This window comes from Tachyglossus aculeatus, chromosome X2 (genome assembly GCF_015852505.1).
Source record: "Tachyglossus aculeatus isolate mTacAcu1 chromosome X2, mTacAcu1.pri, whole genome shotgun sequence".
NCBI classification, from domain to species: Eukaryota; Metazoa; Chordata; class Mammalia; order Monotremata; family Tachyglossidae; genus Tachyglossus; species Tachyglossus aculeatus.
Genome location: NC_052100.1, coordinates 11,109,242 through 11,253,420, shown reverse-complemented (window position 1 = coordinate 11,253,420; position 144,179 = coordinate 11,109,242). Strand labels below are relative to the sequence as shown.

At 46.1% G+C, this 144,179-nt stretch overlaps 1 protein-coding gene and 1 long non-coding RNA gene across 6 annotated transcripts; both read left to right on the top strand.

Moving 5' to 3' along the window:
- Positions 1-35,617: 35,617 nt before the first annotated feature.
- On the top strand, positions 35,618-46,619 carry LOC119949569. 2 transcript variants are annotated; one of them, XR_005457225.1, is made up of 3 exons: positions 35,618-35,779; positions 38,468-38,532; positions 46,590-46,619. It is a non-coding gene; the product is annotated as an uncharacterized LOC119949569 (long non-coding RNA). The 2 variants fall into 2 exon arrangements; XR_005457224.1 differs by having other exon boundaries at positions 35,618-35,841.
- Positions 46,620-46,689: 70 nt separating this feature from the next.
- Positions 46,690-132,933, top strand: SMARCA4 (SWI/SNF related, matrix associated, actin dependent regulator of chromatin, subfamily a, member 4). Of its 4 annotated transcripts, XM_038771413.1 has the most exons (35): positions 46,690-46,728; positions 59,542-59,791; positions 61,264-61,396; positions 62,710-63,108; positions 63,426-63,524; positions 65,973-66,231; positions 67,395-67,521; positions 68,100-68,273; positions 68,503-68,676; positions 70,596-70,763; positions 70,886-70,936; positions 72,435-72,565; positions 72,701-72,758; positions 73,184-73,302; positions 75,884-76,034; positions 88,442-88,605; positions 89,286-89,352; positions 95,851-95,961; positions 96,531-96,773; positions 97,644-97,757; positions 97,912-98,019; positions 101,615-101,701; positions 102,387-102,433; positions 102,776-102,942; positions 107,085-107,248; positions 109,808-110,035; positions 110,310-110,405; positions 110,685-110,762; positions 112,897-113,115; positions 116,772-117,025; positions 128,519-128,627; positions 129,291-129,392; positions 131,145-131,277; positions 131,980-132,119; positions 132,427-132,933. In XM_038771413.1, exons 2-35 carry the CDS (start codon positions 59,570-59,572, stop codon positions 132,457-132,459), a joined length of 4,929 nt encoding a protein of 1,642 aa, XP_038627341.1. In that variant the 5' UTR covers positions 46,690-46,728; positions 59,542-59,569; the 3' UTR covers positions 132,460-132,933. The 4 variants fall into 4 exon arrangements, with proteins under 4 accessions (XP_038627341.1, XP_038627342.1, XP_038627344.1 ...); XM_038771414.1 differs by lacking the exon at positions 46,690-46,728 and having other exon boundaries at positions 59,570-59,791; positions 128,522-128,627; XM_038771416.1 differs by lacking the exons at positions 46,690-46,728; positions 110,310-110,405 and having other exon boundaries at positions 59,570-59,791; positions 128,522-128,627.
- The last annotated feature ends 11,246 nt before the right edge of the window (positions 132,934-144,179 follow it).

The window sequence follows — 144,179 nt, the reverse complement described above, 5'->3', positions numbered from 1 at the left end:
AGCATCTTATAAATGCTGTCCAATTACCATGTTGGGGAAAGAGGTGTGGGAAGGTAAAGGAGGGAAGGTATAATCAAGTGGGGAAAAAAATGGTTGAAAAACTTTTCGAAAAAAATCTGGATATTGATTAGGTGGCAAGATAAAGGTAGAGCTGTTCAGCGGTAGTGGCAAACATTTACTGCAACCAGGTTATGGTTATATTTGTACGCCTCTTTGTTTATGTGGGGTGTTTCAAATCCATTCTCTGAGTTGTTCAAGTATGTGAAAAGACCAAAAGGTCCACAACAGAGACACCCGCAGGGGTGGAAATTCATCTAGAGCAAGTCAAAATTCTTCCATTTTTCAACACGCACCAGACTTCTGGAAGTGCAAATCTGGATCAAATCCTAGATTGTATAATTCATACAGCGTACCTCTCATCTGGCAAACGCAGCCTGATTTATGAGGCTGATTTATCACAAACATGAAAGTCGATTTAGCCAGATCAGGCAGCCAGTGTGAATTATTATGGCATTATCAAATCCTCCATGCTATGTTTTTGTTAAGAATAAGGCTCTTAAAAGTGTTCACTCTCTCAACACAATAGAGGCTACTGAGAAACTGCACCTGGTTAATAACTGTTCCTTATAGTACGCTCCGTCTCCTGCAGAATCTCGGCCAAAGTGCTGTTTTTGTGCTGCAGATCTTACTGTTAGATTATTTAAGAAACAGACCAGAGTCCATTTATGAGCTTTCCTCTGCTTAAAAACGATTACATTAGCATATAGAAAAGATGGGAAATTGTAGAGTCAAGGAGAAAATCAACCCTCCAGTAACTTGCCTCCTCCCCGCTTTCCTTTTGTTCCTGTGGAATAGCTTTCTTAGAGTGATGAAGGTGATTTTAATGGGGTCTAATGTTACCATGGAGACAGCTGCTCCCACTGCTAATAGCTGCAATTACGCCAGTTATTATCCTGGTGAAAAGAGTGTGAAGAAATTAATATATCAGAGGCACCCAGGAAGCATCTCTGGTAAAAATTTGACATAGTATTTATTATCTTTCTCTAATGCATCGCTGCCTACCTGCTGGAATCAGCAAAGGCCCAGGTAGCAAAGTTCCCAAAAGGAGAGAAACCGTCTCATTTACTGCTTCATTTGAAACTCCGTTCAAAATTAATTACGGGATAAAGCAGAGATGTGTATCTGGTGGGAAAAGGACATAAATTAGGGGGGAAAAACATCCACCCCCTAAAAGGCATTTATTTCAAAAACTGAAATAGTTAATAGTTAAGGAGTAACGAAAAGTCTGAGCAGAAAATAAGGCTCACATTCATGAGGTCTCTTCCCACATTTTTCTAATAATAATAATTATGGCATTTATTAAGCACCTACTACGTGCCAGGCCCTGGGATAGATCCGAGTTAATCCGGTTGGACACAGTCCCTGTCCTGCATGATGCCCACAATCTACAGGAGCGGGAAGAACAAGTATTGAATCCCCATTTTACAGATGAGGAAACTGAGGCAAAGAGAAGTTAATAATAATAATTATGGTATCTGTTAAGCGCCTACTATGTGCCGAGCACTGTTCTAAGCGCTGGTGCAGGTTGTCCCACGGAGGGGTCACGGTTTTGATCCCCATTTTACAGATGAGGTAACCGAGGCACAGAGAAGTTAAAAGCAGCTTGCCCAAGGTCACACAGCAGACAAGTGGCGGGGGCGGGATTAGAACCCACGTCCTCTGACTCCCAAGCCCGTGCTCTTTCCACTAAGCCACGCTGCTGCCCATACAAGTGACTTGTTCAAGGTCACACAGCAAGCAAATGGCAAAGCCGGGATTAGAGCAGTTGTATTAACTCTGTGATTCCCAACTGCTCACTTTACCACTCTATGTCTTAATAACTGTTGTATTTGTTAAGTGCTTACTGTGTGACCGTTGGCAGATTTCATCAACAAACCTTGGGGAATCATTTGAAAATCTTAGGTGAAGAGGCCTATAAGGCTGCGAACGACTAGTCTGGGGAGAGCTGGATTTAGTAAATAAAGTAGGCAATAGAAATTGAACCTAATGATGTGGTCCGATAACATGGAATGCCCAACGGACCAAAATGAAGAGGCCCAAAACCTAGGATGATTATTTCCAGGGGCACGGAGATACATAGCTCAATCATACCCCGTCTTCATCATCTGCAAGTGCTCCAATTGTGGAAAAAGTCTCTAGTGAATGCTGGGGAACGGAAGCAGCGTGGCTCAGTGGAAAGAGCCCAGGCTTTGGAGTCAGAGGTCATGGGTTCAAATCTCCACTCTGCCAATTGTCAGCTGTGTGACTTTGGGCAAGTCATTTAACTTCTCTGTGCCTCAGTTACCTCATCTGAAAAATGAGGATTAAGACTGTGAGCCCCCCGTGGGACAACCTGATCACCTTGTGACCTCCCCAGTGCTCTGCACATAGTAAGCGCTTAACAAATGCCATCATTATTATTATTATACTCTTTTGTGTTTAATCCATTTTAAGACAAGAACAATACAGTGGCCACAAGCAGCCGGCACAGGCCTTGACTACGTGCGGTTCTCCTAAAATCCGAGGCCGGTTTTTTGCAAAACCCTGTGGGGTTTTTTTTGTTTTTGTTTTTTTGTTTTTAAAATGCCACTTGCTAAGCGCTTACTATGTGCCAGGCACTGTACTAAATGCTGGGGTATATACAAGCTAATCAGATTGGACACAGTCCATGTCCCACATGGGGCTCACAGTCTTAATCCCCATTTTAACAGATGAGGTAACTGAAGCACAGAGAAATGAAGTGACTTGCCTAAGGTCACGCAGCAGACAAGTGGCAGAGTGAGGATTAGAACCCAGATCCTTCTGATTCCTAGGCCTATGCTCTATCTACTAGGCCACACTCCTTCACCGTTTTCAGGAAGCCTTGCTCTGTATTTCACCCACTATCTGCCACCACCCGCGTATATGCATAAACTGCATTTCCAACCTCACAGGATCCTGATTTCAAACAGGCTCACATTGTCAGCTGAACATTCCCTAACTCCTTAACAATATTCTAGCCAAAACACGTAGTAAAAACATGCATCCTGGCAGAACTGAGTGTACTTGGACTGGAGTACTCCTGGCTGAAGAAGTTTTCATCCCGTAATGGGTTTCGTTGATTTTTTTTTTTCGCCTGGCTTCAGCCATCCTGTTCTTACTCTTCTTTTAGGGCTTTTTCATAATAGTGCTATTGAATTTTAATTCCAGTATTTCTCATGGTGCTCCCTCACTTCACAGCAGTGCTCCGGTTTCATCACACGTGCTCTGAGTAGCCTTATGAGAAGCAGCGTGGCTCAGTGGAAAGAGCCGGGGCTTGGGAGTCCGAGGTCGTGGGTTCTAATCCCTGCTCCACTGCTTGTCAGCTGTGTGACTCTGGGCAAGTCACTTAACTTCTCTGTGCCTCAGTTACCCCATCTGTAAAACGGGAATTAAGACTGTGAGCCCCACGTGGGACAACCTCATTTCCTTGTATCTACCCCAGTGCTTGGCACATGGTAAGCGCTTAACAAATACTATTATTATTATGTGTGTTCTGTGTGGACACCCACAAGTCCATTGCACAGCCACTGTGTGCCAACACAACGTTATTTATCCCTCACATACAAACATTGGGATAATAATTATAATAATAACTGTGGTATTTGTTAAGCGCTTACTATGCCCTAAGCACTATACTAAGTGCCAGGGTAGATACAAGATAATCAGGTCCCACATGGGACTCATAGGAGGAAAAATAGGTATTGAATCCCCATTTGGCAGTTGAGGGAACTGAGGTACAGAGAAGTTAGGTGCCTTGCCCAAGGTGCCACAGCAGACAAGTGGCAGAGCCGGAATTAGAACCCAGGTCCTTCTGATTCCTAGGCCCATTCTCTGTCCACCTTGGCACACTGCCTCTCCATCAGGATCTCAAAATGTGATACCAAAGCTACTGCAGTTAACACAGAGGAAAACACATTCCAAGAGCTCGGGTGTGTCAGTGATATTAGACGTGTTGAAGTGTCTGGCCTCCGATGAACATTAAATCAACAGATGCAAAGCTCTTAGTTTGATGGGCTCCACCTTGAAGTCAGTGATGGGGGTTTTCTGTGCGCACATATGTTAACATTTAAGGATTTAAATGCATCATCTTTTATTATTGGTACACATTTACATTATTATTTGGTATCCAAGTAAATAGTGTAAACTATACTGTGTTTTTTGTCACTAAAATAAATATTTCTTTTGCTTTGGTCTATGTTGAGGACCTTGAGACGGATTAATGTGCTTTAAATTATTCTGTGTGGGAAATTGTACTTCATTTCGTCTTCTTTTTCAGTGAGTGTGAACCAGGATGTACCAACGCTCTCTGGTATTAGTTACTTGAGTTATAAAACCCTGGTATTTTCAATAGTGTGGACCATGATGCCAAACGCTATTAACGTGACCAGGCACCCCCTCATTAAGTGGGCGGGTCATAGATTTTAGGGCTCCCTCCCTATGACGAGCACTCAGACTCGCCCCACACTCAGAGGAAGCAGGAAGGAGAAACCCAGGAGGAGACTCATTCACTCCTAATTAACTTCCCCGAAGGGAAGTTAATGGGAGTAGGTACCAGACCATATAAAGTAGTAACTTGGAACCCAGCCAGTCTCAGACAAGGATTAGGAAAGGGGGGAAGGAGGTTCTTGGCTCTTTGTGGGCAGATGTTTCCCGAGAGGTGATCCTGGCAAATCAAGACACCCAGTAAAGTTTGGGCCGTGACTCTGGAAGGATTCAGGGCATAGAGAGGGATCTCAAAGGGGACCCTGGTGGGTTAGAAGACCCAGGAGGTTTGGGATCCAGAGGTATTTTGGGCCTGATTGATCTGGACAATTGCCTCAGTGTTCAACTTCTCTCCGCTAGTGTAGACCTGAAATGATATGATGGCCTCTACTCTGTCTCCCTGGCTTCGTGGTTCTGTTCTGTTCCTTACTGCATTTCCTTTCAAGCGAGTAAATCCTGACAAATGTCTTTCATTTGTAACGACTTTCAAAGTCATCACATTATTAGTTCTGCTTAATAGCTGCCCTGCTGAAGTTGCCTGTACTAAATAGCTCAAGTTTCTGTTTTTTGGTTTGGGGTGGGGGTTATTTCTCAGAGAAGCAGCGGGGCATAGCGCAAAGGGCACGGGCTTGGGAGTCAGAGGTTGTGGGTTCTAATCCCAGCTCCGCCACTGACCAGCTGGGTAACTTTGGGCAAGTCACTTGACTTCTCTGTGCCTCAGTTCCCTCATCTGCAAAATGGGGATTAAGACTGTGAGCCCCACATGGGATGACCTGATTACCTTGTATCTACCCCAGCGCTTAAACAGTGCTCGGCACATAGTAAGCGCTTAACAAATGCCATCATTATTATTATTATTCTCAGTCCTTAGGACAGCAGTCCTTAGTACAGTGCTTGGCACATAGTAAGTGCTTAACAAATATCCTTCTGGGGAGGCATGGTTCTTTTCCCAGAGCAGGGAGCCATCCCCCACTTCTAAACTGTGAGCCCGTTGTTGGGTAGGATTGTCTCTGTTGCCGAATTGTACTTTCCAAGCGCTTAGTACAGTGCTCTGCATATAGTAAGCGCTCAATAAATAAGATTGAATGAATGAATGAATGAATCACACTGGGCTCATTTCCTCACTGGAGAAGGGAAGGTGAGAGAAGAGGGGAGCAAGCAAGGTAAGCAATTTGCTATCACTGAGCGACCCCACAGATTTTACCCTTCACCATTCCACTCCTTTTCCTTTTTCAACTTGCACTCAATCAATCAATGGTATTTGAGCGCTTACAGTGTTCCAAGCACTGTAGTGAGTGCAATACAACTGAGTTAGTATAAATGCTCCCTACCCACAAGGAGCTTACAGTTTACGGAGGAGACAGACATTGAAATAGATTGTAGATAGGGGAAATAGTGTCCCTCTATCTCCCTTGTTCCTCAATTCTTGCATAGACTGGTCAGATGCACAGCAGAGTCTGCTACTGAGAGGGTACATGATACTTTAATCCATCAATTGGCATGGCTTAATGGAAAGAGCATGGGGCCGGGAGTCAGAAGGTCATGGGTTCTAATCCTGGCTCCACCACTTGCCTGCTGTGTGACCTTGGGCAAGTCACTTCAATTCTCTGGGCCTGTTACCTCATCTGTAAAATGGGGATTGAGACTGTGAGCCCCATGTGGGACAGGGACTGTGTCCACCTGATTTGCTTGTATCTACCCCAGTGCTTAGGACAGCACATAGTAAGCCTGGCACATAGCAAGTGCTTCACGAATACCATCAACATCATTAGAGAAGCAGCATGGCTCAGTGGCAAGAGCATGGGCTTGGGAGTCAGAGGTCATGGGTTCTAATCCTGGCTCTGCCACTTGTCAGCTGTGTGACTTTGGGCAAGTCACTTAACTTCTCTGTGCCTGTTACGCCATCTGTAAAATGGGGACTAAGACTGTGAGCCCCACGTGGGATAACCTGATTACCTTGTATCTCCCCCAGCGCTTAGAACAGTGCTTGACACATAGTAAGCACTTAACAAATGCCATTATTGTTATTTTAAAAAATGGTATTTACTGAGCACTCATTGTGTGCAGTGTACTACACTAAGCACTTGGGAAAGTACCATATAATACAATTCATAGATATGATCTCTGCTTGTTCTTATTTCCTTCCTGCCTAGACTATGAGCTCCATGAGAGACAAGGATTGTGTCTGACCTGACTGTCTTGTGTCCATTGCTTGGCACCTAGAAGGCATTTCACAAATACTAATTTAATCTTTAAAAAATTAGCACATTAGCTCTGTGGCCACATTCCCTGGCCACAGAGCACCCGTGGGTTCCCGGTGAAGATGCCGAGATTGATAAACGGTGGTTTTTGTTAAGTGCTTACTATGTGCCAAGCACTGTACTAAGCGCAGAGGTAGATGCGACATCATCAGGCCCCGCATGGGGCTCACAGGCTAAGCAGGAGGGAGACTAGGAATTGAATTCCCATTTTGCGGATGAGGGAACTGAGGCCCAGAGAAGTGAAGTGACTTCCCCAAGCGGATAAAGCGGATGGGAGGGTCTCTCTCAACGAACACTGTTGGCACTATGTGCCAAGCACTGAACTAAGCAACTTGCCCAAGCAGATGAAGCAGTTGGGAGGGGGTCCCTCAGTAATGGTGTACAAAACGGATGAGGGTACAGCAACGTCTGCAGCTGAGAGGGTGCTTCATGATATTCTGTCTCATTGCCAAAAATGCGCCCAACCATCTCACAACATATGCTTTTGGTGACAAGGAGACTGGGCGACAGTGTGGATAACTCAGTGTAAACCAGCAATGCTAATAAAAACAACTCAACTTCTACCTCACCTCACTGCTCTCCTACCACAACCCAGCCCAATCACTTCACTCCCCTAATGCCAACCTTCTCACTCTCGCCTGCCTCGCCGACGACCTCTCACTCACGTCCTGCTTCGCACCTGGAACACCCTCCCTCTTCATATCTGACAGGCCATTACACTCCCTGGTCAGAGCCCTATTGAATAATAATAATAATGGCGATGAGGGTATTTGTTAAGCGCTTACTAAGTGCCAAGCACCGTTCTAAGCGCTGGGGGAGATACAAGGTAATGAGGTTGTCCCACGCGGGGTTCACAGTCTTAATGCCCATTTGACAGATGAGGTAACTGAGGCATTAAATGACTTGCCCAAAGTCACAAAGCTGACAAGTGACGGAGCCAGGATTAGAACTCATAACCTCTGACTCCCAAGCCATGCTCCTCTAAGAGGCCTTCCCCAACTAAGCCCTCATTTTCTCTTCTCCCACTCCCTTCTGCGTTGCCGATTCACTCCTTTATTCATGCCCCACAGCGCTTATATACATATCCAAAGTTTATTTATTTATAGTAATGCCTGTCTCCCCCTCTACACTGAAAGCTCGTTGTGAGCAGGGAATGTGTCTGCCAACTCTTATACTGTACACTCCCAGGTGCTTAGTACAGTGCTCTGTCCATGGTAAGCGCTCAAATTTGATTGCAAGGCTTACAGTGGGCTATCTCATCCCTGCTTTCAGAAAAGTCTTACAAGAGTAGGAGGTTTTGGCTGTTATTTGCTTGGTTGTTGAAGGGGAAGGAGACCTGGGTTCCCTTACTCATACGTACCCCAGGCCCATGCTCTACCCACTAAACCACACTGCTTCGCCTCCCGTGATTCGGCCAGAAGCAAGGCTTACAGCAGTCTGCGTTGCAATAGGCAAAACAAGTTAAGGAACATTGGCGACGGGTGATAGGTAGCTCAAGCGGGAGAGATCCAGGGCTAAGCAGACGAAACCAAGGACTTTCACACATCTTTACAGCATTTACATGGCCCTGAACACGCCATCACAGCACCTCTGAAAGGTGAAGCTGTCTCCATCCCAGGGTTGCCGGCTGCCTGTAAATTCACAGGCAGTCGGTGAAACCATACAAAAATTGATCATGTCCGTAAAGCCCGTGGAAGTATTTCAATGTCTGTAAACCGGGCCGGCTGCCACAAAAAGGGACGCGGCAGGAGGAAGCCTGGGGGTGCTTGGATGGAGAATTTGTTGTAAATCTGGCCAGCTGCTCCCCCGCCCCCATCCCTGCCCCACTGGAAACACCTGCTTTCCGCTGCCTTTGATCTGCCAATAAAAAATGTCTGAAGGTCAGTCATTTTTATTCCTAAAGTTTGGAAAAAGTACTCTCAAGAGCTAATCAACCAACCAGTGGTATTTACTGAGAACTTACTTTGTGCAGAGCACTGGACTAGGGACTTGGGAGACTAGAGAAGCAGCGTGGCTCAGTGGAACGAGCACGAGCTTTGGAGTCAGAGGTCATGGATTCAAATCCCTGCTCTGCCAATTGTCAGCTGTGTGACTTTGGGCAAGTCTTTTAACATCTCTGTGCCTCAGTTACCTCATCTGTAAAATGGGGATTAAGGCTGTGAGCCCCCCGTGGGATAACCTGATCACCTTGTAACCTCCCCAGCACTTAGAACAGTGCTTTGCATATAGTAAGCACTTAATAAATGCCATCACTATTATTATTATGATGATTACTATTACAATAGAGCTGGTAGACACGATCCATGCCCGCAAGGAGCTTACAGTCTAGTTGTGAAGACCAATATTCAAATCACATACAAGTAAAGGTAGCAACCAAGTATATAAGTGCTGTGAGGGTGGGATGAGTACCTAAGTGCTTTGGGGTTGGGACTAAGTGCAGGGGCGAGGCAGGAGGGAGAGAATATAGGGTAAGAGGTTAGTGAGGGAAGGCTTCCTGGAGGAGATATGATCTCAGGAGGGCTTAGAAGATGGGGAGCATGGTTGCCTGTTAGACATGAAGGGGAAGGGGGTTCCAGGAGGGAGGGTGTGAACAAGGGGAAGAAAGCGGGTGATGTGAGAATGAAGAACAGTGAGTAGGCTATTACAGGAATGAAATATGAGGGTTGGAAGAGAAGCAAGGGCAAGTAAAGGGGAAGAGCTGATTGAGGGCCTCATATCCGCATCACCTCGACTCACTCCCCTAGCTCTCTCCCCAACTCCGCCCCACAGCACCTACGTATATATCTATAATTCTATTTATATTGATGCCTGTTTACTTGTATTGATGTCTGTACAAGAGTCCGTTGTGGGCAGGGATTCTCTCTATTACTGTACTTTCCAAGCACTTAGTACAGTGCTCTGCACACAGTAAGCTCTCAATAAATACGGTTGAATGAATGAATCCAAAGGGGGAGTTTCCGCTTAATGCGGAGATGAGTGACCAACCAACGGAGGTCCTGGAGGAGTGGGGAGGTGCGTGCAGGATGAATTTTGGAAAACTATCCGGGCAGAGGAGTGAAATATGGACTGGGGAGGCTGGAGGCAGGAAGGTCAGCAGTTGAGACGGGATGTGATAAATGCTTGAACCGGTGTGGCAGTAGTTTGGATCGTGAGGAAGGAGTGGATTCCGGAGATGTTGTGGAGACAGAATCGACACGATACGGTTCCTGACTCAATATGCGGGTTGAAGAAGAGAGAAGGGTCAAGGCTAATGCCCAGGTTGCGGACTTGTCGGGCAGGGAGGAGGGTGGAGCCGTCAACAGTGATGGGAAACGCTGGGGAGGAGTTTGGGAGAGAAGATGAGTAGTTCGGTTTTTGGACAGCGGTCAACCCTGCTCCAGCTTCATCATAACCAAGGAGGGAATATTGCACGCGTGGCAACAACTTTGCATTTTCCCGAAAACACAGAGAGCTTTCCTATAGGCAAAGACATGGCACTTGGAAACACCAAGCACGACAGCATAAAGGGGATGTGCAAGCTCGTCGTGGGCAGGGAATGTATACGTTTATTGCTATACGTCCTCTCCCAAGCGCTTAGTACAGTGCTCCGCATACAGTAAGCACTCAATAAATACGACTATCAGATTTGAGGTTTTCAGCAGCGTGGCTTAATGGAAAGAGCACGGGCTTGGGAGTCAAAAGGTCATGGGTTCCACTTACCAGCTGTATGACTTTGGGCAAGTCACTTAACTTCTCTGGGCCTCAGTTCCCTCATCTGTAAAATGGGGATTAAGACTGTGAGCCCCACGTGGGACAACTTGATTACCATGTATTTACCCCAGCGCTTAGAACAGTGCTTGGCACATAGTAAGCGCTTAACAAATGCCATAATTATTATATACATATGCACCCATAAGCATATGAGAAGTAGTGTGGCCAAGTGGAAAACACACAGGCTTGGGAGTCAGAGGACCTGGGTTCTAATCCCAGCTCTGCCACATAATAAAGACTAGAGAAGCAGCGTGGCTCAGTGGAACGAGCATGAACTTTGGAGTCAGAGGTCATGGGTTCAAATCCCAGCTCCACCCATTGTCAGCTGTGTGACTTTGGGCAAGTCACTTAACTTCTCTGGGCCTCAGTTCCCTCATCTGTAAAATGGGGATTAAGACTGTGAGCCCCACGAGGGACAACCTGATCACCTTGTATCCTCCCCAGTGCTTAGAACAGTGCTTTGCACGTAGTAAGCGCTTAACAAATGCCATCATTATTATTACTGTTATTATTATTACTGCTGGTAAAAATCAGGAACAGGGAATTTGGCAAATGGAGAGGCTCAAGTTGAGCTCCCAGCTGTATCCATTGAAGCAGGTCTTGGCTGTCTATATTTTTTTTTCTGAAATAACGGTAGGCTTCTCTCTGGATACCGTAATCTGCTCTTTGTGGTAACTAACACCTGCAGTAGACTTTATATACACGCAGAAACAGGCCACAAAACATGCAAACGTAAATCAGATGAACAGACAAAGCAAATGGAGGACTCCCTCTGACATGCAGCATCTTAAGTTAAAAGATTTCATTTTCACAGAAGTTGATGTGGTCAACATGGCTTATGAAGCAGGAGTATTTTGCCCCTGCTTATTGTTTGCTGTCAGAACCATAAAAAGCCTGTACCTCAGAAGACCACAATTGTAAATTAATGGCATAATTTGCAATCTCTAAATCAGTGCTTTTAAACATTTGAAGTACTATTCTTTGGCGGTCTGATTCCAGTATCCAGGTGTTAAGGGAAAGAGGCGAAAGACTTCTCCAAAGATATGATAATAATAATAATGGTATTTGTTAAGTGCTTACTATGTGCCAAGCACTGTTCTAAGCACTGGGGTAGATACAGGTAATCAGGTTGTCCCACGTGGGGCTCACACTTTTAATCCCCATTTTACAGATGAGGTAACTGAGGCACAGAAAAGTTAAGTTTTGTTTTGTTGTCCATCTCCCCCTTCTAGACTGTGAGCCCGTTGTTGGGTAGGGACCGTCTCTATATGTTACTGACTTGTACTTCCCAAGCGCTTAGTACAGTACTCTGCACACTGTAAGCGCTCAATAAATACAACTGAACGAATGAATGAATGAAAGTGACTTGCCCAAGGTCACACAGCAGACAGATGGCAGAGGCGGGATTAGAACCCATGTCCTCTGACTCCCAAGCCCGTGCTCTTTCCACTAGGCCACACTGCTTCTCTATTTTGTTAATAATAATAACAAATAATGGATAATCCCAGCAAAATGGTCCTCAAATCTCCTCCTTCCCTGTCCTTTATCTTAGGTCTATTCCCAGTATGCATTTTTGTCCATTTCTTATTTCAGTCACTCATATTTATTGAGTACTTAGTATGTGCAGAGCACTTGGGAGAGTACAATATAACAGTTGGTAGAAAACTCAACACTCAAGTTGCCTTCAAACCAGAAAATGCCCCATGTATTAATTTTATTTCACCTTATAGCTGTGTCCTTCCCTATTCCTTACGCATTGATTGATTATTCCTTAACAGCCTCTGCTTTTCAGCTCTCTAGGTTTAAGAATTAGGTGGTCTAAATTCCAATCCCAGCTCTACCCCCGTCCCCCGGGGTCTGTGCAACTTCACTTCGTTTGGCCTGTCTCCTCACCTGCAAAATGGGGATAATAGTACCTGCCTTTCCCTATCTCACAGGGGGTTGTGAAGATAAAATGAGATAATTGATATGAAAGCACCTTGGAAAAATAAAAGGACTATACCAAAAGCACCATTAATACTAGTAATAGTGCTTTTGGTATGGCACTTTAATAAAATAATATAATTATTATATAATAATAACAATGATGTTGATCATAATAATTATGACCTTCCACCTTGCCCCAAGCAACACTGTTTCCTTGCTTTAAATTTCTCTTCAAAACCTTCCTCATCCCTAGAGTCTATAAATAGCTCTCATTGGTAAAGCATGTTGTTACACTACCTAAAAATAACGGTGTGTTGTGGTTTCCTCGCCCACTATTATAACAATACTCTTCTTCAAATTCTAAAAACAAAACAAGACACAGAGTTAAATCTGAGGGTCTAGATAAATTAGACAGTTGGCAAAAACCCCCATTTCCTAACCTCAGTGAGAGTCCTTGAGCCTTGATCACTTCTGTACAAATTATGGTCCCTTCAAATGCTGCTCTCTTTGCCCAGGTTAAAGAATCAAGTTGATTTCCTCAGTCTTCTTCTAATTACAAATATGAAATTTTAAAAAATAAACATCAGACTATAAAGAAAAAACTAACTGCATATTGAAGAAATTTGGACTGCCGTCTAAGTGCTGAGCCAATAAAAGAGTCAGACAATGCAATTAAAGGGAAAACAAGTACTTTAATTTGATGACTTGAATAGTTTTGCTGTCTTTCACTCTTACAATATTTTGTCTTTTGACATCAATTACCATGTATGCAGCTTAGCTTAGTGGAAAGAGCAAGGGCTTGGGAGTCAGAGGTCGTGGGTTCTAATCCCGGCTCTGCCACTTGTCAGCTTTGTGACCTTGGGCAAGCCACTTAACTTCTCTGTGCCTCAGTTACCTCATCTGTAAAATGGGGATTGAGTCTATGAGCCCCATGAGGGATGATGATGACAGGAACTGTGTCCAATCTGATTTACTTGTATCTACCCCAGCGCTTAGTACAGTGCTTGGCACATAGTAAGCGCTTAACAAATACCACAATTATTATTATTATTATGCATTTTGACTAATCCCCAAGATGGTGATTAGTCACGGTCTAAGCACATCATACGGGAACTATTTTTTACTCAGACTGGTCCTAGATTTCAGAAAAGGATGTGGACATGTACATTTCAACCGGGGTTGCCAACTGCTGAGAATGATTTTTATGAGCAAAATGACTAAAATTACTGACTTAATGACTATTGGGGGTGGTTCATATGGAAGGTTTTGGGAATTTGAGGAATGCTAAAGACTTTGGGGGAAAATAATAAAATGTAATAATAGGGTGGTATTTAAGTCCCCAAACTCTCTCCTCTCCACATCCTTCCTATCACTGTAAATACCACCAGCATCCTCCTTGTCTAACAAGCCCAGAGGGTTGGCATCCACAAGTCATCAATCAATTGTATTTATCGAGCGCTTACTGTATGCAGAGCACTGCGCTAAGCGCTTGGGAGAGTACAATACAACTGAGTTGGGAGACATGTTCTCTGCCCACAAGGAGCTTACGGTATAGAGGGGGAGACAGACATTAAAATAAACTATGGATATGTACATAGGTGCTGTGGGGCTGAGGGTGGGGTGAATAAAGGGGGCAAATCCAAGTACAAGAATGACAGAGTGGGGAGAGGAGGTAGAGGATATGAGGACTTATTTGGGGAAGGCCTTCTGGAGATGATGTGACTTCAGTAAGGCTTTGGAGGTGGGGTGAGTGATGGTCATGTAAAACTAAGTGCTCAATAAATACAATTGATTGATTGATGCACTAGCCTTTTCAGCCACACCTGACAAACGTCCTATGAATAGATGGTGACAGGATTGTGTGTATGGGCTAATTCCTTTAATGCCAAAATAAGGTGCATTACACATAGTAAGGTATGTAAACCATGTTATTTTTCAGTATAAAATTAACACTCCCTTGTTAATAAATTAAAGAGAAAAAATCCTCTTAGTTGTCTCTCTAATACATTATATAATATATATATCAATAATAATAATAATGGCATTTGTTAAGCGCTTACTATGTGCCAAGCACTGTTCTAAGCGCTGGGGAAGAAACAAGGTCATCAGGTTGTCCCACGTGGGGCTCACAGTCTTAACCCCCATTTTACAGCTGAGGTAACTGAGGCACAGAGAAGTTAAGCGGCTTGGCCAAAGTCACACAGCAGATGAGTGCCAGAGCAGGGATTAGAACCCACGACCTCTGACTCCTAGGTCTGTGCTCTTTCTGCTAAGCATGTGATCTTGAACAATCAGCTTTTCTCTGCTTAAATGTTCCCAGTTATCCTTGCCATCTATCTAATAGATAAATAAAGGGGTGTCCCAAGATACAGCCATGAGAGGCTCCTCAAAAATGTGGATGTATCATTATATTTTATTTTATTTTGTTAGTATGTTTGGTTTTGTTCTCTGTCTCCCCCTTTTAGACTGTGAGCCCACTGTTGGGTAGGGACTGTCTCTATATGTTGCCAATTTGTACTTCCCAAGCGCTTAGTACAGTGCTCTGCACATAGTAAGCGCTCAATAAATACGATTGATGATGATGCAGTTTGTTAGGTTCCATTTCAGAACTAGCCTCAACACGATGACCTCAAAAATGCGGATGTATCATGAGCCGCTATTTGTATTTTAGGGTTTATTTTCCCATAGGCTTACATGCAATTCGTTAGGTTCCCTTTCAGAACTAGCCTCAACATGATGACCAGACCCTATAGGTAACTAAAAGTGACACTGTAGATGGGCAGGGATTGTCTCTGTTGCTGAATTGTACTTTCCAAGCGCTTAGTACAGTGCTCTGCACACAGTAAGCGCTCGGTAAATACGATCGAATGAATGAATGAATCCCTCCCTGCTATCCTCCTTCCCCTTCACTATTCATATAGACTTTTCTGGCACCCCGATCTCGTCCAGTCCTCCCTAGCCACCCCATTTTTATTACTAATACCACCACGGTCCCCGTCCGATGGCCGGCCACCTAGGTTCCAAACTAGCTCTTTGCCTGCAGCAGTGGGGAGGCATTTGACCCGGCTGCCTGGCTTGCATCCCAGCACTTAGTACAGTGCCTGGCGCATAGTAAGCGCTTAACAAATGACATGATTATTATTATTATTATTATCTCTGAGATTCATGGATTCCGCAGGCAAGCGCCTGGGTCCCTGTGACGCCTCATTTGGCCCCTGCTCAGCCCCTCCAAGAATTTCACTGACCCCAGTGCTGCGACTGACATCCCTGGGCCCCTCACTTTCCTCCTCTTCCTTACCCTGATCCCCCGTTAGAGGCTTTGCCTCTGCTCGCAGCTGCAAATTGTTGTTGGCTCCTGGGATTCACCACGCCCCCGTCTCCATGGTGACTGTACTGGCTGCTGCTGTGGACAGGCAGGAGCTGGGAAAGGGGGGGTCACTGATTTATTTTTTTAAAGTGTGGGTGGGCAACAGGCAAGGGAGGGGCTGAGTTAGGATTCTGGAAAGGGAGGAAAACTGCTCAAAACAGGAATAGACCGGTGAGAGAGGAAGAGGGGGGCAGGAAGGGGATGGATTTTCAGGCAGGATTTGAACATACTAGGTCAGCAAGTAGTGCACGCCACACTTCCACAGTTTATGTATTGTGATCGTTCAGAAGTTGGGGGGCTGCCTGCACATGCTAAACCTTGAGATAATGGAAGGTTAGGAAATTCTGAAAAACGCTCATTAGGGAATAACGAGCAATAGGAAGATAGGCTAGCTACGGTGGAACATTAGGTTTCCGCATCAGCGGCCCCATTGGGTCCTTCTGAATCAAAAAAAAAAAAAAAAAAACATGAGTTAATGGGGCGTTTGCTCTTTTCTACTAAAGATCTGTGAAGGTAAAATTTAGATAAATTACCTGGATAACTCATTTGGTATTCCTCCCTTCTTTCCTGTAGGTTTAGAGCAGTGGTACGAAACTAAGTGTTCATCGGTGTGCCATGAAAATCTGTGAAGAATGTCATAATGTTATTAATACTAACAACAGTAATGATATTTATTAAGCACTTTGCCAAGCACTGGTGTAGATCCAAGATAGGCAGCGTGACCTAGTGGAAAGAGCACATTTCATTCATTCATTCAATCGTATTTATTGAGCGCTTACTGTGTGCAGAGCACTGTATTACTAATAATAATGATGGCATTTATTAAGTGCTTACTATGTGCAAAGCACTGTTCTAAGCTCTGGGGAGGTTACAAGGTGATCAGGTTGTCCCACAGCGGGACACTAAGCACTTGGGAAGTACAAGTTGGCAACATATAAATACAGTCCCTACCCAACAACGGGCTCACAGTCTAGAAGGGGGAGACAGACAATAAGCGTGGCTCAGTGGTAAGAGGACGGGCTTTGGAGTCAGAGGTCACGGGTTCAAATCCCGGCTCCGCCAATTGTCAGCTGTGTGACTTTGGGCAAGTCACTTAACTTCTCTGTACCTCAGTTACCTCATCTGTAAAATGGGGATTAAGACTGTGAGCCCCGCATGGGACAACCTGATCACCTTGTAACCTCCCCAGCTCTTAGAACAGTGCTTTGCACATAGTAAGCGCTTAACAAATCCCATCATTTATCACTTAGAACAGTGCTTTGCACATAGTAAGCGCTTAATAAATGCCATCATTATTATGTAGACAGGTGTCAAAGTCATCAGAACAAATAGAATTAAAGCTATATGTACATCATTAACAAAATAAATAGAATAGTAAATTTGTACAAGTAAAATAGAGTAATAAATCTGTACAAATATATGTACAAGTGCTGTGGGGAGGGGAAGGAGGTAGGGCGGGGGGGATGGGGAGGAGGAGAGGAAACAGGGGGCTCAGTCTGGGAAGGCCTCTTGGAGGAGGTGAGCTCTCAGTAGGGATTTGAAGGGAGGAAGAGAGGTAGCTTGGCAGATGTGTGGAGGGAGGGTATTCCAGGCCAGGGGAAGGACGTGGGCCGGGGGTCGATGGCGGGACAGGCGAGAACGAGGTACAGTGAGGAGGTTAGCGGCGGAGGGCGCGGGCTAGGCTGTAGAAGGAGAGAAGGGAGGTGAGGTAGGAGGGGGCAAGGTGATTGAGAGCCTTGAAGCCCAGGGTGAGGAGTTTCTGTAGGCCTGGGTGTTAGAAGGATCTGGGTTCTAATTCAGATCCGCCACTTGTCTGCTGTGTGATCTAGGGCAAGTCAATTTCTCTGTGTCTCAATTATCTCATCTGTAAAATGGGGATCAAGGCTGTGAGCCCTATATGAGACACGGACTATGTCCGACCTGATTATCTTGTAGCTATCCCAGTGCTTAGTACAATGCCTGGCACAGGGTAAATGCTTAATAAATGCCATTTTTAAAGAAAGAGCAGATGGGACACAGTCAATCAATGGTATTTATTTAGTGCTTATGGTGTGCAGAGCACTGTACTAAGAGCTTGGGAGGGTTGGTAGACACGCTCCCAAACCTCCTGTTTTCCTCTCTCCTCTTTGTGCATGTGTGCATATTTCTCTGGGTGTGCCTCCCAACTCTGAAATACTATCTAGCTCGGATTGCTCATTAAATTGAAGTACTCATTATGAATGTTTTTATTCTTATTTCCACATTTTGAAGATATTGAATTGAAAAGATTATTTCAACCTGACAACTCTGAGATGTTATTCAAATTCTCAGGTGTGCCTTGAGGAAAAGTAAAGATATCAAAGCTTCTCTTGATGGGAAAAAGGGTTGAGAACCAATGGCTTTGTGACAAAGCACCTGCTTTTTTTACCTCTCTGGGAATAACTTTTCTTCTGGTTGTGCAATCAGCTTCTCTGTATTGGTCAATTGAGAGAAGTAGGCAGGCACGTGTTTATAATAGGGTTACAAATAAAACAGCTTTCACTCCATTTTTCCCCATTATAAATTTGACTGTAAACTTAGTTCTACCATAACATGTGTTTTGACTACATGTTTTGTCTAAAACATTGTTAGGGAATTAAGGAAGGTCCATCTGACAACCAATCAATGGGATTTATTGAGCACTTACTACATGCAGAGCACTGTCCCAAGTGCTTGGGAGAGGAAAATATAACAGAGTTATATTATCCTTCCTCCCAAACCCTGTCCTCTCCCTGACTTTCCCGTCACTGTGGACGGCACTACCATCCTTCCCGTCTCACAAGCCCGCAAGCTTGGTGCCATCCTTGACTCCGCTGTCTCATTCACCCCACACATCCAATCCATCAGCAAAACCTGCCAGTCTCACCTTCACAACATCGCCAAGATCGGCCCTTTCCTCTCCATCCAAACCACTACCTTGTTAGCACAATCACTCATCCTATCCCGACTGGATTACTGCATCAGCCTCCTTTCTGATCTCCCAACCTCCTGCCTCTCCCCACTTCAGTCTGTACTTCACTCTGCTGCCCGGACTATCTTTCTACAGAAACGCCCTGGGCATGTCACCCCCCTCCTCAAAAATCTCCAGTGGTTGCCTATCAACCTTCATATGAAGCAAAAACTCCTCACTATTGGCTTCAAAGCTCTCCATCACCTTGCCCCCTCCTACCTCACCTCCCTTCTCTCTTTCTCCGCAGCCCAGCCCGCACACTCTGCTCCCCTGCCGCAAGCCTCCTCACTGTGCCTCGGTCTCGCCTGTCCCGCCGTCGACCCCTGGCCCACATCCTACCTCTGGCCTGGAATGCCCTCCCTCCTCACATCCGCCAAACTAGCACACTTCCCAATTCAAAGCCCTACTGAATGCTCACCTCCTTCAGGAGGCCTTCCCAGACTGAGCCCCCCTTTCCCTCTGCTCCCCCTGCCCCACTGCACTTGTGTATATATGTACATATTTATTATTATATTTATTTTATTAATGATGTGTACATATCTATAATTCTATTTATTAACATTGATGCTATCGATGCCTGTCTACTTGTTTCATTTTGTTGTCTGTCTCCCACCCCCAAGGCTGTGAGCCCATTGTTGGGTAGGGATTGTCTCTATTTGTTGCCGGATTGTACTTTCCAAGCGCTTAGTACAGTGCTCTGCACACAGTAAGCGCTCAATAAATACGACTGAATGAATGAATGAGTTGGTAGAAATGTTTCCTGCCCACAAGGAGCTTAGAGGACAATGCAAGCTGCTTTGTGTATGGAATACTGTGGTGCCAGAAGAAACAGCTTGTGCACACTCATAAGACATCATACACGGTGAGTACTACTGCATGAGTTTCCTTTAACGTGGGGTTTTTCAAGAATGCAAACCACATTTGTAGCAGCAGTGTGGCCTCATGGAAAGGGCCCAGGGCTGGATTCTAATCCCAGCTCCGCCAACTGTCTAGTGTGTGATCTTGGGCAAGTCATTTAACTTCTCAATGCCTCAGTTGCCTCAGCTGTGAAATACTGAATACATGTTCTCCCTCTTATTTGGACTGTGAGCTCCATGTGGAACCGGGACTGTGTCCTACCTGATTGACTTAAATCTACCCCGGCACTTAAAACAGTGCTTGACACTTAGTAAGCACTTAACAAATACCATTAAAAAAAAAAAAAAAGGGAACAAGAATGCAACCCTCCTTTGTAACTTTGTTTTCTCTTATGATAAGGAGGTTCTCACTGTGTGCCTTTCAGGAATCTGACAGTCTGCAGCCCTTGTAATTCCTTGCAATTTTTGGGCCATCCAGGAAGGTAATGAGACATTTCTGCCTGTAAATGGGCACTAGAGGAAATCGCTCTGTGAGGTCCTTTCAGGCAGGTTTAGAGTTTGGGCCTAGTTTTGGTGGTGCTCTTCCAGACTGACTCTTTCATGCTGTCTGTTTTCCTTTTCCTCTGTCTCTGCTTAATTTTTTTTTAATGTCGCAGTGCTTCACCTCAAAGCAGGTTGCAAGGTTAAGAGAAAATTTAGACCCCAACTAACTAGCCAACGAGGAGAGAATGCAGGGCTTTCCATATGCCATATGCTTCTCCACAGAAAAGCAGCGTGGCTCAACGGAAAGAGCATTTATTTTACTTGTACATATCTATTCTATTTATTTTATTTTGTTAGTATGTTTGGTTTTGTTCTCTGTCTTCCCCTTTTAGACTGTGAGCCCACTGTTGGGTAGGGACTGTCTCTATATGTTGCCAATTTGTACTTCCCAAGCGCTTAGTACAGTGCACTGCACATAGTAAGCGCTCAATAAATACGATTGATGATGATGATGATGGGGTTCAAATCCTGGCCCCGCCAATTGTCAGCTGTGTGACTTTGGGCAAGTCACTTAACTTCTCTGTGCCTCAGTTACCTCATCTGTAAAATGGGGATGAAGACTGTGAGCCCCACGTGGGACAACCTGATTACCTTGTATCCTCCCCAGCTCTTAGAACAGTGCTTTGCACATAGTAAGTTCTTAACAAATGCCATCATTATTATATGCTACTAGAGTGAGTCCTCTTTCTCTCAAAATTCTCTCCTAATCAGATGAGTTTGAACTCCATCACATCTGAGATTAGATGCCATGGAATGATAATGTTCTTGATAAATACTTTCTACCAGCTCGCCCAAGATAATAATAATGAAATAATAAGTAGTATTTGTAAAGCACTTAACCATGTGCCAAGCACTGTACAGAGTGCTGGGGTAAATACAAGATCATTGGGTCCCACACAAGGCTCACAGTCTAAGTAGGAGGGAGAACAGGCATTGAATCCCCATTTTGCCGATGAGGGAACTGAGGCGCAAGAGAAGTTAATGACTCGCCCAGGGTCACACAACAGGTAAGTGGCGAGAAGCAGGTGGGCCTAGTGAGAAGTAGCTCCACCACTTGTCTGCCGTGTGACCTTGGGCAAATCACTTAATCCATCAAATTTATTGAACATTTACAGCGGGCAGAGCACTGTACTAAGCACTTGGGAAAGTACAATATAATAGAGTTGGTAGATATGTTCGCTGGCTACAAGGAACAGTCTAGAGGAAACTTCACTTCTCTGTGCCCGGGCTCCCTCATCTGTAAAATGGGGATTAAGTCTGTGAGCCCTGTGTGGGACAGGGACTGTGTCCAACCTTAGTACAGTGTCTGACACATAGTAAGTGCATAACAAATACCTTTTGTTTTAAAAAAAAAAGTGGTGGATCCAGGATTAGAACCCGGGTCCTCTGGCTCCCAGGCCCACGCTTTTCCCACTAGGCCTTGCTGCTTCTCTAAGTCCGAATTTAAATTAAAACATACAGTCACAGCTCCAGGGTTTGTGAAGGCTCCGATGAGTTGTGCAGCAGATGCAGATGACAGCTACTTTGTTTACAAAATAAAAACAGGCATGAGCTCCTCAGAAACTTCCTCTCACCTCCCTAGCCCATATCCACTGTCTCATCCTTCTTGGCCATCTCTCAAGAGGTCTCCCGCACGCTTTCAAAATCTACCCCCTCCAGCTGCGTCTCCGACTCTAGACCTGCATACCTCATGAAGACACTTGTGTCAACTCTTCTCTCCTTCCTGACTACCATCTTCAACTGCTCGCTCTCTGATGGTTCCTTCTCCTCAGCTTTCAAACATGCTCATGCTTTCCCTATCCTTAAAAAAAATAACAAACCAAAAAAAAACCCAACTTGTACTATCCAGCTATTGCCTCAGTTCCCCACTCCCATTCTTTGTCCAAATTCCTGAACTAGGTCATATCCCCTCATAAGCTCCTTGTGGGCTGGGATCATGTCTACTGACTCTACTGTGTTGTACTTTCTGCACACGGTAAATGCTGACTGATCCATCCCCTGCCTGTACTTCTTCTCCTCCAACTCCTTTCTTGACCCTCTACAATCTAGTTTCCTCTTCTTTCCCTCCATTGGGACCGCCCTCTCCAATGTCACCAACGACCTCCCCTTCTCACCAAATCAAATGGCCTCTATCAAGTGCTTAGTACAGTGCTCTGCAGCCAGTAAGCACTCAAAAAATACGATTGAATCAACATTCTGTCAGCTTTCCTCCACCACTTGGCTGCCTTTGACACTGTGGACCACCCCCTTCTCCTGGAAACGCTAACTTTGTTTTTCTGATGCAGTTCTCTCCTCCTTCTCAGCCAGAGAAACTGCAGAGGGTCTAAAAATGACAAGAGATGGAAAAATAGGTTCAATGAGGAAAGGTTAAAGAAATTGAGATGAGTAGTTTGGAGAAGAGGTTAAAGAGTAACAACTGCCTTCAAATATAAGATGAACTGTAATGGAGAGGAAGCACATTATTCACTGAGTAATGAATACATGAAAATGGGTTTAAATTAAAGCAGGAGTGATTTGAATTGGACATAAGGCAGATTTTGTTGATTGTCAGGGCGTTAAAACATCCTAAACAGGCGAAGCAGGCAACCATGAGGGGTTGTGGAATCCCTACTTGGAGAGATCTTTCAAAAAATATGTCATGGAAGGTTGAATCATTTATTTGCCTATAGGCAAGGAGCTGACCTAGATGACCTATACAGGGTCCCTTCAAGTTCTATGATTCTATGTTGGAATGTCTTACCATTGAGTTAACTGCTTCTCGTAAATACTGACCAGATGGTATCTCCTTGGCACCCCTGAGTGATTAGCTTAAAGGCAAAACAAATGCAACTTTTTCCAGCTCGGATTCAGTAGGGATTTCATTTCCTTTCGCTTCAGTGATTGTTAATACATGGAAGAGCTGTACTGAAAAACTGCGACAGAATCATTGATTTGTACATTGCAGAAAACACAAGAAAGGTTATGCTGTATTCAGCTCACATTCCGTTGCAAAGACTAAATAATTAGAGGCTTCTTAATTGCAGTTTAACTGTCTCACTAAACTTTTAGGAGATGACCTAAATAACCTTTTTTTGCACATATGGAATTTGAAATCAATACTAATTTAAATATTTTACAGCTAATAATGCTGATACTGTTCCTTCAAAGAACTTCATGGGCTAGGTTGAAGTGGGAGAAGGAGGAGGATAGGTTAAGGGAGAGAGAGCTGATTGAGTACCTTAAAGCTGATGGTTTTAGAAGACTGATCCAGGCAGCAGAGTGAAGTGTGGACTGGAGGCAGGGAGGTAAGTACAGAGGCTGATGCAGTAGTTGAGGCAGGGTATGACAAATGCTTGGACAGTTTGGTTGGAAAGGAGGGGGTGGATTCTAGAGGTTGTGAAGATAGACCCCCAAATAGTCCCCAGATAGGATTTGGGAACTGACTGAATATGTGGGTTGAGGGTAAGAAATAAGACAAGGATAATGCCAAGGTTGCAGGCTTGTGAGTCAGGGAGGATGATGGTGTTGTCAACAGCAATGGGAATGTCACGGGGAGGAGACGGTTTGGGAGGGAAAAGTTTGGGATATGTTTGAGTTTGAGATATCCACGGGATAGCCAGGTAGAGGTATCCTAAAGGCAGGAGGAAATGTGGGACTGCAGAGAAGAGAGGTTGGGGCTACAGTCATCTGAGTAGAGATGGTAGCTGAAGCCGTAGAAGCGGATGAGTTCTCCGAGGGAGTGGGTATAAATGAAGAATAGAAGGGGACCAGAACGGAGCGTTGAAGGACCACCCCCTAACCCTCCCACAGCTAGGAGTTAGGAGGCAGAGTGATATAGACTGAGAAAGAACATGGAGAGATAGGAGAATCAAGAGAAGACAACGTCTGTGAAAATTGTTTCCAGGAGAAATGGGTGGTCATCAGTGTCAACGGCCAGAGAGGCCTAGGAGAATTAAGATGGAGTAGAATCTGTTTAATTTGGCCAGGAGGAGTTCATTGGTGACTTTGGAGAGAAGTTTCAGTGGAGTGGAGGGGGGGTGGAAACCAGATTGCAGGGGGTGGAGGAGCTGGAGGAGAGGAAGCAGAGGCAGTGAGTATAAACAATTCATTCGAGGAATTTGGAAAACAATGGTAGGATTGAGATGGGGGTGATAACGTGGGATCAAGGGAAGGTTGGGTTTTTTTTTTAAGTCAACGGGAGATATGTGGGGGATTACTTTATGGTAAACTCTGACTTCTTATTTTTACCTGGAATCAGCTATTGGTGCAAATAAAGTACAATGTAATATAGTTTAGTTTGGGGTTTTCAGTCTTTTTAAAAAAGTATACCTCTGAGATCTCAAGATTTCTTTTGAAGCGTTTCCCACTATTAGATGGTGCTGCATAGCATTACAGTCAATTGATCCTTGGCTCTGTGTGATTTCAAAACATCCAATCGGACCTCCTTTTGGGTGTGGGCAAGAGGACTGTGGAGAAGGAAAGGTAAAACTACTAGAGAAGCAGCGTGGCCTAGTGGAAAGAGCACGGCCCTGGGAGTCGGAGGACCTAGGTTCTAATCCTGCCACTTGTCTGCTGTGTAAGCTTGAGCATAATTGTCCACTGTGTGACCTTGTGCAAATCACTTAATGTCTCTGTGCCTCAGTTCACTCATCTGCAGAATGGGGATTCAACACCCGTTCTCCATCCTGCTTAGACTGTAAGCCCCACGTGGGACCTGATTATCTTGTATCTACCCCAGTGCTTACGCATGGCATAGCGGACAGAGCACAGACCTGAGAGTCAGAAGGTCATGGGTTCTAATCCCAGCTCTGCCGCTTGTCTGCTGTATGACCTCGGCCAAGTCACTTCACTTCTCTGTGCCAGTTACCTCATTTGTAAAACGGGGATTGAGACTGTGAGCCCCACTTGGGACAGGGACTGCGTCCAACTCAATTTGTTTGTACCCACCCCAGTGCTTAGTACAGTGCCTGACACATAGTAAGCGCTTAACAAATACCATCATTATTATTACAGTGCTTGGCACATAGTAAGCACTTAACAAATGCCACAGTTATTATTATTATTACTATTACATTTCCCAACAGGCAAAGGAGCTGATTTGCTACATTTCACAGAAGTAAGGGGCTGTTCTGGGCAGAGCCCAGCCCCCAGGGTTCTCTTGGAGGGGCTGAGCCAAGGTCTGACCCTCTTTCTGGTCCTGAACTCACCCTTTGGCTCCGTTTTCTCCCCCCAAGCAAGGGCCTAAGGATATTCAAGACACAAGTTACCCTTTAATCAAAGAAGAGGTGGTTTCCTGGTTTTGTGGTTTAGCAACCACTGGTAATCCCTGCCGCCTTCCCATTGCGACATCCAGGGTGCCCACTCATTCAGTCATTCATTCAATCGTATTTATTGAGCGCTTACTGTGTGCAGAGCACTGTACTAAGCGCTCGGGAAGTACAAGTTGGCAACATATAGAGATGGTCCCTACCCAACAGCGGGCTCACAGTCTAGAAGGGGGAGACAGACAACAAAACAAAACATATTAACAAAATAAAATAAATAGAATAAATACGTACAAGTAAAATAAATAAATATGCCCCCACTCCTGATAGGCCCGGTACACACGAGGCCAAAGGAGATTTAAGATGCAAAGTGCTCTCGTCGGCCTCTAGAAGCAGAAGCAGAACACTAAAAATCCCCGGGAGCTGCCCAAAGACACCGAGAAGGAGCTGCCAGAGAGGAGGAGAACCAGGAGAAGATGGTGTCAGCCAAGCCGAGGTTAGATAATGCTTCCGACGGAAGGGGGTGATCCACAGTGTCAAAGGTAGCTGAGAGGTTGAGGAGAGTTAGGATGGAGTAGAGGCCATTGGATCAGGCAAAAAAAGAGGTTATTGGTGACCCTAGAGAGGGAGTTTTCGTGGAGTGGAGGGGGCGGAAGCCAGATTTAGAGGGGTCGAGAAGAGCAGGGGAGGCAGCGGGTGTAGACAACTTGCTTGAGGGGTTTGGAAAGGAATGGAAAGAGGGAGGTAGGGATGAGTTGACAGGAGATGAGGTAAGAAGCACAGGTAGAGAGGTAGATTTACAGAGCACGTGGGAGGTTTCCTCCTGAGAGACAGCTGGGAAGGAGACTGAGGAGAATTTCCTGCTATGATTTAATTATTTTACTTGTACATATCTATTCTATTTATTTTATTTTGTTAGTATGTTTGGTTTTGTTCTCTGTCTCCCCCTTTTAGACTGTGAGCCCACTGTTGGGTAGGGACTGTCTCTATATGTTGCCAACTTGTGCTTCCCAAGCGCTTAGTACAGTGCTCTGCACACAGTAAGCGCTCAATAAATACGATTGATTGATTGATTGATTGATTGAATGACAGGTGAGCCTCAAACCAGTCATGAACACTTGGGGATCAAGCAGATGCACAAAGGAATTGACTGTAGTGTTAATGGTTTGAGCAGCCTCACTGGCCCTCTGTTGTGTGACCCTGGGTAAGTCACTTAACTTCTCTGTGCCTCAGTTTCCTCATCCGTTTCCTACTCCGTTTCCTCTGCCGCTAATCTCCTCACTGTGCCTCGTTCTCGCCTGTCCCACCATCGGCCCCCAGCCCACGTCATCCCCCGGGCCTGGAATGCCCTCCCTCCGCCCATCCGCCAAGCTAGCTCTCTTCCTCCCTTCAAGGCCCTACTGAGAGCTCACCTCCTCCAGGAGGCCTTCCCAGACTGAGCCTCTTCCTTCCTCTCCCCCTCGTCCCCCTCTCCATCCCCCCGTCTTACCTCCTTCCCTTCCCCACAGCACCTGTATATATGTATATATGTTTGTACATATTTATTACTCTATTTATTTTACTTGTACATATCTATTCTATTTATTTTATTTTGTTAGTATGTTTGGTTTTGTTCTCTGTCTCCCCCTTTTAGACTGTGAGCCCACTGTTGGGTAGGGACTGTCTCTATATGTTGCCGACTTGTACTTCCCAAGCGCTTAGTACAGTGCTCTGCACACAGTAAGCGCTCAATAAATACAACTGATTGATTGATTGATTACTCCCTCATCCTGTCTCTTACCCCAGCACTTAGTATAGTACTTGGCACATAGTTCGCGCCGGAATTGTTGTTAGTACCTGCCAGTCACCCACTGGAGCAGTGGGTAATAAAAGTGGGCACGGGGTGCAGCAGTCTGAGAAGTACATGCAAAACTTTTATTTGCAAAACCCATTTATAACCCGAATGACCACAGCAGAGCGCTGATGCTGGGCTATGGAGCCATAGACCAGCAGGCAGTTGCCAAGGTAGTCACTGTGGTCTTTGCCATCCACATGGGCCAGCTATTTTTAGGAATTTTCTGAGCCTGTCCACCACATGAGACGTCCTAGGTGGTTTTTTCGGTCAGAAAACCTTCACACCGCATTTGGCATAACCCCAGCATGCATTCATCTATTTCGGGCTGTTTCACAGCTACACCTACAGGCCTGGGAGTCGGAAGGACCTGGGTTCTAATCTCAGCTCCACCACTTGTCTGCTATGTGACCTTGGGCAAGTCATTTTACTTCTCTGTGCCTCAGTTACCTCATCTGTAAAATGGAGTTTGAGTCTGCGAGCCCTATGCAGGGCAGGGACTGGGTCCGACCTGATTAGCTTATATCTACTCCAGCGCTTAGTACAGCGACTGGCACATAGTAAGCACTTAACGGAAACCATAAAAAAAAGTGAAGTGTGGGTTGGACTTTGGGGGAGGGAGAAGAGGGTGCGGTAGAGTGGTGAGACAGTGAAGGCGTGACTTTGGTAAGGTTACGTCTGATGGTTTCTATTTTCATCATCAATCATCATCAATCATGTTTATTGAGCGCTTACTATATGCAGAGCACTGTACTAAGCGCTTGGGAAGTACAAATTGGCAACATATAGAGACAGTCCCTACCCAACAGTGGGCTCACAGTCTAAAAGGGGGAGACAGAGAACAAAACCAAACATACTAACAAAATAAAATAAATAGAATAGATATGTACAAGTAAAATAAATAAATAAATAGAATGATAAATTTTATTACTGAAATTAATTAATTAAATTTTATTGCTGAAAATTAATATTTTCAGTCGATCAGTGGTATTTATTGAGTGCTTACTGGTTGCAGAGAACTGTACAAGACAACAGAGTTGGTAGACAGTTTCCCTGCCCACAACAAGCTTACAATCCGGAGGGGGAGACAGACATTAATATAAAGAAATAAATTATGGTTGTGTACATAAATGCTGTAGGGTTGAGGGAGGGGTGAATGAAGGGTACGGAAATGAGGACTTGCACACATCCCTCCTCTAACACCAACCTACTCACTGTCCCTGGATTTCATCTCTCTCGCTGCCAACCCCTTGCTCACACCCTCCCTCCTCCTTGCAACTGAGAGCCGCCTTAGACTGGTGGAAAGAGCATGGGCTTGGGAGTCAGAGGTCCTGGGTTCTAATCCCAGTTCTGCCACTTGTCTTCTGTGTGATCTTGGGCATCTGACTTCTCTGTGCTTCAGTTACCACATCTATAAAATGGGGATTAAGACTATGAGCCCTATGTGGGACAGGGACGGTGTCCGACCTGCTTAGCTTGTCACTACCCAGTGCTTAGTACAGTGCCTGGCACATAGTAAGCATTTAACAAGTATCATAAAAAAAAAAATCCTCCCTCTTTATATACAACAAACCACCACTTTGCCAACTTCAAAGCCCTCCTAAAATCATATTTCCTCCAAAATCCTTCCCTGACTAACCTCTCCTCTCCCCACCCTTATTCTCCCTCCCTTCTGTGTCAACTCTGCACTTGGGTCGGTATCCCTTAAGCACTTGGTTACTCACTCACCCCACCCCCACTGCACTTACACTCTGTGGCTTCCCCTATGTGTAATATATTTTAACGTCCGTCTCCCCCACTAGTCTGTAAGTTCCTGTGGGCAGGGAATGTGTCTACCAAATCTGTGTTGTGCTTTCCTAAGCTCTTAGTAAGCGCTCAATAAATACCATTGATTGACTGCGTCTGATCTATTTATGCTGTATCAACTCCAGCGCTCAGTACAGTACCTGGCACATAGTAAGCACTTACCAAATACCGCAGTTATTATTACTATTAGCAGTTCCCACCTCTGGTGCAGTCACTTCATCTGCCCTTTCCTCTCTCCTCTTGTTACTGCACATTCCTGGATGCAGTCTTCTGTTCTCCACTTCTTCCCTCCGTTCATTCATTGAGAGCTTACTGTGCGCAGAGCACTGTACTAAGCGGTTGGGGGAGTACGATATCACACTAAACAGACGCATTCCCTGCCCACAACGAGCTTTCGGTCTAGAGAACTGGACAGCCACCAGACCATCAGACTAAAGAGAACCTCACTTTACGGGGGTGGGTCGGGGCACCTCCGACCCTTCCGTGGCCCTTCACCCCCCACCAAGGGCCTCGACGATGGGCTCGTTTCATTGCGAGCCCGTGGTCTGGTTCTGAAGTTGCCCCCAAGAGTGAAGACCTCGACCTCTGCCCTGTAGGTGAACCCATTCCCTCCCGCCTCAGCCTTCCTGGCCCGACTCAGGTAAGATGATGATGATGGTATTTGTAAAGCGCTTACTATGTGTTAAGCTCTGGGGTAGATGCAAGCTAATCAGGTTGGATGCAGTCCCCGTCCCACATGGGGTTCCCAGTTTTAGCCCCCATTTTACAGGTGAGGTAACGGAGGTACAGAAAAGTGAAGTGATTTCCCCAGGGTTGCATAGTAGACAAGTGCCAGAGCCAGGATCAGGACCCAGATCGTTCTTCCTCCCAAGCCCGTGCTCTATCCACTAATAATAAGAATGGCATTCATTAAGCGCTTACTATGTGCAAAGCACTGTTCGAAGCGCTGGGGAGGTTACAAGGTGATCAGGTTGTCCCACGGGGGTGCTCACAGTCTTAATCCCCATTTTACAGATGAGGTCACTGCGGCACAGAGAAGTTAAGTGACTTGCCCAAAGTCACACAGCTGACAACTTGCAGAGCCAGGATTTGAACCCATGACCTCTGACTCCAAAGCCCGGGCTCTTTCCACTGAGCTACGCTGCTGGGCCATGCTGCTTCTCTAAGGTAATGAATGCGTCCTCGCAGCCTTTCCAATCTCCAGCTCCTGCTCCTTCTTATCAACTGCTCCTGTGCTGGTGAGGAGCGGGGAGCCCAGGCTTGTCAGGCCCTGAGATGCCATGCTGTGCACCCCCGGGGATCCCCTAGGCAAGGACAGGCAAACCCAGGCCAGCTACTTGTCTTTTCCAGTCAGGGGGAACCGAACCCGTACTCCCATCCCAGGCTTCCCAGTGGCCCATCCCCAATCAATCAATCAATCAATCAGTCGTATTTATTGAGCGCTTACTGTGTGCAGAGCACTGTACTAAGTGTTTGGGAAGTACAAGCTGGCAACAAATAGAGACAGTCCCTACCCAACAGTGGGCTCACAGTCTAGAAGGGGGAGACAGAGAACAAAACCAAACATATTAACAAAATAAAATAAATAGAATAGATATGTACAAGTAAAATCAATAGAGTAATAAATATGTACAAACATATATACATATATACAGGTGCTGTGGGGAAGGGAAGGAGGTAAGACGGGGGGATGGAGAGGGGGACGAGGGGGAGAGGAAGGAGGGGGCTCAGTCTGGGAAGGCCTCCTGGAGGAGGTGAGCTCCCAGTAGGGCTTTGAAGGGAGGAAGAGAGCTAACTTGGCGGATGTTGGGAGGGAGGGCATTCCAGGCCAGGCGTGGCCAGGGGTTGACGGCGGGACAGGCGAGAACGAGGCACGGTGAGGAGATTAGCGGCAGAGAAGCGGAGGGTGCGGGCTGGGCTGTAGAAGGAGAGAAGGGAGGTGAGGTAGGAGGGGGCGAGGTGATGGACAGCCTTGAAGCCAAGGGTGAGGAGTTTCTGTCTGGTGCGCAGATTGATTGGTAGCCACTGGAGATTTTTGAGGAGGGGAGTAACATGCCCAGAGCGTTTCTGGACAAAGACAATCCAGGCAGCGGCATGAAGTATGGATTGAAGTGGAATGCATCCATCTCTTCCCCTCCCGATTCTTTACGGCTGGGTCTACGCTAGTAGTGATCGTACCGAGTGCCCACTGGGTGTAATGCACAGGACTAAGCTCTTAGGAAGGTTCAACAGAATAAAGAGGCATGTTCCCTAACCACCTGGAGCTTACACTTGAGCACAAATAATTAAATGTACAATTGAACATAGATACACGTGCTGAGGATGGGACTAAAAAAGAACGCAAGTGCCTGAAATGACTGAGACAATATGACTTAGGGTGTAGGGAATAAATTGGGGAAGGCCTATTGGGGATGTGGAATTACAGGAGGGTTATAAACATGGGGAGAGCTGTGGTGCTTAGAACGGTGCTTCGCACATAGTAAGCGCTTAACAACTGCCATCATCATTATTATTATTATGTAGCAGTATGACTGAAGGGATGGAGGCAGGAGCGTAGAAAGCATGATAGGATTATTTGGGAGAAACCAAGAGAATCAGCTGGGGGGTAGCGGGTGAAAAGAGCAGACATGGGGATAGTTGGTGGAGAGCTTTGAAGCTGACTCGGAGTTTATGTTCGACACAGTGAAATGGGAAGCTAGAGGAGTTTTTTTGAGGAGATGAGAGATGTGGGCCAAGCGATGCTTCAAGGTGATCCAGGCAGCAGCGTGCGGCATAGATTGGAAGGGGGAGGGGCTGGAGGCAGGGAGAGGAGCAAGGAGGCTGATCCAATAGTCCAGCCACAACGTGACTTGAGCTTGGACCAGTGTGGAAGCTGCTTGGGTGGAGGGGAAAGGGCAGATCTAGGAATTAGCAAACTGACTGAAAGTGAAGGTTAAAGGTAGCTAGGAGTCGAGGCCGATGACTTGGGCTGAAGCAGAGGAGAAGCAGCGTGGCTTAGTGGAAAGAGCACGGACTTGGGAGTCAGAGGTTGTGGGTTCTAATCCCGGCTCTGCCACTTACTAGCTGTGTGACTTTGGGCAAGTCACAACTTCTCTGTGCCTGTTACCTCATCTGTAAAATGGGGATAAAGACTGTGAGCCCCACGTGGGACAACCTGATTACCTTGTATCTACCCCAGTGCTTAGAACAGTGCTTGGCACATAGTAAGTGCTTAACAGATATCATTATCATTATTATTATTATGACTAAGGTGGTTGGTTTCTAGGACACAGAGCACGGTGGTATTGTCGTCAGAGAAAGGAAAGTTACGAGTGGGGTTAGGGATAAAAATTTCAGACATGGTGAGTTTAAGGAGATGTCCCTGGAGGCAAGAGGAAATGCAAGACCGTAGAGCAGGAGAGAAGCTTAGGTGGTGAGGTAGATTGGGAGTCATATAGGGACTGTCTCTATGTTGCCGATTTGTACTTCCCAAGAGCTTAGTACAGTGCTCTGCACGCAGTAAGCACTCAATAAATACGATTGAATGAATTGGCATAGAGGTGGTAATAGAAGCCATGCTAGCACTCCCTTCATGCCCTCCAGATCAAACACAGAACAGGAGTAGGGGACTAAGACTAAGGCCATGCACAAGACCCACATTTAGGAGATGAGAGAGACTGTAGGCTCACTGTGGGCATGAGGCCTCCAGGAGGCCTTCCCAGACTGAGCCCCTTCTTTCCTGTCCCCCTCGTCCCCCTCTCCATCCCCCCATCTTACCTCCTTCCCTTCCCCACAGCACCTGTATATATGTATATATGGTTGTACATATTTATTACTCTATTTATTTATTTATTTATTTATTTTACTTGTACATTTCTAGCCTACTTATTTTATTTTGTTGGTATGTTTGGTTCTGTTCTCTGTCTCCCCCTTTTAGACTGTGAGCCCACTGTTGGGCAGGGACTGTCTCTATGTGATGCCAATTTGTACTTCCCAAGCGCTTAGTACAGTGCTCTGCACATAGTAAGCGCTCAATAAATACGATTGATTGATTGATTGATTGAGGGCAGGACTCATGTCTAAAACTCTGCTGTATTGTACTCTCCCAAGTGCTTAGTACAGTGGTCTGCACACGGTAAGCCCCCAGTATATACCATTGATTGAAGAACTGTGGAAAGAGCTAATGAATGAAACGGAGGAAACTTGTCCAAAATACACAATGAATAATTTCCTGTGGAGCCCAATGGCGATATCCAGTCTCCCTTTCCCAGTAACTGAGTTCAAATCAGCTGAAACTGAATCTTAACAGTATTCCACCCACTTAGAAACGGTGTTCTTCGGAGCCACCTTCAATTCCTGTTGCAACAGGTGGATGGGCAGCAGATGTTAAGACTGATGAGTGGGTATCCTAGTTAAATAACTATCTCACTCGGTGAGATGAAGGTGGCTCTTAAACACATCCTTATATATACACAGGCTCAGACATTATTAATTTAAGTCCACTGGGGCAGGGATTTGTTTGAACTTGTGCCCAAACCTATTACCAAGTCACCCCTCCCCCAGCCAGACGCCTCTCACTGAGCCTTCAGTGTTCGGGTGGTAGTAGTGACTTAGCCAGCTCTGTAGGCTTTGTACTAATGAGGGTTGAAACCATATTGAGAAGCAGCGTGGCTCGGTGGAAAGAGCGGGCTCGGGAGTCAGAGGTCAGGGGTTCGAATCCCGCCTCCGCCACATGTCTGCTGTGTGACCTTGGGCAAGTCACTTGACTTCTCTGAGCCTCAGTTACCTCATCTGTAAAATGAGGGTTAAGACTGTGAGCCCCACGTGGGACAACTTGATCCCACTGTATCCCCCCAGCGCTTAGAACAGTGCTTTGCACATAGTAAGCGCTTAACAAATGCCATCATCATCAGCCCCGTTTTCCAGATGATGGAACCGAGGCCCAGAGAAGTGAGGTGACTCTGTACCTCATCTGGAAAATGAGGATTAAGACTGTGAGCCCCACGTGGGACAACTTGATCCCACTGTATTCCCCCAGAGCTTAGAACAGTGCTTTGCACATAGCGCTTAACAAATGCCATCATCATGAGCCCCGTTTTCCAGATGATGGAACTGAGGCCCAGAGAAGTGAGGTGACTCTGTACCTCATCTGGAAAATGAGGATTAAGACTGTGAGCCCCACGTGGGACAACTTGATCCCATTGTATCCCCCCAGAGCTTAGAACAGTGCTTTGCACATAGTAAGCGCTTAACAAATGCCATCATCATCAGCCCCGTTTTCCAGATGACGGAACCGAGGCCCAGAGAAGTGAGGTGACTTGCCCAAAGTCACACAGCTGACAAGTGGCAGGGCGGGGATTCGAACCCATGAACTCTGACTCCAAAGCCCGGGCTCTTTCCACTGAGCCACTAAGACAGGGTGTAGGGAATAAATTGGGGAAGGCCTATTGGGGCTGTGGAATTACAGGAGGGTTATAAACCGGCAGGAGCCCCACGGGGGACAACCTGATCACCTCGTATCTCCTCCAGCGCTTAGAATAGTGTTTGTTTGGCACATAGTAAGCGCTTATTATTACTCTCACATATTTTAGTCCTGCTCGTCATCCCATCTCCCCAGACTGAGCCCCTTCCCTCCTCTCCCCCTCGTCCCCCTCTCCATCCCCCCATCTTACCTCCTTCCCTTCCCCACAGCACCTGTATATATGTATATATGTTTGTACATATTTATTACTCTATTTTTCTTGTCCATATCTATTCTATTTATTTTATTTTGTTAGTGTGTTTGGTTTTGTTCTGTCCCCCTTTTAGACTGTGAGCCCACTGTTGGGCAGGGACTGTCTCCATATGTTGCCAACTTGGACTTCCCAAGCGCTTAGTCCAGTGCTCTGCACACAGTAAGCGCTCAATAAATACGATTGATGATGATGATGATGATGATGAGCTCCCCGCCGCTTCTGACAAAAAGGCCCCTCCCGTTTCCAGGTGTCCTCTTCCCAAAGTTATTTCTTCCTCCCCCACACACAAAAAAAACCCTCTCTCTTCCCCTTTCTACGTCGCTCTTTCCAATGGGACACACCTTCAGGGCATCCCGTTCATTTTTCTCCTCAGGACAACCTTCCTCCTCCATCCTGTCAGGAGGGGGCAAGCGCAGCGACCGCCCCCCCCCCCCCCTCCCCGCCCGCCCTTCGCCGCAGTGGCGCCATCAGTGCGCATGCTCCACGGCGTGGCCCGAGAGAGATGGCGGGGGGAAAGCTGGGAAGAAAGACTGCTCCGCGAGCGCCGCCGCGAGGTACCCGGAGAGCGCGAGACGGCGGACTTTCTCCCGCGCGCGGGCACGCGGAGAAAGGCAAGCTCGCGCCAACTCCGCCCACTTCCTCTCGGCGCCCTCCATTGGGGGCGGCGGCGCGCGCGCGCGCGCGCTCGTATTCAGAGACGGACGGTGGCGTGGCGGGCCGTGAGACGCATGCTCCGCCAGCGGCTGAGGGGCGGGGGGCGCGCGCGCGTGCGCGCGGAGGAGAGAGAAAGAACGGGGGAGAAAGCGAGCGCGAGCCACCGGGCCGGGGACGCGCGTGCGCGCGGGCGCGCGCGAGGCTCCCCTTTCCCGGTACCGACAGCGACGGGCATTTTCTTTGTTTCGTGAGGTTGAGAGAGAGGCCCTCTCACAGCCCCGGGCTGTGCTGCCGTCGTGGGCTCCTCCTGGGACCCGGTAAGAAAGGAGGCCGCGGCTGTTTAAAAAAAACCGGGTGATTTTCCTGCCCTACCTCGGAGGTAGGTTTTGAGTGGAGATGGGGATCCAGGAGCGGAGGGGCCTCGAGGGTGTGTGTGAGGCGAGGGGGGGGGGCGGGAGGTCGCCGTCGCCCATGCCGGCGATACGGCGGCGCCCGAGGGTCAAGAGGTTTCGCCTGGGCTCCGTACTGGAGGAGCCGCCGACCGCTGAGGGGTGGACACCGTATCGAAGAGTACGAAGCTACGGGTTACAGCTCTTTTTCGCATTTGGCTCCTTCCTACCCCACCACGCCCGTACCCCCCCCCCCACCCCCTCAGAAAACCACCACCGGGCCTGCCATTTAGCCCCCGTTTGGACTTTCTCCTCAGCATCATCAATCGTATTTATTGAGCGCTTACTGGGGGCAGAGCACTGTACTAAGCGCTTGGGAAGTACAGGTTGGCAACATAGAGAGACCGCCATCATCATCATCAATCGTATTGAGCGCTTACTGGGGGCAGAGCACTGTACTAAGCGTTTGGGAAGTCCAAGTTGGCAACATATAGAGACCGCCATCATCATCATCAATCGTATTTATTGAGCGCTTACTGGGGGCAGAGCACCGTACTAAGCGCTTGGGAAGTCCAAGTTGGCAACATATAGAGCCAGTCATCATCATCAATCGTATTTATTGAGCGCTTACTGGGTGCAGAGCACCGTACTAAGCGCTTGGGAAGTCCAAGTTGGCAACATATAGAGCCAGTCATCATCATCAATCGTATTTATTGAGCGCTTACTGGGGGCAGAGCACCGTACTAAGCGCTTGGGAAGTCCAAGTTGGCAACATATAGAGCCAGTCATCATCATCAATCGTATTTATTGAGCGCTTACTGGGTGCAGAGCACCGTACTAAGCGCTTGGGAAGTCCAAGTTGGCAACATATAGAGCCAGTCATCATCATCAATCGTATTTATTGAGCGCTTACTGGGGGCAGAGCACCGTACTAAGCGCTTGGGAAGCCCAAGTTGGCAACATATAGAGACAGTCATCATCATCAATCGTATTTATTGAGCGCTTACTGGGGGCAGAGCACCGTACTAAGCGCTTGGGAAGTCCAAGTTGGCAACATATAGAGCCAGTCATCATCATCAATCGTATTTATTGAGCACTTACTGGGGGCAGAGCACCGTACTAAGCGCTTGGGAAGTCCAAGTTGGCAACATATAGAGACAGTCATCATCATCAATCGTATTTATTGAGCGCTTACTGGGGGCAGAGCACCGTACTAAGCGCTTGGGAAGTCCAAGTTGGCAACATATAGAGACAGTCATCATCATCAATCGTATTTATTGAGCGCTTACTGGGGGCAGAGCACCGTACTAAGCGCTTGGGAAGCCCAAGTTGGCAACATATAGAGACAGTCATCATCATCAATCGTATTTATTGAGCGCTTACTGGGTGCAGAGCACCGTACTAAGCGCTTGGGAAGCCCAAGTTGGCAACATATAGAGACAGTCATCATCATCAATCGTATTTATTGAGCGCTTACTGGGGGCAGAGCACTGTACTAAGCGCTTAGGAAGTCCAAGTTGGCAACATATAGAGACAGTCATCATCATCAATCGTATTTATTGAGCGCTTACTGGGGGCAGAGCACTGTACTAAGCGCTTGGGAAGTCCAAGTTGGCAATATATAGAGACATCATCATCATCAATCGTATTTATTGAGCGCTTACTGTGTGCAGAGCACTGTACTAAGCGCTTGGGAAGTCCAAGTTGGCAACATATACAGTCATCATCATCATCAATCGTATTTATTGAGCGCTTACTGGGGGCAGAGCACTGTACTAAGCGCTTGGGAAGTCCAAGTTGGCAACATATAGAGACAGTCCCTACCCAACAGTGGGCTCACAGTCTCTGAATCCCCTTTCAAGGCCTAGCGTAACCCCTAGTTATCTCGCTCTCTAATCTTACTTTGCTCTTTAATGCCCCCCCCATTTTTTGGTTTTTAAACCCTGCCTACCCTCCTCGGCGAAACACTTCCCCCAGTCCCCCTTAAATGGGGGTGTGATGTGAGCGGCAGGTTGGGAAATAAACCATGAGAGCCGTATTGAAATCGATTTTGTCATAGGAGAAAGATAAAAATGCCCCCCCCCCCCAATTAAAAGGGGCAGCGATTAGAAAGCGTAGATTTTCCAAGAGGCTTCTCTTATTGATTTTTTCTCTCTCTTCTGGACGAGAGGGAACAGTTTCATCTCTTTTGTTGCTTCAGCAGCAGTTAACAATAGGCTGTTGTTTGACCAGCTCTCTGGAGTTTTTCTGGGGTCATTGTAACCCGCTTTATCTAAAACGTTGTCCTCACATTTTATTTGAGATGTATTAGTAGTTGCTCAAACGTGGAAAAAAAAATAGCAAGTCGGCAGGCTCTGAAGCCACCCAGGCAAGTAAAACATGAAAATCAATTTCTCAGAAGAACCCGCCCCCAGGAAAAATCAAGCACGAAGGGGCAAAAATGTAAGAACTCTTAGCAGTGAAATGAGGCAGTGGGTTGTTTGATAAAAGAAAAAAAGTGTTTTCCGTCGAAAACACCCAGTATACTTGTCTTTATGCACCCTTCAATTTTGTTCTATTTAAAAGCTATTGCACTTTCAATTTTAATTAATGTAGTATTTTCATTCCCCCTTTTAGGTGACGGCTTTATTTTAGGGCACAAGTTATATTTTGCGTACTTCAGAGGTGAGAAGAGAAGAAAGGTACCGTTTCTTGGGGAGGTGACAGTAGTTTGCCCTTTTTAAATTTACTTTTGGTTAGATGATACTTACGGTGTTCTAGGATCGGTATTGTGCTGGGCACAGCTCAGTAGTTGCCTAGTTTACAGGATGTGCTTTAAAACTTTATGAAATTTGCAAACTGAAAAATAATCTGTTCATTTCGGGTGATTAGCTTTTGAAAGAAACTTAATTTTTTAGGGTTCTAATTAGTGTCTTATGCCCCTCAGGTACTAAACTACAGTAAAATATAATTGGGTGAGTGTTGTTTAAGAGACTTGCTTTTTAGTTTAAGGAAAATTTTTCAAATTCAGTTAATGGAATTTGAGTGCTCACTATGTGCAGAGCACTGTACTAAGCGATTGGGTGTGACAAAATTAGCACCCAATTCCTGCCCCAAACAAGCTAACAGTCCAGTGGGGGAGACTGACATTAATATGAGTAAAGTTAATGCACCTTAATTTGGGGGAGAGGGTGGATTCAGCCTCAAATCAGCCTTTGGGCAATATTGGAAAAATCCTGGTTAGTGCTCCTAATTGGTTCTGTGAAAATAATCTTAAGTGAAAGTGTTAAACGAAGCACACTAATCAATGGCGTTTGAGTGCCAGGCCCTGTACTAAGGGCCTGGTAATGTGCGATATAATATAGTTGGTAGTTGTGATCTCTGCCCTCAAGGAAGCAGTTCAAATAGGGTGAGATTTGAGTGATTACCATGGACTGTACTAAATGCTTGGGAGAGTTCAGTATAACAGAATTGGTAGACATGTTCCCTTCCCACGAGAAGCTTTCAGTGTAGAGGACTGAATGTTTAATAAATTAATATTCAGGTAAATATATACATAAAAATATTACTATATGTTCAAGTGATGAGTGTTAATGTATCCCAAAGGTCAAAAGAAGACCAAGGTAATAATTGTGATATTTAGGTGCTTAAGTGATCTGCACTGCACAATCATATCAGACACAATCCTTGACCTGTAAGGAGCTCACAATTTGAGGGAGAGAGAACAAGTGAAAACCACCTATTTTGCAGGTGAGGTAATTGAGGCACAGGGAAGTTAAGGGACTTGCTCGTGATCACACAGCCATGGTGATTAAAACCCAGGTCCTCTGAACTTCCAGACCTGTGCCTTTCTCACTTCAAGTGAGAATAGCTGATACTTTAGCTAGTGCTTTAGTATAGCCAATATTAAGCCATCTGGTCAACTAGCAGTGTAGCGTACCAATAATAAGAATATGTATTTAAACAATTGAATGTTTAAATCTGTATATCTGATTTAATGGTCACCTACATCCATTTTCCGAGTTGGTTGCTTCCTGCAGCACCTGACCGCTTAAAGAGCCGATTGTTGCAGGCCTGGCTGGCTATGTGTGGTATCCCTGTTGCTTCCCAGCAGAGTACCACTACATTGTGTTATTTGAGATTTGCTTCGGTGTCATGATTTACAGAGAATTCTCTAACATGAAGGCTGTGTTGTTGAAGAAACTCATTCTGGGAAAATGGCTGAATAGTACCAGTGATTCAGTGGGAATTGATTGTTTTGGGGTATGTGGTTCTAGGATACTGCCGCTGCTGACATTTTTATACAAATTCCTATATTGTTGAATCCACTACTTAGCGGGACACTATACCCTTGCCACTCCATACGATTTTATTGTATTAAATGCTGTAAAGTTGAAAAAGCATTAAGTAACATATCAGTTGTGTTTATTGAGCATCTACTGTGTGCATAGCACCTGGGAGAATACACGCTGAATTGGTAGAGCAGTTCCCTGCCCACAATGAGCTTACAGTCAAAAAGGGGAGACAGACATTAATGTAAATAAATTAAATTATGCATATGTACACAAGGGTTGTGTGGCTGAGGGAGGGGTGAATAAAGGGTGCAAATCCTAGTGCAAGGGTGACACAGAAGGGAGTGGAAGAAGAGGCTTAGTTGGATGATGTTTTCATAATAAGGCTTTGAAAGTGGGGAGAGTGAGCATCTGTGGGATATGAAGGAGGGAGTTCCAGGCCAGAGGCAGGACATGGGCAAGGGCTTAATGGTAAGGTAAAAGAGACTGAAGTACAATGAGTAGGTTGGCATAAGAAGAGTGAAGTGGGCAGGCTGGGTCGTTAGGAAATCCGGGAGGTAAGGTGGGAGGGGACATGATGATTTAAAGCCAGTGGGAAGGAGTTTCTGTTTGATGCGGAGGTGAATGGGTAACCACTGGAGGTTCTTGAGTGGGGGAAAAATGGACTGAACAGTTTTGGAGAAAAATGATCTGGGTAGCAGAGTGAAGTATTGATTGGAGTGGGGTGAGACAGGAGGCAGGGAGGTCAGCAAGGAGGCTGATGCAGTAATCAAGGTGGGAAAGGATAAATGATAGAAACGGGTTAACAGTTTGGATGGAGAGGAAAAGGACGGATTTTAGTGATGTGAAAGTTGAACCGACAGGATGTGGCGACAGATGGAATTATATGAGTTGAATGAGAGGGTTGTTGAGGATAACACCAAGGTTACGGGCTTGTGGTGCTGCCTTCAGTGGGGAAAGTCACGGGGACAGGACTTGGGTGGGAATATGAGGAGTTCTGTTGGGACATGTTAAGTTTGAGGTGTCAGTTGGTCATCCAAGTAGAGCTGTCCTGAGGCAGGAGGAAGTACGAGACTGCAGAGACGTAGAGAGATCAGGGCTGGAGATGTAGATTTGCATATCGTGTCCATAGAGGTGGTAGTTGAGTTCCTGAAGGGAGTGGATGTAGACGGACTACCACAATTAGGCGGTGGGAATCAGAGAAGGAGTTGTGAAAAAGACTGAGAATGAGTAGCCAGAGAGATAGGGAATCCGGGAGAGGACAGTGTGAGTGAAGCCGAGGTTGGATAATGTTTCCAGAAGAAGGGGGTGGTCAACAGTGTTGAAGGCAGCTGAGAGGTCCAGGAGGATTAGGATGGAATAGAGGCCATTGGAATTAGAAAGGAAATCATTAGTGACCTTTCAGAGGACAGTTTTGGTGACCTAAACCAGATTGGAGGGGATCAAAGGAAAGGAAGTAGAGGCAGCGAGTGACTCGAGTGACTCGCTCAAGGAGTTTGGAGAGGAATGGGAAGAGGGAGGTAGCGATAACTGGAGGGAGCCATGGGAGAGTTTTTTAGGACAGGCAAGACATGAGCGTGTTTGAAAGCTTTGATGAAGAAGCCACTGGAGAGTTGGTCAGGGAGGGGGCAAGCATTTTGATAAGGTGTGAGGAGATGGGATCAGAGGTACAGGTGGAGGGAGTGGATTTTGAGAGGAGGTGGGAGATCTCTTTACTGCTGGGAAAAATGGGAGAGTTGAGAAAGCGACAGGATGAGGGAGGGACTGACTGGAGAGGAGCAGGGGGCATTTTCGGGAGATTACACCTCGGTGGCTTCAATTTTCTCAGTGTGTGGCCAAGTCATTGGGGGCAAGAGTTGGGGGAGGCGGGGGGGGACAGGAGGTTTGAGCGGGGAGTTAAACCTCTGAAGCAGCTGGTGAGGGTAATGGGCAGGGGAGTTGATACCATATAGCACAGTACGGTTGAAGCAGAGGCTGGGAAGTGTAGCTACATCACAGTCTGACCGATGCCGCACGTGCGGGCTCATAACCACTTCTTCCTACACCTACTCTTTCTATTTGGACCAACTTGTGGACGGTGTTTTTCCCAGAATTAATTAGTGGTATTTGAATGCCTATTGAGTGACCTTGGACAAGTCACTTCACTTTTCTGTGCCTGTTACCTCATCTCTAAAATGGGGACTGTGAAGCCCCATGTGGGACATGGGCTGTGCCCAACGTGATTAGCTTGTATCTATCCCAATGCTGTAGTACAGTGCTTGGCACATAGCGCTTAACAAATACCATTGTCAAAACAAAACAAAACAAAACACACTGTTCCCTCATACTCCAGTCATGTTTACTGGAATTGGGTGCATTACAGTTTATCTATTTGCAGGATAACTAATTAGTACAGTGCTAAGCGCTTAGTACAGTGCTCTGCACACAGGAAGCGCTCAACAAATACGATTGAATGAATGCAAATCACAGCAATTGTGATTATCCCTGTAGACAGCACCACTATCCTTCCTTCTCTCAAGTCTGTAACCTTGGCATTATCCTTGACTCCTCTCTCTTATTTAACCTACATATTCAATCGATCACTAAATTCTGTCAGTGCATCTACCGCATCATCACTAAAATCTGTCCTTTCCTCACCATCTCCAAACTGCTACTATGTTAATCCAAGCACTTATCCTGTCTTGCCTCCTTGCTGACCTCCCTGCCTCCTGCCTCTCCCCACTCCAGTCCATCCTTTGCTCTGTTACACTTCTACAAAAACATTCAATCCATATTTCCCCACTCCTCAAGATGTATGGTTGCCCACCACCTCTGCATCAAACAGAAACTCCTCACTATTGGCTTTAAAGCAGTCAGTCACCTTGCACCTTCGCTTCTCTAATGCCAGCCTGCTCACTGTACCTCATTCTCGTCTCTCTTGCCACCGACCTCACGCCCACGTCCTGCCTCTGGCCTGGAACGCTCTCCCCCTTCATATCTGACAGACAATTACTCTTCCCCCCTTCAGAGCCTTTTTGAAGGCATATCTCTTCCAAGAGGTCTTCCCTGACTGAAGCCCTCCTTCCCCCTTCCACTCTCTTCTGCATCACCCTGACTTGCTCCCTTTATTCATCACCCCCTCTGAGCTCCACAGCACATCCATAATTTATTTACATTAATGTCTGTCTCCCCCTTTAGACTGTAAGCTCGTGGGCAGTGAATGTGTCTGTTACATCGTTATATTGTACTCGCTCAAGCACTTAGTACAGTGGTCTGCACACAGTAAGAGCTCAATAAATACGGTGGATTGAATTGTGTGTCAGCACTTAACAGTGGGCCTGTGTATGCCAAACACTGCTATCTGTGTGTGTGTCTTTGTGTGAGAGAGAGAGAAAATCGGAGTGTTATGGTAAAGTACAACAGTGCTTTAAAGAACGCCAAGCAAAAAAAAATTTCAATGGTACCAATGTAGAAAAGAGCAAATCTTCAAAATGGGGGCTGCTGTACTTTTTGTTACACGCTTCGAAATGGCACCAAAGAAATTTCTTTCTGCTCCTCTTTGAGATGCTTATGCGTGTTGAAGATATTTAGCTCCACTTCATAAATAATTGTATTTTGGGAGATAACTAAAAGTAATTTCTAGTTCATTCGTCATATAGAACAAAACGATCATTTGACATAATTTTTTTCCTCTCCAAAAATGCTATACTCTGTTGCATTTTATAACAAAATTATTTGTGTTAATCTTTAAAAATATTTTGAAGTTCAACACGATGTACTATCACTTGTTTGATTTACACGCCTCGCAGTTGTGGAGGGACACAGGATGGCCAGTGTGGTCTAGAACACGGACCCACGAGTCAGTCGATGTAGATGATCTCAGAATTTAATGGATTTAGATAACGGACTCTTTTCCGGTAAAATTCTCTCTGAATCATCAGTATTTATTGAGCATCTACTGCACGTAGAGCACTGTACTAAGCACTTGGGAGAGTACAGGAGAATTAGTAAACAATCCTTGCCTTTAAGGATTTTACAATCAAGCAGGGGAGATGGACACTAAAGCGAATTACAAGCATGGAGAATAGAGTATAAAGAAATGAACATAAGTGCTGTTGGGGGTGTGTGAGTACCCAAGTGCTTACCTAGCATGGAAGTGCTGAAGTGGCACTAAGGGAACATAAAGTGGGGAGATTAAGAATTTTTCCGGGAAGGACTGTTGGAGGAGAGCGGTGGGCCTGTTGACTGTGAAGTGAGGGGTGGCGGGGGGAGTTCCAGGGCAGCGGGGAGCATGTGAACAAGAAGAGATCAGTGGCGGGAGAGACAAGAGTCACAGTGGGTAAGTTAGCTTGAGGGCAGTGAAGCGTAGGAGCCGTGTTTTAGAAATAATTGTGGTATTTAAGGGCTTCCTATGTCCCAAGAACTGTACCAGGCTCTGGGGTAGATCCAAGATCATCAGGTCGGACACAGTCCGGAGTAGTGGGAGGAGAGGGAATGAGTAGGGGGGAGAAGGTGGATCAGGGGCTTTTAAAGCCAGTGGAGAGGAATGGGCAACCATTGGAGGTTTTTGCAGGATGGGGAGAGGTGTGCAGAATGATGTATTGGGAAAATGATCTGGGCAGCTAGTGACTGGACAAAGGGAGATGAGCGAGGAGGCTGATGCGCTAGTCAAACCAGAATATAAGAAGTGCCTGGATCGGTGGGGTGGGCACTTCGATGGAGAGGGAAGGACAAATTCTGGAAATGTGTAAATGTTCTCATGTGTTCCCAACTGCATACAGTGTTTTGCCCTAGTAAATGTTGATATTATGTTCGTGGCATGAGATAGTGTGTCCACTGATAGCAAACTAAGTTTATAGTCTGCTCTTAGCAAAATTAATTGCTGGAATAAATGGCATTTATAATTTTTTTAAAAAGTACTGGGTAATGGAAACTAACTGCTTTGGGTCAGGGAGGCCTGGAACCAGTATGGTGTACTGTGTAGGAGAAGTTTAAGGGAAAAACAGGCTTAAACTGGAACACTTGCAGAACATTGCAAAGTAAATAATCCTTTTACAGTTGTCTCTACTGTTCTGGATGTCACCAGAATAGTTGCTATATGATTTATGGAATAGAAAACAAAGGGAGTGACTGAATTTATACAAGTGCGAGAAGGCATTTATTAGAAAAGACATGGACATAATTTACAAGCTCTTACTGCATCACTGGATTTGTAGTTAATATTTCTAGTCTTCAGAACTGTAAATAAGCTTTTGACATATAGTGTGTGCTACCAGGCTGCTTATTAATTGATATTACCCTCTACATCAATTTTAATTAGTGTTTATTCTTGAATATCATTTATCAGTTGAATTCCAGAGGTGATTCCAACATCCCAGCAAACATTTTGTTTTATGAAGCAGTTCTGTTTTGTATCGTTGCAAGCATATCTTTGACTCTGGGGATTCCAGTGGCTCTACAAGTCTCTTCCCCTCCCTCCTTGCCCTCCACACCACTCCTTCCAGCTGGCCTGCAGTCTGGAGACTGCTTTGAGACCACCCAAGTTAGGCGTGAGGTGGCTAAGAGTGTGGAAAAACCTCAAATGCTTTGTTGATTAAGTGTAAATACTGATGACAGAATGCGGGGAACAAGCTCAGGGATGGGTGTGTCCCCCCAAATATTGGTTTTCTCTGCACAATTCAGTAACTGCTGACATTAGGTAGTTTCAAGATTAAAATACATTTTTTTTTCCTGAAAAAGTGTTTCCAAAAAACCCTTTTCTTGTGCTGCAAAGCCATTCTATCTCCAGAAACGTAAGGCATCCTAGTTAAGTGCATTTGGTATATTTCGCCTCCTTGAACCAGGATAATGAAAAACTTAACACTATACAGGTAAAGAATCTGCCCCACTCAAAATTATGGGGCTATAGTTTTAAAGTACGTACCTTCGGTCTTGATAGGGGAGATTGATTTTCAGTAACAAAGCAACTGGCACGTCATTTTGTTCTCAGTTTGGTAAATTTTCCATCCGACATTTGGAAAAGGTGAGCGCATATGGTGACATTGTTTTTAAAAATATCCCATTTTTCATAGCGTTTCAGTAAAACACACTTCCTTATTGTTAGTCGGGAGCGTGAACAGACAATTGCAGTTTAAGATTTTAAAGAGATGGGAGAAACAGGTGAAAAAGGAATGAACTACCGCTGGAAGGAAGTTAGGAAAAAATATGAACAACATGTCAGAAATTAGATTTTTGAGAACTGAGGGGATTCGTAAAGGACAGCACAATTGTAGATGATTGCTTTAAGACTGTAAGCCCCACTAGACTAAACTTCTTGAGTACTTTGCTGTACTCACAAGTGCTTAGCACAGTACTCTGCACATAATAATGATAATGATGGCATTTATTAGGTGCTTACTATGTGCAAAGCACTGTTCTAGGCGCTGGGGAGGTTACAAGGTGTTCAGGTTGTCCCACGGGGGCTAACAGTCTTCATCCCCATTTTACAGATGAGGTAACTGAGGCACAGAGAAGTTAAGTGACCTGCCCAAAATCACACAGCTGACAATTGGAGGAGCTGGGATTTGAACCCATGACCTCTGACTCCAAAGCCCGCGCTCTTTCCACTGAGCCACGCTGCTTCACATAGTAAGTGCTCAATAAATACCATTAATTGAATATGATTAATAAATAAAATGAATAATCCTGGCTATTACTAATTGCTGAATGTGTCATTCAATATAGGTAACTAGACATGGATTCAATATGTTCTTGAGCTTTAAAGATCCAGAGAAGAAAAATTTAGCTGTCTGCATTTCACAGGTCAAACGAAGCAGAATATATCACATGTCCTTATTGAAGTCACAAGTAATGGATTGTTTTTAAATAACTTCTGTTCTTGTGAGCAATTGTAGTAGCAATTCGCTTGTAAAGACAGAAGTACTTTAGAAAACAGATAGGTTGTCATGTAAGCCGTAAAGAAATTCACTACTGCATTACTAGGTAGCAGAATACTTGCTCTGTACTCAAAAAAAAGTAGAAATACAAATAAAGTCATTAATGTTAAGAATTTCCAATCTTTTAGTGTCTTTGGTTTCCATATAGTTTTTCTTTGCAGGAGAAAATGAAAATGCAGCATTTTAATCTGCAGAAGAATACTGGTTGTGATTGTGACTAAAGCTAAATTAGATAATTGGAAGTTTAGACAAAACTGAGTTTGGCTTTTTCGGACAATAGTGAGCCCAACTTTGTCCAAATTTTTTTCCCCTTATATCAGAGCTGATTTCATCTCAAGATTTATTGAAGTTTGATGAACATAGTAAGCGCTTAACAAATATCACTAGTATTATTATTATTATCAACCAGCATTGTATCTCCAGTTTTAGTAGACGTATATTTAGGACATTAGAAATGGTTAGGTTGGCAGTCACTTCAGGTAAATGCACAATTTTAATCTATAGAACACTGGTTCTGAAGCCCATTATGGGCAGGGAATGTGTCTGCTAATTCTGTTGTATTCTCCCAAGTGCTTAGTACAGTGCTCTGCGCATAGTAAACGCTCAGTAAATGCCCGCTACCGATGACTGAAGCTAATTCATATAACCTAAATGTTAGATACACCTGATTTGGCTTTCTCGGACCTCTGCGAGCCAAACTTTGGCCGAGCATCAGGATGAACCTGGGGACCAGATGTTGATGTAACGGGAAAGAGGAAGGAGGGAGGTGCCGGGGGAAGGAAAAGATGCTCACTGATGTGTCTCTCCTTCCTCCGCTGCTGCTTTTGGGGCCTTGCCAGACACCAGAGCTGGGGCTGGGGGGCTCAGGGGGAAAAGATGAATGGTGCCAGGACAGGAGAGAAGAGCAGTCTGATGAGCACAGCAGGAACTCCACAGGTCCCTGGGTATCCTGCCAGGAGAAAGCAAAGTTAGAGCTGTACCTTTAGCCCCCTTTTGACTCTTAAGGAGCACAGTGGGCTACCGACAGCAATTCTTCCATCCCCACAGTAGCTAAGGCCTCGCCCCCTTGGTGCTAGGAGCCTGGCTGCCATTCAGTAATATTTATCGAGTGCCCACTCTGTGCTAAGTGCTCGGGAGAGTAGACACAATCCCTGCCCTCAAGGAGTCTGGTTGGGGAGACAGACACTGAAATAAATTACTGCTAGGGGGAAACCAGAGAAGTTAAAGATCATGCTACTGGGGGGAAATTTCGTAGTAAGTAGGTGCTGAGGTGGCAGTAGGGAGATAAGGTTTTAAAAGGGCTTTGAAGGGAAGGCTGAGGAGTGGTCTGCAGGATCTGAAGGGAGAGGGAGGATGTGAGCAAGGAGTTAATGTCAAGAGATGATAATGTGCAGTAGATTGGCTTGAGAGGAGTGAAGCCTGCCAGCCGGATTGTAGTGGGAGAAGAGCAAGGATGAGTATAGGGGAGAATTCTGATTGATGTGGAGAAGAATGAGTAGCTATTGAAGGCTTTGGAGGAGTGAGGAGACGTATGCAAAATGATGTCTTAAGAAAACCATCTGGGCAGTAAAGGGAAGTATGGACTGAAGAGGGGAGAGGCTAGGTATGAATGTATGTGCATAGGCAATGCAGAAGGGAGGGAGAGTGGGTCGGGGGTGAGGTTAGTGAGGAAAGGCTTCTTGGAGGAGATATGAAGATATGATTTTAGTAGGGCTTTGAGGATGGGGAGAGTGTCTGATAATGGCGAGGGAGTTCCGGGTGGGAGAGAAGGCAGCTGAAAGGTCTGTGGGCTTTAATTTTGTTCAAAAGAGGTCTTTTATACTATTTTCCTAATGGGCTTACTTGATGCTGATTGTCGGACCTCAACCTCTTTGAAGCGAGCAGTGCCACAGTGAGAGGATCACAAACTTGTAACATTCTGTTGCCATTTTGCCATTTGGTTATGTACCACTGACAACAGAAGTGTGGTAGGATACATTCTGTAACAGGAGTTCCCAACTGGTGGGGTGGAGCATACCAGATGACTAGGCAACCCTGCTGCGGGCCCCGGCAATTTCAGTGTGCTTTCCATCTTTGGTTTCACCTTGTGTGAACAGATTGTCGCTCGCACTTGGGAAGCTGGGAAATTCAAATCGCAAGTGATATGATGCGTTCCGCACCCACACAGCTCTTCATTTCAAGGTTTGCAGAAGATAATTCTCAATTGTCCCAAACTATTTAGAGAATTTCTAAACAAATGACATAATCCATCTTGCACCCACACATATCTTCATTTCAAAGTTGGTAGACGATAATTCTCAATTATCCCCAACTGTTTAGAACATTCCATACAATAATGTCAGAACAATAAACGCCCTCTCTTATTCTCATTCTGTATTGCAACCGTAATTAGTGATACCTTTGTTCCTAGGTGATCAAATGTGACTCCTTGTGATTTGTGTCAGAGGCCACTGTACTCAGTTCTGCTGCTCTATGTATTGGCTCATTTAACTTTTTATAGATTTTCTTAGGTATTCACTCAGTTGTATTTATTGAGCACTTAACCTCGTGCCAACCACTTGGGAGAGTACAATGCAACAACAAACAGACACATTCCCTACCCACAATGAGCTCACAGTCTAGAGGGGAAGAGACAGAAGTCTGACACTTAAATCTGAATTGCAGTATCTGCATGCTCTAAGGATCGTCCATTCGAGAGAGCATTTTAAAGGGAGCTAAATCAACAGTTATCCCTGATATAGATTTAGCTTTACACTTCTTTATAGTAAAAAAGCTAAATGTTTATTGGTAAACACTCTCTGAATTTAAATTAAAATTCTGCTTAAAATTTTTTTGTTAATGTAAAATACCGATTAAAATAAAACTTTGAAAAGATCAAAATGAACTCTTTACACCTAAGTGTCTGCATAGGAACTAACGTATTGGGGATGATTGAGAGCAAAAGCCCTGACATTGTTTTTATCACCAGTTTTTTGGGGGGCTGGACTTTCAGCCCATTTCTCTAGCAAGACCTGAGAGGAGCTGAGAAAAGTTTTTTTTTTAAAAAAACAAAACAAAACAATAAAAAGAACCAAATTAAGTCTTTCTAGTCCATTAGCTCTTTGAAGCCTCTTTGAGCCCCTCTAATAATTCTTCCCCCTTTTTCTTCCCCCACATTCAATCAGTGGTATTTATTGAGTGCTTAATGTGTACAGAGCAATGTACTAATCTCTTGGGAGAGTACAGTACGAGTTGGTAGACACTTTCCCTGCCCACAAGGAGCTCACAGTCTAGAAGGTTCTCAACAGAAAGTTGGTGCCCATATTTGCAAATTTTCTATTCATGAATGAAGCGCTTTCTTTTTTTTTCTTGATTCCAGCCTTTGTTACCAGATAAGTGAACTATTCTGTAAATCTGCAGTTTCTAAACTTCTAGCTGAAATTTGGGTACCTGACTGGATTTTAGCTCTCTTGTTTTGATATCTAACTTGGATAGCTCCTCTTTCAGTTTTCAAAATTTGATTTCCCCCTTGTGCCCCAGACCAAATTTTCTTGACTCTCCCTCTGCCTCCAGATCTGTTCTCCCAGGATTGTCTCTCGCTCCTTTCACCCTCCCCAAATCGACAACCTTTGCTCCAAAGGCAACGTATTGAACTGTTGGGAAGTCCTCTAGCCCATGTAGGGCTCCTCCGGAGTAGAAGAAAAACAGTAAGCTACCTATGATTTCCCCGCACAACTTTTCATAAAATGGATAAAGACAACCTAGTCTTCTTTCGTTCCTCCTGCCCCTTTTTCCTGTGATTTTTATCTTCCCTTGAGTTGATTTGGTAGTGAGCTTGGCTCTTGATGGATTTCATTATTATACAAAATTGCTGTAGCTTTCCTAACCACAGAGGGCCGCAGAAGAATGCTAGTGTCACAGTTATAACTTGTAACAGAATGACTCATTGCAAGGATCCTAGCAGCTGTACTTTAAGCAGTCTGAAACTGAATATAGATTTGCTCACGTTGCTGTAAGCCTTTTGAAGACCTAAGAAAACTATCCAAAAATACCCAACCTTTGGCCTTCTGTAGAGAAGCAATGCCTAGGATTATTTGATAATAAGATTAGGAGTCCATAAGATAGGGTTTGCTTTCTAGTGTGAGTGCAAGAGGGAAAGACAGGGATTTCAGCTACTAGTTCTCAAAACCCCAGGGATGCCTCCTTTCAGAAGGTAAAAAAGATTGCAATTCAAAATAAGGGGAATTGAATATAAATTGCAGAAGGGATTTTTGGAGTAGGTGTAAAGGAAATTTTTCTGATTGGAAATTTTTTATGGTATTTAAGCCCTTACTATGTGCCAGGTACCGTACTAAGCGCTAGGATAGATATAAGCTAATCCACTTGGACACAAATCCATGTCCCATGTTGGGCTCAGTCATAATCCCCATTTTACAGATGAGGTAACTGAGGCACAGAGAAGTGAAGTGACTTACCCAAGGTCACACAGCAGACAAGTGACTGAGCTGGCATTAGAACTCAGATCCTTCTGACTCCAGGCCCGTGTTCTTCTCACTAGACCACACTGCTTCTCTTGTTAGACATTGAAATGTGTTACCAAGGAGGTCAAGGAATATTTTTTGCTGGAGATCTTTTAAGAGTAGGTTAGGTAAGTGTGGTCCAATTACAGGTTCAGGAATCAGGGGCAGCCCTCCAGATCTTTAATAATAATAATAATGGTATCCGTGGCGTCGCTACGGGTCGGAGATGACTCTACAGCAGGAGACAAGATATTAAGCGTTTACTATATGTCAAGCACTGCTCTAAGCCCTGGGGTAGATACAGTCTAATCAGGTTGGACACAGTCCCTGTCCCACATGCGGCTCACAGTCTTAACCCCCATTTTACAGATGAGGTAACTGAGGCACAGAGAAGTGAAGTGACTTGCCCGAGGTCACACAGCAGGCAAGTGGCGGCACTGGGATTAGAACCCCTGATCTTCCCTCGAAGCAGCATGCCATAGTGACTAGAGCACAGGCTTGGGAGTCAAAAGGTCCTGGGTTCCCATCCCAGCTCTGCCACTTGTCTGCTGTGTGACCTTGGGTAAGTCACTTCACTTCTCTCTGGCTCAGTTACCTCATCTGTAAAATGGGGATCGAGACTGGGAGCCCCATGTGGGACAGGGATTGTGTCCACTCCAGCTCTTAATACAGTTCCTGGCATATAGTAAGCACTTCACAAATACCATTATTATTATTATTATTATTTTCTTTATAATGCCCATGAAAGGAAAAAGTTGGCCATGTTCCTCTCCCAGCTCCTTCCCGGAGTTGGTTCACCCCTCGGCTCCCCATGCAGGTTCAGTTTTCTTGAACAGTGCGAAAATGGTGTTCTAAAAATGGTGCTGGAAGCACTGTGATGGGGCATGTTCTTGTGGAAAGCACCCAAGTGGGAACAGGAAAAGGACCAATACCTCACTCTTTTTGTCCCTCTTCTCCCCTGTCCCTTTAGAGCTGGAGTCTGCCACAGTCCATTCCATCCTCTTCTAGTTGTATTCCCCATGGAGCCCTACGGCATTCCGCTCTGGGATAAATATTCCTTTTTTAGGGTTGGTAAGTGTAGCCCTCCTTAGAAACCTACGCTGATAACTGAGACCCTTGATCAAAAGGAGAGCAAAAAGATTGCTAGCATTTCTAATCTCAGAGTTTCAGTCAATCCTATTTGAGTGTTTACTGTGTGCAGAGCACTGTACTATGCGCTTAGGAAAGTACAATATAACAGACTTTGTAGACACATTCCCTGCCTACAAAAAGCTTAATCTTTGACCCAAAGATACTATATAATCTTAAGCATTTAGGATACAGCAAAGTCTTTTGTTTTTTTTTAAAGTGAGAGCATTGTCCCCCTGGAAACTGTCAGCTCCTTGTGGTCAGGGATCGTGTTTACCAATTTTGTTGTGTTGTAATAATAATAATAATGTTGGTATTTAAGTGCTTACTATGTGCCAAGCACTGTTCTAAGCACTGGGGTAGATACAAGGTAATCAGGTTATCCCACATGAGGCTCAGTCTTCATCCCCATTTTACTGATGAGGGAGATGAGGCCCAGAGAAGTTAAGTGACTTACCCAAGGTCACACAGCTGACAAGTGGCGGAGCCAGGATTAGAACCCGTGACCTCTGGCTCCCCAGCCCGTGCTCTTTCCACTGAGCCACGCTGCTTCTACTTTCCCAAGTGCATGCTTAGTACAGTGCTCAACAGTAAGCACTCAGTAAATGCCACTGACTGATCTGAGCCTAAAGGAAAAAAGACATATTTGAAAGTACGTGTAGTAGTGTGTTAGAGGTAAACAGTTTTACTGTTCCTGATAGCTTTTGCTCTCAGAATCACAATGTGCCAGCAGGAAATCCAAAAATGGATTTGTTATAAGATGTTAGGTCACAGTGCCATAGGTAGTTTACAATTCAGATAATAGGTTCTTGCTGTAAAAGGGAATCTGTGTAAACTTTAAAACTGTCCTCATTAAGTCTCTAATTTTTGGCAGATGACATGCATTAGAATTGACAGTGTTAACATTTGCAGTTGTGCACCTGTGTATCCGTGAGGGCCATCAGGGTCACCCTGATCATCAGAATGCCACTACGTGAATGAGTTAACTGTCCTTTTAGTTGGGATTGAGGGGAATGCCAACAGATGAAAGAAAATAAGCAAGATTTCTGGGTGACTGACCAGCTAAGCCTCGAAGGTCTAAGGTGCAGAGCTTGAATTTCACCATGTCCAGGCCAGGGCTGCCAGTGGCCAGCATAGGAGCCAGCACAGAGGCCAACCAGGGAAAATGTCCCCGCTGCCGCCCTGGCTGGGCACCACCAATCAATCAATCAATCGTATTTATTGAGCGCTTACTATGTGCAGAGCACTGTACTAAGCGCTTGGGAAGTACAAATTGGCAACACATAGAGACAGTCCCTACCCAACGGTGGGCTCACAGTCTAAAAGGGGGAGACAGAGAACAGAACCAAACATACCAACAAAATAAAATAAATAGGATAGAAATGTACAAGTAAAATAGATAAATAAATAAATAGAGTAATAAATATGTACAACCATATATACATATATACAGGTGCTGTGGGGAAGGGAAGGAGGTAAGATGGGGGGATGGAGAGGGGGACGAGGGGGAGAGGAAGGAAGGGGCTCAGTCTGGGAAGGCCTCCTGGAGGAGGCCACAGGGCCTGGGACTCGAATCCGGCCCCCTGGGGTCAACTGCCTCACATGGCTGGAGGGATCGTGATGCCCCGGTTGGTCTTGAGCTGCCCGCCAGCCTGGAGCCCCGCTGAGCTACCACCAGGGCAGGAGCTAAGGGAGAAAGGGCAAGGAATAATAATAATAATAATAACGATAGCATTTGTTAAGCGCTTACTACATGCCAAGCACTCTTCTGAGTGCCCGACCCTGCTTAGCTTCCGAGATCGGGCGCATTCAGGGTGGTACGGTCGTAGACACAGAAGAGAATAACGTTTGATGAAGGAAAAGAAGAAAAGGCAGTTTCAAAAGAAAATGAAGGAAGTTGCTCTGAAAACAACTGCAGATCAAAAACCAAAGGCAAGAAACCAGAACCCTAGTTGGAACTGGTGTTTCCGAGTCCTGCTCCAAGGAGGGAAACCAAGACCGACCCAGAAAGCCGTCTTCAAAGGTCCCACCCACCTCTCCTTCCTGTGCTCCTTCAGTGTCACTTCTTGGCCCCCAACAACTTCTGCTCCAGCTCTCTCGCAAATAGTATGGGAGTTATCACAGTATTCTTGGACCTCCCACAGAGCACAAGGACATAAGCCCACACACAGAAATAGGCAGCAACAGCACCAGCGGACCCCAGCATACCAAACTTCAAATAAAAAGAACTCAGCAGGGAGATTTATTGGCTACTTCCAAAATTGTAACCACTAACATTGGAACCATTGCCGACCACCTGCCGGGACGCAAAGAAGTCACTCCCCGCTGCTGAGGCCGAGAAGCGGCCATTTCCTCATCTTACCGCTCCCTATTGCGTCTGCAGCCAGGCCTGGGTTCACAGTGGGGACCACAGGGTAGGTGTGGCTGTCTGACCCGCTAGTGACAAAAGGACCCCTCTTTTTGCAAGTCACCATCTGCCTGCCTTCACATAATAATAATTATAGTATTTATTAACCGCTTACTATGTGCCAAGCACTGTTCTAAACGCTGGGCTAGATAAGGTGATTATCTTGTGGGGTTCACAGTCTTCATCCCCATTTTACAGATGAGGTAATTGAGGCATAGAGAAGTTAAGTGATTTGCCCAAAGTCTCACAGCTAAGTGGCAGAGGGGATTAGAACCCGTGACCTCGGACTCCCAAGCCCGTGCTCTTTCCACTAAGCCACACTGCTTCTCCGGCATCGCATCAACTCAGCCACCTATTTGCTCCTGAACCTTTATTTTGCTCTGACACCTACATTCAATTCAGCAGTTGGTCATAGGGCCACCAGATCAAGAAGTTGTTGCTGCTGACAACCTCTCCTGTAACTTTTAACTTCTCTGACCTCACCAGGCCCCCTCAATTCCCTCCCTCTAATCAGCCCATCCCTGTCCTCCCTTCCTAGCACCCTTCCTCATCCCGCCCTATCCCTGTCTCTTCTCAGCACCACCCCAGCCCCCATCGACCCCTCCTCACCCTCCTTCCCCCCTCTCTCTCCAACAGCCTCAGCCAAGTGTGGCCTGTGGAACCCCAACTCCATCATGGGAAAGCTTCCCTTCAACCATAGCCTGTTCCTGACCCAGTTACTGCTCCTCCTCACCATTATTGAAACCTGGCTCACGCCAGATGACACTGTCTCCCCTGCTGCTCCCTCCTAAATTGGGGGGGCGGGGGGAGGAGGTTATCTTCACCCACTCCCCAAGACTCACTGGGGAAGGGGGAGGAGTTGGTCTCCTTTTTGCTCTCCAGTGCTGCTTTTGCACCATTTCAGCTCTCCCATCCCTCTTTTCCCCTTCCATTGAAACCCATGTCATCTGCCTCTACCACTCACTCAAGTTACTAGTCATGGTCAACTATAGCTCTTCTCTCCACCCCCCCCCCCCCCAACAAACACATACATTTATCCCCTTGCCCTTCCTGCAACTTCCTGAGTCCTTTTGATCCCTTTCTCATTTTTTCCCCCCATATATAGATCATCATCAATCGTATTTATTGAGCGCTTACTATGTGCAGAGCACTGTACTAAGCGCTGCAGATGTCGATATCCATGTGGATATTCCTGACAACCCTTCCGCTTCCTACTTCCTCTTACTCCTCAACTCCACTGATTCATCCTTTTCACATTGCACAATACATATTTTCACAACAGTTCATTCAAACTGATCCGGCTCCACCCCACCTCATAATAATAATTCTGGTGTAAGAGTTAAGTGCTTACTCTTTTCCCAGCGCTGGGGTGGATACAAGCAAATCAGGTTGGGCACAGTCCCTGTCCCACATAGATTTACCATCTTAATCCTCATTTTGCAGGTGAGATAACTGAGGCACAGAGGAGTGAAGTGATTTGCCAGAAGCCACACAGCAGAAAAGTGGTGGAGCAGAGATTAGCAAAATCTAACGCAGTACAAAATCAGAAATAGTGATTAAATCGCCACCCCCACAGGCATTTCAAGCCTGGAAAGCAATTGCAAATTCTCACCCAATCACCTCCTTTGCAGTTTCACACTTTACTGTCTGATTTACTTGAGGAAGGCAATCCTTTGCTTCAGCGAGGTGCCTTTTCTCAATTTTCTTTTGGATCTTCTAAACTGATAGTTCCGGCCCCCTGGGGCTTTTTTAAATTTCCAATAAGGTCTTGAAGGAACATTGGTTAGGTTTCTTGCAATTAACTGGGTGACCAAGAAACTGAGTAGGGAAAAAGATTAAAAACACCAAACCAGTAAGATGACTCAACCTATGGAGCTACCCAAATTCAGTTAGGAATTTCTTTTTCCATTGCACAGTACACATTTTCACAACACTGGCCAGTTCATTCAAACATAACTCATTCTACATGTGCTCTCACACAGATACATGGGTACAGCCAATCCCCCCCTACCAAATAAGATATCAATTTTTGCCCCCCAGGACAAATGCCTAAATCTTCAACATCCTTATTCTTCCCTGAGACATAGGGAGGGACTCCCTCTCAATCAATCAATCAATCGTATTTATTGATTTATTGATTGATTTATCTCATCTATAGTCACTCCCCCATTATCTCTCTCAGGATAGCCCTTTGGGCCTTTTCATTCATTCGGTCCTATTTATTGAGCACTTACTGTGTACAGAGCACTCTACTAAGCACTTGGGAGAGTACAATGCAACAATAAACAAACACATTCCCTGCCCACAACAGGCTTACAGTGTAGAGGTGAGAGACAGACATGAATACACATAAATAAATTACAGGTATGTACAGAAGGGCTTTGGGGCTGGGAGGGGGGAAGAATCCAGGAAACAAGTCAGGGTGATGCAGAAGGGAGCAGAAGAAGAGGAAAGGGGCTTAGTTCGGGAAGGCCTCACTGGTTTCCTTCAAGCCTTTCACTTTTCCATCTTTACAACATTTCCTCATTCCTTTTCGGACCCTCATCCATGTAGTACTCTCTATAGGCATCACCTCAAATCTCAACTCCTTGAATGAAGTTCCCAAAACATCCTCCGTAACACACACAAACTGGAGGGGTACCTTAATTCCAACACGCTCGTTCAATCTTTTCAGCTCTTACAGCAGAACACTCTACACATTCACCCTTATACAAACACCCAGTCCTGACACTTTCACACAATCTTTTCGGTTCTTTAGTGCAGAGACCCCCAAGCATAGCTGCACGGGGGGAGCTGCGGGGAACACAAGGATGGTCTGCGTGACTGGCCATTGTGGGTCTCAGTAGCAAGGGGGAAGCAGCATGTTTTTATTAACTAGGCTGGTTTCGTGCCCAGCAGTAGAGGGAGGGGGGCTGTGGCCACGTCATCACCTTGGGACGTCTCTTCCCGACCAAGTCCGGCGTTTCCCCGCAGCCCAGACTTTGGTGTTTGGCCTTGCTCTGTGAGATAAGGATAACGTCCCTGGAGTTGGGCCGTTCTGCACCTGGTGCAGGGATGCGGTTATCCTTTATCCGGGGCTTTCCTCCTCCCAGGAATACAAATCGGGGCCCACAGTTCTCGGGTTGGCACCGGCAGATACTTGGTGCGTTTGTTCAGGCCCCGCACACTAAGTTGGTTAAGTGCTACTGAGAGCCCTCCTCGTTATTCTTCCTTGGTATTCCCCTTACATGGAGCAAATGCCCAAAGGTCACAGACGATGCAGAAGGGAGAGGGAGCTGGGGAAAGGAGGGCTTCATTGGGTTAGGCCTCTTGGAGGGGATGTGACCTTATGTATGTGCTCATATCTCCTATCCTAAAAAAAACCCCACCCATGACTCCCATGCCCCCTCCAGGCCCCATCTCCCTCCTAACATTTGTCTCCAAACTCCTTGAGTGAGTGGTCTACACCCGCTACCTCCACTTTCCCTCCTTGATCCCTTCTAGTCTACCCCCCCATCCACTCCCATGGCTTTACATATTATCTCTGGGTGATGCCTAAACCCGCCTCCAGTCTCCTCCTCTACAGTCTCACATTTCCTCCTGCCTTCCTCCTCCTGTATAACTTGACCCATGTTCATCTCAAAAGGCTTTTTATTCCCATGGAATGATTTTTTCCTATAATCACCCGAGTCTTTATCGTGAAGCTGAGATTTCCTGTGGGCTAATTTCAGATTTTGACTTGGAAGACCTAGGAACCGTCTAACCAGTGATGCTTTTATCTGTACTAATTGTAAAAATATTCAAAGGTGGGTTGTTGCCAGTCTTTGAATTGCAATTTCCTCTGGAAGATGATGAGGGTCTTATTCCCGTCCCTGGCTCTGCCCCAATTTGCTGCTTGGCCTCACATACTTCACAGTCAAGCGGCCCCTCTCCTATCTGTAAGAAGTGGGTAATACTGTTGCACCAGAGGTCATACCGGGCCAGATAAAGAAATGTGGGACATCTTTTCCATTCCTGATAGCTTGCCCCAGATCTCCTCAGGATCAAATAAGAGAGTTAGCTAGTATTTAGGAGTGATACACTGACCTCACCGCTGTTTTTCGATTCTGTTTTTCTCTTTGTTCCTGCTATAGAAAAAAACGAAAAGAGTAATTGGTGCTTCCAAATTGAATTTTCCTGAGCTAAGTACCTCGGCTTTAAAAATCAGAGTGCGTCGCGTTTGCTGCCTTACTGAACTTGGCAGAAATAAGGAGAAACTTTTGTTTTCCTAACCCCCCAAAAATGGCACACGGCCACTGTTATTTGCCAGGCAAACAGTTATGCCCGCCTCGATATGAAAATTCAGTAGTCCTCTCACCACTTTTCTGTTAGTCGTCCCTTGGCATCTCAAAGCAGTGGTTAATAGCGGGCCGCCTGTTGGTGCTGTATTTTTCTCTGGCTGATGGCTGCGTGTTTGCATTCTCCAAAGTAACGCTGGATTTTGTTGTGGTAGGGAACCACTTTGAGTAGTTGATTTGAAGATGTCCACTCCGGATCCGCCCCTGGGAGGCACACCTCGACCAGGGCCTTCTCCAGGACCTGGCCCATCTCCTGGTGCTATGTTGGGCCCAAGTCCTGGCCCTTCCCCTGGCTCTGCACATAGCATGATGGGACCCAGCCCTGGGCCACCTTCAGCAGGACACCCCATACCTCCTCAGGGGCCTGGAGGCTACGCTCAAGACAACATGCATCAGATGCATAAGGTAATTGGTGACACTTAGAAGAAATCTCTCTGCTTTTTTTTTTCCTTCCACTGCAAGTTTTCCTACATCCATGGATCGGTTTTCCCCCCATCCTGATTTAGCTTCAGAGCATGTAAAGCCCTAACATCTGTAGTAAAAAAGAAAAATATCCTGTTCTTTTCCCCCTAAAAGTAACCGGTAAATTATTTAGCTGCTCACTAAGTTCCATGCCCATTTCTGCTTATTAATTGCTTTTCTAAAAAATTCCATCTAATATTTTCCACACAGGCATTCACTTGCTACTAGCTTAAATACAGACCATCTTTTAAATTTCCAGTCGTTGTGCTTTTTTCCCCCCCGTTCCTGTGGAGGGAATGGAGTTGTCGTTGAATATAATGGGACCTTGGGTTTAATATCAAGGCAGGAACATTTTTGGAAATGTATGCTTTCTAGAGAGGCAGGAAATGGAGGAAGCGCCTTTCGAGATGGAGAATTTTTAAATTTGAGGGTGGGAGAGAAATTGCACCCAGGACAGGAAGAAACAGTCTAACCAGCGATTGCATTAATTAATTGGCTTCTAGAAATTGATTTTGAAAGCCCTGTTACGATCTATGTTTACCTCTTGACAGAGCAACTCTGGGGTTTAATATCTTCCTGTTTGGTTTCAAACTATGTGGAGCAGTGGCACTAAATTCATTTCCTACTGGAAGCATGAGCTGCTCGTTAGATGTTTGTGGCTTCCAGATAAGGAGGGTGGGGTGAAGATGCTGTGTGAAACCGAGAGTGATCTTTTGAATAATTCAGATGATCTCCTAGCTCTCTGCCGAGCACATTTCTGTGCCCCTGTGATAATGGTGTATATTTTGAGAGCATTTCACTTCAAATAATTTAAAGCACTCAGCAAACTACAAATGAAAGTTTAACTGCTGCATGAAGAAAGAATATGATACAGAGGTAAAGGGTAATCAATGGTAATGGTAGGGTCAGAAATACTGACCAAGTGGTTTGTGCTGTTTTCTTGCCAAATCCATTGTTTTCCCCAATGTTTGAAAATCATCTTCACCTCTGAGATTGAGTCACTCTTAAAAAAGGGGGACGCCAAATACTGCATTGTTAAAATCGCCTCTTAATCCTCACTTGCACGTTCAACATTATACCTTGGCTCTTGAGATGGATCTACATCTTAGGGGTAGGGAGGAATGATTTCCCAGATGCAGCCAATTTTGTACGTTGCAAATATAAACACATGCCTCTCAGTCGTGGCTTTTGAAAGAACTAATGCCAGCTAGTGTGATAATTGGCAGACAGGCGATTCAACAGCATCCGAAGAAGTCTCACTATCCATTTAAACTCCCGATTCATCTCATCCTAATTAAGATAAGATTTTGATCAAGCTTTCTTGGGAACGGTGAATTAGTACCGTCATCTAAATAACACGGTACCTATTTCTGAAAGAGTGGCTTCTCTTTATCTTGTTGCCTGTGCGTTTGCAGCCAATGGATTCCATGCATGAGAAAGGAATGGCAGATGATCCTCGCTATAACCAGATGAAAGGGATGGGAATGAGATCTGGAGGACATTCGGGAATGGGTCCTCCTCCAAGCCCGATGGATCAACATTCTCAAGGTACTGTTTCTCTTCCAATATTCCTGGCCCAAATCCATCTCCTTACAGATTTTCTTTGGAGGGTGGGATATGTTAGACGCTAGGAACGTTTCCAGGAAGATAGTGACCACTGTTTGTGCCTGCCCTTTATTTTAATAATTAATAGTAATTATGGTATTTGTTAAGCGCTTACTATGTGCCAAGCACTGTTCTAAGTACTGGGGTGGATACAAGGTAATCAGGTTGTCCCACATGGGGCCCACGGTATTTATCCCCATTTTATAGATGAGGTAACTGAGGCACAGAGAAGTTAAGTGACTTGCCCAAGGTCACCCAGCAGACAAGTGGCAGAGCCGGGATTAGAACCCACGCCCTCTGACTCCCAAGCCCGGGCTCTTTCCACTAAACCACGCTGCTGCTTTATTTTGTCAGTTTTCAGGGTTTGCGTGCTTAGTAGCCGCACGTGGAAATTCTAATCCACTTCTGAGCCATAGCCACTTGAGAATTTAGGGTATTCTCCACAAAAACGAGCCCTTTGGTTAAGGGTTTGCTATGCTTCTCCTTAACTGGAACCTCAGTCAGAGTATGATAAAAGTAGCTGCTTGTAGGTTCAAAACAAAGGTCAGTCTCCAAATTGTGGCCTTAAAAATATGCCCTTTTAATCCTCATTCATGTATCTCTAGACTCTTGAGGATGAAGAGGGTCTTTGAGGATTTTCTAATTTAGGAAAGGTTGTCCTTTAGCTATCCAATAATAATACTAATGGCATTTATTAGGCGCTTACTATGTGCAAAGCACTGTTCTAAGCGCTGGGAAGGTTACGAGGGGATCAGGTTGTCCCAAGTGGGGCTCACAGTCTTAATTCCCATTTTACAGATGAGGTAACTGAGGCACAGAGACATTAAGTGACTCTGCACTGAAGAGAGTTAAGAGATATCTGCAATCTGTTGGTCCACTGGTTTCAATTATTTGCTGCCAGTTTAATAGATACTTGCTGCCTCTCTCCATTATAGCTGAAGAAATTCTAGCAGTTCTACATAACTTCTTTTCATCCCTACTCCAATCACCATTTATGGTCTTATGTCCACATCACTGAAGGCTATATCTAAGACCTCCTCTCCCTCCTCAATAAGTTAGTTGCCTCCCCTTGGCTTAATATGAAAAGTGGAATGCCTGTCAGGAACGGCAAACCAGACTGTCAGCTCCTCGAGGGCAGGGATCGCGTCTCCCAACTCTGTGGTATCGGTCTGTCCCGAGGGTTTGGGACAGTGCTCTGGGCGCAGTAAGCGCTCGGTGAATACCTTCGGTTGATTGGAATTGCGTCTCTTTCTTAGGTTACCCTTCTCCCCTCGGTGGCTCGGAGCACGCGTCCAGTCCGGTTCCAGCCAACGGCCCATCCTCAGGTCCCCAGATGGCATCCGGCCCCGGCGGGGTTCCGTTAGATGGTACCGACCCCCAGGCGTTAGGACAACAGAACCGGGGCCCAACTCCTTTCAACCAGAACCAGCTGCACCAGCTAAGAGCTCAAATCATGGCTTACAAGATGCTGGCTAGAGGGCAGCCGTTACCCGACCATCTGCAGATGGCGGTCCAGGGGAAAAGACCGATGCCTGGAATGCAGCAGCAAATGCCAACACTACCTCCACCTTCTGTGGCTGGCACCGGCCCAGGCCCAGGCCCTGGCCCTGGACAAGGCCCAGGCCCAGCACCTCCAAACTATAGCAGACCTCATGGTAAGTGCTTCCGGGCGGGTTCTCTTGGTCTTAAGCTGAGGGCAACCTGAAAACAGAGACGACTGGGGTGGCGGGGTGGTGCGGGGGGGAGTAGTGGGGCGGATTCTCACTGGAATGACTCCCACTACCTTCTCTGTTGTCACTTGTCCATCCAGTTAAGTCCAGAGAGGGACGTTGTTCTGTATATTGTTTGCAGTTATGGGTACAGAAAGGAGAAGTTACGTGGCTTTTGCCAAGAATCTGGTCAAGCACGAAGTCTAGAAAGAAAGCTTTTTCTCGCTCCCTTTTGAACACTTTTTGTTCCTCCCTTCTTGCAGGTATGGGAGGGCCCAACATGCCCCCTCCTGGCCCCTCAGGAGTTCCCCCAGGAATGCCTGGACAGCCTCCCGGTGGCCCCCCAAAGCCCTGGCCTGACGGTAACTTGGAGAGACTTTTGTTCCGTTCCCTGTCAATCCCAGAGCAGGTAGACCGGCGGCTTGCAAACCTGACAGGGAGAGGAAGGACACACCGAAGGCTAGAAACCAAGCCCCAAGAGCTGTGAGCCTTTGCAGTTGCCTAGAAAACCTGAAGCTGGATTTTTGCTACCGGGAGATCATGGTTTGGGTCTTCTGGGGACTTTGAAAAAGACATCTCCACCATGAAACTTAGATAAGGGGCCGTGACCTGGGAACGAGGTTATAGGATCTCCTTATGGGATATCCGTATCTGATTTTTTTTTTTCCATATCTTGCCTGAGGTTACATGATCCTCTTTCTTCTAGCGGTTTATTTGAACTGCAATGTTGACATAGGGATGGCACTTGTTATATCTCACCTTGACTACCGCATGAACCTCCTCTCTAACCTCCCTTTCTCCAGCTTACCCCTCTCCAGTCCGTTCTTCACTCTGCTGCCTGGATCATTTTTCTAAAAACTTAGGTGGTGCACATCTCCCCACAGCTCAAAAGCCTCATATCCGCATCAAAGAAACTCCTTACCGTCGGCTTTAAAGCAGTCAGGCAGTTCTCCCCATCCTCCCTCTCTCTGTTGCGCATTACCCAGTGCAACCCAGCGCACACACTTTGCTCTGATACCAACTTATTATGTATTGCTCTAGCTTTTCCCTTGCTCACACCCTCCCGTCTGGAAGTCCATCCCCCTTCATATCCGACAGACCATCGTTCTCCCCCTCTTCAAAGCCCTACTAAAATCAGCTCTCCTCCCTGACTAATCTCCCATTTCCCCCCGTATTCTCCCTTTTGTGCCTTCTCTGATTAAATTCTCATCTCCCCACCCCGTTCTCCCTTCTGCATCACCTATGCACTTACATCCATGCCCCCTACACCCACCGCCCCACTGCACTTGTGTCCGTATCTTCTCTGTCCTTTCCGTATCCAGAATGTAGATTGTAAGCTCCTCGAGAGGCAGCGATCGTGTCTACCAACTCAATTGTCCTCTCCCAAGAGCTTACCAGTGCTCTGCACACAGTAAGTTCCCAATACCATCGATAAGAATGCCAGAGATAAATTTCATATATTCTAGAGTCATTTCATTTTCATATGCTTGGATTTTGAGTAGGAGAACCAGCGATGGGAATTTTTTTTTTCCAGTGTATATGCTACCGGTCTTTATAAAAGGCTCTACTTTGTCCCGATCCTCTTCAAGCTGTCAACTGCGTTTGACCCCGTGGACCACTCCCTCGAAACACTCTGGTTCCAGTCCTACCTCTCTGACCGCTCCTCAGTTTTGATCACTGGCTCCTCCTCTGCATTCTCACCTCCTTACCGTGGGTGCCCCTCAAGGTCCTGTTCTAAGACCCTTACCTCCTCTCCACCTGTACATATTCCTTTTGGGAGCTCAGCTACTCACAGGGCTTCAGGTGTCATCTCAATGCGGATTACTCCCAAATCTACCTCTCTAAATCCTGACCTCCAATCCCGCATCTCCCCGTGCCTCCAAGACATCTCCTCTTGAGTGTCTCACCGCCACCTCAGATTCAGCTTGTCTAAAACAAAGCCACTCATCTTTTCCCGCTAAACCAACTCCACCTCCTAACTTTTCCATCTGTTGGTCACACCATCTGCCTCCCTGTCGCAGAAGCTACGACAGCTCCCGGATCCGCCCCATCTCTCCACCCAAACAGCTACCGTTCTGGTCTTATCTCTGCTTGACAATTATATCGGGTTTCTTGTTTCCCTGTTTCCGGCCTCACGGTCAATGCCCTTCTAAAATCACATCTCCAACAAGTCTTTCCCGATTAATTCCCGGCACCTAAATCGGATGACCTCCACTTGCCATCTCTAGCACTTTTGAATTCACTTAGACCCATCCTCCTGTATGTGTATGTGTGTGTGTGTGTGTGTTCAATTATTTATTCTAACTACTCTGTAAATAATTTTGTGTTTGTCTCCCTTGTTAATATAATCGTCTTACATCCCGAGTGTTTAGTACAATGTACTGCGCCAAGTGGGTACTGAATAATCACTAATCCCACTACTGCTAAAGACAGCTCCTGAGAGACGGGGCTCTGCATATTTGGGTTGCCTTTTGTGGGGGCTTAATTCTGTATAACAGCAGGTTCCATGCCCTGCTCATCCAGGGACTCCAGAAATGGTTTACGATGATGATGATGAAGAGCATATGAATGAAGAAATCAAAATTGTTCCCTTTTTGAGCAGTCCAGGAACCCAAGAATAAGGGATACTTATGGGACTGCCAACTAGGGTTGTTTCTACATACACGTAGTATATTGTGCTCTGCGTTCCACAACCTATGGTGAAGTTGGAAATGAGCCACGCAAGAATGAGACTAAAAGCACTGTATTTTATGGTAATTTGGACCGATTTGGAGAGCCCAAATGTAAGTGTATTGTGTATCCTTGAATAGGACCCATGGCAAATGCTGCAGCACCCACTAGCACACCTCAGAAATTGATTCCCCCTCAACCAACGGGCCGTCCTTCACCAGCACCCCCTGCAGTGCCTCCTGCAGCGTCCCCCGTGATGCCGCCCCAGACGCAGTCCCCCGGACAGCCAGCCCAGCCTGCTCCCATGGTCCAGCTCCATCAGAAACAGAATCGAATTACTCCCATCCAGAAACCAAGAGGACTTGACCCTGTGGAAATTTTACAGGAGCGAGAATACAGGTAGCTGAGCCCGCCAGGTGTTCGTTCATTCAGTCGTATTTATTGAGCGCTTACTGGGTGGAGAGCACTGTACTGAGCGCTTGGGAAGTACAAGTCGGCACCATATAGAGAGGGTCCCTACCCAACGACGGGCTCACAGTCTAGAAGGGGGAGGCAGGCAACAAAACAAAACAGGTAGACGGGTGTCAAAATTGTCAGAATAGAATTAAAGCTATGTACACATCATTAACAAAATAAATAGAACGGTATGACAAAGGAAGGGGAGGAGGACGAATACGAGGACAAGGACGAGAAGGACAGGGACGTGGAGGAAGGGGACATCATCCTCATCAGTCGTATTTATTGAGCGCTTACTATGTGCAGAGCACTGTACTAAGCACTTGGGAAGCGCTTGGGACATGGAGGAGTTGGGGTAGCAGGTGTGGATTTTTGAGCCCCGGAGTGAACTTGGAGTGAAACTCCTGGTGGGATGAGGCTGGGGAAAAAATTGACGTGCCAACGCGCGGACACGGACACAGGCACAGTCACAGACAGACACCCAGAGAGACAGACAGATAAAGTGACAGACATGGACGGACAGGTACAGACACATAAACAAAATTGTCAGAACAAATAGAATTAAAGCTATGTGCACAACATTAACAAAATAGAACGGTATGACAAAGGAAGGGGAGGAGGACGAATACGAGGACAAGGACGAGAAGGACAGGGACGTGGAGGAAGGGGACACGGAGGAGTTGGGGTAGCCGGTGTGGATTTTTGAGCCCCGGGGCGAACTTGGAGTGAAACTCCTGGTGGGATGAGGCTGGGGAAAAAATTGACGTGCCAACGCACGGACACGGACACAGGCACAGTCACAGAGAGACACAGGGAGACAGACAGATGAAGTGACAGACATGGACGGACAGGTACAGGCACATAAACACGGACAGACTCAGACACACACACACAGAGAAGAAACACAGACAAGACCCACACAAGACAAGAGACAGACAGGCATGCACACAGAGGCACGCACACACAGGCAGGCCGGCACGCGCTGACAGGCAGGCAAGCGTGCGCACACACACACATGCACACACAAACACACAATGGAGTCTGTAAGCTAAATGGATCAGTTTGATGCCTCCATCTGCTATGACTTGTGTCTTGACCACCCCCAGGCTGCAGGCTCGCATTGCCCATCGAATCCAAGAGCTTGAAAATCTTCCTGGCTCCCTGGCTGGTGATTTGAGAACCAAAGCTACCATTGAACTCAAAGCACTCAGACTGCTTAACTTTCAAAGACAGGTTGGTGTGTTTTTCTGAAGTTGATGAACATAACAGTAGTTACAGAGGTGACCTCAATAAAGTAAAATAAATACCTATTAAAAATACCACCACCCACACTTTCCTTTTGGATGGCTAAATTTGGTAAAGTTTTGGACAGGTGCATGGTGAATAACGATATTTTCAGGTTTAGGTCAAAGTCTATAGATCAAAATCACTAGGCTCTTCGTGCTTTTCCCGACAAGCCATTTTTATATAGACTCTACTTGGACCGTATCTCAGTTCTGAAAGATAATCCAAAAGAGATTTTGGTTGTGGTGGGTGTTTTGGGGGCTGGCTTTTTTTTTTTTTGAAACTAGCATCCTAATTAAGCAAGATTGCCTTCAGTTTTTGTTCACAGGCAATGTCCTACTGATTCATGCATGCTTACCAGATATCTTTTTAAAATACAGATTTAGTGCTTGAGGCACTTAAAAGAAAATTCTTTCAAGTCCTCAGTGGCTTTATGATTTCTGTAATGTGTAATTAAGAATATAATTATGGGTATTACGCAATTATACACTGTATCTAATTTTTTGAAACGGGAATTTATTTCAAAGCTGCGTCAGGAAGTCGTGGTGTGCATGAGAAGAGATACGGCCCTAGAAACAGCCCTGAATGCCAAGGCGTATAAACGCAGCAAGCGACAGTCCCTACGTGAGGCTCGGATCACAGAGAAACTGGAGAAACAGCAAAAGATTGAGCAAGAACGGAAACGCCGACAGAAGCACCAGGTTAGTTAGGAAGCAGCCGACGACTAGGTCTGACCTTTAGGGTTAAAGGAATCTGCTGTGTCCTTTACGTGACTTTTTCACGTCCCTGAAACTCTTTCAGGTTAATGCCTTCTTTTTCCTTAAATTTCTCCTAAAGGGAGGGCCGTGGCGGTTTTTGCACCACACTTATGCAAGAGTCGTAATCTAAGAGATGTGGTGAACGTCTCTCTGGTCTTTTGTGTCGATATAGGAATACCTCAACAGCATTCTTCAGCATGCCAAGGACTTCAAAGAATACCATCGATCGGTCACCGGCAAAATTCAAAAACTTACAAAAGCAGTGGCTACTTACCATGCCAACACAGAACGGGAGCAGAAGAAGGAAAACGAAAGAATCGAAAAGGAAAGAATGCGGAGGCTGATGGTAAGCATATTGCCAGCACTATTGAAGCCACAACGTCGTCATCATCATCATCATCAATCGTATTTATTGAGCGCTTACTATGTGCAGAGCACTGTACTAAGCTCTTGGGAAGTACAAATTGGCAACATATAGAGACAGTCCCTACCCAACAGTGGGCTCACAGTCTAAAAGGGGGAGACAGAGAACAAGACAAACAAACTAACAAAATAAATAGGATAGATATGTACAAGTAAAATAAATAAATAAATAGAGTAATAAATATGTACAACCATATATACATATATACAGGTGCTGTGGGGAAGGGAAGGAGGTAAGATGGGGGGATGAAGAGGGGGACGAGGGGGAGAGGAAGGAAGGGGCTCAGTCTGGGAAGGCCTCCAACATCATTTTTGTGGTGGCAGTCTAGATTGCATAGAAGCAACGGGCCTAATGGAAAGAGCTCACAGTCTAGAGGGTGAGACAGACATTAATATACATAAATAAATTACAGATATGTACATAAGTACTGTGGGGCTGAGGGAAGGGTGAAGAAAGGGAGCAAATCAGAGCAACGCAGAAGGGAGTGGGAAAAGAGGCGCCTTGGAGGAGATGTGTCTTCAGTAAGGCTTTGAAGCGGGGAGAGTAAACGTCTGTCAATAAGGGAAGGACCACCCCTTCTCCCGCCCATGTCCACGCAGTAACAGAGTACAGAGGAGGCAGGCATGAAGAGGGAGGGCGTTCCAAACCAGAGGCAGGACACGGGTGAGAGGTCGGGAGCGAGATGGATGAGATCGAGGTACAGTGAATAGGTTGGCTTTAGAGGAGCAAAGTGTGTGGGCTGGGTTGTAGTAGCAGAGCAGTGAGCTAAGGTAGGAGGGAGCAAGGTGATTGCTTTAATGCCAAAGATAAGGAGTTTCTGTTTGATGCAGAGGTGGATGGGCAACCACTGGAGGTTCTTGAGGAGTGGGGAAACATGGGCCGAACGTTTCTGTAGAAAAATGATCCAGGTAGCAGAGTGAAGAATGGGCCAGCATGAGGAGAGAGTGGAGGCATTGAGGTCAGCAGTGAGGCTGATAGAGTAATCAAGGCGGGATAGAATAACTGACTGGATTAACGGGATAGCAGTTTGAATAGAAAGGAGAAGGGTGGATTTTAGCAACGTTGTGAAGGTTGAACCGACAGGATGTGGTAACAGATTGAATGTGTGGGTTGGGTGAAAGAGATGAGTCAAGGATAACGCCAGGGTTATGGGCTTGTGAGACAGGAAAGATGGGGGTGCCGTCTACAGTGATTGGAAAATCGGGGGGAGGATCGGGTTTGGGTGGGAAGATAAAGAATTCTGTTTTGGACAGACTGAATTTGAAGCGTCAGCCGGCCATCCAAGTAGAGATGTCCTGAAAGCGGGAGGAAGTGTGAGACTGCAGAGAGGGAGAGAGATCAGGGCTGGATCTGGAGATTTGGGAGTCATCCGCGTAGAGGTGGTAGTTGAAGCCATGGGAGCCAATGAGTTCTCTAAGGGAGTGGGTATAGATAGAGAGAATAGGAGGGGACCCAGACCTGAGCCTGGGTCAGTTTTGCTCCTCTTAAATCAGTCATTCCTTCCCTCCCCCTTCACACGTAGGACCTTCTGTTCTCCCGGCCTTCAAGGCCCTTCTGAAATCACGTCTCCAGGAGGACTTCCCTGATGGATCGCTCAACTTCTTACCCTATTTCCCCTACGTACCATCACTCCTGCACTTCCGTGTCACCTAAAGACTTGGGTATTCACCGTCGTTCCCACTACCTGTAACTGTGTGATTGGAAACTCCTTGAGGGGCAGGGATTATCTACTTTCTGTACTCTTCCCTCTGCCCAGTGTAAATGCCTCATACATTCTGCTGATTGTAATTGCCTCATTGTAGTTAAGTGCTCAGACTAGAGATGCTCTGTCATTTCTGTAGGCTGAAGATGAAGAAGGATACCGTAAGCTCATCGATCAGAAGAAAGATAAGCGTTTGGCATACCTGCTTCAGCAGACAGATGAGTACGTGGCTAACCTCACCGAACTGGTCCGACAGCACAAGGCTGCTCAGGTTGCAAAGGAAAAAAAGAAGAAAAAGAAAAAGAAGGTAAATAAAAGCCTTTCAGGTCTTGCTCTGTCTTCTTGTTGGTTGACCTAGCTTTCTAGTAGGTTTGTTTTCTTTGAACCTCAGCCATGCTTTTGAAGTAACCAGTTTCCTTCTCCTTGCAGAAGGCAGAGAATGCAGAAGGGCAGACTCCTGCAATTGGACCGGATGGCGAGGTTAGCATACAAATGTTGATTTTTGTTGAAAAGCCAAACCACTTAGGAAAAAAAAAAATGGGTTAGTTTCACCCAAAGGACCGCGGCTCTTTTCCTTTTATCAAAGTGAAACTGCAGCGGTTTTGATTACTTGAGCCGTGTGAAACATTTCCAGCATTGTAGATTTTAAATCTCTCCTTCGCTATCCTTTTTCTTCCCCAGGCGTTCCCCTGTCTTTGACTTTTTTCTCTTCTTTGTTTGTCCATCCCATTTCTGTCTTTACCTCTTCCCCTACCTGCCCCAACTAGCTCTTCATGCTCATGCTTACGCACGTGTGCGTGTACTCGCTCTTTCTCTCTACCTCTCTCTCTTTCCTTCCCCCCTCTCCATCCCCCCCCCCCCCAACTCTCTGGGACACTGTGATTTAGGGATTGTCAGTCCTTCAAGCACGTCCTGTTCCACCACCCATCTCTAATTTGGAGCCACTCCACACCCAACACCTCCACCTGGTCTCACTCCCCTTAGACTTCTGGCCAGTCCAGGACTCCTCCAATTCCCATTCACCTCCTCTGGGCTCTTTACCCCATTTGCTGCTGCTCTTCCTCGCTCACCACTTCTGTGTTGTCTTCCTCTGTCCCTATGCTAGAAGTTTGCACCTTCTTACGTGAGACCTAGCCCACTACACTCATTGTGTCCATCCCAGTCTCTCATCTTAGCCCAGCTGACCCCTGCTTTCCATTTTGGACCGGGTCGATCCTCTCCTCCTCTGGCCTCATTAATCTCTCTCTGCTTCCCCCAACTGTTGTGCTTTCCCAACTCTTGATTTTTACTCCTGGTGCACTCTTTCTCTCTCTCTCTCTCCCTCTCCCTCCCCCAAAACAGGGCAGCTCTCCTCCCCCCTCTGTTCTTCTCCTTCCCCCTTTTTTTGTTCTGCCTTTAACAACCTGCCTATACCAGCCCCGAGCAATCATAGACCATTGATGACGTCTTTTAGCAATGGAGATGCTTTAATGCTAAAGCATTTGTGTATATATCAAATACATGAAATGAAGTTATTCAGCATTTCCATCGCCACCCCAGAAATTTCTTCTCTCCCTGAAATCTAGTCCGCTTAAGTCAGCGGCTTGGCTTTTTGTGGGTATTTTAGAGAAGAATATAGTGCACTAGGTTCTGTCTCCCTTTAGACTCTAAGCTCGTTGTGGGAAGGGAATGTGTCAACCAACTCAGGGAGAGTAGTGTACTCTCCCGAGCCCTTAGTACGTACTCGATAAATACCAGTGCATTGTTGCTAGGGATGATGTAATTATAGAACATTGCTTCAACAGCGTGAGCCTGTCTGGACAAAATGCAGTGTGATGTCACAATTAGCGCTTGCCTGTGCGCCCACAGGTTGGGCAAAGCACAGCTCCTGTGTGGAGTGCCAGCAGCACTACAGAACTAGCTGCCGTCCATGAAATGTATTCATCCTGGATACCATTTGAATCTTGAGACCATTTGAAACACTTTTTTTAAATTCTAGCCTCTAGACGAAACCAGCCAGATGAGTGATCTACCAGTTAAAGTGATTCATGTTGACAGTGGAAAGATACTCACAGGTACAGATGCCCCCAAAGCGGGGCAGCTGGAAGCCTGGCTGGAAATGAATCCAGGGTAAGTCCTCTCACGTAGCACTAAATCTAAACACGTGTTCTTTGATGTTTGGACATCTTAATACAAGAAGTTTTGTGACTAGAAGGTAGCTATTTGTAGAATTGATACTGATCCATGACTATTTTCCATAATTAGATATGAAGTGGCCCCAAGATCGGACAGTGAGGAGAGTGGCTCGGAAGAAGAAGAGGAGGTAAGTTAAGAATTCTTTGCACTGAATTTGCTCTCTGCTCTTAAGTATTTGACTAGAGTGCTGGAAAGCCCCAATTATTTTTGAGAAATCATTCCGTTTTGCTACTTTTTTTAAAAAAAAAAAAAGGTTGGAGATTTGGGGGTGCCACTTGGGTTTTGAGAGATTCTTGGGGAGTCCGTTGCTCTTTTCATTGCAGTGCCTCTCTGAAATGTATTCTCCCAAGTAATGAATCCTTTCCTTTATTGAATTCAGCTCTTGTGCCTTCCAGTGGGGGTCAACTGGAGAATTCATGTGTAAAGAGCAACCTATTGTCGAGAACATGGGACTGTTCAGAAACACTCAGAACGTTTTGGCACAAGAGCTATGTCCTGAATAGACACTCGGAATACTAAATTGTGGTGCTTCCCCCCCCCCACCCCCCGTAGGAAGAGGAGGAGGAACAGCCACAACCTGCTCAGCCTACTCTTCCGGTGGATGAAAAGAAGAAGATCCCGGATCCCGATAGTGATGACGTCTCTGAAGTGGATGCGAGACACATCATTGAGTAAGACAACATAATAACTTTAGGCGGTCAGCATTTCCATCTTCCAGTTATGTGGCGTGAGTAAGGCTGAGTTCCAACTGAATGCGGCATTTTCCTGTAACTGCATCTGCCATTGACCAGTAACTGGGAAAAGGCCAGGGAAGGTTCGATGGAGTTACCTTTGTTACCGTTTGGCGAACAAAAACACCGCAGGGCTAGATATTACTTCAGCCAAAAGTCAAAAGGGCCACTCTAACATGCAGACAAAAATCAGAAGTTTAGTTTTAATCACGATGGCTGTGGAATCAGTTTCCCGTCTTAGGCCATATTTTACCGACGACTTCTGACTTCCCTTATGCTCGGACTCTGCCATGAAGTGAATTTCGAGCGCGACCATGACCATCCCGCCTAAGAGTCTGTCTCCATCAAGGACAATAAAGAATGCTCAAAATATCCATGTGTTGCTTGCCCACCTTGACATCCACCCCGGTGTCTGTGGATGTACCATCTTCCACCTCCCTATCTGCCCCTATCTTTTGTTCTAATAACATAATGTGGAGTACTCATCCATTCATTTATCCAAACCCTTCTTGATTGTATTGATCTTTTCGGCCTGCACAACTTCCTCTGGGAACGAGTTCCACGTGCTTACCACTTGCTGGGTGGGAACGTGTGTCCTTTTATTTGGTTTGAACCTACCGTTTTCAAGCTTCAGTGGGTGCTCCTTCAGGCCTGGTGTTATGGGACTTGGTGAACAGCAGTTTTGTGTTTGCCCTGTCCTCACCCTCCATGATGTTGAAAACTTCAATCATTTTCTTCTTACCGCACGGAAGATCAACTAATCATTGGTGTTTATTGAGCGCTTAACTGTGTGCAGAGCACTGAAAAGTTCTAGTCTTTTTGGCCTCTACTCATATTGAAGCCGCTCCATTTCCCCCCAGTCATCTGGTTGCCTTTCTCTCCAATTCACTCCATTTTGTCCTTCCAAATACGTGGTAACCAGCACTGCACCCCATATTCCAGGTGTAGCCATGGTTCTATAAAGGCATTTTGTTTTCTCTGTCTTTCCTGATGGTGTCCAACATTTTGTTGACTCTTTTGGCTGCCGCCACCGCACTGTAAATCGATGATCGATTGATTACTCGGTGGAATTTGTCGAAGGCACCTGGTGGATGCAAAGTGCTTGGGAAAGTTCAACAGAGGCAAAACACGTGTTCCCTGCCCACAAGAAGTTTACACTCTAACGATTTGCAGGAACAATCAACGATTTCTCCCAGGCTATGACTCCGTCATCATGTAGTTGTAGTTTGGATTATTTTTCCCTAGGTGCGTTACTTTGCACTTGCTCACATTTAAACTCTGCTACTTTTCTGCCTACTCACTCAGTTTTAGGCCTTTCCACAGCTTATTCCCATCTGCAGTGCATTTCACCACTCAAAAGAGCTAAGTGACGTCTGAAAACTAGAATTCACTGTTCATTCTCTTGCAGATCATTTATGAAGGTAGTAAAAGAAAACAGTGTAGCCCAGGATCCCCGGAAGACATTATATTCACACTTCTCCATCCAGAAAAATGACCATTTAACAGCTACCCAATGTTCCTTATCTTTTAGCCAGTTTTCCGTCTGGCCAAACATCCCCTTTAATTTCACTGTCGATAAATAAAAATAAATTAAAACAAATAAATAAATAAAGCCTTTGAGTTGGGACCTAGTCGGAGACCTTTTGGCAATCTAGTGTATGCCCACTGTTTCCTTTCTCCCACACGCTTCCTTGTCTTTCAAGTCCAGCGGATTTAGAGAGGCATGTTTTCCCCTTAAATATCCAGGGTGTCACTCCCCCCTCCTCACCCCCCGCCCCCCACAGTTTTTCTAATTTCTCAAGGATCGTAATCTTATAGATTCTTCCACTTTGCCCTATAATTCCCAGGATCACCTCCTCTGGAAACTCTTCTTAGTAAAGGGAATTACGTTAGCAATCCACTGATACAGTGGCCTTTGGTAACAGTGCTCTACCCACCCTGCCTAGGAGTTTGGTAACTTCTTGGCCCTCCATCAGCACTCCCAAGTGGGTGCCGTCCCAGGCCTGTGACTTTTTTTTTCATCTAGCTTATCTCTGTAAGGTTCTGCGTGGGTCCCACAATTTGATCCAATTCTCTGGCCTATCTGCTCCCACGAGCAATTTGGTTGTGGGAACATCCCTAACATCTTAGTGAGTTTAGGGCCCCCAGTCATTTCTTTATACACTTTTAAGTTGTGTTGGTTAACTGGTGGTGATTGGTGCCCGATCGTCCATGAACAGTGGTTTCTCAAGTCCCAGCAGCTCATGGGGAGAACTGCACATGTGCCAAAGCACCAGGGGTGCCCAGCAGCAACTCTTCGAAGCCCTGGAAGTAAGGCCTGAATCCGCTTCCAGTCCTGCTTAGACTTGGACTAGGTGGACTGAGGTGGGGTGGACCAGTGGTTTTTGGCCCACACAAGAGGTCAAACGGGCTGCTTCGCAGGAAACCCAAAGGAGACTCCTAGAAAAAGAACATGTGTTAGGAATGCAAATATATAGACTCTGCATCTTCACACTCTGCATTTTTCATCCAACTCTTTTAGAAACGCTAAGCAAGATGTTGATGATGAGTATGGCGTCTCCCAGGCTCTTGCCCGTGGTCTGCAGTCATATTATGCTGTGGCCCATGCCGTCACTGAAAGGGTGGACAAACAGTCCACACTTATGGTCAACGGTGTTCTCAAACAGTACCAGGTGAGAGATTAAGAAAGCGGGCACTGACCCCTAATGCGCTCCTCTCCAGGGACTTTTATACCTGTGAAATACCATTCTCAAGAGGTGCCGTGTTGGCAGCCCCTGATCGTTGTACTTCCGTCTCTTGTGTAGCAGTTGTTTTCTCTACAGTCTTGCAGCTCCGATCTGCTGATAATGGATGAGCCATTAAAATGCCGCATTGAACCCAGGAATTATTTTTTCCCGTCTCGTTCCTATATCAGTAGCCGAGGCATTTTCGTTGCATGTTTCTCATCGAGATGAATCTGACAAGCCTTTGGCTTAGCAGAGATAGGAACATTGCCAATGGCCAAAACAGAACTAGCAGAATTGGTTTGGTTATGTGTCCTCGGGCACTTATTGCTTCTGTTCTGTGAAGATATCAATTTATTAGGCCACGAAGACAAAGTTTTCCTTGCCTTTATTTATATGGTAGCATTCTGCAGAGTATTAAGAGCATCAAAGGATGATACGATTTGTGTGAAAGTGGACACTGGTTCATTTCCATTTGAGTGGTCTTGCTCACTGAAGATGTGTCCTGGGGAAAGGCTGTGTAAGCTACATCCGTATAAAATACACCTAGTTTGACATAGTGAAAGGGGTTGAATTCCAAAAAAAATGAGCCACTCATATCGGAGAGGCAAAAAGCAGACTCTTAAACTAAATGCCATCGCTATTACGTGCTGAAGAATCAAAATAAATCAGATTGAATGTACGCCTACTCCCACCCGGAGCCTGGCTGTCAGGTGCCAAGGATCAACCAGCGTAGTGAACTACTACCAAGAGAGGAGCAGCTCTTTTTGAGCAATAGCTTCGTAAGAAAAGAGGCAGAGAGACGAAAGGCCCTGCAAACCACAGACGTAGCCCAACTAAGGGCAGCCTTTTTATGTGCAGAACGTGGCCGGACTGTAGGACCTGCATTGACCTTTTCAGTCACACTCTTAGGATGAATTTCACTTTTAATATAACTGTATTGACTTGCATAACTGCCTCACCTCTTGCATAATTTTTGCAACGTGAAAGCAGGGGTGGGGCTGTACACGGCTCACCTAGGAATTAAGTCTAGCCATAAGGGAAGGAGGAGAAAAAGGTGGTAGCGGTAGTTATAGCATTTATCGTATGCTTCCTTGGTACGGTGCATTGTACTGGGCGCTTAGGAAGAGCAGAATAAGAATGTGCTACATGAACCTCGAGGGACTCCCACATTTAGGGAGTCAGTCATTTATTGAGCACTTACTGTGTGCAGAGCACTGTACTAAGCACTTGAGAAAGTACAATATAACCTACATTCCCTGCCCACAATGAGCTTACGGTCTAGAGGGGCGGGCACATTACTATAAAATGAATTACAGATATGGAAATAAGTGCTGTGGGGCTGGGAGGGGGAAATGTATAAAGGGAGCAAGTCAGGGTGATGCAGAAGGGAGTGGAAGAAAAGGAAAAGAGATCTTAGGGAAGGGCTCTTGTAAGAGTTGTGCCTCCAGTAAGACTTTCAAAGGGAGGAGAGTAATTGGTAAGAAGAAAGATGTGGGCGAGAGGTCAGCGATGAGGTAGACGAGATCGAGGTTCAATGAGAAGGCTAGCGTTAGAGGAGCAAAGTGTGCCAGCTGGGTTGTAGTAGGAGAACAGCAAGATAGGGTGATAGAGTGCTTTAAAGCCAATGGTGAGGAGTTTCTATGTGATGCGAAGGTGGATGAACAATCACTTGAGGAGCAGGGAAACATGGCCTGAACGTGTTTGTAGAAAAATGATCTGGGCAGCAGAGTGAAGTCTGTATTGGACTGGGGAGAGACAGGAGGCAGGGAGGTCAGCAAGGAGGCTGATAAAGTAATCAAGGCAGGACAGCATAAATGCTTGGATTAACATGGTAGCAGTTTGGAGGGAGAGGAAAGGGCAGGTTTTAGCGATGTTGTAAAGGTGGACCCGACAGGATTTAGTGATAGGTTGAGTATGTGGTTTGAATGAGAGACATGGGTCAAGGATAATGCCAAGGTTACGGGCTTGTGAGATAAGAAGGATGGTGGTGCTCTCTGCAGTGATGGGAAAGTCAGGGGGAAGACAGGGTTTGGGCGGAAGGATAGGATAAGAAATTATGTTTGGACATGCTAAGTTTGAGGTGATGGGAGGACATCCAAGTAGAGAAGTCTTGAAGGCAGGAGGAAATGCGAAACTGCAGAGAGGGAGAAAGATCAGGGCTGGAGATGGAGATTTGGGTATCATCCGCATAGTTGAAGCCATGGGGGCGAATGAGTTCTCCAAGGGATTGGGTGTAGATGGAGAATAGAAGGGGACCCAGAACTGAAACTTGAGGGACCCCCACAGTTAGGGGGTGGGAGGCAGAGGAGGAGCCTGTGAAAGAGACTGAGAATGTGTGGCCAGAGAGATAGGAGGAGAACCAGGAAAGGACGATGTCACTGAAGCCGAGGTTGGATAATGTTTCCGAGAGAAGGGGGTGGTTGACAGTGTCGAAGGCAGCTAAGAGGTCCAGGAGATTTAGGATGGAGAATTTGGCAAGAAGGAGATCATTGGTGACATTTGAGAAGGTGATTTCTATAGAGTGAAGGGGACAGAAGCCAGATTGGAGGGGGTCAAAGAGAGAATTGGAGGAGAGGAACTTGAGACAGCAGGTAGAGACAACTCACTCTAGCAGTTTGGAGAGGAATGGTAGGAGGGTGATGGTGTGATAATTGGAGGGAGCTGTGGGGTCGAGAGGGGTTTTTTTAGGATGGGAAGACAAGAGCGTGTTGGAAAGCAGCGGGGAAGATGCCACTGGAGAGTGAACAGTTGGAAGATGGTGGTCAGAGAAGGAAGAAGGGAGTGGCTTTGATAAGGTGCATAGGGATGGGGTTGGAAGTGCAAGGGGAGTGGGTGGATTTCGAGAGAAGGCAGGAGATTCTCAGGATACAGCTGGGAAAGGTTAGAGAGTTGAAGAAGGGACAGGAGGAGGGAGGGATTGGAGAGGAGCAGGGGAGATTTTAGGGAGAGTACGCCTGATAGTTTTGATATGACTCAGGGTGCTAGGAAATTGCTCGAATAGCTTGTTGGAGCCGAGGGTGGGGATTTTAAGAGGGATTCAGATGCGGAGAGAACTTTGGTCTGTCTGATGTCAGGGTAGTGGGAGCTCTTCTAAACCGGGGAACAGGATAAGTAAGAGGATGGAGAAAGGATAGTGACGCAAACTATAGCTAGAAGGTTAGCTTGGGAGCACTGAAAACAGCGAGTTGGGGAATAGTGGAAGAAGAAAGTGTAAGTGAAGTGGGGCCAGATGGTGGAAGGCCTTCGAAGCCGACTGTGAGGAGTTTTTGTTTGATGCGGAGACACCCAGGGAGCCAGGTGGAGGGTTTGAGGGGAGCGGAGATGTGGGCAGAGCAATGCTTCAAGAAGATAACCCAGTCAGCAGAGAGAAATACAGATTGGAGCAGGGGATAGGCTGGAGACCGGGAAACCAGCGAGGAGGCTAATTCATTCATTCAGTCGAATTTATTAAGTTCTTATTGTGTGCAGAGCACTGTACTAAGTGCTTGGGAAAGCACAGTACCAACCATAAAGAGTCATGGCATGACCGGGGCTTGTATCAGGGTAGTAGCAGTTTGGGTGGAGAGTCAAGGGTGAATCTGAGAAATGTTGTATAGGAAAAACTGGCGAGATTTGACTAGTGGACTGGATGGGAGAGTTGAACAACAGCAAAAAGTTGAGGGTAAGAAAATGTTGCCGGCTTCTGGGATGGGGAGGGTGATGCTGTTGGCTGAGGTCACGGTGGATTTGGGGGAGAGATGAAGAGTATGGTTTTTTTTCGTGTTGCCTTCGAGGTACCGGCAGGACATCCAGGTGGAACGGTCTTGGCGGCGCAGGAGATGTGGAGTTGCAGGTCTTATGAGAGGTCAGGGCGAGAGTGCTGGATTGGGGAGTCAGCTATGTGAGGGGGGTAGTCGAAGAGTAGAGAATTGTGATCATTCATTCAATCGTATTAATTGAGCGCTTACTGTGTACAGAGCACTTTACTAAGTGCTTATCATTACTATAATTATTATCAAGGTATTCGTACAGCACTTACCAAGTCAAGCACTGTTCCAAACGCTGGGGTAGATGCATGTTAATCAGGTCGAGCACAGTCCCCGTCCTACGCAGGGCTCACACTCTAAGTAGGGAGGAGAACGGGCATTGATTGGTTGTATAATAAGGATCAATCAATGGTACTGAGCACTTACGGTGTGCAGAGCACTGTACTAAACACTTGGGTTGGTACAGTACAACAGAGTTGGTAGGCACATTCCCTGTCCATAAGGAGCTGAGAGTCTAGAGGTGGGAGACAGACATGAAAATCAATTACAAGTATATATATAATAATGGGGCTGAGAGAGAGTGTGAGGTGAATATCAAGTGCTTAAAGGGTGCAGATCTAAGTGCCAGAGTAGAACATATAATTTGTTAGGTACTTACTCTGTACTAAGCACTGTACTACGCCCTGGGATAAACACAATATAAGCAGATTGGACACAGCCCCTGGTCCACATGAAGCTCACAGTCTAAGGGGGAAAGAGAACAGACATCCCCATTTTTACAGCAGAGCAACATTGGGGCAAGATCAGAATGGAGGATATTGGCTATAAGGAGGTCTTGGTGGAGGGGAGTTGGAAGCCAGTTGGGAGAGGTGGAATTTGTTAACTGCTGTCAAACACTGTACTGAGCGTTGTTGTAGGTTCCCTGTCCCACATGGGGCTTCCGGGAGGGAGAACAGGTGTTGGGTCCCCCTTTGACAGATGAGGAAGCTGGGGCAGAGTGAAGAAAAGAGTTGGTGAAGAGAAAAGTAAGGCAGGCGGTATACCCAACCTGCCCTAGGAGTTCGGATAGCAACGGGAGAAGGGAGATGGAGTGGGGTCCAGAGGGGGCTTTGTTGAGATGTGGGAGGAGGGGTGAAGGAAGAGGCAGGCAAGAGGGCACCTGAGACTTGAGTCGCATCAATTGCAAGTTTCCAAGTCGTGCATACAACAGGCTCTCAGTGAATTAACTCACCCCCTCCTGCTCGTTTGATAATTAACCTCTTCCCCCCAACACGCACACACCCCACACTACTGTCCTTCCCCCAGGGCATGTGGCTATTATCTCCTCCTCAAACAAGTGAGGCCAGAATAGTGCTATTTCAGCAAAATTGAGTCTTGGTAGGAGGGAGGGGGTCCAAGTATGACCTAGTATGATCGGAATGGAGTTCAGTTAATTAATGGAATTTATTCAGGGCTTACTGTGTGCAGAGCACTGTACTAAGGTCTTGGGAGAGTACATTACAGTTGGTGTACAGGGTCCCTGTCCTCAAGAAGGTAACAGTCTAGTCAGGGAGATAGACATAGAAATAAAGTTAGGGGAGGCATATGTACACAAGTGGTTTTTTTTAGGGGGAGAGGCGGGTAAGTAGCTAAATACTTAGTGGGTATGGACCCAAGATGCATAGATGATGGAGGAGGAAGGTAAAATACATTGGGAGTATGAGAGATTAGTCAGGGAAGGCTACCTTGCATTCGATTTTATTAAGCCCGTACTGTGTGCAGAGCACTGTACTAAGCGCTTGGGAAAGAACAGTACAGCGATAAACAGTGACAATCTCTGCCCCCAACAAGCTCACAGTCTTGGGGCGGGGAGGAGAGCAGATGTGATTTTAGAAAAGCTTCGAAGCTGGGGTGAGTTGTGGTCTGTCAGGTGTGAAGTGGGAGGGAGTTCCAGGCAGGACGGAGGTCCTGAGGAAGAGGTCAATGGCAAGAGAGATGAGTCTATGAGAGTGCACAGAGTACTATGTGCTCTGCACATAGTAAGCGCTCAATAAATACGATTGATGATGAGTCACAATGAGTAGATGGGCATTAGACTGTGAGCCCGCTGTTGGGTAGGGACTGTATATGTTGCCAATTTGTACTTTCCAAGCGCTTAGTACAGTGCTCTGCACATAGTAAGCGCTCAATAAATACGATTGATGATGATTAGGGTGAAGCGTGTTGTCTGGGTTGGAGATAGAGAGGAGTGAGGGGAGAGAGCCGACTGAATGACTTAAACCATCGGTGAGGAGTTTCTGCCGGATGCCGAGATTGATTAGCAACCATTGGAGGTTTTTGAGGAAAAGGGAGAGATGGACAGAATTTTTTCTTTTTCAGAAAAATGATAAAGGCAGAGAAGCAGCACGGCCTAGTGGATAAATCACAGGGCTGGGAGTCAGAGGACCTAGCTTCTAATCCTCGCTCTGCCATTTGTCTGCTGTGCAACCTTGGGCAAGTCACTTCTCTGTTCCTCAGTTTCTCCTCTGTAAAATGGCGATTAAGCCTGTGAGCCCCTTGTGAGACTTGGACCGTGTCCAACCCGGTTAACTTATTTCAACCCCAGCACTTAGTACAGTGCCTGGCACATAGTAAGTGCTTAAGTACCATTTTAAAAAGAGTGAAGTATGCACTGGGAGAGGGCTGGAAACAGGTCAGCAAGGAGGCTGCTGCAGGAGTAGAGATGAGATAGGTATGACAAGTGCTTGGATCAGTGTGGTAGCAGTATGGATAGAGAGGAAGGGGAAGATTCCGGAGATGGTAAGATAGAGCCAGCAGGATTTGGTGACTGAATGTGTTGGGTGAAGGACGGAGATGAGGCAAGGATAACGCCTAGGTAGCGAGCTTGTGAAACAGGGTGGTGGTGTTGTCAGCAGTGTTGGGAAAGTCAAGGGGAGAAAAGGTTTTTGGAGTAAAGATGAGTTCAGAGATGTTGAGTTTGAGATGGCAGAAGGACAGATGTGGGAGTCATCCATGTAGAAATGGTTGTTGAAGGCCTGAGTGTGGATGAGTGGGTTTAAATGGAGAATGGGAGGCCCAGAACTGAGCCTTGAGGGACCCCAACAGTTAGGGGATGGGAGGCAGAGGAGGAGCCAGTGAAAGAGACCTTGAAGGAGTGGCCAGAGAGATAGGAGAACCAGGAGGGGACAGTTTCAATGAAACCATGGTTTGATGGTGTTTTCAGGAGAAAGGTGTGGTCCGTGGCATCAAAGACTGCTGAGAAGTCAAGGAGATTTAAAATGGGGTGGAATTCATTAGATTTGGAGAAGACGGTTTCACTGGAGAGCAGGGGGTCGAGGAGGAAAGGACAGGGGATAAACTTTTTTGAGAAATTTTGGACTGGAATGATAGGAAGGAAATGGGGCTATGTATGTAGCTGGAGGGTTACAATAGGATCACGGGAGGGCATGCTTGAAAACACCAGGGCAGGAGCCATTGCAGGTGAGTCTTTAAGGTAGGTAGGAAAGAAGGGTGAGTGCAGATGGTTTAATAAACTGTTAAAGGATGGGATCAGAGGCAGAGAAGGTAGATTTTGAAGTGAAGTGGGAGTTCTCTTGTGAGACAGCTGCGAGAGTGAGTGGAGGGGTAAGGTGGATCAGGGACTGAGATATGGGGAAGCGGTGGGAGGAGTGAATGAGTCCTCTAAGGGAGTGGAGGCAGATGGAGAATAAAAGGGGGATCCAGATCGAAGCCTTGAAGGACTACCACAGTTCAGGGGTGGAAAGCAGAGGAAGGGCCGGGAACAGAGCCTCGTTATCGCCTGTCCCGCCGTCGACCCCCAGCCCTCGTCCTCCCCCTGGCCTGGAATGCCCTTCCTCCGCACATCCGCCAAGCTAGCTCTCTTCCTCCCTTCAAAGCCCTACTGACAGCTCACCTCCTCCAGGAAGCCTTCCCAGACTGATCCCCCTCCTTCCTCTCCCCCTCCTCCCCACCCCCCCCACCTTACCTCCTTCCCCTCCCCACAGCACCTGTATATATGTATATATGTTTGTACATATTTATTACTCTATTTTATTTGTACATATTTATTCTATTTTGTTAATATGTTTTGTTTTGTTTTCTATCTCCCCCTTCTAGACTGTGAGCCCGCTGTTGGGTAGGGACCATTTCTATATGTTGCCAACTTGTACTTCCCAAGCGCTTAGTACAGTGCTCTGCACACAGCACTCAATAAATACGATTGAATGAATGAATGAAGGAAGGAAGGAGCAGCCAGAGAGCTAGAGCTAGGAGAAAAAACTGTCCATAAAGCCAAGGTTACATAGTGTTTCCAGAAGAGCGGGGTGGTCCACAGTGTCAAAGGCAGCTGAGTGGTTGAGGCGGATTATGATGGAGTAGGGATGACAGATGAGTCGAGGAAGACTTTCTGGCGGAGATTGTTTTAATGGGGTTTTGAAGATGGGGAGAATAGATGTCTTACAGGTGTGAAGGGAGAGGGACTCCTAGAGAGGAGGGAAGACATGAGCAGCATGTCGACGGCGAAAGACACGAGCTAACAGCAAGAAGGTCGATGTTTAGAAGAGCAGAGTGTACCGGCTAGGTTGTAGTGGGAGAAGAATGGGGATAGGTAGGATGGAGAGAGCTGATTGAATGCTTTAAAGGCAAAGGTCAAGAGTATCTTCTTGATGCCAAGGTGAGTGGGCAACTGTTGAAGGATTTTGAGGAGTGGGGAGATGTGCGCAGAATCTTGTTTTACGAAAATGACCAGGGAAGCAGAGTGGGGTATGGACCGGAGAGGGGTGAGGCCAGTGGCAGGGAGGTCAGCAACAAACATTCGTCGAGAAGGGTTATCACATGAGCTTGGACCAGCATCTTCGCAGTTTGGATGGAGAGGAAGGGGCTGATCCTGAAGAGATTAAGAAGAGAACTGACAGGATTTGGTGGAAGGTGAATATGCGGGTTAAAAGAGAAATGAGTCAAGGGTAATGCCAGGTTTATGAGCTTGTGAGACAGAGAAGACGGTGGTATTGTCAGCAGGGATGAGAAATTGTGGGAAGGAAATGGTTTCCAGCGGAAAGGGGTGGTCCACAGTGGCAAAGGTTACTGAGATGTCAAGGAGGATTAAGGTGGAGTAGAGTCTTTTAGATTTGGCAAGAAGAGGTCATTGGTGATCTGGGAGAGCAATTTTGGTGGAGTGGAGGGGGACGGAAGCGCGATGCAGGGGGTTGAGGAGAGGAAGTGGGAGGAAACAGCTCGTTCAAGGAATTTGAACAGGAATGGTTGAAAGGAGGTGGGATGAGAGCAGGAGGGTACAATGGGGTCGAGGAAGGATTTTTTTAGGAGAGAAAATGTGGGAGTATTTAAAAGTGGAGAGCAAAGAACCACTGGAGAGCGAGTGGCTAAAGATGGCAGTCGGGAAGGAAAGGTGGAGGAGGGCAAGTGTTTTAGTAAGCTTGTGGATGAGGATGATTTCAAAAGGAGACAGCTGGGAAAGGTGAGTGGATAGCGGGAGGAGGGGGCTTAGGAGGTTTTGTGGGGATCCCACCTGATGGTTTCAGTGCTGTTGCTTTTCCTTTGAAGTTGGTTACAAGGAGGTCATTAGTGACCTTGGAGGGAGCTGTCTTGGTGGAGTGGAAAGCCAGATTGTAGAGTCAAGAAGAAAGTTGGTGGCGAGGACATTAAAGCAGCAGGAGTACCTCATGCATTCTAGGGAGTTTGGATAGGAGTGGGAGGAGGGAGATGGAGTGATAGCTGGACAGGCTCTTGGGGACAGAGAGAGAGGTTTGTTGAAATGGGGGAGACTTGGAAAAGCAGGGGAGAGAGTAGAGTAGGGCAAGAGATCACAGGACCCTCTCTCTGCTATTGCACTTGTTATCTTTCAACTGCTGCATACTCCAGGCCCTCAGTGAACTAATTCCCCCCACCTGCTTTGTTGTTGGGTTCTCACCCTTCATCATCATCAATGGTATTTATTGAGAGCTTGCTGTGGGCAGAGCACTGTACTAAGCAGTCGGGGTTGGCAGACAGGTCCCTGCCCCTTCTGTCTTCTTCCTCTAACCTGCAACACTCTTAATGGATTTGCCACCCCAGTCATCCTATTTTTAACCCTCCTCCCCCAGCCCACACAGCTAGCGCTGCTTAAAATGATTTGGTACTGTTTCCTCCACAACATTTGGGGGCAAGGGCCAATATCAGCTGAGGCAATTATGCAAATAAATATGGTGTATGTGTTTTGTGCATGTATGTCTACAAGTGCTGAGGATGGACATAAAGCCATATGTGCAAGAGTCTGCAGGGTTGATAAGATTCTGGACCCTGATAATTAGCTGGGGAATGCTTGTTGGTGCAGGAGGGATTTTAAAAGAGGGCGTCTAGGTAAATGTTAAATGTTAGGTGACTAGACTCTGGCCCGGAATAGAAGTGTCTTCCTCCTCCCCTCGCCTCACTAGATTTTAAACTCCTAAAGAGGCAGGGATTGTTTCTACCAACTCTTATATTCTCCCAAAGACATAGTACACTGTTCTGCACACAGTAAATGCTCAATAAATACCATGGGTAAGATAAGATTTCAGGGAGTAAAATGACTGACTCCAAGTAAGGTAGCCACTTTGTGAGGAGGATACATTTTTTTCAGCCTACTAGAGCAGTGGTAGTTATTGCTGCTGTGCACGTATGATACAGGCAGCAAGACACTAAACAGTCCCCTGGTAGTCTAAAAGAGTCGATGCTCTCCCCATTGTGCTTAATTTACTATCTGTGGGTACACTTAGACGCTAGGATATTTGGGTTAGACGTTTGCACAGTGTGCACTGAATGCTTGTATTCAAGTGAGCCTCCTTTAGGCAAAAATCTGCAAAATTAATCCAGTTATAGTAAAAGGGAAGATTGGGTTCTAGACACCTCCCACCCTCTGGCAAAAAAAAAAAAAAAAAGTGCAAGGGCAGTCTATTCTAAGCAGATTATAGACGGCCCATTCATTGCCAACTTTTTCTTACCCCAGGTGGTCTTCGATCTGATGTTCAAAATGTAAATTATAATAGAATAAATTTTCGATATCCGGAGGCTTTCTCTCCAGCTTTCAGATAGTTCAGAATCCCATTCTGAGTTCCAAGTTACTTAAATGGCAACAGCAAACAAATGGTGCTAGAGAGCAAATTCATTTAAATACAGCCGCCTCTCTTATTCAAAGGAGACACCACTTATAGTGTGAAGGTCATGTATGAGTGCATGGGAGGCTGGCAAGACTAGTGGGGGACCCACAGTTCTGGCTTCATTGTGTTTTGCGAAGCAGTGTGGCTTAGTGGAAAGAGCACGGTCTTGGGAGTCTGAGGCTGTGGGTTCGAATCCCGGCTCCGCCACTTGTCTGCTGTGTGACCTTGGGCAGGCCACTTAACTTCCCTGGGCCTCAGTTACCTCATCTGGAAAATGAGGGTTAAGGCTGTGAGCCCCACATGGGACAACCTGATTACCTTGTATTTACCCCAGCGCTTAGAACAGTGCTTGCCACATAGTAAGTGCTTAACAAATACCATCATTATTATTATTTTTTTTTTTCATGCTTAAGGTTTGCAGTGCCTTATGGTGGCTGTCTTTGCTCAAAGAGAGGCATTCCTTTCTTGGTGGCAGTGCGGGTCTGCTGGTCTACCCTTAATCACTGACTGTCAGTTTTCAGCTGAGACGCAGCATTGCCCGAAGCTTTGTTTGACCGTGTCCTTAAAACGTTTCCTCTGCCCTCCTGGGCTTTGATTTCCCAGTCTCAGCCCTCCATACAGCAGCTGTTGGGGCCACCTGCAGTTATTTATTTTCCTCACATATCCCACCTAGCATAGCTTCAGTGCCGAGAGACTGACAAATCTTAGAACTTCACTGTTCATGATCTTGTCGTGCGGTTTGCTAGTAAGTGACCCTGGGGGAACCGCTCCAAGAACTGCAGGTGGGTCCTGGGTGCTTTCCAGGTCTCCCAACTGTTGAGGAGGTTGGTTAACGCTACAGCCCGGAGACCTCTACGTTGGTCTGGACCGTGATCCCACGCTGCTGCCAACATTGACAGTCTCCCAGTGCTGGGCCGGGCTTCTGGATTCGGTTTTCTGGAGCCTTGCATCGTTGGTCAATGTGCTGCTTAGGTATCATTTAAAGAAATTCCCTTAGGCTACATTGTCCAACTGGAGCACCTTGAACAAATTGTTTCCAGATCCTAAAAGACTTGAAAGCAACTAGTGAGGGGAGCAAAATCTTTGGTCCTTTAATGGCGTGTAAATTACAAACTAGCCGATGTTTTCTGCCTCTTTAATGAGGAAGGGTTGTGACAATAGCTGATTGTTTGCTTCAGTGCCCAGGAAGGTGACAGTAGATCAAAAGGGTGTCCTACTCAGAATGATTCCTAACTGCTTTTTATAAATGTTACTTTGGATCGCAGGAATTTAGAGAAAAGGTTATTAAAGGGGGGGGATACCCTTCCCTTTAATACAGAGGGAAAAATCAAATCAAATTTATTCTAATCAACTCTTTGAGATCAAGAGGTGGAAGAAAATAGTCCCGAAGTATTGTATTTAAAACAAATGTTCGCTAGATCATTGGAGAAGATGTTTCTGACACTTGGAGTGTTAAGAAAAACCATTTATATTTTTGTTTGTTTGGTTATGTTTTAAGATTAAAGGTTTGGAGTGGCTGGTATCGCTGTACAACAATAACCTGAATGGAATTCTAGCCGACGAAATGGGTCTGGGCAAAACTATCCAGACTATTGCTTTAATTACATACCTCATGGAACATAAGCGAATCAATGGACCTTTCCTCATCATCGTACCTCTCTCGTAAGTGTGAAAAGCTGAAGCTCTTTTTCTCAAGAGCAGAGTTGTGAAATCTCATAGTTTTTATTTAGGTGATTATTGTTCCTGTTTTAGTTACCTAGCAAAACTTTCTTCTAGGGAGGAATACCACCTGTTAGCAGATATTCTTTGTCTCCTACTTAATCTACTCATAATCATAGTTAGTTGCGTTCACACCTACCCAGTCCTCTAGGTCTGTTTTGAGTAAGAAATGGGACCTGCACAAGGCTCCTGCAGAAAGAGAAAACAAGAACAGAGTCTTTAATTTTTCAGGATATTACATCTCAAGTATTACTACCGAAGGGAAATTGGAAACCTCCTCACGTTGTAGTCTTAAAAAATTGGATAATTGCTCACTTGTCTACTATGGGTTAGGAGCATTGTTGCCCAAAGAGAATCCCAGAGAAACCCAGAGAGTTCATCTGTTCAAATCCCCCTGTGTCTGGATGACCCCTGGGCTTGTGGATCAGTCAGTAGTATTTACGAGCACCTCCTAGAATTCTATTTTCCATCTGCTTATATGAAATTAGATTAGTTTCGGAAAACTGAGTTTGACAGTCCATCTGTGAGGAACTGGTCAGGTGGTCATATTTAACATTAATATACTGTTCATTAGGTGAGATGAGATTTTACAGTTGCCTTTGTTGTTTTTTTTTTCCACATAGAACTCTATCGAACTGGGCGTACGAATTTGATAAATGGGCTCCTTCTGTGGTAAAAGTATCATACAAGGTAAGGTCCTGCATTCTCAGTGCTGCAAAAGGCTCTTTCTTGTCAGCCACTGGACATGGTGATATGGCAAATGAGATGTGCCTCATTTGTAAAATGCTCGGAAGCAGTGGATTCAAATATGACCTATTTTAAATTCAGAAACCTGAGACTATCATTTAAGCGAACTGGAGTGAAACCTAGTAAAATAAAGTGAAAAGGCGGGTGCCGCTTGTTGCGGGTGGGTATTCCTCCATAGCAGTGCCCCAGGTTAGAGTGAATTTGCCCATGAATCACCAGATTTGTATGAAAAAATTGCTCTTTGGTGGAATCTGAGGGTTCTAAACCCCAGGGAGGCAGAAAGCGTCCTGCAGATGAGAAGCCCCTGTTACCAGGATCCCGTGTTTGCAGTGCTCGTGAGGGCAGGAGAGGAGGAATTAGTAGGAAGGTCAAGACAGGAAGATCCTAGAAAGAGAGCTTCTATAACACTTTGGAAAATAAAACCGCTTTCACATTACCCACGTCATATCTTTTATCCTCCTAACACTGTGAGTTAGGGGGAGGCGGGAGTTGTTATTCCCATTTTATAGACAGGTAAACTAGACCATGCCCCTCCTCCCCTCCCATAAATAGTTGATGATTATGGGGTTGGTTTTTAAAGGAGATTATCAATAAATTAATCACAGGTGAGGGAATTATCTGTTGTGTATATCGTCTCAATTACGCTGTGTTCAGTGTGTCCATCCCAACTGCTACCATGCTGCTCTGATCACTCATCATTTCCCACCTTATCTACTGCATCAGCCTCCTCACTGACCTACCTGTCTCCTGTCTCTTCCCCACTCCAGTCCCTACCTCACTCGGCTGCCTGGTTCATCTTTCTCAAAAACCCTTTCAGTCCACATCTCCCCACTCCTCAAGAACCTCCAGTGGCTGCCCATCCACTCCATCAAACAAATTCCTTTCTACAAGCCCTCAATCAGCTCTCCCCCTCCTACTTTACCTCACTGCTTTCCTACGGCAACCCAGCCGCACCCTTTGTTCCTCTGACACCAGCCTATTTACTCTACTTCAGTCTTGTCTGTCTCTCTCAATCAATCAATGGTATTTGTGTGCTTACTGTGTGTAGGGCACTGTACTAAGCTTTCGGGAGAGCACAGAACAGCACCACGTTGCCTGAGTCCAGCGAGCTTACATCCTAGATGGGGAGACAGACATTAATATAAATACATTGCAGAGGGGAACATAAGTGCTGTGGGCCTGAGGGTGGGGTGAATTCCAAGTACAGATCCCAGTGCATAAACATAGAAAGGAGAGAGAGTCAGGGAAAGAGGGCTTAATTGGGGAAGGCCTCTTGGAGGAGATGTGACCCTAGACCACTTGTCCATATCTTCTCTCTGGCCCGGAACGCCCTCCCGTGCCATATTTGACAGACCTTCACCCTACCCACCTTCAAAACCTTATTAAAATTGCATCTCCTCCCTAAGTCCTCATCTCCCCTACTCCCTCTCTGTTTTGCATCATCTATGCACGTGGATCTGCCCCTTTTAATGTCTGCCTCCCTCTCTAGACTGTAAGTCCCTTGTGGGTGGGGATTGGGTCTACCAAGCCTGTGTAAGCACTCTCCCGAGCGCTTAGTACAGTGCTCTGCGTACAAATGGGTACTCAAATACCACCGCTTAATGCCAGTATGGTCCCTAAATGCCTAATGTAGTGTAGGCATTCAGTAGATTTTGTTGATAGTGCTACGGCTAGGGACCAGCAGTGGACAAATATTTCAACCCATGGACCACTCCTCAAATTACTAAGGCTGTTGTATGCTGCACCAAGGAAAAGTGCAGGGTTAATGTGAGAAAATGTTGTGGGGAAGCTGCTGCGTTTGCCCCACCCAAGGTGTATAGGATAAAATTAAGGGAATGTGGTGTTGACCCACAAGTCTGAGATCCATGGGGAAGCAGTGTGGCCAAGTGGAAAGAGCGTGGGCCTGGGTATCACAGGACCTGGGTTCTGATCCCAGCTCGGCCACTTTGCGGCTGCCTGACCTTGGAGAGGTCATTTACTTCCCTTCTCTGGGCCTCAGTTACCTCATCTGGAAAATGGGGATAAAATCTTAACTCCGACCATGAACCCCACGTGGGACAGGGACTGTGCCCAACCCAATAAACTTATCTACTCCAGTACTTAGCACATGGTAAGTGCTTAACAGGTGCTATCATCATTATTATCATTATAATTACCTATGGCTGAGCTTCCAAAAATTGATCAAGGAGGGTTGCTAGTTGATAGATTGAATAATAAAATTTTACGATCACAAAGGAACAATAAGTATAGCATCTTCGTGTGTACTTTCATGAGCTACCTCTTCAGCTAATATCTACAGCATTTATAAGCATTTTTCTCCGGTGTAAGCATATTAAGCTGTGGTATTTTTATAGCTGTTTGTGGTCTGCACTTTGGCTCACGTTTCTTTTGTCATTTATCTTAGTGACTTGGGAGAATTTGGGGACTTCGGTGAAGTCCCCAAATTGTGATTCAGTAAAGAAAAGAGTTTTCAGCCATTTTCAGAAACTGCTCCAAGGGGGTCTAAACATTCCTCCAAAATCCCCCTCCCACCACACCCCACCGCCGCAGTTCTTTTAGTTACAGAACTATTCGCAGGAGTCTCCTATTTGCTTCCAAGATAATCTCTTGCCTTTTCCTGTGCTGCAGCTTCCTGCTTCAGAGCCCACCTTACTGGAGTTTTCCATGATCAGTCCCCATTGTCCACTACCGGTGGCCTCCCCGCCTCAGTGCCTTGGCTGTCCCTTTACCAGTACATGCGACAGGGCTTTCCAGACGTCTTCTCAGTTGCATCACTGGTCTCCTAGAAATGATTGTAAAGCCAAACTTAACCTTGAAAGTGGCTTGCCTGGAAGTGGCCTGAGGAATGCCTGTGGTTTCCCTAGAGCCACGAGACCTTTCCACAGTTGGTTTTCACTTTCGGGTCACCTGTTGCCTGGGTGGTGCTCTCCTTTAAGAGTTGCTTCTGTGGTACTCAGACGGTAGTCTTTTTTTCAGCACTTACTATGTGCAGAGTGCAGGAGTAAAGTCTTAAGAGAGTACAGTAGAGGAAGATACAATCCCTGCTCTCCAGGAGTTGGCAATTAAAGAAAGGAGACAGACACAAAATAAATGACAGATGAGGAAGAAGAAAATACAGATAAGTGCTTAAAAGATAGAGTATGTAAGTCATTATGTTCAGAAGTATATTGGTTATCAGCGCAGTTAGGGAAGCAGCATGGCTTAATGAATAGAGCACGGAGCCGGGAGTCAGAAGGACCTGGGTTCTAATCCCGGCTGTGCCGCGTGTCTGCTGTGTGACCTTGGTCAAGTCACTTAGCTTTCTCTGTGCCTGTTACCTCATCTGTAAAATGGGGATAAGAGTGTGAGCCTGATTAACTTGTTTTAACCCAGTGCTCAGAACAGTGCTTGGCACACAGTAAGCGCTATAATTATTATTAATGCATGAGTGCTGAGGTGGTCGTTGGGTGGTAGTTCAGGGGAGGTGAAAGGTTAATCAGAGAAAAGCCTCTTGGAGGAGGAGAATTTCCTCAGGGCTTGGAAAATGGGGAGAGTAGAGTCTGGCGAATTGAAGGGGAATGGGGATGGCAAGCGGGAGAGAGGGCTTGATTGCGTGGCTGGAGGCAAGCAAGTTGAGAGCCCAGGTACCCTGAGAAGATGAGCTTGGAAAGAATGAAGAATACCACTCAGAGCCTAGTGGAAGAGGACAGTGGATAAGTAAGAGGGAGAGAACTGGTGGTCAGAAGTTTCCACTTGATATTTGATGGTTTGTTTTGTTCTATGGTATGTTGAAAGGAATGGTAACAGTCGGAGGCTTTTCAGGCTTTGAAACGACAGCTTCACTCCTCTCCGATCTCTCTCCACCTTTCACACCCTTCTCCCTCCATCGCCCCACCGTGCAGCTCTAAATGTGGCCTCTGGAACCCCTCCATTCTGTCGGGAGCAAACTCTCCTTCATGCTCAACCTGTTTCTGTCATCTTCACTCCTTGCCATCACAGTCCTGACTTGCCAAGGGTGTCTCACTGCCCCTGACCTGTAGAGAAATTTGCCTGTTCCCTCCCCTCCTCCATGTCACTTTTGCATTATCCCACCCCTTCCATCCCTCACCTCTATCACCCATCCGCCTCTGTTACCTGTTATCAGTCATTTAATCAGTGGTTTTTATTGAGAGCTTACTGTGTGCAGGGCACTGTCCTAAGCATTTGGGAGAGTGCAACACAAGTATGATTGCTAGTTGCAGTCTACACTCCCCACCTCGCCTTGCTTCCATTTTGATGCCTTTTCTCCTCTTTTTTGTCTTCTACATTGATCTTTGGGAACTTGAACATCCCTGTGGGTTCTCCTGCTCTCCCCCACCAATTGCCTTTCTTCCTCTCACTCCTCAAAGCCTCGGACCTCCTCCGTTCCAACACACCCATACCCCAGTTGGATCACACGCTGGACAAGTCATCGTACCATCTACCATCTACCATTTCGAAATCCCCCTCTGACCTCCTAACCTGCCACCTAAAGCCTCCTAAGCTGCCACCTCACCCACGTGCCCCTTCCTGGCAAAACTGTTCTCTTCCACCCACCAACTCCGATCTTAAGATCCCCCCCCTCTTATCCCCAACCATCATGACCCTCCTGGACTCCATACCAACTCTTCCCTCCATTAATGCACAAATCCATGTCCTCAATACCATTCTCTCCATGGAACTCAAATCCTTCCTCTCCCGTCCCCCATTCTCCATTATCATTGTCTTATTTAAGCGCTTACTGTGTGCCAAGCACTGTATTAAGTGCTAGGGTAGATACAAGATCACCAGATGGGCATAGTCTGTGTCCCACAGTGGGCTCACCAATAATAATAATAATAATAATGATGGCATTTGTTAAGCTCTTATTATGTGCAAAGCACTGTTCTAAGCACTGGGGGGGATACAAGGTGATCAGGTTGTCCCACGAGGGGCTCACAGTCTTAATCCCCATTTTGCAGATGAGGTAGGTAACTGAGGCCCAGAGAAGTGAAGTGACTTGCCCAAAGTCACCCAGCTGACAGGTGGCAGAGGCGGAATTAGAACCCATGACCTCTGGCTCCCAAGCCCGTGCTCTTTCCACTGAGGCACACTGCTTCTCTTCTCTCAGTATCCATTCTCTGTCCCACCAAGTAGGAGGGAGAATGGATATTGAAGCCTCATTTTGCAGATAAGGCAACTGAGGCACAGAAAAGCTAAGTGACTTGCCCCAGGTCACAGAGATGGCTCCCTGGCCTTTGCTCTTCCCATCAGGCCATGCTGACTGCATTCATCCTTCCGTTACCGTCACACTACCAACCCCCAGCCTTGGGTCAGCTTCACAATCTACTTCCTTTGCTCTTGCGCTCATGCTTCAGAGTGCTGTTGATGGAAATGGAGACACCTCTTCTGCCACATCAAATTTGCCCTCTCTTGCTTAACAACTCTGCCCTCTTCCATCATCCACTTCCATGGCTGTTGTGACCACCGATTATTCTAAACCTTCAACCCCAACCTAAAACACCCGGTATCCCCACTTCCCCCATCCTTTCCCCTTGGCGACCTTGCCAGCTACTTTTTTGAAAAAATAGAAACCCTCAGGCACGAGTTCCCCAGAGCCCACCCGCTCACCGACTCAACTACCTCTCAACCTACGTCCACGCTCATCTTCCCCAGCCTTCCGTCAAGAACTCCTCTTCTGCCTACTTTCAGAATCTACCCCATCCCCTCTTGCTCTCACCCTTCTGTCCTCCCTGTCATTTCCAACTCCTTGTGCTCTGGGAGCCCCTTCCCCTCTGCCTTCAAACAGGCTCAGATCTCCCATCAGCTAAGAAGAGCCTTCTCTGGATCCCATTGCACCCTCCGGCTATTTCCACCTCTCTCTAATCCCATTCGTGCCCAAACTCCTGGAGTGGAATGTTGCTACCATTTCATCTCCTCCATCGCCCCTCTTGACCCACTACACTCTGGTTTCTACTCCCTCCGCTTCACAGAGACTACATTCTCTGAGGTTACTGATGACTTTCTTGCCAAATCTAACAGATTCTATCCTCATCCCTCTTGACGTCTCGCCCGCCTTTGACACCGTGTGACATTTGCTTCTCTTGGAAATGCTCTCTAACTTTGGTTTTGCTGATACAGTTTTCCTGGGTCTCCTTCCTCTTCTGTTCGTTCCTCGGTCTCTCTCACCCCGCTCTCTCAAGGATATATTACGAGTGGCCGTAGGGCCTCCTTTCGCTCGCCTCTATCAGGAGCTCATTCGCTCCTATCCCTTCAACTCCCACCTCTGTGGATGACTCCCAATTCCATCTGGGCTACTCATCTCCCATGCAGTCTCACATTTCCTCTCGCCTCCTCCGCCACCCCACGTGGGTGTCCCGTTGACACCTTAAGCTCACAGTTGCTACTCATAATTTCTGGTTTCTCCCTTTCCTGGAAGATTCAACTCGTGTTTGTTTTTACCAGGGCTCTCCGGCAGCAAGACGTGCCTTTGTACCTCAACTTCGAAGTGGAAAATTTAATGTCTTGCTCACTACATATGAGTACATCATTAAAGATAAACATATTCTTGCCAAGGTAAGAGGGATGAATGGGCTGTACTTTGGGAACTCCTCATCAAGGGAGTGTCGAGGAAAGCTTTGTTACTAAATCTGCACAGCAGGGAATGTGCATTATAATAGAATCTGCAAGGAAAGTGCAGTCGGTTGTAGACAGTAATCATATATGGCCTGATTAGTGAAGGCGGGCAGGGGGGTGGTCTTTGGGCAGCGTTCCTCACTGTATATGGTGCAGCACAGCAACATACTGCGATAAGCTCCCTGGATTGCTGTAATTTTTGCTGGCTGCCATTTTAGATTTGGCTCTACGCACACCAGTTTCCAAGGGGTGAGCCCGAGATAAATGTATGTATTGCAATGCATCCAAGACCAAAACTTGTTCAGTTTTGTGACTCACCGTTCTCTTTACCGGACTGCAGTTGACAGGGTATGAGAAAAGTCTTTCTCTCTGAAGAATAGGGGTTTAGTTGCATGGAGACTTGGTTCTGATTCTTACCCTATGGTGGAAGGATAAAAATTCCTCTTAAAACTCTGGGTGACTCATTCGTCCTCTCCTTTCCCCCACCCTTAAATGTCACATTTGAGCAGATTCGCTGGAAGTACATGATTGTAGATGAAGGTCACAGGATGAAGAATCATCATTGTAAGCTAACCCAAGTCCTCAACACACACTACGTAGCTCCACGCCGTTTGCTGCTAACAGGCACTCCACTACAGAACAAGCTACCTGAACTGTGGGCCCTGCTCAATTTCTTGCTGCCTACCATCTTCAAGAGCTGCAGTACCTTCGAGCAGTGGTTTAACGCCCCTTTTGCCATGACAGGGGAAAAGGTACGCAAAAGAAAGCCCGCCACTAGCAACTTTTGTCTGTTGTACTCTGAGAAGTTCCGTTTGTCATCTGACAGGAAAGTGGGATCTTACATTTTCTTGGTGGCGGGCGTTGGGGGTGGCATATAAGCGGCGTGGTGGAGGGCGATTTAGTAGTTATCTTAAAAATTATAGGACCAAATTGATGTGTATGTATGTAACGCCAGAGTTACATTTTGAAATGCAAAGTTTAATAAACGGCATAGGAGAAACATCATGACCTAGTAGTGGAAAGGGCACTGGATTCTAATTCTGGCTCTGTCACTTGTCTGCCGTGTGACCTTGGGCAAGGCTCTTAACTTGTCTGTGATTCAGTACCCTCATCTGTAAAATGGGGATTCAATACCCATTCGCTGCCCTACTTAGAGTGTGAGGCCCTTTGGCTGGCAGGGACTGTGTCCAACCTGTTTAATTTGTCCCACCACTTAGTACAGTGCTTGGCACATAATAAGTGCGTAACAAATACCATAATTATCACTAATTATTATAAGGTATCATTGGAAAGAGGGCTGAGTACTGAATCTTAGAGTGTCTGTCCTAATTAAATTCCCACCTTATAATAAACTACATTTTGAATTTCTAACTTGGTTTCATAGTGAATTGCTCTGAAATAATTTCGGAAGATCAAGGGCTAAAAGCAAAAGTTCCTCTTCCGTGACTACTGGATAAAATGTGTCACCTGAGAGAGCGACCAACAGGCTCTTTAAACTGGGGTTTCTGCAGAGAGCCTCCAAATTGGAGATTGAAACAACTCGGCCAAAAGCCGTAAATAAGATCTGTCTCCTCCTTGATTGAAAAGGTTTTACTTTTTTATTTCCCGTTTGGTAAAAACAGGTGGACCTGAATGAAGAAGAAACTATTCTAATTATCCGCCGTTTACACAAAGTTCTTCGCCCCTTCCTTCTCAGGAGATTAAAGAAAGAAGTAGAAGCTCAATTGCCTGAAAAGGTAAAAAGCTGCCAGCCAAACAGAGGTTCTTTAATTGAGTGTTCCGGCCCTGCTGGTTCGGGGTTTTAAAGAACCGCTGTCGTTTTTTGTGGAGTTTTCTGTTTGGTCATTTATTCATTTATTTACAACAGGCATCTCTTCTGATTCATTTCAGGTGGAATATGTGATCAAGTGCGACATGTCTGCGTTACAGCGAGTGCTCTACCGACATATGCAGGCCAAAGGAGTGCTGCTCACCGATGGATCCGAGAAAGATAAGAAGGTTCGGCGCTAAAATTCTGCGTCTGAGGACCTTTGCTGTGATTACGTGATATCTCGCAATCGCGGCCTATTGCTAAAAACAGATTTCCCTCTCCCGTTTGGTGCGTCATACCGATAGAAGGCAAATGCATGAGCTAGGACCAGAGCTGAAAGTAAGCCATGCCATCCAAGCGTCACGCTGGTGCGGCCGTGCTGGCGTGAATTATTTCTAAGCGGTTGTTTGGCCCTCCCCATTTCTGGCACTGAGTCACCATCTCCCTGCAGCTCAGATGAGTGGCTCCTGTGCCTGATTGGGAAGCTCTGGGACTCCATGGTGGTGCGGGGATTGGACTGGCTCCTTACTGGTTTGGGGGCTCTGAGAATTCATCTGTGCACAGAGGAACAGGCATAGTGCAGGGCCCAGGCTGCGGTTTTTCAGGATCCCAGTAGGGCTTAGAGGAGGCACGGGTTGCTTCAGGGTGGGAACCGGGGGGAAACCGGCCTGCGCTCCCACTGCTTCGGCTCTTCCGGCTTAGCGGGACCCGGCCCAGAGACCCGTGAGGTTCCTTCCCGCCGTCGTTGCCCGGTTGTGAGTCCAGGTGGACGGCCTTCATTTCCTCTTCTCCCACTCCTGCATAGCCCTGATTTTGCTCCCGTTATTCACCCCTCCCTCAGCCCCACAGCACTCACATGTAGATCCGTAATTGATTTATATTAACGTCTGTCTCCCTGCTCTGGACTGCGAGCTTGTTGTGGACAGGGAATGTGGCTATCAGCTCTGTTGTATTGTGCTCTCCCAAGCACTTAGTACAATGCTCTGCACACAGTAGGTGCTCAATAAATACTATTGATTATCCAGGGCCTATTCCCGAAGGACTCTGGGCCCGAAGGAGCAGAAGCGGGGAGAAGGGTCTGGAGACAGACACATCAGGAATGATGAACTGTTAAAACGTAACGTCATCACACAGAATAAAAGCAAACTCAGTAAGGGTCTGTGGCCAGAAAAGCAGAATTTCAGGATTTCTCGGGGCTCAGAGTGCCAGGGCCGCCTGTAGCCACGGCAACAGCTACCCCAGCCACCAGTCTTCCTGCATTCTTGTGGTGGCCTCATGCTACCAGGGTGGTGGAAGGCGGGATGGGATGGAGTCTCCTCGATGGCACGAAGGAGAGTCGGGGCTGGTTCCCGAGGAGGCAGCTTGACTGTGTGGTGTGGGGGAGGGAGGGATGCCAGTAGCACAAGGCAGCAGCTTTTATCCCCAGATCGGCATGCACGGAGCTTGCCAGGAGCAGGGCCGCTGAGGGGCAGAAGGGATGGAGGTAGTTTCCATGGATGTACATAGGTGTACTTTGTCTTAATGTCTGTCTGCCCCTCTGGACTCTAAGCTTGTGAGGGAACACATCTACCAAATCGTATATTGTACTCAAGTGCTTAGTACAGTGCTCTGCACACAGCGTTTAATAAATAGGATTGATTTACGTTCCTCAAGGCTCAGTTCTGGGTCCCCTTCTATTCTCCATCTAGACCCACTCCCTTGGAGAACTCATTCACTCCCATGACTTCAACTACCACCTCTATACAGATGATTCCCAAATTTACATCTCCAGCCCCGATCTCTCTTCCTCTCAGCAGTCTCACATTTCATCTTGTCTTCAGGACATATACCTGGATAACCCGGCGATACCTCAAGCTTAACATGTCCAAAGCAGAACTCTATCTTCCCACCCAAACCCTGCCCTCCCCGTGACTTTCCTGTCACTGTAGGCGCCACCACCACCTCCCCGTCTCACAAGTCTATAATCTTGGTGTTATCCTCGAATCATCTTTCGCATTCAACCCACTCATTCAGTCTGTCACTAAGTCCTGTCGGTTCAACCTTCACAGCATTGGTAAAATCTGCCCTTTCCTCCCCATCCAAACTGCCGTCACGTTCATCCAAGCACTTATCCTTTCCCGCCTTGATGGCTGCATCAGCCTCCTTGCTGCCCTCCCTGCATCCTGCCTCTCTCCACTCCGGTCTGTATTTCACTCCGCTGCCCGGATCATTTTTCTATAAAAGCGTTCAGTCCACGTTTCCCTACTCCTCAAAAATCTCCAGTGGTTGTCCATCCACCTCCAAATCAAACAGAAACTCCTTCCTATTGGCTTTTGAAGCACTCAGCCACCTTACCTCCTACTGCAACCCAGACCACACACTTTCGTTCCTCTAATCATCATCAGTCGTATTTATTGAGCGCTTACTATGTGTAATTAATGTCTGTGTCCTCCTCTAGACTGTGAGCTTGTTGTGGACAGGGAACATATAACTCTGTTATATTGTACTCTCCCAAGTGCTTAGTACAGTGCTCGGCACACAGTAAGCGCTCAATAAATATCAGTCAATCAGTGGTATTTACTGAGAATTGTGGTATTTGTTAAACACTTACTCTGTGCCAGGCACTGTATTAAGCGCTGCGCTTACTGTATGCAGAGCACTGTAATAATTGCTTGGGAAAGGGCAACGTAGCCCGGTTGGTGGACCCATTCCCTGCCCACAAGGAGCCCACAGTCTAAAGGGGGAGAACAGATGCATTTGAGTGAACCTTACGTGAAAATAATCAACTTTCTTAGCCTAAGTTGAATTTTCCCCATGTAACAAACAGCAAGTGTACGAGTAGAATCCAGGGCTACGAGTAGAATCCAGGGCTTCCTCTGAAGTGAGAATTTGCAAGTAGATGGGATCCAGTCTACCCAGGTCAGGAAGGGGAGGAATGAAACTCTGCTTCCTGTCTCCATTCTTTACCTTCCCCAGTCGGCACTTCACTATTACCAGATGATTTTTCTAAAAGGACACTGTGCACTCAGTAACCTTCAGTGGTTACCCATGCCTCTCCAGTCAAGCAGAAACTCCTGGCTATTAGCTTGAAGGCACTCAGTTCTCTCCCCTCTACCCCCACTATATCTCAGCTTATGCTCCTTGTCCACCCCAAGATCACCTTTTCATTGAGCCTCGTTCTCGATTCTCCTGCCTCCGACCTGTTGCTCAAACCCTTTCTCTTGCCTGACACTCCCTCTTCCTTCAAATCTGCCCGCCGCCACCACTCTGTCTTCCAAACTCTCCTGGAAGCTCATATCCTCCTGTCTACCACTTCAGTACATATGCATTCCCAGCCACCCAAAAGAGTTATGTATATGGATTCACATACTCTATTCAAGTACCTATTAAATTGCTTATTTCAGCACCTAGTAAAAATCACTATTTGAGCTCAGTTACAATACTTGGACTCGACTATTTAAGCTCTGATTGTTTCTTCCTCCCGTTGGCAAATTTGGCGTCTTCCACAATTGGTTGTAAGCTCCCTAGGAGCTGGGATCATGTCTCTTACTTCTAGTAGCGCTCTGTCCAGTGCGCATAGTACGGTGCTCGCCATTAAGTAGGCGTTTACTGAATACTAGGGATTGATACGAGTGCGCGACACATCCATTTCCCTCAAGGAGTTTTGCGACCTAACCGGGGGGAGGTGGACGATTTCTACTGGTGGGTCTGTTGGGGGGGAAAGTTTATCTCCAGCTTTCTAGGATTGCCTCTGAGTTTGCCCTTTGATTGTGGTTTTGACTTGGGAATCTCTCCTTTACCTAGGGCAAAGGAGGCACCAAGACCCTGATGAACACTATCATGCAGCTGAGGAAGATCTGTAACCACCCTTACATGTTTCAGCACATAGAGGTAGGAACCGCGCGGTTTATATAAATTCCTGAACAGAATTTAAGACTTCCTGGGGAAGTAGATTTCAACAGGGCCTTTAGTATTTCCACTCACTTGCAGGTGGTAGTAGTAATGGTAATAATAGTCATGGCATCTGTTAAGCCCTGGGGTCGAGATAAGATCAGGTTGGACACAGTCTCTGGCCAATGTGGCAAACCCAGTCTAAGGAGGAAGAACAACAGGCACTGAAGTGCCGTTTCACAGATGAGGAAACTGAGAAGTGAAGTGAGGATAGGGTACCCTCCTCTTCATAGTCAAAATAGAGTGAAAGCTTTTTATATGTGCTGTGCCATGTGTAATATTTGGATCTCTTCAAAACAGTGGATTTTTTGTGGTGGGGTGCGGTGTGGGGGTCAGCCCTCCATTTGCGGAGGATCTGTCCTTTTAATAATAGAAATTTCTGCGCGTTTTTCTCATCTCAATTGCAGAGATACACTTGGGGGAAAATTCATTGGAAAATGAATAATCATTGTATTGTCCTTTTAAGACTGTCTTGCACCAGTGTCTGCCTTAAGTGGAGGGACATTACAGTTTCTTGACTTCATGGCGAGACGCTGGGTGGTTTCATAGGGGTGGGTCAGACTCATAAGCGGGTGAAGGTTTTTCCGTCTGTGGGGAATAAAGCGTTTTCTTTTTTTGGCCGCAGGAATCGTTTTCCGAACACCTAGGGTTTACTGGAGGCATTGTCCAAGGGTAAGGCAAATACTAATTTGGGGCTTTTCCAATGAAATTTGTTCGCATTTTCACATTTGACCTTCTTTTAAATGGTTAGTTTGACTATAACGTCCGGGACTGCATTGAAATAATTTTAACCCAGTGCAGATGGTCTGCTTTATCATTGATCTGTGGCCTTAGCTTCTGTGGCATCTTCTTTAAATGCCATCTTGCGTAAGACTCGATGCTGACCATTCCAGAAAGTATTTAAGTGAGCATGGAGAATCAATCATCTCCTCTTCCCGCTTTGAGAGGGCTTTGTTTCTAATGTCGTGGTATTTCACAGTATTTCACAGTTTTTGAATTTCTTTTACACACCAGGCTTGATTTATACCGAGCCTCCGGCAAATTCGAACTCTTGGACAGAATTCTTCCCAAGCTACGTGCTACCAACCACAAAGTCCTCCTGTTCTGTCAGATGACCTCCCTCATGACTATCATGGAAGATTATTTTGCATATCGTGGCTTCAAATACCTCAGGCTCGATGGTGAGTTCGATGGAGCACCTTTCTCCCTGTTCCTGAAAGGGATTCCCAGACAAGCAGCATGGCCTAATGGCAAGAGCACAGGCTTGGGAGACAGCGGACGTGGGTTCTAATCCCAGCTCTGCCGCTCGTCTGCTGTATGACCCTGGGCAAGTCATTTAACTTCTCTGTCCCTCTGTTACCTCATTGGTAAAATGGGGAACTAAATCTGTGAGGCCCCTGTGGGACAGGGACCGTGTCCAACCTGATTATGTTGTATCTACCCCAGCGCTTAGAACAGTGCTCGGTGCATAGTAAACACTTAACAAATACCATGATGATGATGATGATTGTCTATGTCATCATCATCATCAATCGTATTTATTGAGTGCTTACTGTGTGCAGAGCACTGTACTAAGCGCTTGGGAAGTACAAATTGGCAACATATAGAGACAGTCCCTACCCAACAGTGGACTCACAGTCTAAAAGGGGGAGACAGAGAACAAAACCAAACACACTAACAAAATAAAATAAATAGAATAGATATGTACAAGTAAAATAAATAAATAGAGTAATAAATATGTAGAAACATACATACTAACAAAATAAAATAAATAGAATAGATATGTACAAGTAAAATAAATAAATAGAGTAATAAATATGTGCAAACATATATACATATATACATGTCCCTTAAGAGGGAACATTGGTGCCATTTTGTGTATGAGAAAACCAAGGCACGTGAAAATGGTGGCCTGCCTTAGGTGCGTAAAACAGGTCAGTGTGTAGAAATGAGGTCTCCTGATTCATGGACTGTTCACTGGGCCCTGCTCCTCTCTGCTGGTTGTTGAGTGTTTTGAGGTGGATAAGTGCATCCTGTCTCCTTTTGCCAATGGAGCTAATTAGAAAGTCTCAAAAGAAAAATGGCCCCACACGAACTCAAGTGGTAGTAATCCATCTTAGCTATGCCTGGTGATAAGTAGGAGGAAAGCAGGAAGGACTTAATTTGCATTTGATTACTGGATACGTTCTGAATTGTTGCCTAAAGCTCTTCTGATCAGAGTTGGCCCAAAGTAGATTGGAAATTTTCCTTTCTTCTCATAATTGAATTTCCTTATGCTTGAAGCTGATGGGTGCCCTTTTCCAGTACCTGAATGCCCCAAATTGACAAAACAGTGTCACTTTGTAACACCTTTGCAGTTTGTCAAACGAAATGGGGGCCTAGTCTGAAGAAACATGGGAACCTTTCTCCTGGTTGTTTTGCAACTAGTCAAGAAATTGCAGCACTAAAAATACAGGAAACCCTGGCTGAGATTTAGCCTCCTCTTCTCTCCCGTCCCCCCCCACCCGCACTCCCTCTCATCATCATCAATCGTATTTATTGAGCGCTCACTATGTGCAGAGCACTGTACTAAGCGCTTGGGAAGTACAAATTGGCAACATATAGAGACAGTCCCTACCCAACAGTGGGCTCACAGTCTAAAAGGGGGAGACAGAGAACAAAACCAAACATACTAACAAAATCAAATAAATAGAATAGATATGTACAAATAAAATAAATAAATAAATAGAGTAATAAATGTGTACAAACATATATACATATATACAGGACATATATACATCATCATCATCAATCGTATTTATTGAGCGCTTACTATGTGCAGAGCACTGTACTAAGCGCTTGGGAAGTACAAATTGGCAACATATAGAGACAGTCCCTACCCAAGAGTGGGCTCACAGTCTAAAAGGGGGAGACAGAGAACAAAACCAAACAAACCAACAAAATAAAATAAATAGAATAGATATGTACCAATAAAATAAATAGAGTAATAAATATGTACAAACATATATACATATATACAGGACATATATACATATATACATTACAACATTACTGAAGTAAGGTAATCATCATCATCATCAATCGTATTTATTGAGCTCTTACTATGTGCAGAGCACTGTACTAAGCGCTTGGGAAGTACAAATTGGCAACATATAGAGACAGTCCCTACCCAACAGTGGGCTCACAGTCTAAAAGGGGGAGACAGAGAACAAAACCAAACATACCAACAAAATAAAATAAATAGGATAGATATGTACAAGCAAAATAATAAATAAATAGAGTAATAAATATGTACAACCATATATACATATATACAGGTGCTGTGGGGAAGGGAAGGAGGTAAGATGGGGGGCTGGAGAGGGGGACGAAGGGGAGAGGAAGGAAGGGGCTCAGTCTGGGAAGGCCTCCTGGAGGAGGTGAGCTCTCAGCAGGGCCTTGAAGGGACATATATACATTACAGCATTACTGAAGTCAGGTAATGTGCTGCTTACTCTAAAGCAGTAGTAAGACCAGCACTAAAAGAACTGGGGGAGACCTGGCAACTAAAGGAGTCTTTTATCGAAAGCAGGTTTGAGCCGTCTTGGCCCGAACCTAAACTGATTATGACACCACCCTAGCCGATAACTTTGGCCTCGGTTCGCTGTGGCAATCACAAACCATCCGGAGCAATACCCGGGTCTGCTTCATTCCACTGATGGAGACACGGCCTAAAATTGTTTTCTTTAGACCTCTGGTTTCTCAAGGGGGAAGTACCTTGAGGTATGCATTTTGCTAAGGGATCTGCACTGGCCTCAGTTTTGTGACTTTTGGCCTACTCCAGGCCAGCTTCCACCTAGCCCCCCCAAGTAGAGGCCTGGGATTTAAAGAGTTTGGATTGTGCCTCTGGTCACCCTGAGCCGGAAGGTCTCTGGTCTCTCTTCGGAGCCCGTAGGCGTGCCGGGCCATACGTGCCGCTCAAAGTCCATGGGCTGAGCAGTAGCCGGGCGTTCTTTGTGGGGATACTTGGAACACCCACCCCCAGATTTCGCATTGAAGTTACCCATAAAATAGATACAGTACAGAGTGACCAGAGCAAATCCCAAATAATCCAAACAGATCAGTCAGCCACGAGGTAGCATCGCGTTGAAGTTACCCATAGAATAGATAACAGTACAGAGTGACCAGAGCAAATCCCAAATAATCCAAACGGATCAGTCAGCCACGAGGCAGCATCGCGTTGAAGTTACCCATAAAATAGATACAGTACAGAGTGACCAGAGCAAATCCCAAATAATACAAACAGATCAGTCAGCTACGAGGCAGCAGGGATGCCGGATGGTTCGTGGAGCAGAGACTTTGGGAAAGGAAGGATCGAAACCCACGTCCAGGGCTGCAGACAGAGCTAAAGCCGGGCAGTTAGGTTTGACTGAAGTGTCTGGACTTGGGTAACCTCGAAGTTTTTTGGTTTGGGTTCTTTTTCTTGGACTGCATTTACATTTCAGTTGGATTGTGTACATTAATGTTAACTACTGGGTTACTACTGTGTAAATATTTTGGACAATTTTTTGTACTTGGAACACATTTGATGCACTTTACATCATTTGCTGTGGGCAAATTATACTCTGGCACATTTTCGCTTAATATTTTATTTGGAGCCAGTTGAGCACTAACTGGGATTTTTCGGTATTTTCTTGTGTGTGCCATTCCAGTGGGATTAATTAGCAATATAAAGTGTATATCACACGCACTTGGGAAGCAGCGTGACCTAGCGTTAAGAGGACGGGCCCAGGAGTTGGAGGACCTGGGTTTCTAGTCCCGACTCTGCCGCTTGTCTGCTGTGTGACCTTGGGCAAGTCATTTCGTGTGCCCCAGTTACCCCATCTGTAAAATGAGGATTAGTGCCCTGAGCCCCATGTGGAACAGTGGACGGTGTCCAACAGGATTATCTTGTATCTGCCCCAGCGCTTAGTACAGTGCCTGGCACATGAGTGCTTAACAATTACCATTAAGGAAAAGAAAAGACTGAGAGCCCTGTGCGGGACATGGACTATGTCCAACCTGATTATCTTGGGTCTGTGCATACACTGCCTGGCACCTAGGAAGTGCTTAAAATGTCATTTTTTTAAAAGTGTACATTTCAGTCCAAAGCAGACATGGCTCATCTGCTTTCCCCAAATGACCTTCTGGGTTCTTTATTTCTGTAGAGACAATTACCTGGGTGAAACCCTTTTTAAAGTGCAAATACGTGGGCACATCAGTTATGGGTGATTTTTATTGAGAGTCGTCTGTCTTTTCCTGGAGTTATGCCTCAAGATATGTCTCTTATCTTCCATTCCCCCACCAGGAACCACTAAAGCTGAAGATCGTGGCATGTTGCTAAAAACCTTCAATGAGCCAGGCTCTGAATATTTCATTTTTCTGCTGAGCACTCGGGCTGGGGGGCTGGGGCTGAACCTTCAGTCCGCTGATACTGTGATCATTTTTGACAGTGACTGGAATCCTCACCAGGTAAAAAAAGAAAACCAATTAAGCTAAGTAAATAGATTTCTGGTTCAGAGATTTCAAAAGGAAAATCTGTCTTCTGACAGAAAGGAGATGGCAAATAAGATGGCATTGGCATAGCAGCTTTCTCTGAAATAGCTTAGTTGATTCACATGCAGATAAATTATTCATTTTATTAAGGATGCCCTGAACCACCCACATGTATCTGACTTGATGTAGACCTCCAAAGAGGCTCTCATTGTATGAAAGTTCTTCTTACATGTAATCTTATGTATTATTCCTGCCAGGTTTTTCTGCGAGCAAGTTAGGGACAGATAGAATCCCTCATTTTACAAATGATGAAACCTGGAGGTGAAAGATTAAATCACTTGCCTGTGGGCACATAGACGACCTGGATTCTAGTCCCGCCACCAGAATCTTTACGTTTTTGAGTCAAAAAAAACTCTGCCGTTTGAAGGCTCTCGTTTGATGTAAAGTGATGTCATAAATGAGAGAAAGACCATCTTTGCCACAGGAATTAGAGAGTCTGAGATTTAGCCTCTTTTCCTCCCTGTGCACCCAAGTGGTAAAAAAACAGATAAACTTTTGCTGCCTTTTTAAGAAGATGTGAAGGGGAACGGGTCTACCAACTCTGTTATATTGTACTCTCCCGAGCATTTAGAACTCTGTGTGCTCTGCACACAGGAAGCACTCAATAAATACAAATGATTGATTAATGAATTGATATGAAGTGTAAAGCCCAGTGCGTGTTTGGGGCTCACTTAATTCCTGCGTTCCCCACCCAGCCTCCAACCTCTCCCCTCTCTAGTCCACACTTCACTCTGCTGCCAGGACAGGTTTTCTAAAACCGTATTCTGTGCATGCCTGAGACGCTAATTGCCCACTCCTCTCTGTGTCAAGTAGAAACTCTTCACCGTTGGCTTAAAGGCACACAGTCGGCCCCCTCTCTCCTACAACCCAGCCCAAACACTTGGTCCTCTGATGCCAACCTACTCACTGGGCCCCTCTCACATCCGTCTTGCCAGCGACTTGTTCACACCCTCCCTCCTGCCTGGAGCACCTCCCCAATTTCCTATCCAGCAGGCCATCAATCTCCCCATCTTCAAAGCCCTATTAAAATCACATCTCCTTCAGGAAGCCTTCCCCGACCACCCTCTCCCCCAATCCCCACTCTATTTGCCCTCTCTTCTGTGTCAGCAATGCACTCGGCCCTGTATTCCTTAAGCACTTTGAGAGTCACCCCACCCCCTGCCACACTTATCTCCCTATCCGTATACTCTGCTGCCTCCCTTAACTGTCCTTTTTTTTCTTAAAAGTATCTGGTCTCTCCCACTGGGTTGTAAGCTCCTTGAGGGCAGGGATGGTGTCTGCCAAATCTATTGCATTATCATCTCCTAAGTGCTTTGTACAGTGTCCTGCGCCCAGTAAGTGCTCAGTAAATACCACTGATGGGCACACCAATACTCAGAGCCCTTCTAAAATCACATCTCCTGCGGGAGGCCTCCATGACTAATCTCTTGCCCCTCTCCCCCCCTCATCACACACAAACACACACTGTATCATCTATGCACTCGAGTCATTGCTCGCTAGACATTTAAGTACTCAATCGTATTTATTGAGTATTATTATTATTAGTAGTAGTAGTAGTAGTAGTAATATTGAGAATTATTGAGTATTATTGAGTATTACTCGCTCCATCCCTTCCCCCACAGCACGTTTAAACTCTGTTGCTTCCACAACCTGTAATTTATTTTAGTGTCTGTCTTCCCCTCCCACCCCAAGGACAGGGACCATATCAACTACCCAAGTATAGAGTAAGCGCTCAGTAAATATTCTCGATTGATTGATCACTTGTCTCCCTTTTCACCCATTTTCTAGATCTTTACAAATCATTTCTGCTCATGTTATTGCCTGACCAGGCTTTTAGATGTAACATGGATATGTAATTTCATGAGTCGGAATCTATGCTGTTGATAACTGAGCAGCCTATTTTAATGTTCTTAATCGTAGTGGAGGGGAAGGGCCATTCTGTGCAGCCGTGGAAGAGGGTAAGGTATGAAAACAAATATTCATCTTCAGTATCCAACACGCTGGACAAAGCTTTTCTTGCTTTTTGTTTTTCTTGGTGGGGGGGCAAGGGGGTTGGTCTATTGCCAGTGTCCCCCAAGAAAGACGGCAAGGGACAACTCGGGTGAAAACACCCACATCCTGACAGCGTATGGGACAGAATAACGGCAGACTGTGCTGTTGTCCCCTGGAAACACTAAGATCCGTTCAGAGTCTCTGAGGAACCTCAGACCCTGCTTCATTATCAGTCATCCACTTTGAAGGAAGAACGTTACCTTCTACATTCCTCTCTCTCTCTCTTCCCCTCACCAAGCAGCACCTTAGCCCAAATTCACTGTCCTGTTAATCTCTCGTTCACTGGGGCCATTTCCACCTGGAGCGATGAAGTTCGGCCAGGCCGTTCGGGGTGCCAGATGTTCCCTTTTGTGGAGGCAGAATCAAATACTTGTCTTGGTGAGAGTTGGGTGAAACTGATCGGCAAACAATTCCTCGTTGCAGGACTTGCAAGCCCAGGACCGAGCCCATCGTATTGGGCAGCAGAACGAGGTACGTGTCCTCCGTCTCTGCACGGTCAATAGTGTGGAAGAGAAGATCCTAGCAGCAGCCAAGTACAAGCTGAACGTTGATCAGAAAGTGATCCAGGCTGGTATGTTTGACCAGAAGTCCTCCAGCCACGAAAGAAGAGCTTTCCTGCAAGCGATTCTAGAGCACGAGGAGCAGGATGAGGTAAAAAAACTCTGCACACTCCTTCCTTCCGTCCTCCCACGTGTGAATGGTGAATGCATGGGCAGCTTTCATTTTTTTTTTGATATATATACATATATATATATATATATATATTTTTTTTTGCTCTCTTATTTTTTTGCATCCCTGGAGTAAAGGGAGTGTGGGCTGAAAGGAAAGAGGATGAGTACTTGATTTTCTTGAAAGTGATTTTTAGTGCTGGTGAAAGATGCCGGATTGACAGCCCTGGAGACTGAAGTCCTCTATTTATCCACAGAGCAGACACAGCACGGGCAGCGGCAGTGCAAGCTTCGCCCACACTGCCCCTCCGCCAATGTGCCTCAACCCCGACTTGGAGGAACCACCTCTAAAGGTGAGAGGGGTAGTTCAGTCTCCATGCCCATTCAATCCTTGGCTTCTCTGCTGAGGTGGCCAGCAAGGGGGCCAAATCTGGTGTGTGTGCGTGTGTGTATGTGTGTGTTTTTTGTTGCGATGTGGATACGTGTCCACTGGAAACTGGACGGAAACCACCAACTCATTTCCCATGGACCACCGAATAGCTGTCAGGTGGTAAAGACTGTCGGTGTCAGTTCCAACCACTTCCACGCCCGGGGCATTTTGTCAGTTGAATTAAGGTTCTGCAATCTTCTAGGAAGAAGACGAGGTTCCCGATGATGAAACGGTTAACCAGATGATTGCGCGACACGAAGAGGAGTTTGACCTTTTCATGGTAAGTGTGGCGGGATGCGCGTAAGTCGTCAGTGGCATGAGTAGAGAGCGCGGGATTAGGGGCTCGGTGAATACCGCCGATGGGCAGACCAATACGCCTTTGAGGGTCGTGACAGTCCAAAGGGGAGAGAGGGGCAGTTGCTTACAAGCGCAGGAGGAAGAGCAAGGGTACAACCAGGAATAGCCAGGAAAATGGCAAGGTGAATAGGTCGGTAAACAGGAAGAATAAATAAGTAAGGCCTTGGGAGAGCACGATAGTAGACGGTCTCTGCCTTCAAGGATCTTCGAGGATGGTCCAAATTGGGGGAGAGGGGAGGTTGCTTACAACTGCAGGGGGAAGGGCAGGGATACACAACCGGGAATAGCAAGAGCATGGCAAGGTGAATAGATCGGCAGGCGTGAGGAATAAAGAAGTAGTGTACGTAGAGCCCCGACAGTGGCATTGCCGTGAAGCCGAAGGAAAGCTCCGTGTTCGTAAACGCTACGGATGTATGCTTTTCCTGTGTCTGGTTAAGAATCTGCAAGGGGGTGGTGCTTGTAACTTTCCGTGCCCTAGAAAATTTGGGAAGGGAAAATGCTTCAGAAAACAATGGTCTCTTTATCCAGAGTGAGCGCTTACTATGTGCCCGGCACTGTACTAATAAATTACTAATTTATTACTAATAAATTAATCAGATTGGAGACGGTCCCTGTCCCGTGAGGGGCTCACAGTCTCAGTCCCCATTTTACAGGTGAGGGAACTGAGGCGCAGAGGAGTGAAGTGACTTGCCCAAGGTCACGCAGCAGATGTGGCAGAGCTGGGATTAGAACCCGGGTCCCCTGACTTCCAGGACCGTGCCAGATATGGGTCTGTACTTCTGGCGCCATCCCTCCTTGTAATAAAGGGACACTCGTGCCTGACCCTTGAACAATATCTCTGTCCCTGTGATTTGAATGTGCTTGATGGGCAGAGCCTACACTTTCTGAGCAGCCTGTTTATTTACCGGGCTTTGCAGCATTTCTTTTCAGTGGGGGTGGAAATGATTTTGAAATTTCAGGCTCTTAGGGAGGACATTAAAATTCCCCTCCAGTGCCCTTGCATCTCCAGGATTCTCGTGGCACCTCTTGTCTCTAGATGGAAGTTGGATTCGGAACGGAGGGCCGGATTTGCTCTTTAGTAGAAAGCCCCCCACTACTGTGGGGACGGGGGAGGTTAATGTTGATAACTGGTATTTGTTAAGCGTTTACTCTGCGTCAGGCACTGTACGCTGGGGGGGATACAAGATAATCGGGTCGTACACAGTCCCTGTTCCGCATAGGGCTCCCAGGCTCAATCCCCATTTTACAGATGAGGTAACTGAGGCCTAGAGAATGAACTGGTCATAGGAGATTGGCAGCTGCAGATCTGAGAGCTCTAATGTACATATGAACCTTGTTTGACTTCATCTGTTATCGGATTGAGATCCCCTCGGCACTGTACTCACTCGGGCTTTGTGGGGGGTGGGGGGAAGAGCAATGAACTGAAATTATTTTGAAACCAAAGTTTCTCCTTTGGAGTTGTTTAAAATAGAGGCGGTGCATCTCTTTTTTGGTGGGGGGGTTGGGGGAGTGCGGGAGTGGAGGGATGGGGAGGTATCATCATCATCATCAATCGTATTTATTGAGCGCTTACTGTGTGCAGAGCACTGTACTAAGCGCTTGGGAAGTACAAATTGGCAACATATAGAGACAGTCCCTACCCAACAGTGGGCTCACAGTCTAAAAGGCATTGACTATGTGCCAGGAATTGTACTAAGCACTGGGCTAGATACAAGCTAATCAGGTTGGACACAGTCCATGTCCTACATTGGACTGTCTTCGTCCCATTTTATAGATGAGGTAACCGAGGCATAGAGATGTGAAGTGACTTGCCCCAAGTCACACAGCAGCAGACAAGTGGCAGAGTCGGGATTAGAACCCAGGTTCTTCTGACTCTCAGGCCTGGGCTCTACCCACTAGGCCAATGCTGCTTCTGACTCGGTTTCTGGGCGTTTTGCGTTTGCAGTTGTATTTCAACCCAGTAAGGTTTCCAGATTGGAGTAGAAGTGGCCAGGGACCCCCTTTAATGACCATGCTAACTGTCCCTGTGGCCTCTGCCCCACTTTCACTATGTAAAGCGCATGGATCTGGACCGCAGACGGGAGGAAGCCCGCAATCCCAAAAGAAAGCCACGCCTGATGGAGGAAGATGAGCTTCCTTCTTGGATTATTAAGGATGATGCTGAAGTGGAGAGGCTGACCTGTGAAGAGGAGGAAGAAAAAATGTTTGGCCGCGGTTCCCGCCATCGTAAAGAAGTGGACTACAGCGACTCCCTGACTGAGAAGCAGTGGCTCAAGGTATATACTGTAGGTGACTGCTTCATTTTGCGATCACTTAAAACTGGCCAGAAGGACCTTAGTTTGTGCTGAGAGAAAACCTCCCCTCGGTACGAGGGAAAGTGACTTTCAGGACTCCATCGGTGGTGTTTCATGGAAATCTGACAGCCGGCCATCTTAAAGGACACTTTGCATAATTGTCTCTAATCGCAGTCTCAATAAGCTTTGAGCAACCAATTAATCGACTGGTGCCTTTTCACATATGTCAAACCACTGACCCACCTTACTCATTGAGGAGTTCTGAAGCTGCAGAGGAGAGAGGTCGGGGCTGGAGAGGTATTTACTGAGCGCTCACTGTACTAAGCCCTTAGAGAAAGTAGAAGCCAATAGAGTTGGTAGAAAAGATCCCAGCCCACAGAGAGCGTAGTTGACAGGGGAAGACAGGCATGAAGATTAATAGGGACATCCCTTCTACACTGTAAACCCGTTGTGGGCAGGGATTGTCTCTCTCTATTGCTAAATTGTACTTTCCAAGTGCTTAGTACAGTGCTCTGCGCACAGTAAATGCTCAATAAATTTGAATGAAAGAGTAGAGCATAAGGATATGTACACACGTGCAGTGGGGCTGGGGCAAAGTGCATAAGGAGCACACTGTCAATCAAATGTGTAGGTGACGCAGAGCAGGAGGGCAGGTAGGGGAAATGAGGGCTTACTCAGGGAAAGGACTCTTGGAGGAGTTGGGATTTTAGGAGGGTTTTGAAGGTGGGGAGAGTAGTAGACTGTAGGCAAGGATGTAGGCAAGGAGGCGATGGCAGGATAGACTAAATCAAAGTACAGTGAGTAGAGGGGGAGGTGTCAGAGAAGCAAAGTTGTGCTGATTCGGTTGTAGTAGATTAGCGAGGTAGGACGGAGAGAGCTGCTTTCCTTAAAGCCAATGGAAAGGAGTTTCTGTTTTGATGTGGAGGTAGATGGATAACCATTGGAGGTTTTTGAGGAGTGCAGAGATGTAGACTGAATGGGTTTTTCAGAAAAGTGAGCCAGGTGAGCAGAGCGAGATACGGACTGGAGAGGGGCGATACAGGAGGCAGGGAGGTCAGCAAGGAGGCTGAGGCAATAGGCAAGGCGGGATAGGATAAGTGATTGGATCAGCGTGGTAGCAGTTTGGGTGGAGAGGAAAGGTCGGGTCCTAGAGATGATGTGAAGGTAGAACCAACAGGATTTTATGACATTGAATTTGCCGGTTGAATGGGACAGATGAGGATAATTATGGGCTCGTGAGGCAGGGTCTACAGAAATGGGAAAATCTCAGGAAGGACAGGGTTTGGGTGGGAAGATGAGATCCGTTTTGGGCATGTTAAGTTTGAGGTCTCGGCAGGACAGTATACAAAGCTGCAGAGGAGAGAGGTCAGGGCTAGAGAGGTGGATTTGGGAATCATCCCTGGAGTGATGGTAGTTAAAGCCATAATAATAATAATAATGGCATTTATTAAGCGCTTACTATGTACAAAGCACTGTTCTAAGCGCTGGGGAGGTTACAAGGTGATCAGGTTGTCCCTCAGGGGGCTCACAGTCTTAATCCCAATTTTACAGATGAGGTAACTGAGGCACAGAGAAGTTGAGTGACTTGCCCAAAGTCACACAGCTGACAATTGGCGGAGCCGGGATTTGAACCCATGACCTCTGACTCCAATGCCTGTGCTCTTTCCACTGAGCCCTGCTGCTTCTCATGGGAGCAAATGAATTCTCCAAGGGGAGTGGGTGTAGATGGAGAGGAGAAGGGGACCCAGAACTGAGCCTTGAGGGACCTCCACAGTTAAGGGTTGGGAAGTGGAGGCAGAGCTGGCGAAAAAGACTGAGAAAGAGCAGCCAGAGAAGTAGGAGAATCTTGAGAGAACAGTGTCAATGAAGCCAAGTTTAGATAAATCTTTCCCAGAGAAGGGGATGGTCCGTTATGTCAAAGGCAGCAGAAAAATTGAGGAGGATTATGATGGAGTAGAGACCATTGGATTTGGCAAGAAGGATGTCATCAGTCAATCGTATTGAGCACTTACTGTGTTTAGAGTACTGTACTAAGTGCTTGGGAGAGTACAATACAACAATAAATGGACACATTCCCTGCCCACGGCGAGTTGTGGAATAAAGGGAATGGAAACCAGATTGGAGGAGGTCGAGGAGTGAATTGGAGAAGAGAAATTTGATAGAGCAGGTGTAGACAACTTGCTCGAGGAGTTTGGAGAGGAATGGTAGGAGGGAGATGGGGCGGTAACTGGAGGGAGCCATGGGGTCAAGGGAGAGTTTTTTAGGGTAGGGGAGACATGGGTGTGTTTGAAAGCATTGGTGACCTTAGAGGGCCATTTTCATGGAGTGGAGGGGGCGGAAGTCAGATTACGGTAGGTTGAGGGGAGAGTTGGAGGAGAGGAAGCGCAGACAGTGATTGTAGAAAACTCACTCAAGCAGTTTGGAGGGGAATGGTAGAAGGAGATGAGGCGATAACTGGAGGGTGCCATGGAGTTGAGGGAGGGGTTTTTGTTTGTCTTTTTTAGCTTGCCTTTTTCCCCCACTTCTATTTAATGTGGGTATAACTTGTAGGGATTTACAAAACTTCCCTCTCAGGATTACAAAACCACTGGGACTAAATCATTTAAAACCTGATTTTGGAGCAGATTACAGATGGCACTGAGATTTTATCCAGGGCCCTTCTGATCATTCATTTCTTCAAAAGTTATCGAACTTTGGCAAGCAGAGTTATGAATCTACTGGCCTTGTAAACTTTGTTTAGAAGTGATGATAATATTCCCACCCGAAAAAAGAACCAGATATATAGTTTGCTTAGTTGGAAATTGTGGGGTGGGGGATGAGTGCGTGTTTAATGAGAATCAAAAATACCTGCTTGACCAGTTTACACCCTATGCTTCCTTCATTGAAAAGTATCTTTTAATGTTTTTTTCTTTGCTGATTATTTCCAACCTTCAAGATAAATGTGCTAAAATGTGCGCATCTGAAAACACAAAATATCCCATAGATCTGTACATTTATATTTGTTCTGTAGGCTTCAAAGGATTGTTATTAAGGAAGAGGTTGAAACAATCCAATAAACTGATTGTAGTGCTGGAGAGCACTGTCTGCCAGGATGGTTTTCATTCTTGGGGAGAAAAATTTGTGAGAAACTTGTTCCATAGCAGTAGACCAGTTTCCTGAGCAAAAAAGACCCTTTATAAAGGATGAAATATGTTACAGCCTCTCGCCAAGGAAGAAACAGTTGCTTGCTGAAAAAGTAATATCCGCCACAGGAGAGGGACCTGGGGCTTAATAGGAAACTGTACAGACTGAGGCAAATTCAGTTCCTAGTCACGAATTTTGCTCTCTGGGCTAGTAGGTTATGATCCCTGGAGAAGTGAGATTCTTTTTTCTTTCCCCCTGCACCTTATTTGAGGTTGATCACTATTATTGGATCTGGGAGCAGACAGGCGAGTTGTACAAAGCTGCTTTCATGATCTAGAGTGAGCTTGCCTGCTGATTTGTGGGTGAGGCTGACACAAAGTTCACTGGCAGTGCTTAAGCATCCTGTAAACTGTCCCTGCTCTCAGTTTTGCTTATTAATTAGCACATTAGTTTTGCTTCTTTCTCTCTCTGTCATCTTAATGGTGGTTGTTTTGTTTTACTGCATTACCATGAAGGCAATAGAAGAAGGCACACTGGAGGAAATAGAGGAGGAGGTTCGTCAAAAGAAATCATCCCGTAAGCGCAAACGCGACAGCGACACTGGTTCATCTACTCCAACTACCAGCACCCGCAGCCGGGATAAAGATGACGATAGCAAAAAGCAAAAGAAACGAGGCAGGCCTCCTGCTGAAAAACTTTCTCCTAACCCACCAAACCTCACCAAAAAGATGAAGAAGATAGTCGATGCTGTGATCAAATATAAAGACAGGTAAATGAAGAAAGGGACGGGTTTTTCCGTGAGAATTCCTCTTTAGTTCTGCTATGGCAATAAATTTGGAGTTTGCCAGAATTGATTGGTTCTGTCTTTGTGGAGAACTCGTTCATGCTTCACGTACTTCCAGCAGTTGGATCCACTAAATAGCACTCTCTTTAGTTGGAAGGAATATCTGATGGCAGAGACTCCGGCACTGGGTGGTGGTGGTGCATTTTCTTGTTAGGGCAGTAATCAGTTGTATTCATTAAGTGCTTACTATGTGCAGAGCACTGTACTCAGTGCTTGGGAGAGTCCAGTACAATAGAATTAGCAGGCACGTTCCCTGCCCATATCGAGCTTATAGTCTGGGGGAGAGACGGACATTAACATGAATAAATAAGTAATATATAATATGTAAAGATATGTGCATAAGGGCTGTGAAGTTGGGGGTGGAGAGAATATCAAATGTCCAAAGGTCACAGATTGAGCTGCTTAAATGTCGCAGAAGGGAGAGCGAGATGGGGAAAAGAGGGCTTAGTCAGAAAAGGCCCCTTGGAGGAAATGTGACCTTAGTAATGCTTTGAAGGTGGAGTTTCAGGCCAGGGGGAGGACATGGAAAAGGGGGCAGTGACAAGATAGAGGAGATCAGGGCACAGTGAGGAATCTGGAACTAGAGGAACAGAGTGTGTGGGCTGGGTTATAGTAGGAGATTGGTGAGGTAGGGTGGGGCAAGGGGATTGAGGGCTTTAAAGCCAATGCTAAGGAGTTTCTGTTTGATGTGGAAGAGAATGGGCAGCCATGGACTCTGCCACTTACCTGTTGGCTGACCTTGGGCAAGTGACTTAACTTCTCTGTGCCTCAGTCCCCTCATCTTGCAAAACAGGGATTCAATACCTCTTCTACCTCCTACTTAAACCGTGAGCCCTGATGATCTTCTATCTACCCCAGCACCTAGGATGGTGCTTGACAGATAGTATTTAATAAATACCACAATTCCTATTATCACTATTATATATTATCTTTATCCACCTAGGTTTTTGTGCGGGGTAGCCAGCAGGAGCTAGATTGCTTTGCCCCTTGGAGGTGAATGGGGGCTGCCTTGTCCTCGGATTTCCAGCATGGGCAATTGGAACCCCTCTGATCACTTTAGTCTTATCCTTGGCAGGGGCTTTTGGAGGCAAGCATAGGGCTCCTTTCATCCTTTTCCCCTCCAGGGGACTTCAGGGCTGGGTCAGAGGTGGTTCTCCCTTGAGCTTGGTGGGATTTTAGGGGTGAATCTGGCTTTTAGCACTGGCTAGGGATTTTTTTTTGGGGGGGGGGGGGAATCCCTAGTAAAGGCTGGAAAGAAAGGGAAAGGCAGAGGAAACTTCCACCCTATGTTTACCCCAAGCCCTCAAAATGAAAAATTGGTGCCTCTAAATGAAATTCCTATTTCCACCTGCATACTCAGAGACAGTGCTATGAAGCAGTGGCTAAATTACCTCTCCCCCCCAATTCCTGTTCCTGCACTATTGTTGGGGCCCTCGTATCATCATATAGTTTCAGCTGTGCAGATTTCACACCGGTGTCCCACCTTCCTTTGGCCTATGAACCAGGCGAACTGGGTTTCATTTTGAATTGCAGTACTCCGCTACCTCATTTCATTCTCCTACGTTGTGCGACTTATGTGGCTGGGGCTCGTTCTGACCAGTAAGCATACCCAAATGGTGGATTTTCAAGGCCTCTGCAAGAAGTTCCCACGGTCTTTGTCAGGTTTCTGACTTTCTTGCACTCTTCTTAATCACCACCCTGTTGTCCTGAATTATTGGGGCACAACTGTGATGCACTCTTCAAGATGTACCTTTGCATTAGAGCAGTACCTACTGCTTTTTATAGGGGATTATGATTCTGGGAAAGTTTGAGAGTTAAAGAGTACATAGAGAAGCAAGAGATGGCTTTTAAAGCAGAAATTTTCAGCTTGCTGCTTGGGGGCTCAAAAGAGCTCAGTAACTTCAGGAAAGACCTCTCTATTGGGGTAAAATGGTATTTGGGATTTAGCAAGCACCCAAAAGGGAGCTGGGAGGAAGAGGAAAGAGAGGTGAGGTGCGGAGGAGGAGGGAGAATAGAAAAGAAAAAAGGCCAAAAAAGGACGTTCAATCTTAAATGCATAGGAAAAGTACATCCTGGGTCTTGTTCTGTAAGCTCATTGTGGGTAGGGAATGTGTCTACCATTTATGCTGTACTCTCCCAAGTGCTTAGTACAGTGCTCTGCTCACAGCAGATGCTCAATAAATACCACTGATCTTTGAGTAGATCTTCGGTAAAGGAATTTACCTGGAGTGAGGAAGGAGTTGATGGTGACTCACCAAGTGTGAGTCTTCTGACCTGTCCCCTTCCAGAGATTCTTGTGGCTCTCTGGGCTTCTTTCAAAATATCCAAGAAATGGGCTCCCCAAAATTAGTCTTTGGGAAAACAGCCTGGAGGAGGAAAGGAGTAAATTTGGACACAGGAACGAAGCTGTAAAAGTGGCCACATCCTTTTGCCTCCTGGAAAGAATGGTAAGTGGTAATACCATTTATTCCTTTCTTTGCCTTCCTTTGGAGCCCTTATAATCCGCCTCTACCACTACTCCAGTCACTAATAATGGTCCTCTATCCTTGGAGACTTCAATATCCACCTAGATATTTCTGATGACCTGCCTGCCATCTATGACTCCTCAGCTCCACTGACGTCCTGCTCCATCCCACCTCGGACATACGCTCAATGTCATCATCTCTTGCCACTGCACAGTCTCCACCCTCACCAACTCTGAAATCCTTCTATTTGACTTAAACCTCCTCACTTGCCTTCTCTCCCATACACCTCCTCCCCACAAATCTTTGCTGTTCCTTCACAGAGACCTCCAATCTTTTGACCCCATCCAATTTTCTCAACCCATCATGCCCCATTTAGCCTCCATACCCATACTATCTTCCCTTAATGACCAAAATGATGCTCTCAACACCACCGTCTCTACTGAACTCAACCCACTTGCTCCTCTATCCCTTCATCATTCTCGTTCCACTAACCCACAGCCCTGGATTGCTGTCCTCCTTCGCTCTTGTGCATGAGCTGCTGAGTGCTGCTGGCGGAAATCTAGACATCAAGACTGATTTTGTCCACTTCAAGTTTACCTTTGAGTGCTTTAACTCTGCCCGGTAAAATGATTTCTCCATACTTACTTTCACGAATGCCCATCGCCCTCATCGGTTGTTCCAGACATTTAACTCCCTCCTCAAATTCCCTGTCCCCTCTCCTCCCCCATCCCTGCCTAATGATCTGGCCACCTACTTTATTGAGAAAATTGATACTATTAGGCAAGATCTCCCTAAAATCTCCCCTGCCCCTTTTCAGTCCCACCCCCTTCTGGCCTCTTCTTCATCTCTCCCATCCTTCCCAGCAGTATCCCTAGAGGAGATCTGCCTCCTCAAACTCCATCCCTTCCACCTGCGCATCCGACCCCACTCCTTTACACCTTACCAAAACACTTGCTCCCTCCCTAACATTGGAGAGCAACTGTTTGCTCTCCAATGGCTTCTTCCCACTGCTTTCAAACATGCCCATGTCTCCCCTATCCTAAAAAACCCTCCATTGACCCCGCAGCTTCCTCCAGTTACCGTCCCATCTCCCTCCTACCATTGCCTTCCAGACTCCTTGAGCGAGTTGTCTACACCCGCTGTCTCAATTTCCTCTCCTCCAATTCTCTCTTTGACCCCCTCCAATCAGGCTTCCGTCCCCTTCAGTCCACAGCAACCTCCCTCTCAAAGGTCACCAACGATCTCCTTCTTGACAAATCCAAATCTCAGCTGCCTTCAACACTGGAACACTCCCTTCTCCTGGAGACATTATCCAACCTATTCTTCACTGACACTGTCCTCTCCTGGTTCTCTCCCCATCTCTCTGGCCGCTCATTCTGCGTCTCTTTCTTGGGTTCCTCCTCTCCCTCCCACCCCCTAGCTATGGAGGTCCCTCAAGGTTCAGTTCTGGGCCTCCTCCTGTTCTCCATCTCCCTTGGAGAACTCATTTGCTCACATGGCTTCAACTACCACCTCTATACGGATGATACCTAAATCTCCATCTCCAGCCCTGATCTCTCTCCCTCTCTGCAGTCTTGCATTTCCTCCTGCCTTCAAGACATTTTTACTTGGATGTCCTCCTGTCACCTCAAACTTAATATGTCTAAAACTGAACCTCTTATCTTCCCACCCAAAGTCTGTCCTCCCCCTAACTTTCCCATCACTGTAGGTGGCACTACCATCCTTTCTGTCTCACAAGCCCATAACCTTGGCATTAACCTTGACTCCTCTCTTTCAACCCGCATGTTCAATCCATAACTAGGTCCTGTCAGTTTGACCTTCACAACGTCGCTAAAATCCCCCCTTTCCTCTCCATCCAAACCACTACCACATTAAATCCAATCACTTATCCTCGCCCGCCTTGATTACTGTTTCAGCCTCCTTGCTGACCTCCCAGCCTCCTGTCTCTTCCCACTCCAGTCCTTATTTCACTCTACTGCCGGGATCATTTTTCTAAAAAAAAAAAAAAAAAGCTCAGACCATGTTTCATGTTTCCCCACTCCTCAAGGTACTCCAATGGTTGTCCATCCACCTCCGCATCAAGCAAAAACTCCTCACCATTGGTTTTAAAGCACTCAATCACCTTGCCCCCTCCTACCTCACCTCATTATTCTCATACTACAACCCAGCCTGCGCACTTCGCTCCTCTAATGCTAACCTTTCTTTTGTACCTCGATCTCATCTATCTCGCTGCTGACCTCTCGCCCATATCCCACCTCTGGCCTGAACCATCCTTCCTTCTCATATCCGACAGACAATTACTCTCACCACTGCTTCAAAGCCTTACTGAAGACTCATCTCCTCCAAACGGTCTTCCCTGACTAAACCCTCTGTTACTCTTCTACCTCTCCCTTCTGGGTCACCCTGACTTGCTCCCTTCGTTCATCCCCACCCCACAGCACTTATGTACATATCTGTAATTTATTTATTGATATCATTGTCTGTCTCTCCCTCTATACTATAAGCTCGTTGTGGGCAGGGAGTGTGTCTAATGTTGAATTGTACTCTCCCAAGCCCTTAGTACAGTGCTCTGCACACAGTAGACACTCAAATATGACTGAATGAATGACTGCTTAGCGCTGGGGGGGAATATCCAGGAGGGGATTAGCTAGGACATGGTCCCTGCTCTTCATGGGGCTCACGATCTTAAGAGTACAAGTGAAGAGAAAGGATTGGAGATAGGTGCAACAAGAATGTTGAGCCGTCTGGCTTTTGTGCTCCTTCATGCAGCCTAAGGCATGTTTAAAAAAAGAAGCGCATGGCCTAGTGGACAGAGCCTGGGTTCTTATCCTGGCTCTGCCAACTGCTTATCTTCTGAGATCTCCTACCTCCACATGTGCATCGGACCCCATTCCTTCGCACCATATAAAAACTCTCATCCCTTCCCTCCTTAACTATCATCTTCAACTGCTCACTCTCCAATGGCTTCTTCCCCCCAACCTTCAAACATGCCCACGTCTCCCCCATCCTAAAAAAAAACCCCTCCCTTGACCCCTCAGCCCCCTCCAGTTATCACCCCATCTCCCTCCTACCCTTCCTCTCCAAGCTCCTTGAGCGAGTCGTCTACACTCGTTGCCTCAAATTCCTCTCCCCCAACTCTCTCCTGGACCCCCTCCAATCTGGCTTCCGCTCCTTTCACTCCACTGAAACCACCCTCTCAAAGGTCACCAACGACCTCCTTCTTGCCAAATCCAACAGCTCCTACTCCATCCTAATCCTCCTTGACCTCTCAGCTGCCTTTGACACTGTGGACCATCCCCTTCTCCTCAATATGTTATCCAACCTTGGCTTCACTGACTCGCTCCTCCCGCTCCCATCCCCTAACTGTGGGGGTCCCTCAAGGTTCAGTCCTTGGTCCCCTTCTATTCTCCATCTACACTCACTCCCTTGGAGAACTCATTCACTCCCACAGCTTCAACTTTCATCTCTATGCGGATGACACCCAGATCTATATCTCCTCCCCTGTTCTCTGTCCCTCTCTCCAGGCTCGCATCTCCTTCTGCCTTCAGGACATCTCTGCTTGGATGTCCTCCCGCCACCTCAAACTCAACATGTCCAAGACAGAGCTCCATATCTTCCCTCCCAAACCCTGTCCTCTCCCGAACTTTCCCATCACCGTGGACCGCACAACCATCCTTCCTGTCTCACAAGCCCACAACCTTGCTGTCATCCTTGCCTCCGCTCTCTCATTCACCCCACATATCCAGTCCATCACCAAATCCTGCTGGTCTCACCTTCACAACATCACCAAGATCCGCCCTTTCCTCTCCATCCAAACCGCTACCACGTTAGTCTAGATTTCCACCAGCAACACTCTGCGGCTCAAGCACAAGAGCGAAGGAGGTGGACTGGGCAGGTGATCCAGGGCTGTGGGTTAGTGGTATGAGATCAAAGGGATAGGGGAGCAAGTGAGTTAAGTTCAGTAGAGAGGGGGCTGTTGAGAGCTTCAATTTGGTCCTGAAGCGAAGGTAGTTTGAGTATGGAGACTAAATGGGGCATGTTGAGTTGAGAAAATTGGATGGGGTCAAAAAATCTGAGGTGTCTGGGGGGAACAGTACAGATTTATGGGGAGGGGGTTTGTGGGAGAGAAGGCAAGTGAGGAGGTTGAGGTCAGATGGAGGTATTTCAGAGTTGGTGAGTGTAGAGATTGTGCAGTGGCTAGAGATGATGAGATATGGAGTGTGTGTCCAAGTAGGTGAGTGGGTGAGGGGGGTGGAGCAGGAGGTCAGTGGAGCTGAGGAGAGATACAAGGCCGGCTGCGGAAGGGTAATCAGGAACATGTGAATGGCTATTGAAGTCCCCAGGGATCAAAGTAAGCATGGAGAAAGAGAAGGAATGTGAGAAAGGGATCAAAACTGCCTTGAAAAAGTCACTTCATTGCTCTATGCCTCAGTGTCCCCCACACACACACATCCACAGACAATTTTGTTCTAAAGATAGCTAAGAATATATTTTGAAAGTGATGCGTGCCCTTCAGAGGGAAGATGCAATGCCACCTGCCTTCTCAGTGAGCCTGGGGGAGTGGGAGAAGATGAGGGCCCCTCTGGAGAGAGCAGCAGGAGAGACCGTGTCATCGGGGGAGAGCCGAGTTTCAGTGATGGCGAGGAGGAGGAGTGATTGGGTCAGGAACAGGTCAAGGATGAAGGGAAATTTCCTCATGATGGAGCGGCGGTTCCAAAGGCCACATTTGGTTGAGGCTGTTGAGGTGCTCAGAGGGAGGGGACGGCGCAAGCGATGGGGAAAAGTTGGGTGGGAGGGAGTTGATGTGGGCCGGCGCAGGGGGATTACAGGGATGGAGGGAGGAGAGGGGCGAGGATGCTGCAAGGGGTGGGGAGAGTTTGGTTTGGTGGTGGAGGGACGGGGGGGAGCACTGGGATGGGCAGACTGGAGGGGTGGGATTGAAGGGTCATGGTGGGGTCGGTGAAGTTTAAGCAGTGTTGTTGAGGTAAAAGACAACAATAACGCCTTCATTTGGTGTTACCCTGAGGAGATGAATTGTCCTTGGGCCCTTGAGAGCGAAGAGGCCAGTAGTGTGACTAGGTTAGGATGAAATATCAGGAAATACCATATTTATACACTTATATTTAAAAAGTGTGGCAGATGAATATAAATGCTGTGAATAGCTGTTGGGTTGATGTGATTTGAGATGTTAGGAATGAACTGGGGAGGGCTTCCTGGAGGAGGGGGGATTTAAGGAGGTCTTTGAAGACGGGCAGGGCTGTGAGCCCACTCTTGGGTAGGGACTGTCTCTATATGTTGCCAGCTTGTACTTCCCAAGCGCTTAGTACAATGCTCTGCACAGAGTAAGCGCTCAATAAATACAACTGATTGATTGATTGATTGTGGCCTAGTTGATCTGTGGATGTGGAGGTTATTTGGGGGCCAAGGAAACAGCATGAGGTGCGAGAGTTGACATCAGGGTAGAGTTAGGTGAGCCTGGGAGGAGTGAAGAGAGTTGCTGGAGTGCCTTGAAGCCAGTGGCAAAGAGTTTTTGTTTGATGTGGAGGGAGGTTGGTAACCATTAGAGGCTTTTGGAGGAGTGGAGAGACAGAGTTATATAGGATTAGAGTATTCATAGTAACTGTTCCAGTATTAAGCGCTTAGCACAGTGCTTTGGCACCGTCTGAGCGCTGGATCAGAAGACAGCTCAGATACGGTTTCTGAGAGTCCACATGGGACTCTTCGTAAAAATGAGCATTAAAGACCAAAATAGCCGCAGAGCAAAAAGTTAGCAGCTTTATATTCCAAGGTGTAAGAGCGGTCTTTCATCGTATGAGGTAGTGTGAAAGTCAGGAAAGTGAAGCTGTACAGGACCACTGTATTCAACGAATCCAGGAGTGAGGAGATCAGGATTTTTGTTCCAACTCTACTAACTCACTGGCCTTGAAAAAGTCACTTCATTGCTCTGTGCCTTAGTTTCCCACACACACACATCCACAGACAGTTTTGTTCTAAAGATGGCTAAGAATATTTTTTGAAAGTGATGCGTGCCCTTCAGAGGGAAGATGCTATGGAAAAATCTTTCAATCTACTGGGGTCATCAAACCCATCCAGTTAAACATGAATTATTCTGAGAGGAATTCCCCCAGAGCAGATACCGTAGAATTAGCGACTACTATTTTTCTGCTCATAGCTAAGCTGGGTTCTGTGGGGAAACTGGTGTTTTGGTGTTTGGAATTCAGCAGAAGTGCAGGTAAATCCTGGGTTAAAGCAGCCCAGCAGTGCTGTCCTTTGAACTCAGAGATGATGCTGTGGACAGTGATATTCCCTTCTGGTTGCAGGTGTGACTGAAAAGGCCAGTATGGGACCCATGGTCCCATATAATAATAATAATAATAATAATAATGGCATTTATTAAGCGCTTACTATGTGCAAAGCACTGTTCTAAGTGCTGATGCATTGTGCACAAGTGAAGATTGTCTCTTATTGTGCTGACGTGTTTGCTGTTTGCAGCACCTGGTGCTGTTTTTGCTTTTGCCTTCTGGTCTCACAATCTTTGCAAAGCTCCCACTCCTGCCTGTGGTAGTTGAGTCCCAGTTTTTGTCTGGGTCCTAGTAGTGCCTGGGACTGTATTTTTACTATATCCTTACTGCTTCCTGTGTCCACCTTGCCTCGGTTTCGCCATTTCAGCTTGCCGTGCAGCAGCTGATGAGATATTCTACCGTCACCCATTCGCCTCTCCCGTCCCATCCAGCACGGTTGTGTTGCGGTGAGGACAGCTTCAAACTGGGAGACTTGGTTGGTTGTGATTCCGTTCTGCCATTTGGTGCCGATGCAACTGCTCAAGGAGTCGGGCGTTGTCCCACGTGGGGCTCACGGTCTTCATCCCCATTTTACAGATGAGGTAACTGAGGCTCAGACAAGTTAAGTGACTTGCCCAAGGTCACACAGCAGACATGTGGCGGAGCTGGGATTAGGACCCATGACCTCTGGCTCCCAAGCCCTTGCTGTTTCCACTGAGCCACGCTGCTTCTCTTGGGCAAGTCACTGAACTGGGAGCTCACTGTGGGCAGGGAATGTGCCTGTTCTTGTATTGTACTCTCCCAAGCACTTAGTACACTGCTTCGCACCTGGTAGGCGCTCAGTAAATACGGTTGGATGAGTGAGTGGATGATGATGATGGTATTTGTTAAGCACTATGTGCCAAGCACTATTCTAAGTGCAGTGAACTTCTCTGCGCCTCAGTTTCTTCATCTGTAAAAGGGGGATTCAATCCCTGTTCTCCCTTCTGCTTAGACTGTGAGCCCCCATGAGGGACAGGGACTTTTCCTCATCTCCCACTCCCTTCCGTGTTGCCCTGACTTTTTCCCCTTTGCTCTTTCCCCCTCTCCCAGCGCCACTACACTTCTGTACTTATCTGTCATTTTATTTATTTATATCGATGTCTGTTTACTTGTATTGCTAGACCGTGAGCTCGTCGTGGGCAGGGATTGTCTCTATTGTTGTATTGTACTTTCCAAGCCCTTAGTACAGTGCTCTGCACACAGTAAGCGCTCAATAAATGCAACTGAATGAATGAATGAACGTGTACCTCCTCCAGCGCTTAGAGCAGCGTTTGTCACTTAGCAAGCCCTTAACAAATGCCTGTATATATGTATATCACCTGTATATATGTTTGTACATATTTATTTATTTATTTTACTTGTCCATATCTATTCTATTTATTTTACTTTGTTAGTATGTTTGGTTTTGTTCTCTGTCTCCCCCTTTCAGACTGTGAGCCCACTGTTGGGTAGGGACCGTCTCTATATGTTGCCAACTTGTACTTCCCAAGTGCTTAGTACAGTGCTCTGCACGCAGTAAGCGCTCAATAAATACGATTGATTGATTGATTGATCTTGGAGGAGTCCCAGGTCTCCCAGCCGAAGAAGAGGATGGCACTACAGCTCTGTAGATCTTTGATTTGCCCAATATCACGGTGCTGCCACACGTTCCTTAAGCCTCCTAAGGGATGTACTGGCTTTCTTGATTTGTTTTTTTACTTTTGTGGGCAAGGAACGTGTCTACTAACTCTGTTGTACTCTCCCAAGCTCTCAGTACAGTGCTCTGCACCCAGTGAGCACTCAGCAAATAACATTGATTGATCACTGCATTGTCGGTCCTTTTACAGCCTAAGGAACAGAATTTCGTGACGGCCTTTAGCTCTGTTGCCAGCGCATCTGTAAAATGGGGGTTAAGACTGTGAGTCCCATGTGGGACCTAGACTGTGTCCAATCTTATTATCTTGTATCTACCCCAGCGTTTAGTACAGTGCCTGGTACAGAGTAAGTGCTTAACAAATACCATTTAAAAAAAAAAAGTATGCCCAAATACGCCTAGCCCCATGCAAAAGCTCAGTACCAAATACTGTAGCTTTACTATTCCTTTCCATTTCCCACTTGATTACGATCATGAAATCAGCCAGGACATTTGGGCAACACGTAGCAGGTGTAGTCTGATAACCAAGAGGATTCTTAAATTTGGTTTCCTGTTCCACTATTGGCTTGCTTCTGATTTCTTGTGGCCTCAATCTCTCCCTTCTCTCAGTCTTTTAGACTGTGAGCCCACTGTTGGGTAGGGACTGTCTCTATATGTTGCCAATTTGTACTTCCCAAGCGCTTAGTACAGTGCTGTGCACATAGTATGCATACGATTGATGCATACAAATACGATTGATGATGAAATGGAATTGTGTAGGCCAGCCGTGAAATCTTCTATTAAAAAGGTGCCGTAAATCGGTCAGTGGGATTTATTGAAAGCTTCCTGTTGGCAGAACACTGTACTGAGCGCTGGGGCGAGTACGCTAGGGGCACGTGGCTAAGATTTCGTATCCAGTTTCCTTTTACAAGCAGTAATGGGCAAAATGTGGCTGTTCCTAAGGAGAGAGATTTGAGCAGGTCTTTGATTTTCGTGTGTATTTGTCATTGTTTTATAGTAGTAGTGGACGCCAACTAAGCGAGGTATTCATCCAGCTTCCTTCTCGCAAAGAACTGCCAGAGTACTACGAGCTCATCCGCAAGCCAGTGGACTTTAAGAAAATAAAGGTAACCCTGGCTTGTCAGTTCTGACTCTCTTCCTTATGGGCTGGTGGAGCACTAATGGATTTCACGTGGTTCTTTGGTCTGTCTGGAAAAGAAAGTTGTGGCAAGTCCCGGGGTCTTTGGCCCAGGAGAAGCTCAGTGGAGAAGCCAGGCCTGGCGCCCCGTTTGCCACTCTTGGCTACCTTTCCCTGGGGTGTCGGGGTGTGGATTTCACTGAAGAGTTTTATGTTCCCAAAAAGGCTAGAACCACTGTAGGACTTTCGTCCATCTCTGCCAGCTTCCACATTTCTGTGTAACTTAGAGCTCGTTGCTATTCTGTCTCCCTTAAGTGCCTTGGAAGAGGCCCCATTTTGGGAAACAGGAAAGAGAAGCAAACTCCCCTAACCCGGTGAAGTTGCTGGGGGAAAATAGCCTGGAGTACCTAATTAAAAACAAAGATGGAAGAAAAACCAACCCTGTCTTCCAGGGTGCTAGTTATGAGCCGTCGTGCTACCTGTGTATAGAGGGGAGGGCTTGTACCACTCCCTGCTATGCAGACCTAGTCCCCCCTTTTAAGATATTGTTGAATGTGGTCTCACGTTGCCCGGGAGAGCCTAAGTAGTTCTGAGATTAGGCGGTTGATGGGTCTGGGGTTTCCTGCTCTTGACTTCTGCTTCCCTCCCCCAGGAACGGATCCGCAACCACAAGTACCGTAGCCTGAATGACCTGGAGAAGGATGTGATGCTCCTCTGTCAGAATGCGCAAACATTTAATTTGGAGGGCTCCTTGGTAAGGCATCAGATGGGGGAAGCCGTGCCGGGCGGGAGGATAGGAGCTCCGACTCTCAAACTCTCCCCTGATTCAAGAAGCAGTCGGTGGTGTTTATTGAGTGCTTACTGTGTTCAGAGCTCTGTACTAAGCGGTTGGGAGAGTACAGTACAGAAAGAGTAGGGAGAGGCAAACCCTGCCCACCTAGAAGCTTACGGCCTAGAGGGGAAAACAGACATTTCCGTACGTTCCAGATGGATCTGTACAGAAGTGCTGTGGGGCTTGGGGAGGGTTAAGGGGGAACAGACCTAAATACAGCAATGGTAAAATTATTTCTCTCCATTAAGGTTGGGGCCCCTGTGGCTCATCATGGTTTTTATTTTTGTTTTTTTGACATTTCTACTAGAGCCCAGGCTTGGGAGTCAGAGGTCATGGGTTCTAATCCCGGCTCTGTCACTTGTCAGCTGCGTGACTTGGGGCAAGTCACTTAACTTCTCTGTGCCTCAGTTACCTCATCTGTAAAATAGGGACTAAGACTGTGAGCCCCATGTGGGACAACCTGATTAGCTTGTATCCCCCCCCCCCCCGCGCCCAGTGTTTAGAACAGTGCTTGGCACATAGTTAAGTGCTTAATAAATACCATCATCATCATCATTATTATTATTATTATTTATTAAGCACTTATTGTGTGCAGAGCACTGTACTACGTACTTGAGAGAGTAAAATATAACAATAAACAGACACATTCCCTGCCCATGAAACATTAGTTACAAACATCACAAGCAGTGTAGCCTAGGGGAAAGAGCACGAGCCTGGGGGTCAGAAGGACCTGGGTTCTAATCCTGGCTCTGCCACTTGTCTGCTGTGTGAGCTGGGGCAAGTCACTTCACTTGGCCTCCACTTCATCATCTGTGAAAAGGGGATTAAGACTGTGAGCCCCATGTGAGACAGGGATGTGTCTACCCCAGTGCTTAGTACAGTGCCTGGCACGCAGTATGTGCTAAACAAATACCACACTTACTGTCATTTTTAATATTATTATTATTTCTAGGGGACCACCTCTTAATCTGGGTTATCTGGAAATTTTTGAACTTCCTGGTGGCAACCTTCAAATTCTGGTGGTTGGCTTCCTGTAGACTGCTGAAATGATCACAGTTGATCATGGAGAAGCAGCGTGGCTCAGTGGAAAGAGCACGGGCTTGGGAGTCAGAGGTCATGGGTTCAAATCCTGGCTCTGCCACTTGTCAGCTGTGTGACTTTGGGAAAGTCAGTTAACTTCTCTGTGTCTCAGTTACCTCATCTGTAAAATGGGGATTAAGACTGTGAGCCCCATGTGGGACAACCTGATTACCTTGTATCTCCCCCAGCGTTTAGAACAGTGCTTGGCACATAGTAAGCACTTAACAAATACTATCATTATTATTATTATTATTCTCTGTGCTTCAGTTACCACATCTGTAAAATGGGGATTAAGACTGTGAGCCCCACGTGGGACAACCTGATCACCTTGTATCCTCCCCAGTGCTTAAAACAGTACTTTGCACATAGTAAGCACTTAACAAATGCCATTATTATTATTATGATGATGATTATTGTCCAGAAATCACTTTAGAGAGCAGTTTCATCCTGTTGACTTTTTGTCTTTCTGTGCCAACCTGAGTTAGTGGAAGGACGGCCTATCCTGAAAGAATCAAGCTCACATCTACAAACTTCCTTCTGTGGTGTAATCTGCCAAGACTAGTTCAAAAGCTAATGTCTTTTTTTCCTCTCTAGATCTACGAAGACTCAATTGTCCTGCAGTCTGTTTTCACCAGTGTGAGACAGAAAATTGAAAAGGAAGACGACAGTGAGGGGGAAGAAAGTGAAGAGGAGGAAGAAGGAGAAGAAGAAGGATCTGAATCTGAGTGTAAGTTGTGCTGTTCTTTCCCTAACTTGACGGGTGTATGTTGTTTATCGGTACATGCAGTTGACCGTCTCTGCTTCTTGTGGGGTGAGGCAACAACCTGATTAACTTATATCTACCCCAGCGCTTAGTACAGTGCCTGGCACATAGTAAGCTCTTAAGCACAATTAAAAAAAAAAAATCTTCACAATACCAGACTGATAGAACTGGACAGGGCTTAACAGTCCAAGAAAACAACGTTCTGATATTTCACCCTACAGGCAACAGACTCCTGTCTGTTTCATATCCCGAATTGAACAACCACTTGGAAAATTAATCTCAATGTGGTATCAGTGGCAGAAAATAACCTTTTAGTACTTAATTTTAGAGTATATGGAGGAGGCAAGAGGTTTTGTACGTTCTGGTGCCATGAATAAGATTGGAGATGTGGAATTGCACAGGGGTGTGGGGAATAAAGTTTTGGTGGCGGGTGATCTAAAACTAAGGAAAAGCTAAGGGGGAAGAATAGTGGAGATTCCCTCCAGAGTGAGAGTGTGTCTCTGGGTTGCACCAGGGTGTGATAAGAGGGAGTCTTGCCAACTTTCGGCAGGGCTGGCCTTTAATTGAAAAAACGAAAAGCAAATCCCTTTTCCATTCCCTTCAACTTTTCCAAATGGTGCCCTAGCACATTCCAATTTTTTGTTTCTGTTTGGTTTCTTCCTGTAGCTCGCTCTGTCAAAGTGAAGATCAAATTAGGCAGGAAGGAGAAAGCACAAGACCGGCTGAAGGGGCGAAGACGCACTAGCCGGGGATCTCGGGCCAAACCAGTAGTGAGTGATGATGACAGCGAAGAAGAGCAAGAGGAGGTAATTGCAGAATTCATTGTTTTTAAGTTTGCGACAGCACCGAGGTGTACATTCTACTGCTTGCCCATTGCCTTGGTAAGAAAAGTCAGGACCGTAATCAACCAGATATCGAAACACGATTAATGACCGACCTTTTCCGAACATCCTTAGAGCATAGAGATCAGAAAAGTTCATTTTCCAGCTTTGCTTTTTTTAAATGGAAAATCAAATCGAAAACTTACGTGGCATCAGGACCCGGTAACCTCATCTCAGCTGTGCTTTACTGCTGTAGCCTTTATCTCAGACCTTTCCGTTTCCTGCTTTTCAGGATCGCTCAGGAAGTGGCAGTGAGGAAGATTAAGCAACATTCCATGATGTAGACAACGAGCCCATCTTTCCAAAGTGGAGATGCTGTATTCCTTTTAGCTGTAACGGGTAGCAACAAATATAGTATCAGATTTCAGTAAACTGTATAAAAATCTTCCATATTTATACTATATTGCAAAGAAGATGTGGGACTGTTTGTGTCTTGCTCTGTCCTGACATCAGTAGAGTTTGTAACAGCATTAATGAATTATGAATTGGGGAACACTTGATCTATTTTTTTTTTTCTTTCTATGGCAGTACTGTTTCATTTGCAGTATTGAATCACTGTAGTTTAAATTGTGGATGCATGTGTGTAGCAGTCCACTACTAGTACTGTATTTTATCCAACAGGTCAAATAACCACCAGTCGCTTTCTGTCCTCGAAGGACAGTGGCGCTGGTGACTGTGTGTGTGTCAATGTCACTGGATTTCAAACAGTAATAAATTAAACAAAAATACTTCCTTTGTGGAGGTTTTTGGGGTTTTTTTGCCACTTCAAATATTAACGGTGTTTTTTCAGAATCTCCCCATTGACGGGCACTAAAACAACAAGAAATACCTAAGGAGCGAAATATTTGTTTCCTCCGTTAGCGAGAGAAAAAGCTCTTTGGATACAGGCAATTGATTCTCTATCGGCAAGGATCGTTTGTTAATTTTTTTTTATCATCAATCGTATTTATTGAGCGCTTACTGTGTGCAGAGCGCTTGGGAAGTACAAGTTGGCAACATATACAGTCCCTACCCAACAGTGGGCTTCACAGTCTAATAATAATAATAATAATAATAGCATTTATTAAGCGCTTACTATGTGCAAAGCACTGTTCTAAGTGCTGGGGGGTTACAAGGTGATCAGGTTGTCCCACGGGGGGCTCACAGTCTTCATCCCCATTTTCCAGATGAGGGAACTGAGGCCCAGAGAAGTGAAGTGACTTGCCCAAAGTCACACAGCTGACAGTTGGCGGAGCCGGGGTTTGAACCCACGACCTCTGACTCCAAAGCCCGGGCTCTTTCCACTGAGCCACGGAGTTTAATACCTACTTCCTCTGCCGCCTGCCCTTTTAGCTGTAACGGGTAGCAACAAGTATAGTATCAGATTTCAGTAAACTGTCTAAAAATCTTCCATTTTTATACTATATTGCAAAGAAGATGTGGGACTGTCCCTAAGGGCTTTCTGCCCTTAGACGCCGAAGAAATTTGGTGGTTTTGAGAGAGCAAAGGGATCACTCGACTTGTGAGAGCCTTGATCTGGAATGGGTAGGACAAGAGGAGCAATAGTGGAAAGGCAGGGAAATGCTTTGAGGAGATAATCAACACTAGGCGAAGATTCAGAGGGACTGATCACTCAGACAGGTAGAAAAACCATTTAGAAAAAAAGACATGGAAAAAAAAGACCTAAACTTACTCAGGCAGTTATACCATTAGGGTGAGGGGTGGGAGATGCATATGAAAAGTGCCACGAGAGACCCCCAGAAATGCAAGGTCCAAACCAGGGTGGCCAAAGATGTTGGATTACTGTGATGAAAACACTCGGGGCAAAGGTGAGAAGGAGCAGGCATACATAGTTGGATGAGGGGATGGGAGCAAAGCGAAGATCCTTTGGCCTGTAAAAGGAAGAGAACTCACCTTTCAAAAGGCCAACTAGGAAATTGAGAGTTTGAAAAAAAGTGGTCATTGAACACTTTTGCAGAACGACAGAAGTCCCTTCAACCACCCCGGCCAAAAGACAGACTCTAATGGTTCCTACCAGAGGCCTTTTGGATGGGTGCTTCGTGCCTCATCTATAAAATGAAGATTCAATTTCTATTTAGACTGTGGGACTGGAACTGTGTCCAACCTGATTATCTTGTATCTACCCCAGCGCTTGGCACATAGTAAAGTGCTAAACAAATACCACATTTATTAGGTGATAAATACTTGTGTTTCAAATTTTTAAAACTCAAATAATCTCCTTCCAATTTAAAAATCTTGTGGCCCAACTCCACCTAGTCTAGGTTTACAGATTCCTGACATCATTCATTTCCTCCTTCCGTAGACAGTGCATTTTAACCAATGAAAGGACAGAAAGGAGCCAGAAAGTGATCTCATTTTGCTCAAGGGAAACCTGAATAACCAGTATGTGTTCATCAGTCTTTCCTGATTTTCTTAAACTGTAAAACTCAAATCAGATGGGTGGAATTGGAGTAAAAATAATATTCAGAGCTGTTCCATTTTCTCAATTCAATAAAGCCAACATAAACTTTTGCCCTCATTAAGATGTACCTTCTGAGAGCAGTGAAGGTATTAAAACCTTTTTAGAGCATAAGCAGGAATAATTGGTTTTTGCCTATCTTTTAGAGCCTGAGCAAGTTTTCTTAACTATGTTGAGCTGAGAAAAATATCTAGGTTTGTTGCGGTTTTTTCTCAGTAGTGCATTTTTATTTTTAATTAACCCCACGCTAAATCTTGATGCTTCTTGCAATTCCAAGTTGTAATGCTGCACGGTTGCTGAGATAGAAAGCAAGAAGAAAAAGATATCTTCACGATTCCACAGAAACTGGCCAGTTTGGACGGCTACCATATTTGTGGATATATTGCAAATGAAGCAGCAAATCAGTTTCAGGAGAAAACCATTGCACAGATTAAAAAGGAGCGCTATTAGACGGTTGCTGCAGTTTGGGCTCCTTAGCAAATGAGAAGTAGCATGGCCTAGTGGATAGAGCACAGCCCTGGGAGTCAGAAGGACCTGAGTGATAAAGGCTCTGCTATTTGTTTGCTGTGTGACCTTGGGCAAATCACTTCACTTTTCTGTACCTCAGTTACCTCATCTGTACAATGGGGATTAAGACTGGGAAGCACCATGTGGGACAAGGGACTGTGTCCAACCTGATTAGCTTGTATCTGTGCCAGTGCTTAGTACAGTGCCTGGCACATAGTAAGCACTTAAATACCATTTTAAAAAAAATTTCAGAAACACGTTTCATCTCGAATCCCTAGAGAAATATCTTTCCTTGGCAGTTTTAAAGTTGTGAAAATACACGTGCCTCTCACAGCAATTTTATGACTCCGGTTCAAATACCCGATTTACTGGAAATGATGTACACTCACTGAAATTTTTTTATGGTATTTAAGCACTTACTATGTGTCAAGCACTGTTCTAAACGCTGGGGTAGGTGCAGGTTAACCAGGTCAGACACAGTTCCTGTCTCACATGAGGATCACGGTCTAAGTAGGAAGGAGAACGGGCATTGACTCCCCATTTGAAAATTGAGGAAACTGAGGCACGTAGAAATTAAGTGACTGGCCCAAAGTCACACAGGATGCAAGTGTTGGAGCCAGGATTAGAACCCAGATCCTCTGGCTCCTAAACCTATGCTTTATCCACTAGACCACACTGCTCCTCAGCTTGTGTTTTTTGTTGTTTTTGGCAGGGGAGTTGCTGGTATTTGTTAAGCGCATACTATGTGCCAGGCACTGTACTAAGCACGGGGGTAGTTGGACACGGTCCATGTCCCACATGGGGCTCACAATCTTAATCCCCATTTAACAGATGAGGTAACTGAGGCACAGAGAAGTGCAGTGACATACCCAAGGTCACACAGCAGACAAGTGACATTAGAACCCAGGTCCTTCTGATTCCCAAGCCCAAGCTCTGTCCACTAGGCCATGCTGTTTCTTGTATTTGTGTTTGTCAGGCAGACAATGAGCAAAGAGTAGCTCTTCTAGGAATACAGTGTTTATTTTAGTTTTCAAGAAGAAAGAAACTTGTCCAAATGAAATAAGCTCAAATAAATTATGTTCCTTATCTGACCTGAACTGGGAAAAAAAATATACCTTCTATGGCACCCTTGGAAAAAAATAAGGTTGCAAAGGGAAAGTGTACTAACCTTTGAACTAGAAGGAAGCTGGGCAAAGGTGGTGGAAATTCAGAAGCAGAGTGAACCATTCACAACCCACAACTTCAGCTTATCAATGGAACAGTGTGTACAGTATTCACTTGGTCTCCTGACATCAGGTAGGGGCTTCCAGGGGAATCACATTCTCTATCTTTGCTTTTGTTTTTTCAACTGATACCTACACCCTACTAGCCAGGGGTGATTGGAAGACTCAAACCCTTTCATATAAACCCTTCCAGAGGCTTGACCTAAGAAAAATGTGGAGTTTATAGCAAGAGGGGCATACTGACATTCTCCCTTTTTTAAACCATCTTGGGTTGGCTCAGTGTAATTGATAAAGGTGGCAAGATGACACCAGTGCTACGTTAGTAGATCGGTAAATTAATAATACAGATTTTCCTCCAGTGGTTGCCTGTCCACCTCCACATCAAACAGAAACTCCTCTCCAATGGTTTTAAAGCACTCAATCACCTTTCCCCCCTCTTACCTCACCTCATCACTCTCCCACTACATCCCAGCCCGTACACTTTGCTCCTCTAATGTTAACCTTCTCATTGCACCTTGATCTCATCTATCTTGCCGCCTACCTCTTGCCCACATTTTGCCTCTGGCCTGGAATGCCCTCCTTCCTCGTATCCAGCAGACAATTACTTCTCCCACCTTCAGAGCCTTATTGAAGGCACATCTCCTCCAAGAGGCCTTCCCTGACTCAGCCCTCCTTTCCCTCTTCTCCCACTCCCTTCTGCATTGTCCTGACTTGCTCCCTTTATTCACCCCCCACCACCACCGTAGCACTCATGTACGTATCTGTAATTGATTTATTTATATTAATGTCTGTCTCCCCCTCAAGAGTCAGTCTCAGTCAATTGTATTTATTGAGCACTTACTGTGTGCTGAGCACTGTACTGAGCACTTGAGAAAGTATAATACAACAATAAACAGTGACATTTCCTGTCCACAACAGGCGGGGGGGTTGCCCACAGACATCAATTCAAATAAATAAAATTACAGATATGTACCTAAGTGCTGTACATAAGTGCTGTGGGCTGGGAAGGGGGAAGAGCAAAGGGAGCAAGTCAGGGTGACACAGAAGGGAATGGAAGATGAGAAAAAGTGGGGCTTAGTCTGGGAAGGCCTCTTGGAGGAGATGTGCCTTCAAAAAGGCTTTGAAGAGGGGGAGAGTAAACTGTCTGTCGGATTTGAGGAGGGAGGGTGTTTCAGGCCAGAGGAAGGATGTGGGCTAGGGGTTGGCCATGTGGGTCAGGGGTCAGCGACGAGACAGGCAAGATCAAGGCACAGTGAGAAGGTTAGCACTAGAGCAGTGAAGTGTGCAGGGAGGGCTGTAGAAGGAGAGAAGCGAGGTGAGGTAGGAGGGGCAAGGTGATAGAGTGTTTTAAAGCCAATGGTGAGGAGTTTTTGTTTGATACGGAGGTGAACAGGAAACCACTGGAATTGTTTGAGGAGGCGGGTGAGATGTCCTGAACGTTTTTGTATAAAAATGATCCGGGCAGCAGAGTGAAGTATGGACTGGAGTGGAGAGAGACAGGAGGCTGGGGAGGTGGCGGGGGGAGGGGGGTCAGCAAGGAGGCTGATGCAGTAATCCAGGCGGGATAGGATAAGTGATTGTATTAATGTGGTAGCAGTTTGGATGGAAAGGAAAGGGCAGGTTTTAGCGATGTTAAATTCATCTCTCTCATTTGGCCTGCATATCCAGTCTGTCCCCGGCTCCTGTTGGTTCTGCCTTCACAGCATCTCCGGGGTGCACTTCTTGCTCTCCATCTTAACTGCTACTGTGCTGATCCAGGTATTTGTCCTATCCTGCCTAGACTACTGCATCAGCCTCCGCTGACCTCCCTGCCTCCTATCTCTCTCCTCTCCAGTCTTTACTCTGCTGCCCAGATAATTTTTCTACTAAATGCACATTATCTCCCTACCCTTCAAAAATCTCCAGTGGCTTCCTATCTTCCACATCAAACAGAAGCCCCTCCCCATTGGTTTTCAGGCACATAATCACCCTCCCACCTTACCTCGTGGCTCTCCTACTACAACCCAGCCTGCACATTGCGCTCTTCTATCAGTCTGTCACTAGATCCTGTCAGTTCAACCTTCACAACATCACTAAAATCTGCTACCACGTTCATACAAGCACTTATCCTATCCCGCCTTGATTACTGAATAAGCCTCCTTGCTGACCTCCCTGCTTCCCACCTCTCCCCACTCCAGGCCACACTTCACTCTGCTGCCCGGATCATTTTCCTACTAAAATGTTCAGTCCATGTTTTCCCACTCCTCAAGAACCTCTGGTGGTTGCCCATCCACCTCTGCATCAAACACAAACTCCTTAAAACTGGCTTTAAAACGCTCAATCATCTGGCCCCCGTCCTACCTCACCTCACTGCTCTCCTACAACAACCCAGGCCACACACTTTGCTCCACTAATGCCAACCTCCTCACTGTACCTCGATCTCGTCTAACTTGCTGCCAAGTGCCCACGGCCTGGAACGCCTTCCCTTTCATATCTGAAAGACAATTACTCTTCCCATCTTCAAAGCCCTATTGAAGACACATCTCCTCCATCTCCTCCTCCTTCCCTGCTCGTTTCCTCTACCTTTCTACGGAGCCCATGCACTTGGCTGTGTATCCCTTAAGCACTTGACATTTGCCCCACTCCCAGCCCCTCTACACTTATGTGCATATCCTTTTATTGTCCCATTTCCCCTATCTGTAATTGATTTTTATGTCTGTCTCTCCCTCTAGCCTGTAAGCTCCTTGTAGGCAGGAATTGAGTCTACCAAACTATCGTACAGTGCTCTGCTTCTGGGTCTCTCCTTTTTGGGTCTTTGTCTCATCTCTGCAACTCCCCTCTCTCCCTCTTTGTCTCTCCTCTGTGTCTCTTTCTTTCCTCTTTGTCTCCCTATATCTTTTTCTGGCATCAGAAACCCCACCTCAAATTTACCTGGGTTCAAAATGAACTCACTTCCTAGGAAAATGGTAGTATTATTCCCTGTGATTGTCAGGAGAACCCCAGGACCAGAGGAAAGCCTCCCTGACCCTCTTGCCCAGTTGAGTTCCTTCAGGCCATTTAGAAAATGAATGAGTCAATCAATCAATCGTATTTATTGAGCGCTTACTGTGTGCAGAGCACTGTCTAAGCGCTTGGGAAGTACAAGTACAAGTCATCTTACTGCTATTCTTTTCAGTCACTCCTGAATAGATCTGGCTACAGCTGGAAAAGCAGTGCGACGGTCTAGTGGAAAGAGCAAGGGCCAGGGAGTGGGCATGGGAGTCCAAGGACCTGAGTTCTAATCCCAGCACCACCACTTGTCTGCTGTGTGACCTTGGGCAAGTCACTTCACTTCTCTATGCCTGTTATCTCACCTATAAAATGGGGATTAAGACTGTGAACCCCAAGTGGGACATGGACTGTGTCCAACCTGATCTTTTTCTTTGTCTTAAATAGTATTTGTTAAGCACTCACTATGTGCCAGGCTCTGTACTAAGCGCTGGGGTAGATACAAGCTAATCAAGTGGGACACAGTCCCTGTCCCACATGGGACTCACAGTCTTAATCCTCATTTTCCAGATGCGGTAACTGAGACCAAAGAGAAGTGAAGTAACTTGCCCAAGGTCACACAGCAGGCAAGAAGCAGAGAAGCAGCATGGTTCAGTGGAAAGAGCACAGGCTTTGGAGTCAGAGGTCATGGGTTCAAATCCCGGCTCTGCCAACTGTCAGCTGAGTGCCTTTGGGCACATCACTTCACTTCTCTGTGCCTCAGTTACCTCATCTGTAAAATGGGGATTAAAACTGGGATCCCCCTGTGGGCTGATCACCTTGTAACCGCCCCAGCGCTTAGAACAGTGCTTTGCACATAGTAAGCGCTTAACAAATGTCATCATTATTATTATTGTGGGTTCAAATCATGGCTCTGCCAATTATCTGTGTGACTTTGGGCAAGTCACAACTTCTCTGTGCCTCATTTATCTCATCGGTAAAATGGGGATTAAGACTGTGAGCCCCTTGTGGGACAACCTGATCACCTTGTAACCTCCCCAGCAGTTAGAACAGTGCTTTGCACATAGTAAGCACTTAATAAATGCCATTATGATTATTATTAAATGGCAGAGCCTGTATTATCCAGGTCCTTCTGACACCCAGGCCTGTGCCACTAGGCCACAGGGTTGCTTTGTAGCTCTTCTATCTACCCCAGCACTTAGTTCAGTGCCTAGAAAAGGGTAAGCACCTAACAAATGCTTTTTTTTAAAAAAAAAAAAAAGCTCTACAGTTTGAAGACTTCACTATTGATGCCAAAATTGTATTCCTAGTGTGTCTCACTAAGAAAGAATCTCTTGCACACTTATCTGCTTATGTCCATGAAAATACGTAGTGTATGCTCATTCATTCAATCGTATTTATTGAGCGCTTACCGTGTGCAAAGCACCGCAGTAAGGGCTTGGGAGTGTACAATACAACAGTAAACAGACACATTCCCTGCCCACGGTGAGCTTACATATGTTTTGGTCTTTTGCCTTTTGGGATGAGAGCATTGTTCAGTCACTATTGGTTCTTAGCTACCAATCAATCAATCAATTGCATTTATTGAGCGCTTAGTGTGTGCAGAGCACTGTACTAAGCGCTTGTACTAAACACCACCAGGGTGTAGGCACACTTCCAGAGATTGCGGGGTTGTGGGGGTTGGCAGGGAGAGGTGGGAGGAGGTACAGAAGAGAAAGGTCCTTGCCCCAGATCTGGAGGTAGAGCAAGGACCCACAACCAAAGCCAGGCTCCAGTCTCTCTCCTCTTCAGTCTCACCTTACCTACAGTTGAATTTAACACCTTTCTAAAATGTCAACTGAAACACATCGCTGCCCTCCTCAAAAACTTCCAATAATTGTGGTATTTGTTAAGCATTTACTATATGTCAAGCACTGTACTAAGGACTGAGGTAGATACAAAATAATCAGGTTCCACATGGGGCTCAAAGGCTTAAGTAGGAGGGAGGACAGGTATTGGAATCTCCGTTTTGCAGATGAGGAAACAGGCACAGAGAAGTGAAGTCACTTGCCCAAGGTCACACAATTGTAAGTGGCGAAGTGGAGATTAGAAGCCAGGTCCTCTGACTCCCAAGCTCGTGCTCTTTTGGTTAGGACACACTGCTTCCAATGGCTCCCCATCTTTTCTCACATCAAACAAAAACTCCTGGACCACTGACTTTCCCTAGCTCTTCTCCCCCTACCACCACACTCCCACTCTTTATCTCTTCCAAGTTAACCTATTAGCTGTATCTGGCTCATGACTTCTCCAGCCTCTGACCCACAGCTTCTGCCATTCCTCCAGCTTGGAGCTCCTGCCCAACTCAGGTATGCCAAACCGCCTCCCTCCCCACCTTCAAAGTCCCCCTGAAAAGCGACCTCCTCCAGGAAACAATCCCTCGATTAAACCCCCATGGTGAAGATACTCTGGACTTTATTCCGTTGCCGTAGAATTCAGGGGGCGAATTCCCCTTTAAACTTCAATACCAAAATGAAGATCAGCCATGTCTCTCTGTCCTTGCAATGGTAAACACACAAAGTGTACTCTGAACACAAACAAAAAACACTACCAGAGTAATTAGGGGGAGGAGGGATCATGCACTCATCTAGATGAGCAATATTTGAACTTCTCAACTTGCAGCTGAGGCTGCCCAGAAAACCAGCAGCAGGGTGGCTCTTGTTAAGAGCGTTTTCCTAGGTGATAGAATAAAGGCATTATAACTACAGTTAAGATATTATAGCCTGATTGGATTTAGCATTTGTTTTTTATTGGCTCATGTGAAAAGATTTATTAAAGTCAGCTCGGTCTGGAGTGGCTGAATAAAATACTCCTCTTAGTGCCATTTGGGCTATGACTCCATCCCTGGATTGCATTCTTTAATCAATTGCATTTGCTGGGTTGAAGTCTGATGGAGACTGTGCCCTCAATGAGTGTATAAACAACATCGATAAAAATGTAGCAGAAATCATTTCAAAGCAGGAAACGCTGCTGGGTTATATATGATGAACCAAAGGGCCCAGGCAAATGCTCGAGGGACCTGCGACAGCAGTACTAGAAAAGTGGACTGGAGAGGGTGAGGTATAAGAGGGAGGCAGTGGGAACTGTTGGCAGCAGAGGTAAGGGGAGGGTGGTATGAACTGGCTCGGAGGCTGTGGGCTAGTGAGCCAACTGGGAGAGGATGGGGGCTTTTAGCTGTTGAAACTTTCAAGTGGGAGATGGGTCTGAGGCCAGAGGGTAATAGCTAGGGAAGGTGGCTGGCCTGATGGTGGCTAGGGGGAAGTGGGTCTCAGGTGAAGCTGTTACGGCAGGAGCAGAGGCTGGTGAGGGTGTGTGGAGGCAAAGAGGGTGCCTTTCCCTACTACACGCCGCTCCTCTAACACCAACTACTCACTGAACCGTGACCTCGTCTGTCTCCCCATCGACCCCCTTGCCCTGGAAGTCCCTCTCCCCCTTCATATATGACAGACCACCACTCTTCCCACCTTCAAACTCTTACTAAAATCACAGCTCCTCCAAGAGACCTTCCCTAAGCCTTCAATTTCTCCCAATGGCCCTTCCTTCTGTGTCGCCTACACACCTGGATCCATATCCCTTAAGTACTTGGGGAAGCTGACTCTTTACTTCCAGGTCACCCCCTGGCTCTCCAAGACTGAGTTTCCCTTCTGTTTCTCTTCAGCTCAGAAGCCACTCTTCCGCCTGGAAGGAGTCAGGGATGAGAGGAGAGGTAGAAAGGATGCTGGTTGGCTAGGAACTCCTGGCGTGCTCAGGAATTGCAAATAACCAATCAACATCCTTTTAGATTCCATGTATTTGTTTAATCCAGCTCAAAGTCCATGAAAAGGAACCAGAAGGCAGATTTCAAAACTCCCATTTAATTGAGAATGCTTAGGAGTGGGCCATCTATTTTGGTTTTAGCTTTATTTGATGGCATCAAGCATGAGAACATTGTCGTGCCCGTGTTTTCAGAGCTCCGTGAATATAAGGAAGGGAGTCCAGTTTAGGGGAAGCGAGAGGGAAGAGCTGGCTTCCTAGAACTTTGTAAATAAGGAGTGGCCCATTAGTATAGGACTATTAGTGAGCTAGGTCATCAGATCACCTACGTGCCTTGAAGATGTGTATCTAGAACTCTCCTCATTTCTAAACTGTGAGCCCGTTGTTGGGTAGGGATTGTCTCTATCTGTTGCCGAATTGCACTTTCCAAGCACTTAGTACAGTGCTCTGCACACAGTAAGCGCTCAATAAATATGACAATGAATTCTACCACCCTCCGTTTACAGCATTATAAACTGGAAGAAGAGCAAACAATACACTCAGCAGAGATGACCTTGAACTCCCGGTCTACCTTTCTCTGGTCCTAGCCCCACGTCCAGTTCGCACATCCACATTGAGCACTTAACATTTCCAGAGCACTGTACTATGCTCTTGGGAGAGTACAATATAGTAGACTGACAAGATCCCAGCCCACAAGGAGCTTACAGTCTAGAGGGGGAGACAGACATTAAAATCAATTAAGCCCTTTTAAGAAAAAAAAATCCAAACTGTGCCTTACAAACATTCCAAAGAAACATTTGTACAGGATCAATTCTAGAGAAAATACTTATCTTAAAACAAAGGATTTGACTAGATTCTAAGTGATAAGGTTATTGTCTCAAAGCTTAATGATCTTGTCCAGTAAACACTACCCCTTGGATCCAATTCATGAATACTTTCCGACCATCTTTCGTTGAGTGGGAATGTTCTGAAGCAGCAGACCACAACCCTCTTTGTAGAATGTTGTTTATGAGCCAGATAAGCTTTCACATTCCAAGCTAC

Bases quoted from the DNA above. Each gene is read 5' to 3' on its own strand.
- SMARCA4 (XM_038771413.1), top strand. From the start codon at position 59,570: ATGTCCACTCCGGATCCGCCCCTGGGAGGCACACCTCGACCAGGGCCT. The intron at 76,035-88,441 runs GTGAGAGATTAA...TTATGTTTTAAG, and splicing joins GTGTTCTCAAACAGTACCAG to ATTAAAGGTTTGGAGTGGCT. The intron at 132,120-132,426 runs GTAATTGCAGAA...CCTGCTTTTCAG, and splicing joins GCGAAGAAGAGCAAGAGGAG to GATCGCTCAGGAAGTGGCAG.